The sequence below is a fragment of the Homarus americanus genome, unplaced genomic scaffold (genome assembly GCF_018991925.1).
Source record: "Homarus americanus isolate GMGI-L3 unplaced genomic scaffold, GMGI_Hamer_2.0 scaffold48226, whole genome shotgun sequence".
NCBI classification, from domain to species: Eukaryota; Metazoa; Arthropoda; class Malacostraca; order Decapoda; family Nephropidae; genus Homarus; species Homarus americanus.
This window is the reverse complement of record NW_024730579.1, coordinates 3687-112287: the sequence shown is the minus strand read 5'-3', so window position 1 is coordinate 112287 and position 108601 is coordinate 3687. Positions and strand designations below refer to the sequence as shown.

Below are 108601 nucleotides of genomic sequence, written 5' to 3'. Positions count from 1 at the left end.
GCCTATGCCTCGAGCCAGCCCTGTAGATACGCATTCCACGGAGTTGCCACAGCTCACCAAATGCATCACTCATTGTACCAGGTATAACTGGATAAGTTTAGGTTTAGGAGGGAGATAGGAAGGAACTGGTTCACAAATAGGGTGGTGGACGAGTGGAACAAGCTTAGCAACTTTGTAGTAAGTGCTGAAATACTGGAAAGTTTTAAAAGGAGACTAGATAGATTCATGGATGATAGAGAGTGGTAGTAACTCTCGACAGGAGCTGCCATGCACAAGCCAACCAGCATCTTGCAGACTCCTTATTTTTCTCATGTTAACTGCAGGCAACTGTACATGACTTTGCACATTTATATGCATTTGCATTTATATATATTCAAGTGTGTGTGTCATTTTAGGCATGACTGTGTGTGTGTGTGCATGCCTTTTAGGTCTGTTAGTTCACACACACACATGCACTTAAATTAAAAATTTCTAGGGGAAAATGATAAATTTTGTTACATCTAGTTTTTTTTATTGTACCATAGTAAGGAATCTGAAGAGACAATATGATCATATTGAACCCTTACCAGGATGAAAGTCATCAATGTACTATTACATCTACTGTAGTTAATTTTATAGTCTCACCAAAGACTGTTAAGTTAAGGCCAATACTAATACAGTATAAAACACAATAAATCAGTAAATTGTTAACAATGAGGTAAGAATACAATCTTAACTTGTTGCCACTTATTAACCAGACTGCCACTTATTAACCAGACCAACACATTATACTACATTCAAAAGTGCCTTTGTACACATAATTAACTAAGCCCCTCATTAAATTAAAATGTGAACTTTCAACATCCTCCTGTCCTTAAAGTTTATAAATCAATAAAAGTTACCATAAGGATAAAGTTAACTAACAAGGGTCTTCAATCATACACGAGATGGTCTTCTCTGGGGCTAGTGATCTTATTAGTCTTAAGGCCATAAATGGCAGGATAACTCCTGTTGTGGCCAAGACTGTCAGTGTTTCGAGAGTGCTACACATAACAATTATTACACCCCAATATTCCCTTTACAGTCTGCAGTATCAAATACTGTACCTAATTAAATTGTTTTTGTTTTTGTTTTTCTATTTAAAAAATACAAAATCACAGCAAATCAATTCCAAGAAATATTCTAATTAAGAAATAGGAAGATAAATTTACAAAGATTTACCACAAGTTAAACCAAGTTCATTAAATGACTGGCAAAAGAATGCTGAAGCAGATTATAATGTTCAATGACAATTTGTATACTTGAGACCTTAACCATAATTTTTTTGTAAACAAACAGCCGGTCCACTATCATAGGGTTTTAACTGTATGGGAACAAAGGAGTTCACTGGGAGTATGGACCCATATCTGTGGTATTTTGATGCAACCACCATACTGTACAGTATATGCCATTAAATGTTAATCTTGTTTAGTAGTACAGGTATTATATTCAACTGTTTACATATTGAACATATTCCTAACTTAAATGTACACCCCCATTATCACTTCTCAATACTTAATCAAATTTCAGGCCAACTCGTGTTTACTAAGCCTAATATGAGTATTTTCTTGCTTATCAATGTGCATTACTGTAAAATTTCTCATTTCCTTAAACTGCACATTCCTTCACCAATAGACGTAAGTTATTTGAAGAAGAGTTTAACTTGTACAACCTTACCTGACTATATTCAGTAATGATATAATCAATATTAATAGAATTTCAAATTACAAATGTTAAACTTAAAACCAGTTATGCATTTTTATTTAACTTTAGTGCTAGTATGACCAATGCAATTAACTTTTCATGAGCTGCACTAATACTGCAGTGACAATGGCAGCAACCATCTAAACAGCCAATTGTTTACATCAAATATATTTAAATTTTATCCAGTGTTCATTGTAATTATACTCAATCTGGTTTCATTCTGCTAAAATATTAGATTAGCAAATAACCATCTTGAACTGCCCCAGTATATCAGAATCCTAGATCCTTCTTATCATTGGACTACATATGACCCCAACAAATTACAGTAGTACCCTCACAAAGGCAGTCTCACTTCTATGTTTTGGTTTTGTTACAAATGATCTACAGTGTATTCTTCTGTTTCATGCCCTAAATCTTATAATTGATCTAATAAAGTTTTTTTCATAAGATTTAATGTACAGGATAACTTAGATTTTGTTAAATAATCTTTTTCAACAAAACCAAAACATTTTAGACCTTGTTCATCAAATCTGGGAGTGAGGGTTATACAATACAATTAACAAGTGATTTACTGTACTTCCCAAAGCTTAAAAATTGAAGAAAAAAAAAGACCATAAATCATAATTATACAAACCAAGCAATGACTTTGGGCACTATAAGGTGAACCCATTCATACAAGAAAGATGTATACTTACTTGAAGCTCCAAATTTTGCCTTTAATAATGGATGTGAACTTCATTTTAAGAAAGCAGTAGCGAAATATGCTTTGTAAAGATATAGTTCTTGTTCAAACACACATACAAAAATATAATAAAAATGCAACAAAAAATTTCACTCAATACCTCATTAAAAACTTTTATATGTCAAAGTGTATCATTATTGACTTTAGTGCTATGGGTACAGTACTCTTATTTGTCCACTTACTTCAGAGAAAAAATAAAAATAAAATAATAGGCCAGCACTTACTTAAACTACATACCATAATCAGCCCTAAAATTTAATTGTACTTCATCCCAAACTGAACCCTAAAACAAAGAAGATTGCAGAGAAACATCATTACTTGGCATTCCTAACTACTACCAGCACCATAGTTTGAGTACATGCAAGCACATACTTTCCAAAGACTTGAAGTTTTCAGAATGAAGATTTGATTTCTGAAATGCTCAGAATGCTGCCTCCACTACATGCACAAGAAACTCCAACATCAAAAAATAAATACTGTACTGTACAGTTGAAACACTAACAAACCGTTCTACCAGTGGTGTACTCAAGTCCAAGAATGAGACCATTTGCAATTTTGGATTTATAGATCACTTAAAGATTATCCTCCCCTGATAGTTTCTGCAATTGGGGCTGGACTAATTATAAATTCATCCATAAAAGCTAATATTGTGAATGGTCTCATTCATGGTCTTGGGGTCGGTCTTGACTACATTACTGCCTTTTACCCACATCTTGAACAATTTACCTTCTCAGTAAATATTATGATTGATAAATCTATAGCATGTAACCATATTGTTATTAAGTAATCATAAAAGTTATAGATAAATTCGGGAGGCCAATTCAAGTGGTTGCTTGAAGGAAAAGATAGAGACCCACTTCTTTTTATCACTGCAAAGCTCAGAATTTATACTCTCAATATACTGTATTAAGAAATCTCTGAGTCAAAGAAACTTACCTTAACACTCATTTAACAAATTACATGATAATACAATCAAAACTTTGAACAGTAATGAGTTACAAATACAATACAAGATAGTTGCCGCTTACATTATCATGAGATAAAATCTTTCAAAACAATAGTAAATCCATTGTAACTAGTTGGGGTAATGACCAACTAGGGTCACTATTACACTTAATAACAAGTTTAGCTTTGTGCAGGGATGTTACTACAGTACATGGTAAGTATAGTACAGAAATATACATCACCTGCATCCATTGATGGTGTAAATGAGATAGCAGATAGTATCTACTTTGTACTAACATTTTTTTTTTTTAAATACTTCCAATTTTTCTCCCGTAAAAAATGTGGATAGGATAAATATAATTAGGTTCATGATGGGTTGTGTGATCACTCATTTGAAGGCAGCTGACTCACCATATCACAGTCTATCTATAAATCACAAACACTTCTCTTGGGGAATAGAATATTTTGCACTTTGTCTCACTCTATTTTTGAGAAATAAATATTTTACATTTCCTAAACCCTTCCACAATTGAATCACACTGGTTGACTTTGGTCACCTAAGGAAGCACTACCATGGGAGAAGTGTGGCTTGTCAAAAGAAAAAAAGGATATTATGTCCATGGTCCCCTTGCCCCCCCCCCCTCCCCCCCAAAAAAAAACAAAGAAACCTTACATGTCTGCTAATGGGATCAAACTCTGTCTCAAGAACTAACTGCCTCGATCTTTACAACTAAATTGCGATGCAAATTTTGTGTAGCAATATTTTACAATAATCTGCTATGTACTTTTTATCTACAATTTATTCCAAACTTCACTTCATCTTACCAAGGGTAACTATTACTGGGGAAATCTTCACTATTTCCTATATACTGTATATCCTTCTTCCTTATAAAGAAAACATACAGAAACTGTGATAGCCAAATTCACATGAAGAAATCTTTGGCATGTTTTCAGTTATACTGTTGTGTTCAATACAATAATGTGTTAGGTGACCAAAGTATATGGGGAAGAATTCCACATGCACCACTGTTTTGATTGTGGAAGAAACATCATACTGTACAAGAAAAAGAGAGTATTACAATTATGCAATGCTATATCTATTAACCTCGACAGTCTTTCAAAATGTATTCTATATCAACACATCTTTGTAAAAAGTGCACAAGTATTTGACAACATAAACTTACAGTGTTACATGAAATTTGAGCAAGCAATTGAAAAGTTTGTTTTCTAACAATAATAATATTGATGACTTGTTTCAAAGCACATACAGTATTATGTTTTAATGGTTTGCTAACTATTTAAATTTTTAAATTTCAGCCACCTTGAAAACTCATCATTTTAGCTACAATTACCTGTAGTATGAACAAAGGTTTTTTATCAGGACACCATTATCCTGTATGTGACTTTAGTGCAGGATAGACACGAGCTATTTTACTGAAAAGTGCACACACTAATTACCTTTAAAAATATTACTGAGTTTAGCACGTACAGTATTGGCATGACACTGCAACTGATTCCAACATCTAAACATTATATATACTGTACAATAATCCAAATAATATACAGTGGGGCATGCTATAACGAACGGATCCTACTACGAATATTCCTATAACGAACGGTTTTACCTATAAAATTGAGAATGCTATAACGAACGCGCACGAATATTGTTGTACCGCAGCTCCCAGCAAGAGCGTCAGGCGCCATATTGGTTCATTGTGTAGTCAGTGCACCACTGAACTTGTTGAAATTTCGTCTTTTGATGTGGAAATTCGTGTCATTTTTATAACTATTTTGTTATACAAGTGTACAATTGTAACAATGAATCGTCAAAAGCGAGTGAGAAAGCTAATAACCCTTGAAACTATGAAAGAAATTATAAATAAACAGACAAAGTGCCTGTAAGACAGTCACCAAAGAGGGCTAGGAAGGATGACTCCTCTCCTTCCACAATTCTCTCCTCCCCCCCTCCTCCATTGCCTCCTGTCCTGCATGCTGAACAACACTAAGGTAAGATAAAGTACAGTGAACCCTCACTTTACGCGGTTAATTCAACCCACAGGGTACCGCGAAAAGTGAGAAACGCGTAAAGTGAACAACATAACATATGGGATTAATTGAAATAGAGACCGGGCCGACCCCCAAACTCCACTTTTTCAGACACAATACTGTACCTACGCTGTAGTAAAAATAACTTCTTAATCTTATGATGGTATGCACACACAATTAATAATTAAGAGAAATATCAATAATATTAGGTTTTTTAACACTTACATTAGTAGAAAAGATGGCTGGGTACACGGGGATGGGGGTTAGTTCCGAGGCAGAGGGCAGATTATTGGCCCTCACCTGTATCACTATCCACCACAGAGGCTTGCAGGGCCTCTTTGTCAAACCCCTCAAAGTCCATATAAGTCCATATCCTCACTATAATTATCACTATCACTGACTTGGGCCGGCTGTGGTGGGTGAAGAACTCAGTAATGTTTTGATGACTGGGCGACCTTGTGCGCACCCTGCTCGAGCCGCTTACACAACATGGCGGATGGCAGGAGGTTTGGATCCAAAATAGGCGCGGCTCGCCAGCTGCTCTCCGCGTAAAGGGGTACACGCACCGCGGAATGTGAGCATTCCGGTTTCGGCAGGGTACCGCGTTAACGTGGAAACGCGGAATGTGGGACCGCGTAAAGCGAGAGTTGACTGTACTGTATTTTTTACAATTTCCACAGAAATTTTTCAGTGTTAAGTGGTTGTATTTGGGGGCCTGGAACGGATTAATCTTATAACGAACGAATACTATAACGAACGAGGTTCTAGAACCAATTAGATTCGTTATAGAATACCCCACTGTATATGGTTACATACTCAGAAGTGCAACAAGTTCTTCACAATACATATGTGAAGTTGATGGGTGCACAAACCTACAAACTAGTGACATACTGAAAAGACTTAATATTGATCACAAGGCGGACAGACTTGTATGTATGGAACGGAAGTACAGGTTATCCTGGTAACAGCTAGCGAAACACATTTGGAGCTACTTGAAACACCGTGTTATAACTCACCTTGTACGATTACCCAGTCTATTTTTTAAAGATGCAATTTCAGTTGCACCACACAAGTCTATATATTATCAACCTTTTTATGTTTAAGCAAAGAAACTCCTCAGAGATATGTTCTTCAAAAACAAAGTGTGAGCAGGAAGACAGAAATGGTTTTACCTGTATTACAGTATCATTATTTTTTGGCTTGTTTTCAACTTTGAGCCTTTCACAATTACTGTACAGAAGTATTGTAGGCTGGCTACACCAGATCATATGAAAAGGAGATATAAATCATCTTTGTTTCAGCTGAATGCTTGTCTTTACACATTTTAGGTGTCAAAACATCCTTTCATTAAATATTAAATGACAGAAACAAATTATGCACATGCTTTATATTCGAGAAATATTGTTCCGCCACTTTAAATGGGAAAAGTAATAACTTAGCTCAAACTAAAGCAGCAGTGACCTTAAAGCGTACTGTATGTGAAATTGTGTTAATATCAAACCATTGCAGGAATAAAGCATACAAAAAAGCTGAGGGTAATCATAATTATGATCACACTTTGAAAACAGATTAGCAGTAGGTGGTTTTCTTTTCAAGTTTTATTTTTCAACCACATAAACATAATTCTAAGCTGATGTACAGGTATTAGTTTGTGAAATCAAATTTAATGATGAATGAATCAACAGTCTGGCCGATAATTACACTTAAGTTCCAGTATGTGCAACACATAGATATGGTTCTGTTGCAAAAGAATTTTTTCTTTAAAACAATATATATACACACATATATATATATATTTATATATATATATATATATATATATATATATATAAAAGCATTTTCTTATTTATGCACATATATCTACATAATAATCTAAACACTCGAGTCTAATGCATTTTACTGTTATACGTAATGAGAGGAAATTCTTAACACCGATGGCTTTGTGAAACATAAAAAACCTGTGAAACCTCTGTGAGTAAAATTGGTATTGAAGAAAGGTGATCACCATTTCAATTCTGCTATCAAGCTGAGGAGGATTCCTTAATGACTTTAATTTAATTAAGCTTCAAGATATAAAATTATCTACTGAAAGAACACCATGACACCCTAAGTACACCGACTACTTTTCGAGGTTGAGCCGCTTTCATATATACTGTATTGTGATACCTGAAAACTTTCTAATGAATCTTAAACCATGTACTGCTTAAAAGTCCTGCTCATGAACTGTACATTACACAACAGTCCAACCCTATACATCTAAGAGTCATACAAAAGCAACAATATTCCTTCTTGCTCTTGTTAGTCTTCACATTTTGTAATTAGCTAGTCTTCTAACTAAAACATTCACTAAAATCACAAATCATGCCTTTAAATATTATCTTCATTATCATATACATCTTGCAATGTTATCCTGGATCTTTGATTACATTATCCACAGTGTACAAACTATTTCTAGTCCTGTCATCATCTCCACAATACACAACTACTGTATCAACAACCTATTATAATATCAAGACTGAAAACTAACCTGGACCTGAAATCAATAAAAAATTTCACCAGACTTGGAAAATTTAGACCGTAGACATTCTCCATTATTCAATACATCTCTTAAATCTTTTCTCAGTTTTTTTATGTGAATTTTTTTACAAGTCTTTAGTACAGTATTCAGTAAGTTTCTGCAATTTTATTAGCCACATTAGCATTTTATTGTACCAGTCTACAGAACTGTACAGCATTGTGTTTATTCAAAGTACATATACAGGTATACATATTTTTAAAACAATTTTGAGTGGATTGTTCAGAACATAAAGGTGCTTGGGAAAAGAAAAAAAAAATTAAGGTTACAGTGAGATGATTTAATTGACCCCAATTTACAAGCTACCCTATTTTACTGAAGCTGTGTATTGTACTGTATCTCCTTAAAGAATAACTTCGGAGTAATAATTGTTATTGTAAAATTATCTAAATTAGTTCAAAATACAGTAATGCTAAAACTACAAGGGGACCACCTAGTAACATCTGAGACTCGTCAAGAATATTTCAAGATATGCTTATCACTGTTAGGTTTTGAATAATAGCTTATGTTGGAAGTTAAAAACATTCTGTATCTTACGACATACAGTACCTCCTCAGTCTGCATGTGAAATATATTCCGTCTTTGAGTATACAGTACATACACCCACCTCCAGTATCCCAGTGTTCAACAGGGTGATCAATCTAGATTTTTCTAATTCTCCACATTCTTCCACATCTCAACAAGGTAATCCCTTTAACACATCAAATTGGTAAAAAATTTCTCTCTGGTACTTTCTAACAGTTGGTTGGTATTAACTACTGTATATAAGTCACTATTTTTGCACATATTCTTCCCTCAAGCTCACACCAACTTGAGAACTCCATCCTACATTATATTCACTAATCCTGTCAGTTGACTATCATTCCATTCTTAACACTCGATGCCATTTTCCAAGATGGTAATGCACTACCTCCCGTATCATCACCACCTTAACCTTGTACACTTTTATTTTAAAACTTTCTTCAGGCATTAACTTCCTTGAGCTTACACCCCTTTTAACGTCTTTCAAATCTTATCTTCTACCAATCCTGTCATCTTCAACCTACTTCACTACCACACTAACAAATACATCAATAAAATGGAGACATGATCCACCCACCTTATTAAAAACCAACCATAAATCACTCCATTCTTCATTTGTCTAATACTGGAAATGCAATTTTTTGTTTTAATGGAATCCCTACCCTGCTTGAATCCCTTCATTTCAAAACATACACTCCAAACCTGTTATATAGCTAATTTTCAACTTAAAATTTTCCTAAATGTACTGTGTATTCTATTTACACACAGTATCATCTGACATTTTTTGCAACTACTCTCACTGTGGGATCTAGTTAGTACAACCATGCATTTCCATAAGCCCAAAGTTTTGTATCAGAAAATAGAATATCTAATAAGATTTTAAATGCACCAACCTTCTCTGTGTACATAAAGTAGCATATACTATAATAAAGATAGATATTTTTGTTAATATAATGTAACAGCTTATTATATACAAACTGATTTTCATGTACAGCCAACATTATCATCAAAACCAACCATAACACAGCATCTAACAAGAAAAAGTAACATATTGTATATGGAAAAATTCTGAAGATTAATTATCTTTTTATTGCCTTTTCCCTCTTTTTATGAACAGCTAAATCAAACCTTCACCAACATGAGTCACACTCATAATAAAAAAAAAATTCATCATATTTTGTTTAATAATTTTTTAGATAACCTGATATACCATTCCCAAAATAACTCATACTGTCCACACCAAACAATCACTGCAAATAAATCTAAAACTAGCTCAAGTAAAATATAAAGTTTGAAATTAGTAACATTACAGTACACGATATAAAAAAAAAAGGTATTATTGCAAAACATCGACACATGCTATATTCTATGACGCTATACTGATGTGTTTCTTAAAAAATCCTTCGAAGAGAATATTCGATTACTGAGGTCAGTTCATCTTTTCAAAATACATATAAATTATTAACCAAATCCTCTAGACCACAGCTAAAACACACCTGAATGTACCAGTAACAATATTTTGTGGTACAGTACTTCCTTATATTACACATACTGTATTTTAATATTTGGTAATTAATGATAAAATGCAATGAAAAATATTTGTGGTAACAGTCATCACCTAATGTCTCGACATGACAAGTCAACCATGCTGACAACTGAACTGTCTATTTGATATATTGTGTGCTTCCTCTGAGCACTTTAACGATAATAACAAATACTGTATCTGCAGTGGAAGTATTTTTGCTGTAATGAAAACTCCACTGCCTTATGGACATTTTATGCATGCCCAATGGTGTTGATAATTCTAGCAAATGCAATGAGCCCATATTCATGTGTAGGTTGCAAAAAACAGAGATGACATATTTCACGACTTCACTGAGGCTTCATAAAGTTGGTTTGGAGGAAGTCGAGGTTGATATCAGGGAAGTCTGCATCTGGCAGGTTTTCCAGGATGTCGGGGTAATCATTGTCGTAGGTGATTCTGTGTGGAAAGAGAAATGTGTCAGTCACAACACAGCAGCAGCAGTAGTGAGAGCTATGACCCACTACCACTACCACCACCAACCCCACCACCAGCATATACACCAGCACCATGAATAAAATCTGAGCTTGCCAGTCATTTCTTGTGGGTAAATCTTAAAAATCATGGTATTATAGGAAAGGGGTCTGTAACAAGCCTACATTCCTATTACATTTAAAGGAAGTTTTGGTGGAAGGTGTCTTCTTACTAAACCAAATATTCCCCATATCTGTCATGTTGACATAATTTTTTGTCATCAGAAAATATGAATATGAAGAATCTTGATCACTAGTTTCCTTACAATTCATTTAGTTGCCTTTATTTAATGTGAGTCTCTACAATCACTTGTTACAGAAAGTGGACTAATTACTGTATACCATAATAGAGTATGGTGTATTATTATTAATTCTTCAACAAAAGATAACTGAATTCCATATAAGTGAGATACCGGTAGGGACAGAGGTATTTATGGGGCGGGAAATGGGATATACTATACTGTCATCAAAAGAACAACTGAAGCCTTAGTGAATCCTACACAGGGTAGTATTTTGGCTTCCAAAAGTATTACACATTAAGCAATTAGAAAGATGTGGAAATAAAAGCAAATTGCTTACAAAATACAATCTTAACTATGAGTAAACCATAGCTATAAAAAATCTAAAGGGCTTTACAGGCTTACAATTACAGAAAGTTGGAACTGCAAGGATGAGGAAATAGACTAGCAAGCTTTAATACTCTCTAGCGTTTCTTAAAATGAATGACAAATTCTGACACGGTCGAAAGAAGTGCTTATTAAATATATGTAGAAAGGGTTTAAAACAAAACTGGAGTTCAGATGCATGGTGTTTTCTCCGACCATGCTGGCTGTGGGGATGGTACTGGTAGGGACCAAAAGTGGGAAGATGGGAGCCATTGATCTGCACTGGCCTCACTCAGTTATGAACACACTGCAAAGCTAGCTTATTACTTCTGCTTGGGTGATGCCACTGATTGTCACTGTAACCAACACTCATTTCCAGGAGAATGAGTGATTATGACAAAACCTGTCACTAGTGAATAATATGATACTGAACATTCTACTTCAATGAACAATACTGTACATAAGTGACAGTAGCTTCAGTTGACATTGTAAAGGGGTCATATCAGGTCCAAAGTTGGCACAATACTGTTTTTTGGAAGCTGTGGATGCCTGTGTGTAAATAAGACATTTCAAGTGTCTATATGCCTAAAAGTCAGTGCCATACCAATCTTGCTGCCCTGCACTTATTCATGTACAAAAATTCAGGCGTTTTCGGAAATAATACATCTCCTCAACCAACCTAAATTTCTGTGTGTTAAAGGGTAACCTTGGGAGTTAAAGGTTGGCATGACTTTGGTTCATGTGCACAGACACTATTTAAATGTTTTCTTTATATACAGACAAAAGAAGTTTTAAACACAGCATCACATTAACACTGAACCCCTGATATTTCCTCTTAACAATAAAACAAGATGGCAGTGTTAGATGATCGAGATAGGCACTTGTGCAGTATGGCCACAACTATGTACAACATGCAGGGTACCCTCTCCCCACTTGTGAGCAAACTGATACAAGTCAACAGAGGGGAAGACTCTGCAGCCATTTGCTGAAAGGATAGACTTACATGTAGATTCTGCTTAGACCAATGTTAGTGAACTTTATGCAGGTCAATTGACACTGCCATCCCAGACAAACAAAATTTATTAAGTACTCTGTTGACTTGTTTCTACTGCTTGTGACTGACAGTTTCTCTATCCTCTAAGCAAGTGCTGCACAGCAAGTGTCACAACACTAGTAATCCTTCAAATTGACCAGAACACCCAGAAAAATCCCCTTTTCTTACACAACTTATAAAATACAAAATAAGATGATGACAATCTCTTTCCAGTCATGCCACAACCACAAGAAGCTAAAAATTATGTTCAAATATATGTAAGAGATTCAGGATATAAAAGGTAAGGGTTAGAACAGCATGCAGTGAGTCAAAAGTTTATTCCAGATTACAGTGTAGCTTACATATATAATCCACCAATGAAACTGACAGCTTTTCCAACAATGGTGCATTAGATCTGACCTAAATGCTTTCTCTGTAAAGCTATATATTATGAAATCATTTTACTACAAAATATGGATACAACATAATAAAAATAAGCAGCATATATGTTTGGCACAGACATAAAACACATAAGGTAAAGAAATAATGATGATACTGTAATAATAATAAAAATACTATAATGATAATAAATAATAAAAATGGTTAATAATAACACATTCTGAGGCTGCATGAATACTTCTCTCATATGACCAATTAATTACTGTACATGCAACTTCAATTATGACTCATAGACAGTAAACAAAATGATGATACTAATTTCACAATTATTTTCTCATTTATTGTGCAATGCCAAATATGGTGTGAATGGCAGCATAAAAACAATGAAGTGCAAATCACCTTTATCCTTCTAATGTCTTATCCAACTTTATAGTGTATGTTTTTCCCTCAAGTCATATTTTCCCTAATGAGACGTATGATGCATTTCTCTCTATTCTTTTCATGTGACTAAAAGCAGATTAAACACATCAAACAAGATAAGAGGGAATTTTTTCATACAACCATTTTGTCTACTTTTCTTTATCTCTTCTTTCTCACACTTCATTTTTTTCTTATCTGGATTACACTTATTAGGAAAATTTTCAATTTTTTCATACATTCCTAATGACTTATAATCTAACCATCAGGCAAGTAACTTCCATGTGACAGTTATACCCACAAGCAGAATTCTTCGGTACAATACAGTATGTCCACAGAATCCTAACTTTGTGTGTATGATGCTAGAATAAGTGGAGAGATCAGATGGTCACATGTTTGATAATAGATTCTGCTTGAGGGATCCCTCCTATAATTGCAGACTGTTTAAAAATTAATTATAAAATGCTTTCTTGCTGAATTTATTGCCAATAAATAATTCTAATTAATAACATAAATCATACAGATACTATAACTAGCTCAAACCCAGCTATCCATTTGTTGTAAGTGGCTCACTAATGAAAAGTGTATTAAAAGAAACCTATTGGCTCATTTTTAAATATGCATATGAATACTGTATTAAGAATATGGTAATATTTTTTTAATATTGTTTCCTTGAATCAGCTCAGTCTGAGAATACTTAAGGTCAACTACAAAGCTAACAGAGGCACGTACACCAATTTTCAATGTTTACGGGTGCAGGCTATCACACTTATACAATTATACCTTATTTATTATGTACAATTTTATTTTTTTCAGATAACAACACTTTACCAATTACTTATCTCCAGAGAACTTTATTTACCTATTAGACCCTTTACTCTTTATCTTCATCTCCCTCAGTAAGCAAGGCTACCGAGATAATTTTTTATATTAAAAATTTTGCCAAAACATGAAATTACACAATACTGTACTACAAAGGGATACAACTAAATATATGATTAATATTTATTACAATTTTATTTGACTTCACTTTGAAATTCCAATTCTTTAATACTGCATATGTTCCACTACTCTCCAGCTGCTCCAGCTGTTATAGACAGTGTAGTACTTAGAGCAAACTTGTTAAGAGAAGACACACCGTTGTGCTTGAAATGTGGTTGACATACTGTTTAAAGTGAATAAGATATTTCATAAACCTACTGAATTGAAACATTTTAAGCTATAGAAAATACTGTACTGGGTTAGTCATGGTTCACAAATGTTTTTTTTAAATTGATGAAAATGATGACGATGATGATGATTTATGGGTATGATTAAAATATTGATGATTATGATAAAAAAATATTTAGCAAAAATATCAATAACATACTACACACAATGTTGTTATGGAAATGACCACAATGTTTTAACAATATACATGTGAATACTGCAAGCAATTGCTTTTAAGACATAACACCACTTTGGTAAAATAATTGACAAAGAACTCTAAATACACAACAATTATTATCTCTGAATAGTAAAACCTGACAAATCTTATTCACCAAACTAAAAGTAACTTAGGTTGAATAAAATACAAATACAAAAGTTCAAAATTGCACATAAAGTATAATCACATGGACGGCATGACTAAATATGAACATGCATTCAAAAATGGTTAAATTGACATGAAAAACTGTCCATGGATTTTGGCATTATTTTTCATGACATTTTTTAAGCATAAGTCATTCTAAATTGTTTGGGACCACCAAGTACTGCAGGACATGATAAATTCCATCAGTGTTTCTCTAAATCCTGGGAAAGAAAAGTATACTGCATAATAATAATACAGTTGTAATTTGCCTTGTTGATAAAAAATGCCCTGTAGTGAGGTATAATGGTCAGTGGAACAGGAACTTGCTCGATTTAGGATTCAGGAAGGTGGTATAGTTGCTCTTCAGTCACGTGGCAGGTGATCCAGCACCTCCAATAATTATATCCAGAAAACTGGATTATTGTACCATGACCTCTTTATTGATAACAGGAATAATAGCCCACAGATCTGCTCACAGCTGCCCACATATATATATATATATATATATATATATATATATATATATATATATATATATATATATATATATATATATATATATATATATATATATATATATATATATATATATATATATATATATATATACATATATATGCAAATAAATCACACTGCAGGTGTGTGGTCAGGTAGATGCTGATATACAAGGAGAAACGCCGTGTTTTCTCATAATTATCAATATATATATATATATATATATATATATATATATATATATATATATATATATATATATATATATATATATATATATATAAAATCACAGAGAAACTAGGCACCTTAGCTTTGTCTTTATTCCAAGACATTTGATTTGCCTCATGAGATGTCTTGAACAAACATGTATATTATATATATATATATATATATAAATATCTACAGAGTGCGTGATCTGGGTATGCTGATGTACAAGAAGAAACCTAAGTTCTACAAAGGCATTCCACCTCAGGTGAGTATAGACTGTGCTCGCACAGATATCAACATATATATATATATATATATATATATATATATATATATATATATATATATATACACAGTTTTGAAGGGAAAACTGTAGAATTTACTTTATTTAGTATAGAACTGCTTACAGAAGAGTAGAAATTCCAATTACAGCTGTGACAATCTTTTTATGTTTACAGCAAAAGAGCAAAATATTGTCTGTTAGAGTTAATGAAAAGCTTCACACACTAACCTCGTCTACACACTTGTAAAGGGCAAATGTAAAAAAAAAAAAAATAAAATCATAAGCTGTAAATACTTAGCTACAAGACATAAGAGTGATTGTTGCACAAAATACAAAAAACACTTCAATTTGCATTAATGACTGAAAACTTTTCAAGCAATCATCCAATTTACTTTAAAGAACAATTCAAAACCAATAGCCAATTGGAGTTCTGTAATAAATCTATGAAACTCAAAGAAATTTGTTTTATGAGAACAGTAAAACCCAAAATTACTATTAATTCCTAACTTGACTCAGATTCTCTCTTTGTAAGAGCCAAACACTTACAAACCAAAGGTTTCTGGTAAATTTGCAGTGCTGGTCTTTGTATCAGTTACATCAAGATGAATGAATGAATGACAGTGAATAAAAGGAAAATCAATATTTGTTCTTGATTCTGGATACCCAAGCTTTGAAAGAGTAAGAGAGCAATTGTGTACAAGAGGTAAGCACTATCAATACCAAAAAGCTTTCCTATGATCCATATACCAAATAATATAAGCAATGGGGTAATAATGCCCTTTAACAATTTGGCTTTGGATAAAAAAATTCTTTAAACATTGTACAGGCAGTCTCTGAATGATGAATAGATTACTGTATGTCCCTGGACCCTGTTCATAAGATGATCTGTTTGTAAGTCAGAAATGTTAATTCCATAGGTTAGGTTATAAAACACCCCCACCCATACAAAACAGCAACAATATCCCATACATAAAAAATAGTGAAAATACTGTAAATAAAGTGATGTTAAACAATATAAATTAATGTAAAAATAAATAATTTAATAACAGATTTTTGTGATTAATGTACTGCATTGGGATTCTGTTCGTAGGTATGGGTGTTCATAAGTTGGGAGTTTATAACTCAGGGACTGCCTGTATATACTGCCCCTTCGTTACCAACGATCATATTAATTTATTTATTAATAAAAATTAAATAAATATTTATAACAATCTAAATAATAGCAAAAGGGTTGTAATATTATACAATAATTTTTTGTAGAGTAAACACAAATAACTTTCAAGTTTCTTTTACACAATAGCAAAATTCATGTGTAAGGCTGCATTTACACCAAGCCAGTCAAGTCAAGTCAAGTCACGTCACGTCACGTCAAGTCATGACTCATCGTGAATCGCCACTCTAATGCTCATTTACTCCAATGTATATTCTCAGAAACCATTCCCACCAGATGAGTCAAGTCAAGTCACGTCGCATCTTGTCACGTCGCATCATGTCACGTCAAGTCACAGATGGGGTTGGGCCCATTTTCTTCATCAGTCACGCCGAGTCCGCAGTGGTGTGTACATCATGCAGGTTGACGTCCTGATAAATTTAGTTCGAGAGCGTCCTGCTATATATGATCCCACTGATCGTAGCCACCTGGATCGTGATGTTATAGCTGCACGTCGGTAGTTGGTAGTCATTTTCCTTCGGGAAGACCCAGTCAAGTCCACCAGCTTTTTGAAGTTTTCAACTGTCATCCTAAAGAAATTGTAGAATTTGTCTTGATGGTTCACCAAGTCTGGGAATAAATGACTGAAGCTTCCAAAATTGGGTCCTTTGGTGTTGAGTTCATGCATCCAGATTCGGGTCCTCCTCTTGTGTTTAAGACGCTGAATCCACAACAAAACAGCTAATTCAGCGAGAGAATATGCGTCCATCCTCCTCGAAATCAGTCTGGGTACTGAGCCCTGATTGACTCAGGTTGACTCAGTCGGTGTGAACGGCAATGAGTCGAGTCGAGTCGAGTCGAGTCGAGTCGAGTCGAGTCGAGTCAAGTCAAGTCAAATGACTTGATTGACATGACTTGACTTGACTGGCTTGGTGTAAATGCAGCCGAAATCTTATAAATCTCATTGAAAGACAATCATTAAATTATACAAGCAATATTAATGTCGTCCTGTAAGACATGTGCAACAATCCTTCAAACTAACAAAATAAAACAAGAAAAATCAGCTTTTCAACTGACATTTTATAATGGCATACTCAACAAGTCGAACACTTTTGGTGTCTAATCTAACTATAGTTTTGTAGGGAACAGAATCGTCAAATGTCCCAACTAATACTGTGATGTAGCAAAATGCTCTGCCTTTAGCTCGACTAGTTGAGAGTGCAACAAGATAACACTTGAACTCTTGACAATAAAAAATTCCTTTCACTTACTGGCATTTTGAATTTTAATTGTCACCATCCAAAAAATCTTAAAATTTAAATATTATGCTTAGACTTTCACCATAACTGCAGATACAAAACATAAAAGCTGACTTCACTTATGAACAAATATTAGTCCATTAAAAAATACATAAATATACAAGAATGAACATTCATAATATCTATGTTTTCCAGATGGAATGCTTAAACAAATTTGAGATCATAAACTGCAATTCTTTGGCAGCTATAAGTAATTGTTTGTAACTTTTCATGTTTCTGGACAATACTTCTATTTTTACTCTTATGGAAAACATTACATTTCTATAATACTGAATCAAAAATTTGGTTTGTGTGATAAGCTGCATATGAAATACATTAGAATATCAAGTGCTTTCTTTCTATATATCTAAACCCATGTAATATGGTGCACCACCCAGTTTTAAATTTTTTGTTTAGTAACTTGCATGCTTGAAATTTAAATACTACTAAAAACAAAACATAGACCCAAATGCTGTGAACAAGTGAGCCACCACAACTGCATTGTATACTATAATTTGCAAAACCATTCTGGTATATTTAATTACAGTCCATTTAAGTCAGTTTATCAAAGGTTATCATTAAGAAGTGTTCCAAGAAAAACCTTATCTGTGAAATTAAATCTACCAAGAATAATTGCAAATAATACTAGGGAAAACATCCTCATTTGAAAACAAAAGTTCAGTGTTATCACAATTAATACAGTTGATTGTAACTTAACCTAGCACACTTTAAAATCTAAAAATAAGAGTATTAATGATACAAAACACTGCAAATTCTTTTGGTATAATACTGTATTACAGCATTAAACCTGAAACTAGACACACACAAAAGGAAGAATACATTATAATCACTAGGTCATAAATATTCAAATATTACCCTTTGATTCATCAAAGATATTTTTTCAACAGTGTGGGTGGAAGTGGCAGCATTGGGATGCATCACATGACCTATATAAACTCTCTTCTCAACTGTATACTGTATCAGGAATCATGACCCATAAACACTAGTGGAAGCAAAATTAATTTAAAAGGACTACAAACTTCAAGGAATTAATGTACTGGGTAATATTTAGTTTCCAGTCACTCTTTTTCTATGAAGACTTTTACTATACGCCCTTCAACATAACATGATACACTGCCTGAAGTGACTCTGGGCAGTAAATTGCAAGTCAATTAGTAAAGGTATAGGAAGTACATGCATGTTTGTTCATGCTTTGTAGAAAAGAAATCTGGGGTCTATATTTCATAGTTTCATGTTGTTATAGCAAGGCATTTTCTGAATTTGTGGCAAAAAAAAAAAAAAAAAACCATAGTTTATTTGACAAACTTTTGGTAATATTGCAAATTTTTTTTTCATAAAGAACCCTTTCTCAAATGTCCTTTGAAACCTAAAGAGCCCATTAAGAGATGGACATGGTTTGATTCTTAACATTTTTACTATACGTCTTAAAACTGTAAACAGAGCCGAGAAAATATTCATTGCCTGAGAGTAAAAATAAACTTGCTGATAGGAACTATAACCCAACAAAAATAAACTTCAAATATCTGGCAACCTATGGGAACCAAGTCATGGGCATGGATTCTATTAGATTCATATGCTAAAATTTCTACCCTAACTGGTGACTGGGGAATATGTTTAACTGGCTCAATTCTGCTCGCAACTCTGGAATCAAAGCCAAATAATTTTAAAACTGTACTGGTATCAAAGCACTATCATGTGCTACTTTATCCTTAGTTACAGGAAAGAAGTCAAGTACATATCTCTGAAAATCCAAACCCAGGACTCATAATAGGTCAGATAGATATAAACTAGTACTGTGCAGTACATTCTTTTCACTTCCCTTAACAACACACCATTACAAACGTTTAATGTTAGTTTCTAAATCTACTGTGTTTGTGCACGAGAGGCTGCTGGTTGGTAGAACGAAACTACTTTTATTCACTGCTGAAAAACAACTTTTCATATAAGGAATTCAAACAGCCGTCAAATATCAATCTCTGACATTTGTTGTTTTGCAAACCAGTGAACTTTTACGTCATTGGCCAATGTTCACACACTTCAGATCAGCTTGCCCCCATAGAGCTGATGCCAATTCATGAATCAACAACAAATGCATGATTTGTTGCAAGAGTAAACAAAAGTGTCAGTGAAGATAGCAGTGTGGCCAATTCGTGAGAAAGTAAACTAAAAGCTAAAACTTAACCAAAACTTAACAGCTAGACAGATAAAGCCATACCATAAAGACAATATTATCTGAGGTTGTAAAAATTTTTAATTTGAAATTCAAGAATAATTTGTTTGTAAGATACATTAAGATTTCCAAAGAAGCTTGATTTTCTTGGTACTTTTTGTACGATCTGTGTAAAAAGTGCTCAGGTCATTACTGTTCGGATTCTTAATGAAAATGAGCCACTTTGTGGATAAAAGTTGTCAAAATACTACAGATGAACAGGACAGGACCAGAAAGGTAGTGTCAATGATCCAGTTATTGGATCTGAGGAATACATCAGTGGAAGAAGACAAGGAAGTGTTTAGGCTACTGTATGTTTAGTGGAGGCAAATTGCATCTTCCTCACTATGAGCTAAAGATAATCAAATAAATTACTTTTGTTTTCTAGTAATATTGTTAAGCTATTACAAACTAGAGGAAGGCAAAATACATAACATATTGGAGTTGTAAAAGGATAAACAAATATTACAAAATACAATCGGTGAATAAAAAGGTTTAAGCTAATATAGTTCAAAGAAAGACTTGTGATGTATCTAATATAGAGGGTAGAAAGTAGGTAGGTTGTACAGTGCAGTGTGAAGTTTTGAAGGAGGCCTCTATGGAGAATACAAAATGCATTAAAAATAATTGGACTAATTAACTGGCTTAAGGTTTAATATGAGGTATGAAAAGGATATATTGTAATTTGATGCCACATTGTTCATAATATGCAGTAATGGAGTGGTGCAATTGGTTGTGGCCTTGTGACAACAATGATGTGGATTTGACAAAATGTGGAAGTTATGAATGTTGCACTATCCACACAGTTGCATTTGGTTACAGTCCCATGGGAATATGGAATGGAAGAGGAGTAAGAACTCTTGATAACATCAAATACAACATTTGGGGGGTACTATTTGATGGGAAAGAAGGAATGGTAGTTAGGAAATCTGAGTTTTGAAAGGTTATGAAATCAGCTAAGCATCTAAGAGCAATGGAAGTTAGTAAATAAAGAGCCATCCAGTGTGGAGAGGTGTGCTGACAGGGGTGATACAACTCACTCTACTACTGTCTATAAGGGCAAAACATCTGCAGCAGCCAAATGGCCTGGGCAGTTTATGCAACTAGGACGGATCTTCTGAGATCAATTTTATGAGAATTTTACATGGATTTCTGAGAACAAAGAAGGGAGATTGGACATTCAGTACTGTATCGAGTATTAAATAAAACAAAGATTAAGTGTTGAGAAGACATGGACATAAAGAGAGATCATCAAGTAGGAAAGAACACGGGTGAGTTGGATGTATGTATAAAGGAAGACTGAAATTAAAGTGGATGAACATAGCAATGAATAACACTGACGGTGAATGGGAGTACTGTATTGAAGAGAGAAGATACAAGACGATATCATGACTGTGATGTGTAGATAAGATTTTTACTCATGCCTCTCTGATATACTGAGGGGGAAAAGTCTATTACAAAAAAAACTAATAATTTTCATGACTGATGTATGAAAACTGTTCTCAACAAAAGAAATTAGACCAATACATATTCTCCCTTATACAGGGTGATTCTCTAAGCTCTTTCATAAATTGCAGGGTGTATTCATGAAACAATTATAAGGGGAAAAATCATTTAGATAACTTAGTTTATGCTACAGAGGTTTGGGCACGAGAAGAATTGTGGCCACGAGTGAGACAATTGCGAAATTATTGGAAATATTCTAGGTATGTCAGAGTGCATCAAACAATCAATGGTGCAATGTGCTGAGGTATGTACTGAAGAAAAGGGAATGAATTTTGAACATTCACTGTAATAATATAAATGCATATCATTGTGTAGTATTATATGTGGTAAATAAATTTAAACACAAATCTATGACTGTTTTTCTCCATTCTCATCAATATTAACTCAACATCTTTCAAGTGCTGTAACTAGGAAATTAAGGTGGTGTCGACATTTTTGTCATATTGACATTTCCCTTTTGAAAAAATCTCAAGAATACACCCTGCAATTTATGAAAGAGCTGAAGGAATCACCCTGTATAACATTAATGATTCACTGCATCTCTAAGAAAAATAATAGATATGACCAATATCAATATACAGTCATTTTTTTTTTCCAGAATAAAATACCAGATATTTTGGACCAACTTGAACATTACTGAGGATACACGCCAAGGATAAGTTTACCTTATAATCCATTCTTCACACATTGAAAATGGCGAGATAAAATGCTAGGAGAACCTGATAAAGGAGGTCTTGTAAACTGAGTCAGGTGATAGATTCTGCAAGTGTATCTTCCATATCCCTGTGTGTCATAATTGATGACTGAAAAATGGTTGGCTGGGAACTCATCTCAGAAGAGAAATCATTCCTACTACTGGCACTTCAAAGACTCGGATTTGGGTAATGCTAAAATTGGTTGTGGCATGTCTCAACAAGACAATTTTGACTCATTTAGGGGAAAGGAGTAACCAATAGCAAAGAAATAGAATTACTACACAAAAGAAGACAGACATAATTGTGCTGCTTGACATACAGAAACAATGAGTATGGATTTAAGAACTCAGATGTTTCACATTACCCAAAAAAGATATACAATTACCAAAGTCTACAGACACCCGTACATATGTTATATACCAATTTTGAAATTACACAGACTAATTAACTTCAAAAATACTGGTACACATTGGTATATTCTTGACATTTATTAAATTAAGAGAGAATTAATTAATTGTGTAACTCTAGCACCACTTCACTGTCCAATTAAGATCCTTACAAGAAAGTTGAACTACCTAAAAGTGTTCCTATTAAAGAATACAATAATTATCAACCAAATGTTAATGCAATAAAATTCAACTGTTACGCACCAGCACCAGACCACATAATTTGCCGGAAAATGATACTTGTCAATTACCACAGCTCTTCTTTCGAGACATGATTAAATGTTGCTACAGTACCACAAAACTTATTTTTCATGCAGACACTCAAGAGCATGTTGAGCACTGCATTCTTGTCTATTCAATAAATGTTATTACTCATTAATCGGGGAGTGTCAATTACATTATGTAACGTCTTTCAGAAACAAACCATAGATATAAATACCAGAACAAGATATACCCCTGTAATAATAAATAAATAAATAAATAATTAAAAAGGTAAACTACTCCACACTGTGCCAACCACTTCCATCTTTACTGAAATTAGCCCTACACTTACTCCTGTAGTCATATTACTATTGTCTTAGATGAGGGCAATTAATTAAGTGTTAAGCACAACTAAAACCTACCGCACATACACAGCTAATTAATACACAGGTGTATTATTCCTTTAGTAGCTAAATATATTATCTTTTTTCTTGCCGAGACAAACAATCCCATAAAAAACACCTCATTACCTTCTCTTTCAGGTTTACTTATAAAATAATAGTCATTTAGAAACCAGAACCTCAGATAAACAAAACCTTGATCAAAATAATCAACACACAGACAAGTAATAAAATCTAGGCAACTCCACAGGTCAAATGGTATACATTATATCAATGCAATACTACTGGTTATACAACAGAATCTTAAATGAACATTATAATTACAATAAGAAATATATTTGGTCTACAAAGAGGAACATCAAATAAGGAGATTCAACAAGTAACTCTTAAGTAATTTTTGGCCCTCAAAAATATATATGAAGGAACCTTTCCTTACTTTCAAGAAGACAAGTATAAAACTTTAAGAAGCTTACAGGTACTGTTTAACATACTGTATACCAGAACAGCTTCATAATGCAAGAGGAGCAGATGCCCCCTCTACAAAATAATATATAAAATATTCCAGGAAATAATCAACACTGATGTGTTATCATTAAACTAACACCTTAGGAAGCAACTCATACAAATTCCTGCCTACGTCTTTAACAGTCTGAGTTACATATTCCTTTGCTCACTAACGGCATCAAGCACTAAAACTTTATGACGGCACCATTTGAGCATCGAGTTATATGGCTAAATTTTTGGAAACTACTTTTGTAACAACACACCTGACAATAACACACAATAAGGACATTACAGTCATCTGTGACTGACACACAAATCTGAGAAAAAATGGTCTGATCAAATTACACTTACCAGTAGATACTTTGATTATTCTTCATACTAAAAATATAAGTCTCACTCATATGTCAGTCAAGTGTCTTGTATTACAAAAGTTATATGGGGAGGTCTTTGCCTTGTAAATAAAAAAAAAAGGAGTCCAATGTGAACCATCAGTCAATTCTACACTTCCTTGAAGGTCTCTCCTTAAGTAGTTGGATATGTGCGTATGTCTTGATGAATCAATCTGGAGAGGCAGCAACTTGGAAAGACAGTGGGAATTATGATGGACACAAAGGCAAAGATAGCAAGGGCTTATTTTCTTTCTTTCTGACACCATTGTAAAAACTGTAACGTGCTGCACCATTGGTTATGTGGACATCACATAATTTTTTAAAAAGTGCCACAGTGATAGTGAAACCTTCCCATAAAAAATTATTCCAACAATTAAGAAATTTGCTTTTGTTGAATAATCCAATATAATGCAATAAGATGTTCTTTACAGTTTATATGTAAGCACACCAACAAAACTCACAAATCCTTCTTATTAAGAAGGATTTAGTAAGAGAGTTCTGCAATATTTTTCAAGAATTTTTTTTAAAGCAATCATGAGTACAGAGGGGTACAGTTTACAAAAATATTTGTGATGTACTCTAAGGGTGCTTTTTTTAAATATTCACAATTACAGCACACAAGTACACATGCTAATATACTACATCCACAGTTTGCCACACAAAACTTTAATGCAATATCCGATATGTAAAAGTATATCTCATGTTTATCTCAACAGTGAGCTGGGCACATTTACCCCAATAACCATCAAGTGATGATTCAAACAGCTTGTCACCACAATGGACTGCTGCTGGCAATTTTGATCTTTCTTGTGCATAAGAGTAATAATATTTGATGAAAATGGTGGCTTTAGGGAACTAATTACAGGTCGGTCACTCCAACCTACGGGAAGTCTGAGAGGACATTGGCAGCATCAAATAAAGGAGAATCCAACGAAGGCTTTTGGTCACTGTAAAGGAATTATATCACCATTCAGACACATTGAATATAACCTTAAAAAGGTGAAACCTGATTAAATACACTCTGCCCAGAATAAACCAGAAAAAAGATTAGGCAAATTACATTAGTTACAAAGTTACAAGATTTTCAACACTCAGACAGATTATACCTCACCAGTAATTCAAGAATTATACAATGAATATACAAAACCTATCCCACTGACAATGATAATTCTATATGACCAACCTCAGAATATTATGTACATTATATCACATGGCTATCCAAAAATATCAAGCTGTAAAAGAACTGTGAAAGACATTAATGTAAATGACTTTACATACAGGTTTATACAATGAAGTCTTCCTTGGCATTTTGCATGATTCAATAATATATCCTGTTAAAATATTATCTCACATAAATTTTCTTAAACAAATATGTATCTTCAACTGTGGATTACTTGTCTGAGTGGGTACAGTGCTGGGACTTGAATTTGATGCCAAGAGTTTGACCTCCAGCCAGGGTGGTGTCCACACTGGTAAAGGAGCCTTACGACACATGCCCCATCCCCATCTCATGTATTAATAGGTAATATTTCGACCAAAAAGGTAAAGCAGAAGCAGTGAGTCACATTGGCAATGTCCTTCTTAAACCAAAAGCTATGGGTCATACTGTCTATGACTTCTTGGACACATAGATATCAGTCAATACTGCAGAAGAGCCATGGCTAAGAAGACTGATACTACATTACTGTGATAAAAGATTCAAACATTGCAAGACCCTATTGTTAACCTTCTGATGGACACTTCCACAGTGATACAACATACATTCAATAGTCACCCTCAATCAATAATGTTTCTATTCCCAGGCATACGAAACTTCAACATTCTGACTTACATAATACTTTATCATAATCATACAAAATGATTAAGCAGAGCATTTACAAGTCTGAATATAGAGGGGAGGCAAGCTAAGGGTTGGCAAAGAATAACATGGGGAGAGGTTGTGAGAAATACCTTTAGAGATAAGAACCTGATGAGAGAAGCTGCAAGAGACTGTGTAGCATGGAAACCTGCTTTCAGGTAATCGTAGGTAACCCATTCAAGTACGGGAAATGTCCGTAAAATACAGTAAACCCTTGTTATTCGCGGCTTCGACTATTTGCGGTAAGCAGATGGTGGCTAGTTCAAGCCTCTGCAGGAGTATTGTGAGTCACCCCCACGTGCCCACAGCATCTTTTCTCCTTTGTTTGTGCTCAACTTATGTCCGCGCAGTAGCATCTCTCGCGTTGTGCTCAAAATTTAGTGCTTTTTGTGCGAAATGGCCACTAAAATACTGTTTAGTGCTAGTAATGCTACTGCAGTGAAACATAAAAGGCAAAAGTCAGTAATGGCCCTTACCAAGAAGGTCCAATTATTAGACAAGTTAAAGGAAAAATGAACACCACCGCAGTTGGCCAGTTGTTTGGAGTGAACGAATCCACGGTGAGGTATATTAATCACCACTGAATCACCTTCTTCCAACATTGATCCTGATGATCTCCCTTTACTTCAGTAACCAGACTTCATATACAGGCATGCACAAATGTACACACAAATGCAAGATTCAAATTCTCTCATGAAAGCACTCAAAAATGAGCAACTACAATAAACAAATATTATAAAGCAACCCTTTCTTCCTCTAACTTCAAAGCAACCACTTAATCCTCCTTAAATTTTGGGACACAACCAGTTTTCACCATAAAAATTTTATAAAACCTATGGGCAATTTTCCAAGCACAGACCAGGCATTCTAAATTCAGTAATACACTTTATAAATGGACTACAGGAAAGAAAAATTATTTTAACCCAGTACACATATGTAACTGGATTTTGTGAGAGATTCCAGCAATTAAGGCTACAGTACCCTAATTGTAATGAGAGAAAGGGAGAAGTCAAAAGGATCAGGGAAAGGAGCACAACATATCCTTACCTCTCCCTTCTTATGATACGAGCTTTCAAGTTCTGTAACTATCATCAAAACAATAGATCAACTTTGCATCTGCAAGTTGTAATGAGCATCAGGCATGGGGCAATAAGTTTCAAATTTAACTAGTCAAGTTAAGTTCATTTACACTTTTTTCCAGTTAAGTTAACCTGATTTTTAACATTAACTAATTAAGATAAGATTTTTTCGATTAGGTTAAGTTAAGTTAAGTTAAGTTAACCAGTCTGTGTCAAATTTGCTTTGGGTAAATTTCATGAGGATTAAATAACTTAATATCCTGTAAACGTTTTCCAGAAGTCAATGAATACTGTAGTTTGAGTACCTGGATCACAATACTGAGTCAGGCAGTCTGGCACGCTACTTCCTTGGTATGAATAAGTCTTGAGATAAAATAATTATAAATTCTTGACTTTTATATTTTTTACTCAACAGTTTTTCACACGTAAATATCTTTATTATATCAGTATGCAAAACCAAGTTAGACTTTCTTACTTGAAAAATTATATCATGATAAGATAAGAATTCTGCATATCAAATAAATAATAATCACTGAAAGTTTAAACTCAAACTTTTTCATCACATACTTATTACACTTTATAATGGATACTCACTGGGTGCAAGGGCTGGTGAGTTATATATTATTTGTTATTTTTTCTAAGGAGTTAATTGATAATTAATCAAAGTTAATCAATTAATTTGCCAAAATTTTGATTAAGTTAAGTTAAACTATTATTTCAAAAGTTAATTAGTTAAGCAAAGTTAATTTAACTTAATCGTTAACTTGTAGAAGTTAACAATTAAGTTAATTAATTATTCCATGCCTGATGAGCATACAACTTCAAAACTTACTGTTATTAATTGTTCACACTGGGAATTTGTCATTTGGCAAATATTTAAGCAATTCCATTATTCCAAAGTTTTCCTGCCATTTACACAATCCTACCATGTTCACTACAATTACAGGTCTTTCCTAAGTCCAGACACATTAAAAGGATTGCAGCTATCCTTTCTCTAGCAATTTTCTAGAAACTATAATAGCAGAATCAGGTTCAATTATACATGTTCTTAATCAGAATCTTTACATTGTATTGTTCATGTGAATAAGCACCTCTTTATTTCTTAGCTGTCCAACTTACTCCAAATCAAATTAAAATTGTTCAATACAGGTATGACCTGACTGTTGCTAAAAGGCTTTTATCAATCCTCTATACCTACAATGGGGTGGAATGGTTGTGGAAAGGAAGAAAAAATAAAAGTAATGAACAGTATGTAAAAAAAAAAAAAAAGATACAGTTAACCCTCCTTTTAGGAATAATCTTCTACACAGTTCTGCAATGCATAATGGATATGGAAAAAAAATAATAATACAGAGGTAAATTCCAAAGAATGGAATTTTCCAAGAGCTCACTTTATGCCAAAAGCTGCTTGGTCTACTTGAAGCATCTTTCATACTTTGTTTACACTAGTAATGTGCAGCTTAACTGTGGCCATGCTCAGTTTAGACTAGTCATGTGCAGCTCAATTGTATCCATGCTCAGTTTACGTCAGTCATAAGTGGCATGGTGTTCGTCTGCTCATTTATCCCCTTATTTCACCATTTAATTAGATATCAATATGTTGCAAAAACTACCAAAAGAGAATGAAAGGAATACCACTGGATATGAAGTTGGCTGAGACTAATGAGTACAGATTTCCTCAGTGCCTCAACAATTCACCTTCATTCATTATGCTCTCTATACTGGATCATCTGAGAGACTTATCACCATCCAATTTTGCAACTGTAAAGGCTAATCCCCTCAATTGTGTATTGGTTCCTCTAAATTCAAAGCATATTCCAATGACACATTCTTGAAGCTAAACAACCAATTTCCTTAATCAGCTTATTTCAAATACTAACCACTCTGCTTCTTATCTTCTATTTTGTAATAACGAACATCCTGCAAAATACATTCTACCAAACCATATCCTCTTAATATATTTTTATCTTTATATCTTTCTAGGGTAAATTTTCCCCCTCCCTCACAAATGAAAAATCTCACACATTTCTTTATCAATCTCTTAAATACATTAATTTGTTTTGACTTCTCTTTATATATAACACATACCTTTACATCCAAGCACTTCTTACTGTAGGCTCCTTGTACACTTAAAGATAAATCGCCCCCCCCCCCCTTTTTCTTAGCTTCTCCAGACTTCTCACATTCCTTTATACAGGTACCTCATGATTTATGCGTGTTTGTTTTATGCCATTTAGAATAAAGAGCAAAGTCCATCTTCACCTTTTATTAATTTAATCGGGCTTATGTTTGAAATAACATGCCCATCGACAAACATCATCATTGGGTTGGCAGAGCGGTGGTGTGGCGTTGCCAGCGCCATATGAGAAGCGTGCGTTCACGTGGTGTGGGTATGCATATTCCCATCTTGTAGTTCCCAATGCATGGATACAGTCTTTAGTCACAGAGTGCTATTATATTTTGTGCTGCAGCATAGTGTATACAGTATCGCATTATGCCACCAAAGTGTCCTTTAAGTTCTCCTGGTACCAGGAGCCTAATGCCATCACTATTGAGATTAAGCTGGATATGCTCAAACATTATGAGAGAGGTGAATGAACAGCTGATATTAAGTATGTCCTTGGACTTAGTGAATCTACTTTACAGACTATTATGATACTACAGAGAAGATCAAGGAGAGTGCTAAGAGCGAAACATTAATCAGTGCATCGAAGATCTTGTATTTCTGACGTTTGATTATGGAGAGAATGGAACAAATGCTGAGCACATGGATCGAACACCAATCTCACGAATATGTTCCCCTCAGCATGTTTGTGATATGAGCAAAGGTATGGAGTATTTTATATTTCCTGGTACATGTATACTACTGTAGTTTTTCACTAATATAATATCAGTACTGTCTTCTTAATAACGAAACCCTCTAATCTCCACTAATTACATTGTTTGATTTATGCATTTTATATTTACACGACCACATTTAAGAATATACTTATTGCACAAATTGAGAAGTATCGGTATTTAAAGCTTGATAAAAACACACCCAAACATCTGAAATCTTCTACCATTTTTGGCTCCTGCCCAACAAAATCAATACTACAATGAGTGCCCATATATTCTCCATACTACTCACACTGTACAGCATGCCCTTCAAATTCGCGGGGGTTAGGTTCTCCAAATGGCTGCGAATAGCCATATCCACGAATAACATTTGATGATCGGGGTGGGGTTGTTACATTTTTACTCGTGTGCCAAGAAATGTATATTGCCTTTGTGTGTTTGCCCTTAGGACAATTATTTTTTTACCTGTAGAGTATTGTATATACAATCAGCAAATGCATTAAAAATGTGTGAGTCTACCCTTAAGTCTACACACACACACATATATATATATATACAATACAGGTAAAAGAAATTACTGTCTCTAGAACGAATGGCTCCATGTCCCGACCGCAAAAAATGCTAGCAACTTTAAAACTACCCTTAAACATTCTTGGGTACATCCACGGTGTCATCCGCGAATACCGGTAATTGAGGTCCGCGACTTAAAATTCCGCAAATTTGAAGGGCATGCTGTACTCTGCGCTTAGTAACATTCAATATCTTCCTCCTACTCCAAAATAATTCATCTATCCACCTTACACATAGTCTACCTCTCATCACCATTCAATCTCACCTCAAATATCCCTTATCTATAATTTCATATAGTTGACATGTTCAAGACATAGTATGATAAGAGACATGATTATGACACTGTGATTTCCTCCAGTAAGTTCATCTGTACATTCAAATTCTCATTGCTGTTTTGCTTCTTTGGAAAATCATTTAACTTTGTGTGCACAGTACATATATCTTACTACAATTTCCAGGCCTAGTTTTATTATGAGTGACAACAACTACTGCTGTACACTTATAATGCTCCCTCCCATATCTACTAATAAATCACTTAATTTTTCTATTCTTTTTTTCAATCAGCAAGCCTCTTCCCACTCTAGTACTGGGTGGCCAAAATCAAGAGCAACAAAGAGTGTCCCCCCACTTTTGGCATAATTTGTTCAATCTTGCTACAGTGTCTCCCATGCACAACACAGCACCGAAACATCTATCTAGTGTAGCCCTGTCACTTTAGACATCACTCCAGTGCTTCACACAAGCTGCACATCCATATTTGCAAACTGCTCAACACCATGTTTTCCAGTCATGCACAGGCATGCTGCTTCTGTTTTTTTTTTTTTTCATTTCAGCTTTTTTTTCCAAATGTTTCTAAAATTTTACTTTAATAAAGGGGTACTCGAAACATAAGGGTAAAAACGTATATTTAGATAAAACTTGGACTGATCTTTATAGTAAGCTATAGCCACAAAATAAGTATGTACAGTACTAAAAATGGACAGTTTTATATCTCAACACAACCAATCAAACTGTAAAATAAAATATGACATTTTTAATATACTGGACACTCCAGGCGGTCATAATTATAGCCACTGACCATTATAATGCAACCACAACTGAGATCTTACATAGTAGGTAGAATACAGTACTCCTATTGTGTTTCATCACACTCAAGTCAATCTCAATGCTTCAATAATGTGACAAGAATAGATATTTTGAAAAGAAATACTAAACATTGAAAAGCAATTAAAATTTTAAGTGAAACTAACATACACAATATGGTATTACTAAATTCCTGTAGCTCAATACTTAAAAAAAAATAATAAATAAATAAAATCACAAGTAATGCTCTACAAACCATGGATGCATGAATATGAGTAATGAGGATAAAGGTTAGACACTAGATGAAATGGATATGGTATGCTAAGTGAGTGACAAAGAGTAATAAATCAAGATACGTATATGGAGCGAGTAATATGGAGAAGTTAAAGGATATGTTGGCACCCATGAGACAAAATGAGTGTGATAAGCCAGAGGTAACTGATGTAGTGATCAAGGGACAAGTAAAATAAAATGTTGATTGTCATTAAGGTTAACAGACCAAATCTTATGTTTTCAGGCTGTTTCCCATAATAATGTGGGATGGCCAGAATCAGGAGGAAATAATTATTATTTTTTATTCGCTGTTATATATTGATTCATAATGTTTTAACAGATGTGTTCTGCTCTGGTATTTCCATCTACAACAAAGCAATACATATCTATCCGGTTTACCTTTATAGTTCACACCAATTAGCACTGCCTATCAGCAGCACCGTCCATCCCCAAAATATCATTATACCCCAGGGTTTCTAGTCATTCATACACATCACTCTTTCCACGCTGTTCATCCCACTCAATTCATGTTTATCCTTCATTCCAGTCTTTCATCTCCTTGATTTTCCCCTCTCCCTCCTACCATCCACCTCTTGAGAGTACTCTTTTGAACATGCTTTCACTTCCCTTTCTCTCACTATGACCTGACCTGTTCTCTACCACCTCTTTTATTTCCACATTTTACAGTTTCTTTTCTTATTCTCAGCATACTATTCACAACACATAGCACTTTCACACACATCATTTGGGTTACTTCTAAATATCAAACAATACTCTGATCAGAATAAAGGCTTCTTTAAGAATGTGTTATGGGTACTGCTGGAAGAGAAATATTTATCTGGACAACAAGAGTAAGAAGATGGTATACAGGTATCCCTCTCTATATGAACATTTGAGCTAAAATAATTCGCTTACAGTGTATGAATTTTCTATTCTTACACCTCTAAGTTATTCTCGCTTATACGAATATGGTTGCGTAATATTTTAAGGTTTAATGGTGTCCCAGGACGCCTGGAGTAGTAGAGGTCTATTGGCATCACGGTAGTGCAGCAAATTTTTTATTTCCCTGCCAAAAACTCATTCCCACATCCACTAGGCAATATTTCCCTCAGTACCACACTCACACACTTGTAACCCATAAACGAGTGATGAATGTACTGCATATAGTGTTGTTCAATTGTGAAAACATAGAGTGAGTTGATTATGTCTCATGTGGAATCCTACCATATTGGACCTTTCCTTATCTCATGGTCAGTTTGCACCCAGATGCATGATAATTCCCAGGGAGGTGATGAAGGGCATGACTCCACGACTTCTCCAACTCGGCAACAACCATAGGTGGTAAGTAGAGTGATAATTATGTATTTTCCTATTCACTAACATATATTTCTCACATTTCATAAGGCTAGAATGTTCATTTTATGATTTCCATTTTTTCCCCTTTTAATCTGTTTCTGGGTGGAGTGGGGGGAATTTCTTGGGTTTATTAGACCTTAAAGGTTTAACCCTTAGGCCCTGGGTGACGTTCCAGAACATCCGCTTATTTTCCCACCATTTTTTTTAAATTATTTTTGGAAAATTTGAATTTTTTCTCGATTTATCCCCACAAGGAGGAGGGTAAATGCCAGCAGCACCCTAACCCGGGGCTTAAGGTAATTTTGTGTGTGTGTGTGTGTGTGTGTGTGTGTGTGTGTGTGTGTGTGTGTGTGGGGATTGAATCTCATAGGTACTGTATTATATTGGGGTTTTCTTGTCATTAGGGAACCAAGCACTATTCTTCCCATATATTATGTTAATCAAGACACGAAAATTCACCTAATGAATGTTTTTTAAGGAACCTAACCCATTCAGAAAGCAAGGGATACCAGTATTCAAGAGTGGTAAACTGGACCAGTTATGAATTTGTGGTGCCAAGTGGTAAAAGATGCCAGCTGGGCTTGAAGGATGGGATGGATGTGCAAGAAAGGGTGTTGGAAATGCAAAATGAAAGATGGATGACATGATAAAATTAAGATAAAATATAAGATACTTTGGGCATACAGTCAGTGATACTATCTAACTCCTCAGCTTCCAAACACCCTTACCTTTATAAAATAACAAACCTCACTTCATGCCTGTATGGGATGGATAAAATACATGAAACCTTCTAAAATTCAACCTTCAATCATCACCAGCACCTTTAATAATACTTAAAAATAGTTTATGTATACTGTACTTTGTACTTTTTCAATTGACAGGAAAATACTCATTCAGTGGTGGAATTTTTCATCAGAATTAGTGTTCTTTTTATCAGGCACACCACAATACTGTACCTTCTGGAGTGTTCTTGTTTCATCTTTTGCCGTTGTACATTATCTTTGACATTAATAAAACTGTCAACACGATGTCAAATCATAACCCAAATAATATCCGGCTGACCTAGATGAAACATGACCAGTCAGATAAATGGTTAATAAAGGAAGAGAAAAGTATGTTCAACAATCTTTAGCATTATCCTACTCTGCCTCATTCTTACCAGACATCACACACCCAATCAACTGCAAATCTCGTTTATGTCCAAAGCATTTAAAAATACAGTACTTTATTGCTCTCATGATTAACTTTCTTACAGTATAAACTAGGGATTACACACTTCAATTTGCATATTGCCATTTCAGCAGTATATTTCATTGATACATTACCTGTGTATTTTGGCTTCATTAACTTTGAAACAGGTTGTTGCATTTCCTTTCACAAAAGAACAATAAAATAATTCCCGACAGAACATGTCTCTAAATACCTAAATCATTTATAAAATACTTCAAACTGTTTACTCACGTGGACACGCAGTCGGAGGGGTTAGAGCTGACGGACGGAGGGTCACCCATTCCAGTATCGTGTATTGGGTACATTGGTTGTGGTGTGTTAGGATAAGAATCCATTGATCCTGCACCTGACCATCTGAAAAAAAAAGTCATTTGAATTCAAATGATGCTGGTGAAGAAACACTTTCGTGTTTCTTGCTCACATTTGTATCCAGTACCTACACTTTATGATTACAAAATTAAATTAATAACTAACGATACACATGAAATCATATGGTGTTAACAGCAAACAGCTGCTCTCTCAGGATCCTTCATGGAAGGTTTTATGTAAATTCTACTTACTCAAAAGAAACCACCCTAATACCCTGCCATTACTCAGCAACATACCACAAGCAGGAAAACTAGGAAGCTATTTATGCTGGAATATGTTAAAAATAATGAAATTTAATGACTTGAGAGTAAATAGTGGGCAGCAATGCTTGGCCACCAACACTCAATTGTTCATACAATCCACTGTCATTCTATATTGGTGACTGCAGTACTCATAACCATATTTTTATGTAGCGATGTAATTTATAAAATATACAAGACGTGTATGTTAAGTTATGGAAAAAAGAATTCGGCAAGGAGTGTAAGCTCCTCCTGCCTCGCAATTAGACCGAAAAATTTATTTGTGGCGTGGAAAGAAAATCACCACCTCTATGAGACATTGCCAAATCTCGACCTACTCCAACCCTCCCATACACCACCTCCCTGCCTGCCAAATTCATTTTGTCCACAACTGCATGATCTGTGAGATATGAATGTGAATATTATGTCTGAAGAGTTTGGAATGATGCCTCTCTTTTATTATGTAAAAATGAGTTTGCTGTACATAGATATTCTTTGAATGACCTTTCTAAATTTCTTGGAATGCAACCCAATGCAAAGGAAGAGAGAGGCTTAAATCTCCATATATATACAGTACAGTATGTCTCTTTTCCTTTGTTCAATGCACCCTCTTTTTTACACCAACTCCAAGATTCCTTACCTATTGCACATGAAAATGATTCAATTGTTCTTTGGAAAATTAAGTAAATAATTCCTTCAAAAGCAAATATAAGAAAAGAAAGAAGAAAGGAAACCACTAACCAGGTACAGTGATCCCTCGGTTAATGAGATTTCGGTTAACGACTTACCTTCCATAAGATTCTTAACTTCGGTTAACGAGCAATCCCTCGATTAACGAGTTTCTTACGAGCCGACTTCAACAAGTTTTCGCTTGCATTTGGCGGTCCACCAGCTGTAGTATTAGTCCGCCAATACAGTAATCGGTTTTAGGGCTTAAATTCCTTACAATTTTAGTAAATATCAAGAAATTTATACTATTCAATAATTTTAAAAGTTTAATATTAACTTTTTTAGTCATTTTATCAATTATTGAACATAAGTGAAGGTAAAGAAACTAGTTTCTGGCGTGCCATCCAGCCTGTTAACACACCAGACAGGCGCTAGTCTCTCTCTGTTTTCAGTGGAGGTAACATCTTGCTTGAGACTCTCTTCAACTAAATGCATTTTTTCTGTGTTTCCAAGCAAATTATTGGTCATTTTGAAATTTATTTTACATATTGACAATATATAATGCAGTGCAGTGTTGATTTAAAGAAAATAATCTTGAATCACACCAAGAGAACTAAAATTTTATGGGTGAAATGGTGCCAAGGGGTGACTTCTCTTCCACCCCAATGCCTTCTCTTCTCCCTTCTCCTCCATCCCCATTCTAATTCCCATCATCATCATCATCATCATCCAGGAGCCTTGTACATACACACCTCAAAGTAAGTGTACTTTTCTACCTTTTTTGTTGAATTTAGGCAATTTTCGGTGAGCTGGAACCAATTACCCAAAAACCCATTGAAACAATGGTTTCGGTTAACGAGCAACCTGCTGGAACGGATTGTGCTCGTTAACCGAGGGACCACTGTAATCAGATACTGACTGGGTCTACCGTATATACCCGTGTATAGCACGAGTTCTTAAGACCAAATTTTTTGGCAAAAAGTTGGGGGTCGACCTCTATACGAGTAATAGTTTCGTTAGGTTGAAAAATATGTACCAGTAACTACCAGTAAACAATGGAAACGACGCACCACCAGCTGTGAGTGTCGGTACAGTTGCCAGGACAGATCTCTTGTCATCATAGCAAGCCCAAAGTGGCCAAATGCATGGTATGGTAGCACAGGACCATGTAAAACATTAAGTATTCATTTTTAAAAGTTTATTTATAGATACATAAATTTTTGTTAATTAAATTTGAAACATCAATCTTTGTTAATTAAATTTGAAACAAAAGAAAAATACGATACCTTATTTATAAATACTTTTATTAAAATTTTACATCACAAATATATTTTACCTTAACTGTGCCTGAATGAATATATTCTCAGATATAAATATGGAAATGTAATATTTTTGCTGAAATGACGTACGTATTACAGTGGAAAGTGGGATAAAATTGTGACGAATGGTTTTCAGTTAAAAAAACTGTTGTATTACAATAATATTCTATCCTAATTGACTTGAATAAATACTACAATACCATATTTCTGAATATTTTCATTAAAATCCATCAAAATCATTTTCCTTGTCATCATCTGCAGCACCAAACAGCTCCTCCCAGTCCTCTCCTTGAACAGCATCGTCATATGGATCAACACCATCATCAGCCATAGGATCATCAGTATCTTCATCCTCAATCACGCTCTCATTAGCCTCATAATCCCACAACAAGTCGTCTTCTGTTCCATCAAGACCATTCGAAATCCCACATTTCTTAAAAGATTTCACCATAATTTCTGGTCTGATTGCATCCCAGGCCTCTACAATCCATTCACATAATGTTGCTAGTAATGGAGCTTGGATGTTGCCTCCCTTTGTGTATGTCTTATCGCCTTCTATCATCCAGTTGTTCCACTTCACTCTTACTGCATCTTTAAATGGTTTGTTTATGGAAACATCCAGTGGTTGGACAAGACTTGTTAATCCACCAGGAATCACAGCTGTATCAGTGTTTTCCTTCCTAATCCCAGCAGTAACACTGTCAACAAGATGTGACCGAAACATATCCCACACAAGAAGACTTTTTGCTTTGCGCAGTCCCCCTGGTGTAAAGTTCCAGACTTTTTTAAGCCATATTTGTATGCCGCCTTCGTCCATCCATCCTTTCTCGTGCACATGGATGATTAAAAAAATGCTGTCTGACTTGCAACACTGTTGGTAGGGTCAGGTGGTTCTAACGGCACCTGCCAGTACCCGGTAATCAAATTTATAACAGTGTCTAACCTCAATTACTGTAGTTTATCTGATGTAGGCAATATGAAGTAAAAAATACCAGTTAAAGTGAGAAATTGGAAGAGAATAAACAAGAAAGATTTTGTTGGGCTATTTTTGGTAGGGCTGAGGGAGAGAGTACCAGCTGTTTGGTCTTTTTTGGCGGGAGAGTCACGCAAATAACCGTAGTACTGTTATTTGTTTGGTGTCTTCTGTATTTTTAAAAATGAATACTTGTAAATTAAAAGTACCATAACATTGTATTATATACAAACTTGTCATATTTCTGGAAAATAAGAAGCAAGAAAATAAGAATATACCGGTAAACACAATTAAAACGTACGCTAAAATTAAAAGCTGCTTAAGAAGGGCCGATGCAAACACAAAGCCTCGCGACCAGGGCTCTGCCGTATCAGCTAGACGGTACACGTGTTTTTCGAATCGTTTTCAGTTAAAAAACTGTTAATCACAAGTGAATTAGGATAGAATATTATTGTAATACAACAGTTTTTAACTGAAAACCATTCGAAAAGCGATTACGGTAACATCTTTTAAACGAAAGAAAGCGAAAGTCATTGTTTTTGTCACGATTTTATCCCACTTTCCACTATAATACGTACGTCATTTCAGCAAAAATATTACATTTCCATATTCTCAGAAATAAATAGTAGTTTTGTTGAAACGTGATGTATTTCAATGTAAATTAGGATAAACTACATGACGAAAACAAAAGATTTACCAAACCTTCCGATGTTCAAGATATGTTACTCGTTTTTTTAATAGTTTTCGGTTAAAATACTGTTATATTAGTGATATTCTATTCATACTGTGGTTGATATAATACATTTACGGAAATGTAATATTTTTTGCTGAAATGACGTACGTATTACAGTGGAAAGTGGGATAAAATTGTGACGAAAACAATGACTTTCACTTTCTTTCGTCGTTCAAAAGATTTTACCGTAATCGCTTTTCGAATGGTTTTCAGTAAAAAAAACTATTGTATTACAATAATATTCCCTCCTAATTGACTTGAATAAATACTTGAATGGAAATATACAATATTTTTGTTGAAACTACCCGCGTTTCAGTGTAAAGTGTCATAATAATAAATGGTAAACAAGTTTATAGGACGTAGTGTTTTTCTAAAGGTTTTGTTGTTCCTTTACCCTCAAAAACTTGGGTCGACCTATAAACGAGGAATATCATAAACTAACGATTTCTTGGTCAAAAAATCGGGGTCAACCTATATACGAAGGGGGTTGAAACTACCCGCGTTTCAGTGTAAAGTGTCATAATAATAAATGGTAAACAAGTTTATAGGACGTAGTATACGGGTCGACCTATAAACGAGGAATATCATTTTTCAATATTATTCTCGATGAAATAATAATAATAATAATAATAATAATAATAATAATAATAATAATGAGAAGAAGAAGAAAAGAGGAAAAGGAGAGGAGGTAGAGCTTACAGTACTTTGGGTGCTAATGGCCTTAACCCTTAAGATGCTGGTGGAAATAGGTACTCCCAGCGAAAATTATTATTAAACTGGTATGTCAGGTAGGTGGTTTTCATATGGGGACGCAGATAAAGGATAGGGGTGGGATGCCCACAGGCTGGGAATTCAGTTGAGCAAGTACCAGCATGTAGGGTGAATAATTAATATATTCCACCTGTGGCATGGTGTTCCTACATACGCTGCAGGCCATCACGGTCAACTCAGCTAGCCTGGTACAGTACTTGGGAAAAATCTCATGCCTCACAAACGCAAAACATATTAGATGCAAAAATGGCTAATGAATCTCCCAGTTGCTGTCTCCAGTAGGCTGAATTCTACCAAATCCAACTCCAGAATTAAAAATATGTTATTGCATATTTAAACATTGTTATTATTTTTAATTAGTTAAAAAAATAATTATCGTAAATATAAAAGATTGATTTATAACTACTGTACTGATGATGATAACCTGAGACAATTACCGTCCGTAAGGCAGACACCCAACTCTTCAAAGGTAGCTAAGCAATAACCCTTTCATGAATTACAACCTATTAATGCCATACCTGCACATTTATTTTTAGGTCTCCATATACCTTATACAAATTAAGGTTTGCAGATACCATTCTTTTCACATTTGCAAACACCGCTGGTAGCATTGTAACCACCAGGCAACTGGGCCAAGCTGTGAGTTGTTATGGTTGTTTTTCAACTCATATTTTTGGGAAGATATACATAACTTTCTTCATTTATTTTTACTTAGTTACATGCACATGCCATCCTACATACATATTGTGAAAAAAAAAGTAAAAGAAATAGTTGTTCACAAAGTGAGTGAGTGAGTGTGTGTGTGTGTGTTTGTGTGTGTGTGAGTGAGTGTGTGTGTGTGAGTGAGTGTGTGTGTGTGTGTGTGTGTGTGTGTGTGTGTGTGTGTGTAATAATAAGAATAATAATTAACGGTTTATTGAAAAAATTCTGCAGCCCGAAGGCTGAAAATATACATTGGACATAAATGACTTATTACATACATTGGTGGTTTAACAAAAGCCTTCATTAGAGAAAGGTAAAGGAACATACAGTGAACATACAGATTAATGTAGGTGTTGAACAGCAAACTCGTAGTGTAGTAACTCCCTCCCAGATGGTGTTAGGAGGAACTCACGTGGTGTAGTAGTTCCCTCAGATGGTGTTATGAGGGACCTGGCGTGGTGTAGTAATTCCCTCGCAGATGGTGTTATGAGGGGCCTCACGTGGTGTAGTAATTACCTCACAGATGGTGTTATGAGGGGCCTCACGTGGTGTAGTAACTCCCTCACAGACGGTGTTATGAGGGACCTCACGTGGTGTAGTAATTCCCTCACATATGGTGTTATGAGGGACATGTGGTGTGTGTGTGTGGGGAAGGGGGGCAGTATTAGGGAATCAGAGGAGGTAGCGTCCCTGCTGGTCTCCGTTGCTATAGTGAAGCAGGGAGTATATGCAAATGGCGACTGCGTTAAACTTTCATTTGGCTTTTATTTACTGGTTTGACAATATTTTTTTTAGAGGTGGCTTATGTATTGGCATTATTTTTATTTATTCCTCACATTTACTGGTACTGTATGTATTATTTTATGAAAACTATGGCTACAGAAGGAAAATACACTCAAATTTTTTCCTAAATAGTACTTCCCTGCTAAAGAGGGGGTACATCTTACATGCCGTAAAATACAGCATCTCGAGACACATGTGATGTACTGAAGTGAGATGGTGCTTTTTGTCATCCATGAACTAAGTTCTTTCATTCTACATGAAAAATTATTATTAATTTTCCAAGTCTCATTTTCCCCCAAAATATGCGATCTGTGAGAGTGAATAAACTTGCACCCAGTAGTACTGTAAGGGGAAACCTTTTTAGAATTTCAGAAAAATAGTTTATTAGATTCTGAAATATGGCTCTTCACTATAACTGTACTACTACAGTACTACAGTACTGAAAAATATCATCCCTCTAGTTCTATTAAAATGTCATCTTTCTTCATTTGGCAAGAAGCAAAAGTACAGCTATATAGTACAGTATACTGTATAACTGGAGCTGATGGACAGCAGCTTTCCTAAAAGAACTAAGAGAATTTGTAATTGTAAGCCAGTAACTTTGAGTCACATAGTTTAAGCAAGAATAAATAAGAAGCAGAGAGAAGTGTCAACATAGTGAAGGGATAAGTTTCACATGAATGGCAAGCATTTCCAGTGAGGTGTGAATACTGGCAATATAGGAACAGTGAAGCTATCACCGTGGTATTATTCACTTATTAATAGTTAAATAGTGTTCACAATTTTCACATTACTTTCCATTTCACATAATCACTTTCTACTTACCTTATCATCTGGGCTATGTTTTGGTATGTAGTAAAAAAACAAACAGCAGGGGTTGTAGCACAGTTAGCTGCCATTTGCAACATCAGCTTCATAGGCAAACCAAATTCCTTATACTACACTAAAAATTACAGCGTCTTCTTTCCATCATACATTATTGGAAGGTACATCTAATAACATAACATTATACAGAAATATCTCCGTAAGCCACAATCCCTTAAACCCGGAACTCTCCGATAGCCATTATTGAAATTTTCTCGGAAAATCCTTCCCAAAGCTGGAATTTTCCAGAAAATTCCAGCTTTGGTTAAGATTTTCCGGGGGCACATTTTTCGGAAAATTCTGAGAAAATTTTGCCGATACCCGGAAAGTTCCGAGGTAGGGGGAGGGTTTTTCCGGGTTTGAGAGATGATGTAATGGGCAATTTCTGGAACTTCTGAGAACATTTTTAAGTTACCCACAAAATTCTGGGGATGAGGGATATTTTTCTGGGGTTGAGAGATGATGCAATGGTTAATTTCTGGAACTTCCAAGAAAATTTTTCTGTTACTCGCAAAATTCCGGGGATAAGGGATTTTTTTTCCGGGTTTGAGTCGTCTCGTTACCCGGAAATCTCTCATTCCCGGAAGTGCTCTGCACCAATTGTTCCGGTTAACGGAGATATCACTGTGGTTAAATAATTCATTCATGCACAACACATAACTGAAAGTGAGGGAGATGTGAATATTGTGTGTCCTACCCCTCTCCTCCATGTGTAATGAACACGTGTTTTTTTCCAACATACTGAAATCAATCAACATCACCCAGGATGGTGCTAAGGTGCCCATCATAATGTAAACTAGAATGCTGTACTGTATATTGTTTCTGAAACAAGAACATGCTTTTCCTTTAATCTTGTCGAAAAAATTTTTTTATGACAAGTTACCAATACTATTTGATAAAAAATAAAAAATATTCCCAAAAATTGTAAATATAATAAAAAATTAAATAAAATCATCAGAAAAGAAGAACCTGAAGGACCAACAACACAATGATGTAATGTGGCTGGCACTGCACTTTATTGCCTTCACTTTCCCAACTTAAATCAAGTACTCAATCATGGTTGGGGTGACTGGGGGTACCCTGAGCAAGATTCAGAGACCCTTGGAATAGGAAGAGTGCTATACCCACTCAGTCTTCACACTACAGCATTGATACTTTCTTCCCCCCAAAAGATAACCCTACTGTGTATATAAGGGGTCCTCATCATATGTTGTGCCTGTAATGGGCCCCTGTCTCATCAACAGAACATATTATATAAATGGGTCAATACATCTGATATTATATTCAGATTCACCAGCCTGTAACTTTCCACTGTCTATGAGTAAGACATGAGTTGGACACGTGAGCGGGCAACTCTCCCAGGAGGAAGAGTCCCATAGTCAGCATTTCTGTAAGCCCGCACAGCGAGGCCCTCACAGTCAGTCGCTGACATCAACTTATATCGTAAGGACGTGACCTAACGTTTATAATACATAAACGCCGTCCATTTCTCATTCACTCCTAGACAGTGAGACTTACGGTCGATCTACACTCAGGAATTATATATACAACCCTTTTATAATAAAACAAGGAACTACCATTTGGGTTTCGTTACTTAAACCCAAATAATAAATATATGTGAACAGCATGATTAATTGCGCAAGCAGCCGATTCATGCCGATATATAATAAGTAATAAAAATACCCTAGAAATGCAGTAGAACGTCCATTTAAAGCAATTAAATTTAAGAATAATGATTTAAAGCGACACCCACAATTAAGGACTATGTTTTAATTTAAAGCGAATCTTTCCTATTTTGCGCGAGTCAATCTGGCACATCATATTTTAAATTTCGCACCTACTGTTTCTCTGGGCATGCTACACTGTCCTAAGGTCAAAGCTGTACTGTACATGTACTCAAAATAATGTACTAAATGATTACTAAAATTTTTGTCTGGTGCAAACTATAGCCTGATTATATTCAAATTAATCACTATCTTATAAGAATTCCAGCAATGTAAATTATATTTTCCCAGGTCACTTCTGTGACATTTTATAAGCATAAAACAGAAGCTCAATCTAAAGGACATACATAAACAAATAAATACTTCACTAGACCTTCGGCACAACTGTCAAACATATTACTGTCACCCCTACCCCTCCCTCCTTCCCTCTCCTCCCATCTTCCCAGCCAGGGTTTGGTGGTAATAGGCTTTAGGTTTTATCTTATATAATATCACAGACTAAAGTTAGGAGAAAATAATTTGCATTGCTAGAAACCTTGCAAGACAGCGAATAATTTGAATATACTGTAAATGTCATATATTTTGCACAAGATAATTTTCTTTTAGCCCATTTGTAATAAAATTAATTAGAACTAAAATTTGTATGTCTAAGGCAAACTATAGCATATATATATTCAAATTAATCACTATCTTATAAGAATTTCAGCAATGTTAATTATATTCTCCCATGTCAGTTAGGTAACATTTTATAAGAGAAAAACTTAAAAGTCACTTTAAGGACAGATAAATAAATAAGCACTAGACCTTGGCAGCAACTGTCAAACATGTCACCTTACCTCACCCCCCACCCCCTTCCCATCAGCTGCTCGCTAGTAAACAGACCATTTCACGTCCCTTAATTTTAGCTGTGTTGATTTGTGAGTGTTTGTTTTAACATAATACTAGAAAAAAACAATGTTTTGTTTATTCTAGGAGATGGGCTGAGGTGCAACTGGGTAGACTCTCAGTCTTTTTAGTATTTTGTGTTTCTCTCAAGTACCAACTAAATTATTCCATTGAAGCAACACTTCGATTTAGTGAGAATTCGGTGAAAGTGACCTCTCTTGTGTTATATCGACGTTCTACTGTATTAGTTTCTACAATGCTAAAATACATACAGTAATATAAAAGAAAATTTAAGAGAGTATGGGTATATTCTGAGTGGGAGACGAGGTGTCTCTGAGAGTAGTAGGCAGCTTGGCAACACACCATGACTCGCTGGACTACTGTACTGTACTGTATACCTTACCATGGACATTTAAATCACACAAGTGTTCCAACACTAAAAAAATTAAAGTTTAGAAAACCTTATTCTGTTCTTATACAATGTAGGGTTTGCATGTAAAATATGGTAAAAAATAAAAAAAAATTAAAAAAAATAAATAAATAAAAAACTATGTCTGGGTGCGTCGGCAGGTAGTGGAGGAGGAGGGAGGGAGAGCAGGCTGGACTGCAAAGACAACTCCCCTCCTCCGCTAATTAGCCAGCAATCCCTTTGACAGTTCTTGTGCAATTTCACCATAATTCCCATCAGTAATATTTAGGTTAATTTGTTGTTGGGTTAATAAAACATCGTAAAATAACACATTTTCCTGGGGAAAAAAATAAATAAATATATAAATCCCACACTCAACTCTAGATGAGTTATTGTGTCATATTAAGTTCCTGCTGGCTTTGTTTACATAGCACAAACAGCTGATTTCCTGCACTGTCCCTCACCATGTTGTCATGTTTGCCACAACATCTGACTTAAGCACTTATTAAATAATATTGTAGAGTATTTATCAGCACTTAATAAAAAAATACAGTAATGTATTATGCACCAGCATATAACACAGTGCATTTATTAATCAGTTGTTTTATTGTAAAAGTAGCTAAACTGATCCATCTTCCAGTGGTGGGCACAGGTAAACGAAAAGTTAGCTTCGCTGACCGCTAATTTGCTAACTAAAAAGTTAACTTAGCTAATGCTAAAACACTAAACAGCTAAAAAAATTAGTGGAAGCTAATGCTAACCGCCAACTTTTATTAAATGAATTTAGCTTCGTTTTTTTGGGGGGGGCTCTAAAACCCTTAAAAACAGACCTAGAGCTGAAATTTTCATATGTTGTCTTGTGGCTTAGACACAGAGCTTTCCAAAAAGGTATAGCATGCCAAGATCAGATGATGATCAAGATGTACACAAATAATTAAATGAACAAATGAAATTAAACATTAGTTTACATTCAAGTTTCAACATAAGCTTTATAATCTTTATTTACTGTACGAAAAGACAGAAAGTATTAAACGAATCCAAAAACTATAGTACTGTATAGCATAGGTAGCAAATAGCATCATGCCAAGATCAGATGATGATCAACTTATCAAGGTGTACCGTACACTGTACACAATTTCACAAATAATTAATTTGCATTCTCATACAACCTATCGGCCTTATTCATTATTCATGAAATATGCAATACCAACCACATACACATTATACCAGTGCATTTTTATATAACTTATTGTTGGTCTTAGTCATGTAAATAAACAGAAAACTCTAAACTTTAATGAAAAGTATGTTTTTAGAAAATTTTGTTTGGCGCACACCTTGGATGACATCCTGGTTATGAACTTATGCATTACTAAGCATAACCAAATAAATTGACGCAAAAAAAATCCTAATTAAATTAACAAATAAATGAGAAATGAAATTATACATTACTTTACAATTACATTCTATGATTCTTTCAACATACACTGACAGTCTTTATTTACTGAAAAAAAGTATTAAACTTTAATAATCGAAAAATTCCATTCGCTCAGCTGCTGCAGCGCGGCGTCGACAAATCATGTCTTGTCACATTTACACGTACTAACACGCAGTCAGCCAAGCGTGTCTGACTGGCTGTTTTTGACACACGTCGCGGCGTCACATGCTTACAACAGACAGGAACAAACATGTATAAATTTTGTTAGCGGACTTAAAGTTAGCGGAACTAAATTTAGCGGAAGCTAATTGGTCCACTAATGGTTTCCAAAGTTAGCAAAAACGCTAATCCTCTAACGAGAAAGTGAGCTTCGCTAATTAGCGGTTAGCGGAACCGTGCCCACCACTGCCATCTTGTATCATTCAAAAGTAACAAATAATGCAAATAATGTTGTTAGGAGTGTACTATCTCCATATCATGTACTGTTTAGTACTATACAGTACAGTAGGTTATAAGGTACTCCCCGACTTACGACGTACTCGACTTACGACAACCCGGACATACAACGGCCGTGGTCGTATAAAATATTTTTCAAATTACGTATTTTCGAGTCTATAAAAAGAAAATTCTTATAATTAAACACAAGAAAGTTTACTTCACTAAACTTTGATGATAACACTGTACTGTATATGAAAAAAAAGGGAAAACAAAAGCGACCTAAAAATGTTGAGGATGGGAACAAAGTGTAAGTTGTCACCAAGATAGTTACATGTGTGCAGAAAGAGAGATGTATGACACCTTTTTTTTATACGTGATTTATTTATTTATTTTTTATTTGTTAACACTTACCCTGGGACATGAGTGATCAGGTGTGGCTTGACGTAGCCATTATTTGTTGTAGGTTGTTGCTCTCCCATGGGTGTATAGTACTTTCCAAAAGCTTGTTCTTTAGGTATATTTGGATAGAGGAAGAGCAAGTACTTTAGATCAGCAATCACATCAGCTAAAGGACGGATGGCAAAGGCTTTACTGGTGAATGGCTGTAGCATGAACACATCTCGTTGGTCGCCAGCTGTGGAAAATTTCAGAACAATAAGTTTTTATGCAACACTATTATTATAATAATAATAATAATAATAATAATAATAATAATAATAATAATAAAAGTGATACATAAAGCTAACACAATGAAATAAAAAAAAAATTCTTTGATATTATTCATATACTTTTAAGGCAGGGTAACCACTGCAGATCTAGATGAAAAAATCTATCTAGTGAGCATCTTCCCAACTATTACATGCTGAAGAAACTTTTGCACCAAAATATCCCTCTGGAGACTTGGTCGTGATGGAAAGGTGCAACCAATTAATGAATTATTAGTCTCAGTTGCTAATGACTACAGTTGAGGGCCTCCCTGGGATTTCAACTTGTAGACTGTGTAGGTAAATACACATAAGTATCAGTAATCTGAAATGCTAGGGACCAAGAGGTTACAGAAAGTAGATAATTTTGGAGATCTGACATATCTACTCCAGGAGTCCATATATTTTTTACTAAATTCATGCCACCTGGATTAAAATACTGTACACTATATCTCATCATTCTACTTTCCCAGTGATGATATTTATTGGACAGCTCTGCTGTACACAAAAAATTGAAGGTCACAAAATAAAAAAGTTCTAAAACAACAATATAGCATGAAAACTACAGAAGAACAATGTGAGATTTTGCGAGTATCTTGAAGAAAGAGCCACAATGACAAGAACCTATCACAAGCCATATACAGGTATTTACTAGAACCAATTTGTGTTTATCAGCACATTCCTTACAAGATCATACTTAATGGTGAAGGAAAGACAAGAGCTAGAAGCAGCTTGAGGACTCTACCTACACAGTGCGGGCTTGATGTCAGCTCAAAGGATATTGAAATGGAGGCGGAACACACAAAAATATGTATTCAAGATATCAGCAGCAGTTTACAACATACTGTATTGTAATATAAAGACTGTAATTCTTTAAGGGTAGTTGAGATAAATTGTATTACAGAGTATAGTATTTCCTCCCTAAATACTCACCAAATGCTGTAATTACAACTGTCTTGTGAGTGGTAGTAGCCATGTAAACAATTGGTCACTCACTCTACCAAGCACTGACAGTGAGGCCACTAAGCATCCAGTAGCCCAATATTTCCTTACCGGGTATTTACTCTAAATTTTTATATGGGAATCAAAATGCAACAATAATATTATACAGCCCCCCCCCCCATAAAAAAAATCGTAGAGGTTAGGTTTTCAAAATGGCCGCGAATAACATTTGCGGACTGGGAGGGGGGGGGGGTTACCTTTTTACTTGTGTACAAAGAAATGTATAGTTCTTTATGTGTTTGTTTGCCCTTAGGACAATTATTTTCTTTTACCTGTCGTATTGTATACGTGTGTGTGTACACACAAACACACATACAAATAAATAATAATTGGAAAATCCTCTCACAAATAATCAGAAACAAATTTATAAAAAATGTGAGTCTACCCTCAAGTCCGTGCTCTATTAATAAAGTACTGTAATAGAAAAAGGACTTGAGGGTAGAATGTCACATTTTAATAAATTTGTTTCTGATTATTTGTGTGAGCATTTTCCCATTATTATTTACTTGTGTGTGTGTGTGTGTGTGTGTGTGTCTACACACACACACACACACACACACACATATTTACAATACAGGTAAAGGAAATTACTGTCTCTAGAACGAATGGCACCCTGTCCCAGCCACGAAAATGCCGGCAACTTTAAAACTACCCACAGACATTCTTGGGTACATCCAGGGTGTCATCCGCGAATAAGAAACATGAAATAAAAATCCGCGAACTTGGGGGGCTGTACCTTTATATTCTTAATTTATATATGATGATTAACTTGGCGCTAAAGTGATGAAAACTTAGGTAATTTATTATGTTGTTCCTTTTAAGTAATATATTGTTGTCGTTCCTTTACCATATTGGTCATGGAGTTTACTCACTGTCTGATCCTAGTGCAGTTTTTGGAGAATTTCCACCTTTTCTTTTAATGTCAAGTACTTATGTTTTCTTTTTGCACTGCTGCACTCGGTACCAAAAATTTTCTGCTTCTTTCGAGGCATTTTAAGGACAGCACACCTGGTCAGAATCCACAATGCTTTTTAAGTGACAAAAAGAGACCTGTGGACAGCCTAAGTGATACAGGCCTGTGCCTGAAAAATATGTAAGGACACGTGATGTCTTCTTATGCTATGTGAAACGTTGTGTCATCAACTGACCAACCCAGGCTAAGTCAGCTAATGAGGTTTGGAGGATATTTTGAACTTGACAATACTTGAGAAAATTTATTATTTTTGAAAAGTAATTTTATTTAATTTTTTGGGGGGGATTTCTGTTGCTGTACACAAGTGTACTAAAGTGGATGAGTGGAGAATGCCGGACCATAAAAGCCACCAGTAGCTTGTACTACAAAAAGAACTAAAAATACAAAAATAATTACTGCATGAAAAACAGACATACCCTTTGTCGTGTCTTCATACATCCAAGCAATTGTGACACCCCCTAATTCTGAATCAGAAAAGCGTAGAAGGAAGGTGCCTGACTTGGAGTTCTTTAACATTTCTTCAGCCTGACGGCGACCAACAAAACCCATAATGGACCCGTCATTCCAAGGCTGACGCAGGTGCTCTCTCGTAACCTTTCAAAAATGAAAATTATATTACAGTATACAAAAGTATTGGAAAAAAAAATAAATAAAATTACAAGCCAGGTACATGCAGCAAATAATTCAAATTATGTTCAGCCGTCTAGAGCAAGGAAAACAAAACTCAGCTACCTGTAAAATAATTTGGGACTCTAATTCTTTGAATAAAATGCCAACACCTAGCACAATGAATAAGTCCAAACAGTAAGACATCTTGGTTTGAGTGCAATGACTTGACCATTTGAGCACAATATCTTAACCATTTGAATTTAATGAGCTATTACCTTGAGTACGATGATACATGTACCTCATTAAGGTTAAATCATCCCACAATGTTAGTTATTCAGTATAACAAGAGAAAACAAGAAAAGAAATCAGGGATAATCAGTCATACTTTTTTTGGTACACATTACAAGCAAAAATCAAACCACTGAAATATCTGATTGGAAACTTAGAACACTACACCACTGTCAACATATTTTTTCCTTTGCATACTTCCCCAGTCTAGTCATATTCCTTGTTTCTAATAAATTCTTACACTTAAAATTTGGGTGACAATATTCCTCATGACAGGAACCTAGTGAAGCGCACATTAGTGGTTTAAAGCTGATAAAGCATTTAATACAAAAATTCCAATGAAAATTTTAAGTTATCTTTGCTTTTCTCTATAATTTAGTATTGGGGTACACAATGTAATAAGGCTAAGCATACCTAGTACATAACCACAGAATTTATGAAGCAACCCAGGATGTCTGTAGCATGAACTTAGTGTCACATATCAGACAGATTGAGAGAGAATAATTATCTCTCTCCCTATGGTATGGACACTGAGTAAGTAAGATTTTTATGAAAAGCTGGTAGTGGTTTGGTTACATTGCTTGTACTGGTTACTGCCCCACATTGGACAACAGTCTGATATTGCCTTCTTAACACTCTCGGGTACCATGACAAAAACAAGTCAATCAAAATCTGATCCAATTGGCACTGACATGTATTTGCATCACTTCGTCACTTAAGAGAAAAAAATAAAAATAAATATCGAGTACTGTAATTCCGATTGATGCTTGAGATTTTAACTAATCATCCCTGTAGGCCCCCTCTATAAACCATTACCAATTAGCTACACGGCAACTGTCCATAGTGCAACACCATGAAAACTTCAGTGTTCTCTCAGTTGGCAAGCTATAAGGGACAGTCGGTGAGCCCCATAAAAATTTTATGTGGCTATCCATCTCATACACTCGTGCCCTCCATTGGGCAGTAATATTTTTTTATCCAATACTTAATGTGCTTACTTTGTTGTTTGTTAGCTAAAATACATGTTGACCGTATTAAAAACTGTAATGCATGACATCATATCAAAAAATATTTCTTCTTTCCTATTTTTTTCTGCTTTTATATGAAAAGAGTTACCAGTTTTACATGGAATGGAATTGGTTTCATAAAAAACAAATAAATAAATAAATAACCGGTTCCTGAAAATCTAACTGGGGGAAAAAAAAGAAAAATGATACAAGGCAGAGCCAAATTATTTGCATGTAAATTTAATTGAAAGTCTAATCTGAATACAGTATTAACAATGATTCCCAAAGTACATGGCATAGGGTGTTTTTTATCAGTAAGCCCAGAAAACTGCAGCTATACAACTGACATCTTTTTATGAAAATGATGACATCTGGTACACTTGTTACAAGGACATCAAAAAGGAAGACTGTGTTACCCATTCTCAGGTTCAGAGATGTTCAAAATTATATCTGCCTTGCTCAATACATATATAGGGGTGACTGATTATGTTTGCATATCCATCCCAATCAAAATGACAGTGCATAACTTATTCTTGGATGATGGAAAATACTCTACCTTCATCACAGCAAAGAACCATTCCCAGAAGGTAAAGTTGCGCTCAGATAAAGGCTCCTTGCAAAACTGAGACCATGACAAGTACATATTATTGAAATCTTGAATTTGAGGACTCCTGCAAAAGACATGAATTTCAAGATTACGTGACACAACAAACAGCTGACTTATTATCTATCAATCTCCTTCCAAAATTTCTAAGATATTATATATAGGTTTAATAAAAGACCATAAATGTGATTTCTAATTTTGTTTACTTTTCTTCTGCTGAAGTTCTGCAGTTCAAATTAAAGCATTTCAATTTGTTGGCAAACAAATTAAGGTATTAAGCTTAAAACAGGCCTAAACACATTTTAGAATGCAAATGATGAAGCCCTTCCCAGTCACATGGTGTTCATATTTCCAGCCTTGTATAAAATTGATCCACATTAAACAGTCCCTATGTAACCCTTAACTAACCTACAATGACAATCCTATACTGTACCTTAACAACTCTTGTTTTGGGCTAGTTAAATGGGTAAAAAAAATTTTTGAGAAAACCATATAAAATTCTATTCACATATTACAAAATGTATGATAAATCATATTCCCTAATCATAATTAAAATACAAAATATACACACCTGTCTAACCTGAAAGCCTTGCCTGCCAAGAACTTGAGATTGTCATCAGTTAATCCTCGACCAGTGGCAGACTTAAATTTAGAATCTAACATATCTGCTATCTGGGGCCAAGGTACCTGAGGAAAACAAAAATATTTCAAGGGGAGGAATTGATAAACAGGATCTTTTTAATAATTAATAATTATCATTCAACATTTCTTCTATGCAAAAGATGGTAGCCATCCAGACAAGAGAACATACAAGATACAGATACACATTACACATCCACAAAAATATACCAAATGCTGAAGAGTTATAGAAGTGCAATGTGGTTACAAACCATATTACAAATTTAACCAAGTTCTAATTTTGATACAATTTGCGAGTTAAATTACGTCAGCCTACTCTTCTCACCTTTTCAGGAACTGTAAAAGGTATACGCCCTTGCTCAGCAAATGCATTGTCCCAGGAAACTGTTGCCCAGGCGTGAGGTTCTTGGTTGCCGTGAACAATAACTACCACTGGTAATGACAATGTCCATACCTCAAAAGAAATATGAAAGAATAATAAATTTCACTTTATACACAACATGCCAAAATGTTATATTTAATAGAATATTGTATTATTTATAACCACCCCTTGTTTTTCAGGAGACAAACTGGTCATAACACAAAAATAGTTCCTTCCATAAGCACTTTCTCGAAAGAAGGAGTACAGTTGGCTCTTGCCATTTCCAATTTTAGTTTGCATTTTCTTTTTTCTAAAGTAAATGTATACTACCAACTCCCCATTTGCAACCCCTGACCTGTAGCATTCACGAGGGAGTGAGGCGTAGGCGTAGAGAAGGAGGGAAGGGGGGCACTTTTTATTCATTCCTCATATACTGTAAACAGGTGCGCCTCTACTTACAAACTAGTTACGTTCCTGAGGCTTGTTTGTAAGTCCAATTTTACTCTTGTAGATACCAAACATATTGTAAAAAATTAAAAGATTATGGATATTTAGTACAGCTATACCCTTTAATACAGCCTTAAAACCTGGCTCACTCTTCTCCTCTTAGGTAATGTTTGTTCTATCTGGAATTATCTTCAAAATAATCCAGTCTCATCCACATTAAACACCTGTTCTGGCAGGTAACCCCCTCAGTGATGATGTTTGTATCTCTAAAATTTTGTAAGTTGAACGTTCTTAAGTAGAGGAGCACCTGTACATGAATTTCTGGTAAATTTGCAATTTCAACCAATATGGCTTTCAAGTTGAACTGTGTTTTTCCGATGGCTTAGACAATTTTAAGACACATTTATTCTCTGATGTTTCCCTCACTAAAGACTTAAATATACCAGGGGATCCTGGGGAGCAGAGCCCCCAGTTAGGAGGTTAGGTTAGGTAATTTTAGGTCATTTGCGATGGAAACGTCATAGAAGAAAAGTGTATTAAAATTGTCTAAACCATTGGAAAAACATATTGCTCAACTCGAGAGCCATATTGCTTGAAAATGCAAATTTACCAAATTTACATTGTTTTTATTCAACTCACAGTGTCAAACTACTTATTACCATTTACATACCTGTCTAGGAAAGAAAAAAAAAGGAAAGGGGCCAACTTAGACATTACTTTAAAGGGACTGAACTCTCATGAATTTTGGGGGTGAAACTGTTATCTTGAAACATGAAAAATATTAGCTTACTAATCATCTTTTTCAGTACATGCTAGTTAGCTTCTTATTCCTGCAATTAATATTTCCTATGACAAAATAACTTAAAATGAGACAATCATCAGAATTAGTAAGCATTTGATGATTTTAAGGCTATTTAATTTTTTTTTTAAGTTTGATGTACTTCTTGAAACATAAACTTAGCACCCTCATCACTGTTACACAGAATGCCTCAAATCATCATCATCAAAGATGAATAAAAAACATTATTCCTTATAATTTATTGGAAACCTATTTACTGTATTCATAGTTCTTAAACATTACCATCCACCCCCCCCCCCTGTGTTGAGTAGTATCAGGTCCCTAGCCAAGGTTTCAGCATTTGCTGACTCAGTATTGGGGAGGCTTTCTCAATAACACAACCCTCACATATAGCAAGGACCGACTATACCGCACAACATACACTTATATCCTTGAAGTAAAGAAAAAATATTACAAGCATTTTCCTGCTTTCATATCTTACTTACTTGGAAAACAAGTTCGCCACCACCAACACTGAATTGTGACTGGAAGAGTAAGGAAAATTTCTCGTCCATAACTGACTCTGTACCCTTTTTCTCTGCTCGCTTGATTTTGCGCAACTGCATATTGCGGAAACTCACTGATAGTTGTCGATTGGTCTGAAAAACATATTAATTAATACCATAAATATGGGGTAGACACTATATAAGTCTTAACTTACAAAACTTGGCAAATTACAAATGGTACATTGTGATTATTACCAACACTCTCACATAACCTATTGTCTTTTCATCAATATGCATGTCTAAAGCATAATGACAAAATGTTCACCCTTTCTGACACATATTACAATAAGATCAGAACACAGTTATCATTAAATATTTAAGTAACCAACAACCCCTACATCTCAGGTGTCAACACCTTTCATCAAGAAAAAAACAATACAGTAACTGAATATAACATGAGACGACGTTGTAATAAATGAAAATAGAGTTAAAAACCTGACAAGAGAGGCTGCAAGAGACCATGTAAAATGGAAAGCTACCATCAAGTAATCATGGATAACCCGCGTAAGTATCGAAAATGGCCATAAAGTGGTGATGATGATCAGGCTGTGCAGATCATGTGGAACATATACTTGCCTGGATTTTTTATTTTTTTTTTACATGCCCTGACAAATTTTTGGAGGTACAGTAGCTAAAACAACTATCTGTGCAGATGGGGATCGATATGCTCCGAAATTTGTTTCCCACAAAGTATGCACAGATAGTTGTTTTAGCTACTGTACCTGTACAGTAATTTACTTGCCCAGATTTTTAAGGAAAACATTAAATAAACATCTGAAAACATTAAAATTTATTGTGTATGACAGATCACTTGTGTCCGTCTAAATGGTGTCAGTGATGGTAACCCTTGTCATGTGATGTCATAACACCTGCAGTGTGTGCAGGTGTGTGTGTGTGGGAGGGGGGGGGGGGGGGGGGGGAGCACCTGTGATCACCTACCCATAATCTGATGGCAATGGCAGTAACACTTGCCATATGAGGTCATAACTCCTGTCACCTCACGACCACAGCCTCTCTCAGCTTGGTGGTTCCTTAGAAATGTTGACAAGTTGACCGACTGACAAGAGAGGCAACTTAGCGTCTTAATGTAGAGGTAAATTATTTGCACCTCACATATGTCACTAATCCTGGCACAATACAGTGTACTGTACACTGATAACCTCCCACGTTAAGCATGTATGGTGAGGTGGTTACACAGCATCTGATAAATTCTTATCCAGGTATTTAACTCTCACAATATCAACTTGTCCGCAAGGCAAGTGCCAGACCACTTGAGCATGAAAAATCACTTGCCGGCCCCTAATCTGGGAATGGTCGAGCAACTGGGCTCTACTAATCTGCACAGCCTGATGATGACACCAATTTGTGATTAAACCAGCTTGGTGTTACTAGTCAATTGCATTATTCTAATTTTGAACAAAACTGCATCCCGGTGTCCAAAAAATGGTCAATGGAAGCCATATCATCTGCAGCTTCATCTACTGAAAAGATGAAAAGAATAGTAAAACCTCGATTAACAGCTCACATATGGGGGGAAGGGGCCAACGGATAATCTGAAAGGTCGGTTAATAGTAAATAAAGACTACGGAAATAAAACATACATTTTTAAGGTACCTGTACCTATCCCTAACCTACCTCATTTAAGTCCCTCTATTCATTTTTGTTCATTTGCCATTCATATTTCAATAGCATTTGCTTTAAAACATTAACCACTTCAGTAAATAAATATGAACCAGCACAGAAACCGTGAATAAAAAAAGGAAAAGTCAAAGAACATAATACTTTAATTACAAAACTTTTCTGAATGAAGTATACTGTACGGCACATAAGCAATATCCAAAAACCGGAGAAAAGAATAAAATAGTGTTTACAGTACCATAATCCTTCCATGAATGCCTGTACAGTAGAGCCACTGTGTTGTAGTTTTATGTAGACCATTACTTATCTGAATCACCCTCGTCTATTGACATGACAAGTGGATCATCGGCATGATTATTCGAAGCATCAGCTGAGGAGGAGGGTTGAGGGCTAGCTGAGGTAGAAGGCCCAGGCTCGCTTGATGATGGTGTTTTAGAGGGTTTAGGTTTAAAGAAAGTATCAATCTTCACCTGTTTGAATTTTTGATTTTGCCCTTTTATAATCAACTCTCAATGTACGTAAATGTTCGTAGTGCAGATGGAAGGCAGGATCATTGCTGTAATCTATGTGTCCAATTATACGGTCGATCCAGTCATGCATATCAAACAGCTTTTCACCTTTAAAGTTACTCGTCTCAACATCATCATTATCTTCATCATCGCCTTGATTCTGAACACTGGCAGCAATTTCTGCTTCTGACAGTATCTGGTAACCAGGGTCGCCATCATCAGCCTCCAACCATTCACTGATGTCATTAGAACAAACTTGATGCTCCCCTGCAAGACGTAAGCATTCACAAAAATCATCATTTTCAAACCCCTCAAAATCAAACTCAACTTCTTATTCTTTCAAAAGTTTTTTCAAGCAATTTTGCAAGGTTGACTGCTTCATATTTTTCCATGCTCTGGCTAGATTAAACACACATGACTTCATGCTATATGAGCGTATGTTTTCAAGTGTACGCTCACCTCGCTTATCCTCTTAACAGCAGCCTTGATACATCAGCTGGATATGAGATGTTGTTTTGGGAGGCATAAACATACACTTTATTTTGCCGTCGCTGCTGGTCAAGCTCTCAACATCTGGATTCGCAGGAGCATTATCCAACAAAATAACGGCTTTCACATCCTCTGGCTTCACTTCCTTTTCTTCTATTTGAAATTTTCTTATTTCAACTTCAGTTTTCAGAAACCAGTCCAAGCAAATATCGCGGGTGAACCAAGCAGAAGGGTTATTATAATAGTACACTGGTAATTTATGCATTACATCCTTTAACAATCTAGGCTGCCTCGACATCCCCACCATCGCAGGTTTCAACCGATGTGAGCCATCAGCGTTGGCGCAAAATAGCCCAGACACACTCTGTTTATTCAATTTCCGACCAGGTTGGCTAGAAGATTTCTTTTCCGCTTGTGTGTTCTTTGGAACTGCCTTCCAAAATCACCCGATTTCGTCTGCATTGTAAAGCTGAAATTTTTCAAATTTGGCAGACTGAATGAGTTCGTTCAATTTCTCACAAAAAGGCTCTATAACCTCAAGATCTGCACTGAGACTCTCACCACACACGGGCTTATTACTGATGCCATGGCGTTTACGAAACCGCCAAAACCAATCAGAACTAGCCTTGAAATCTGCCGCACCGCGATGCTGGGCGAGACGTTCAGCAGCATGCTGGATGTCACAAACTAAAGGTAATTTTTCTTTTTAATAATAAACCATTCATTGTTATTTAAGGTCACGAGAAGTTTCCAAATGTTCCTATATTTGTTTAAATAATGAAGAAAATTTTATGTAAGAATCTTGTGGCAGCTGTGGTTGTAGTTGAGTTGCCAATTCATAAATAAAATTTTCTTCATTATTTACGCAAATATACGAAAAATTGGAAACTTCTCTTGACCTTAAATAACAATGAATAGTTTATTATTAAAAAAAAATTACCTTTGGTTTGTTTAATATTTATCCTGACAGTGATACAGCCAAAAAGAGATCCACCAATCACAATCACCTTTATATACAGCCTTACTTTACCAAGTATTGCCAGGTAAAATTGCGAGCATGAGACCCAGGATGGGGTTGGTGCATCTTTGGCTGACTGTACATATTGCTGGCAACACATAAGAATGCAGGAGTGTACGGTAGAGACAGCTAACTTACGGCAGCGTTCGTGCCATGTAGACAAAGCAGCGGGAATTAAGAATGGCACAATAACTCATCAGGAGTCAAAAGATTTTTTTTCCCCAAAAAGAAAGTATCACCAATTAAATAATGGGAGTCAATGTATTACTATGGTAATATAATTATTATGGATGTTGGCTTAGCATTTCATACTGTTTCACTTTGTTTCCAATCTCATCTGATTTCTTTTAAGCACAGAACAGGTACAGTATATAGTATAATTGTTACTGAGACTGTACTGTATGTATTTCACTTATTATGTTTATTATTGGCTTATAAGCATGGTGAACACTAAAAATTGTCAATAAAAACATGTTATGTAATGGGAACTGGGAGTCTAGGGGAAAATGCAATTCAATTTATAAAAGGATTTTAAGGAATGGAACCCTTTTGTAAATTGGGGAATGCCTACTTATAACAATTACCTTAGCTATCCTTTTTCTGACTCTCTTCCTGACATTTACATTATAGACAATATATTCCGTCTTTTTCTCCCTCCAAATGTATCCTATGTCCACAGGGACAATTACTTTATCTGGAAATGAGATTTTGGCACTGTTTTGGATAAAATTGGAATACAAATTTAAATGGTTTGTCAGAGCGCTGATGTGAATTGTGAAAGTAGTGTGGAGGTGGTGCATACAACATGGGTTAATCCATGAGCAGAGTAGACTAAGGGTTAATGCTTATGATATTTTCTTAGCTATTTTCATTCCTTTTGTAAGTATTAACCAGTTATAAACATTTTAAGATAAATTATTGAATTGTTAAACATTTATCACAGGAAACAAAGAAAAACAACAACTATGTTAAGAAAATATGAATTAATGATGCAGCAGACTATCATGTTTGGTGCACTCTGTCACTAAGTGTGGTACTGTTCAAAGTAGTGATGGTGGAAAGAAATTTTTTAAACAAAGGTTAATTTGAAGTGATGCAATTAAAAGTGGAATGTGTTCCTTAAAGCGGCAGCACAGTGGGCACTTTTCCTTTCAACTGTGCTGTGCCAACAAGGGTCTGGCCAACAAAACAAAGTCATTTTCGTCACACTGGGATGTTTTGTTGATACATCTGCCCAATGCAACCAAAACAACAACAAAGCATCTAGACAAGGTTCGTCATGAAGCCCATTACAACAGTTGAGGCCTTGCAGGATTGTGCTACAGTTCTTCAATTGCTGAAGCAAGTATGGCATCTGCACAAGCTAAAGAAGCCATCGTGAAGTTTGTTTACAAGCGGTGGTGGCTGGCTGGTCAAAGAAGACCTTTAATAATGAGTTAATAACGCGAAAGAATTCTAAAGTAACGAATAAATATTAACATGTCATCGTTTTATGTGTTATATTTAAAAATATTTTTGTTTAATGATTCAGTTAAATTTTTATTTTAATATTCAATACCTAATATGAAGGTCATTTGAGCACAAATCCGGCCAGCAAAGCTCGCAGTCAAACCATTGTCCATTTCTCGCAACAGGTGAAATCCTGCTGCTTGCTGGGCTGTCAGACCAGCGGCCAGCAAAAACAGCCAACATGTTGGGAAAAAGGTGCCCAGTGTGCCGCCACCTTGAATTTGTAAGCAACAGTTAAAGATTTACTATAGTGGAGGTTGGAAAAGGTTTTTACATTTCCTTCCAAGTTTTTAACTCTGGAAACTCCCACATCTCATAACTCATTACAAAATTTTCAGAATCTGCTAAAGTGATTTTTCATAACTCAAGCTTTCATATCTTGAGGGATACTTGTAACTTGTATTTAATTTATATGAGCAAGTATAATTATTGTACTACCATATCTATTTCATTAAAGGTGAAAAAAAAGTAAAAAAAAATAAATAAAAAAATATTTATTAAGTATTCCCTTATTCATGTAATATTACTATACAGTAGTAGAATTATTATTTCTCTGATTTAAAAAAATATATAAAAATCTCCAGATTCACAATTGTTTGGTTAATATGTGTGTTCAGGTGCTTGTTTAAAAGTACTTTTCGCATTCCAATATCTTTTACTTATCAGTCCTGCAGTTTCCCCATTACCAAATTTTTTCATTTAAAATCAAAATACCTATGTAAGGACTCAATGAATCAACATGAGATAGTACAGTACTGTGGTTCAGTTTTAAAAATGCTGTATTTACTTCTACAATGCATCTGAAAGTTTATATATACAGGTGCTCCTCTATTTAAGAACGTTCAACTTACACACTTTCAGAGATACAAACATCATCACTGAGGGGGTTACCTGCCAGAACAGGTGTTTAATGTGGATGAGACTGGATTATTTTGAAGAAAATTCCAGATAGAACAAACATTACCTAAGAGGAGAAGAGTGAGCCAGGTTTTAAGGCTGTATTAAAGGGTATAGCTGTACTAAATATCCATAATCATTTATTTTTTTACAATATGTTTGGTATCTACAAGAGTAAAATTGGACTTACAAACAAGCCTCAGGAACGTAACTCGATCATAAGTAGAGGAGCACCTGTATATAAAACTGGGTAAATATAAATAACAAACTGCAAAACAAAAAGTTGGATAAACACTTATGCACAACAGTGAAACAGTTCCTCAGCAGGAACACAAGTGGAGTGAAAGACTGGTATTGTCAAGATAGTCTAACCCAAGGAGGTTGAATGGATGGAGGCGGCACCCACTGCCTCAAGTGAAGTCACTGAGTGTGAATGATGCCTTGACTAATATGGAAGAGCTTTTCTCTCAGTGACTTCATCTTCCTTGGTTCATCCCTCTATAATGTGCATAATAAATAAAACAATAGTATAAACCCTGCAGAGTTATCTACAACCAATGTTTGTTCGTAAGTAGCTGCAGCAACTGTGGCTGTGTTGCCCTCACCATGATGGCGGCCTGGCTTCACACGTCTCTGTTACATACACAGCGAACACAGCCTCCATCCATTCAACCTCCTTGGTCTAACCTAATTACATCCCTACCTGATGGTATTCCATGGTTCCTGTGTTATTAAGAATTTCTCCTGACTGTTCACCTTTGTTCATTTGATCATTCTTTAACAGTGCATTGGCTTGTGCTTCACTGATGATGGATACCCGAACCTGAGGGGGTGTCATGTTCACGTTGAGTTTGCCACCCACCAACAACCGTACTGTTGCTGTAAACCGGGTGTTTGTTTTCATCACTTGGGGTGGTTGTTTCTCAATGATGAATGTGCTAAAAAGAGAGTGTATGCAGATACAATTAGTCAATAGCTTCTTCATTATCATTACAAACTGTGTGTTGTGAGTACATTAAGTCTAAATGTTGCAGATACTTGCTAAAACAAGTTATGTTTGGCATGCAGAAGGCAAATTACATAAACTAAAACACTAGTTGGTAAGAAGACAGTACCCTGGTAACTGTATGAGGAAGTACATGGGGTAAAGTGGGAAAAACAGTGAAAGACATACTGAAAATAAAAGAATTGATTCAAATGAAAACCGAGTACGTATAGTACATATTTGGGTTGTGTGTGTCCTACATATGCCTGTTGTCTTAAAACAGGAGAAATATTTTTGTGTAGTACATATATATACAGTAGGTTCCTTAAATTTTGGATGCATTCTTTAATAAAAATTCAAACATTAAAAAACTCAAACTACGAACACTGGATAAAATGTGGCCCTCGGAAAATTGTTCCCAAAGCCGTAATTTTCCTGAAAATTCTGAAAAACTTCCCCGATTCTCGGAAAATTCCAGGGATGGGGGAGGTTTTTATGGGTTTGAGAGATGAAAATCAGGCACATTTTCTGGAAATTCCAAGAAAAATTTTCCATTACCCGGAAAATTACGGGGATGAGGGATATTTTTCCGGGTTCGGAGATGATGTAATGGGCAATTTCTGGAACTTCTGAGAACATTTTTCTGTTAAACCGGAAAATTACGGGGATGAGGGATATTTTCCCGGGTTCGAGAGATGATGTAATGGGCAATTTCTGGAACTTCCGAGAACAGTTTTCCGTTACCCAATATATTGAAGTCCAATTTATTGAGGTTTTACGTACAGTAAGATCTCATGCTTCACGCGGTATCATTTCGAGAGCACTACCTAATATAACCGAGTTTTGTATTTGGCGTAAAATATCGTGAGTTTCGTGAGATCCAGCCAGCTGAACGCTGTAATATTTAATGTTGCAGCATAAGTATGTTTTTTGGTAACTGGCCAGCCGCACTCTCCCTCCCCCCGTGTGACGTCAGGGAATACAGGCAGCAGCCACGCACTTCTCTTGAGTCAGTTTCATGACTGCCCGGATGAAATGTGTCGCCTTTATACTGTACCAATATATGTGAAGGATACAGTAAATAAATATAATTATAATAAGTAAAATAAATAAATACTGGGTTGCCATTTGGCAATCATCTCACGGTACACGAGACGGAAAAGCTGGCCACCGTCTTGTATGATGTCACAGCCCTGATACCAGTTACTCCCTCGCCATCCTACCGATCGCCCGGGCTGCTGTTGTGTGCCTTTTTTGGTGGTGCTACCAACTGTCGAGTCAAGATAATGGCCTCTACCTCTACTGGGGGTCCTACTGGTGCCGATGGGGATGGGAAGACCCACCTAAGCGGTCAAATAAGGAAAAGGTAAAGCGGGACTATCATAAGGGAGTTAAGTTTGCCAAGTACTCGATGCAGGATAAGCAGCGTGTGATTAAGTTACTTGAGGAAAGCCTAAAAACTAGTGAGATAAGAAAGATTACTGGTTTTCCGGAAAGCACAATCAGGTCAATAAAGGCAGAATTTGTATCATTTGGAGGTTATAATCAGGAAAATCAGAGGTTGATGTAGAGTGGCCAGTCTATACTGTTATTTTCCCCATTAGTTTTTGGATTTGCATTTGGCAAATTTGAATTTGGCGCAATCTTTCCAGTCTATATTACTCGCGAAATACAATATATATACACACAGCGGTCCCTCCATTAACGAAAGGTCCAATTAATGAAATTTCGGTTTACGAATTAGCTCCGACAAGGATTTTAAATTCCATTAACGAACAATACTTTGATTAACGACAGCCTTACGAGAAACACGCTTTGTTGTGCGCATCAGCTGATCGGCTAGTCCGCCAATACAGTAATTGGTTCTATGTTTACATTCGTTACCAGTGGAGTAAATATCAAGAAAGTTGTGCTCTTGAATATTTTTGCATTTTTTATATTAAAATTATTGGTCATTCTAATTTAGTTAACTGTTGATAATATATACAGTACAGGGAACAGTTTTTGTGTGCCAATCAGCTGATCGAATCACCAACCAACGCTTATCAGTTGGTTTACAGTGGAGTGAACACCCAGTTTGTTGGTCTCTTGAATATTTTTGCATTTTTACATTAAAATTATTGGTCATTCTGAAATTTAGTTCACATATTGATAATATACAGTGCAGAAATTATTATGAAACATGAAGAAAGCATTAGAACCAAGGCACTTTGTAAAGGTATATGGCATGTCATCATCGACTGCCTCTACAATCAGCTGTTTGATATGTAAACAAAGCTGCCACGAATACGACATACACACCTCAAACTAAGTTAAAATATTGTGTTCTATTGTTTTTTATTTATTATTATACAGTACTCCATACTGTACTGTACAGTACTGTATTTAGTTTATATTTAATGTTTTGTTAATTTTATTATCGGTATACAGTACTTTGTACAGGTGCTCCTCTACTTACGAACGAGTTATGTTCCTGAGGCTTGTTTGTAAGTCCAACTTTACTCTTGTAAATACCAAACATATTGTAAAAAATGAAAAGATTATGGATATTTAGTACAGCTATACCCTTTAATACAGCCTTAAAACCTGGCTCACTCTTCTCCTCTTAGGTAATGTTTGTTCTATCTGGAATTTTCTTCAAAATAATCCAGTCTCATCCACATTAAACACCTGTTCTGGCAGGTAACCCCCTCAGTGATGATGTTTGTATCTCTGAAAGTTTGTAAGTTGAACGTTCTTAAGTAGAGGAGTACCTGTATATATACTTTTTCTGTGAGTTGGAACCAATTACCCAATATTCCATTGAAATAATGGATTCAGTTAATGAAATTTCCGGTTAACAAACGACTATGTGGAACCAACTGTGTTCGTTAAACGCGGGACCAATGTATATACAGTTGTACCCCACTTAACGCAGTCAATAGAACCCAGAGGGTCCCGTGTTAAGTGAACAACAGAACATATGGGATTAATTCCAATAGAAACCGGCCCGACCCCCAAACTCCACTTTTTGAAGACACATAACTATGTTGTAGTAAAAATAACATCTTAATTTTATGATGGTACATGCACACAATTAATACTTAAGAGAAATAGAGAAATACAGTCGCCAAGTTAATGTCCATTCAAATAATGGACTCAACTCCCTCCCCCTCTCACACTACACTGCCGGCTCTTCCTTCTCTGAGAAATTTTTGGGGGAAAACCACTAAATTTTAATCAATAATACCTCAAACTAAAGTTAGGATAATACAATTGACATTGCTGGATTCCTTGTAAGACCAGGAATATTTTGAATATAAATGTCATATATTTTGCACAAAAGATAACATAGTTACCCAGAGAAAAAATTTTATCTAAAATTTGTATGTCTAATGCAAAATATATGATGTTTATATTCAAAATGATCACCAAATTATAAGAATTCCAGCAATGTAAATTATATTCTGACCGGGTAATTTGTATGAATTTTATGAGCTAAAACAAATATCTTCAGTTAATAAAAAAAAAATCATCTTCACGACACTATCTGTCAATCAAAGTACCCCACCTTGCCTCCCCCCTCTTCCAACCGCGCGGTCAGTCCCAACCCTCCCCCCCACCCCCACCAATCCTCCCTTCAAGAGATGTGGGGTGAAAAAAATAAATTTTAACATTTTGTATTAAATAATACCTCAGATTAAAGTTAGGATAATATAATTGACATTGCTGGATTCCTTGTAAGACCAGGAATATTTTGAATATAAATGTCATATATTTTGCACAAAAGATAACATAGTTAATTTGAGAAACATTTTTATCTAAAATTTGTATGTCTAAAGCAAAAATATGATGTTTATATTCAAAATGATCATCAAATTATAAGAATTCCAGCAATGTAAATTATATTCAGACCGGATAATTTGTATGAATTTTATGAGCTAAAACAAATATCTTCAGTTAATAAAAAAAAAAATAATTCTTCACAGGGTAACAGATGGTCGGTCGGTCCCTCCCTCCTCCCCACCCCCCACCAACCGTCCCAAGGAGATGTGTGGGATAACCACTAAATTTTAATAAATAATACCTCAAACTAAAGTTAGGATAATATAATTGACATTGCTGGATTCCTTGTAAGACCAGGAATATTTTGAATATAAATGTCATATATTTTGCACAAAAGATAACATATTTACTCAGAAAACATTTTATTTAAAATTTGTATGTCTAATGCAAAATATATGATGTTTATATTCAAAATGATCATCAAATTATAAGAATTCCAGCAATGTAAATTATATTCTGACCGGGTGATTTGTATGAATTTTATGAGCTAAAACAGGCAGTCAGGCAGGGTGTGGGTGGGCAAATCTAAAATAGCTCTTAGCGACACTCACCGCTGTGATATGTGGAAAAAAATACGTGCAAGTGAAAGTTCACTTGGCAGGCACTGGCGTATATGGATAAAACGCTGGTAAAACCGCTGCGAGGGTAATACTGTATATGTATATATGTATGTATGTATGTATGTATATATATATATATATATATATATATATATATATATATATATATATATATATATATATATATATATATATATATATATATATATATATATATATATATATATATATATATATTTTCATTAGCCCAAAACACGGATTTATACATAATCAACACTAATTACTGTTGAACACGGCCATGCCATGACTGTGACCGGGAACGCTAACTGCTGGACCACCAGGATACTAAAAGCAGTCCTAGACTCTGTTATATTTCACACAAAGCCTGTTCAACGTTTGGCGGCGCCGCGGAACCTCTAATGGGGACTACCCATCACGTTGATGGTCAGAGTAACGCGTTTACCAAATCTGTCACAGTCATGGGCTGTGGGCCGTGGGTTCAATCCTGGTGGGTTGAGGTGTTGATTGTATATATATATATTGATAAAATCACACAGGAAAAGGGAAACAATGGAGCACCTTAGCTTCTGTCTTTATTCAAGACATCTTCAGAGGCAACTGAATTACATTGACACAGAGAGGCTTAAATATACAGGGTGACCTTATTAAACATGAGATCAGGTCATAATCATGACATCCACTAATCCGCACACCAACACCAACACACACGTAGAGGGGCTTAAGAGAAAGGGCGACGTGACTAGTCAAGTTAAGACAGGTCAAAATATTGATAAAACTCAAGAACACAATGAACCATGTGAATTAATAAGTTTTGATGTAATTTCACTTTTCACTAGAGCAGGGGTCACCAAACGTTTTTCACAGTGGGCCGGATAACTGAAAGAATGACGAGCGCGGGCCGCATAATCATTCTGTTCAATACTTGCACGAGCCGGGGAAGGACTTGGGATGGCGCGAAATAAGCAAACATTACAATAAACAAGAAAATCTAGATACAATAATTTAAAATTGAAAATAGTAAATTTAAGGCACATAGCAGTCAGGAGGTCTCCTTACGCGTGAAGATCTCCTAGTATTCTAAACATAATATTTAAATTTAAATTGTATCACAACGTCTCGTGTTCCATACGTTTTATCAAGCAAATTCAAGTACCGTCGGCGGGCCTGATGAACTGACGTCGCGGGCGGATCCTCGCCCGGTAAGTTTGGCGACCCCTGCACTAGAGTATCAGAAAAACCTACTTTCATTTCTTAAAGATAAATTACAACTGTTAGATTTGACTATTGAACATGATACTTTCCTCAAATTGATAGAGTTATGCGTAACTGACAATGTGTTTAGAGCAAATGGGAAGTTCTACAAGCAAATATTTGGCATGAGCATGGGTAATTGTCTTTCTGCTCCTCTAGCCTGTATTTATATGGAGTTTTTTGAGTCTAGATTACTACCCAATATAGTGGACTTTATTCCTCCATGGTATAGATATGTAGATGATGTTCTTTGTCTTTGGCCTAGAAACAGTGACCCATTGGAATTTTTAGACAAGCTTAATGATATTGTCCCTAGTATCACATTCAAAATTGAAAGAGAAATAAATGGATCCCTTCCATTCCTTGATATGCTTATCATGAGAAATGGCCAAAACTATAAATTTAAGGTATATAGAAAGCCCACACAGGTAGACAGTTTCATTCACTTTTTATCGAATCACCTTGAGTCTACCAAAATGTCAGTTTTTTCTGCTATGTTCCTAAGATGTCTGCGTATTTGTGACTCTGAATTTATTGACGATGAATTGAAACACATTCGTTCCATTGCACTAAAACTTGGGTACCCTTCAGGGTTTGTTGATCATTGTTTTAAAAGGGCTAAAAAAATCCTTTCATTCTACTCAAACCAGGCAAATTCCTACACTTAAGAATATTTTGACTCTGCCTTATCGCAATGAATTTGTCCCGTTGGTTCAGTCCCTTAAATTATTAAATATTAATGTTGTTTTTAAGTATGACTCGACCATTACCAATATACAGTATTAATCAAGAATAGCCCAACTTTGAATGTAAATGGAAGTGTTTATTGTATTCCATGTAGCAAATGTAATGAAATTATGTTGGACAGACTGGGAAAGCATTGCAACTAAGAATCAAACAGCATAAGTACAATATCAGAACAGCATCTGAAAGCAGTGCACAGTTCGTTCATGTTAGGAATAATAATCATCCCATTGATTGGGAAAAAAGCTTAGAAGTTTACAAATCATCATGTGTCACAGAAAGACTTCTGGTTGAAGCTAGTTTGATTAGGGAATTAAATTCCATAAACCTTAATGATGGTCAGTACAAAACTGATAATATGTTACATAAATTTTCTTGTCAGTGGCCCAAGGTTAAAAATGCTTTGAAAACCTTGGAGCTAGATGTAGGATAGATATTTAGTGGGTCTCATATTTTTTGACCTGACTTAACTTGACTAGTCACGTCGCCCTTTCTCTTAAGGTCCTCTACTTGTGTGTTGGTGTTGGTGTGCGGATTAGTGGATATCATGATTATGACCTGACCTCATGTTTAATAAGGTCAATCCATGAAACTAAAACTCAGGTAACAATCATCAACCTGAACAAATTTAAAAAGGATGGATACATGTAAAAACCCTTCCCAAACATGTCAAACACTAACCAAATTCAAATCTTCAAGCTCTGCAGACTCACCAACAACACTTGACACACATGCTACACATTTCTAAATGCTTCTTTTCCAATCACGTAAACAAACCTATTGCCAGGTGTTTGCAACAATAAAATTAAATGAGTGTTAAAAAATCTACATGTGGATATAAAGAGATAAACATCAACATCTTCTCACATTAACATCAATACAAAACTGGATAACTTTTAATTCTTTGCTATATAACAAGAGTGAAAATTAATTAAACAGCACCATACAACTGTTGCGGTCTTTAGGGAGTTAATTTCATGAAAAATTATACAACTATCTGAACAGGAGATTGAATCTCTTTTCTCAGCCTTACCAAGGAAGACTGTGGCTCATTAACATTGTTCAAACAAAGAACCCTGAAGTTCACAAACTTTAAGTTCCAAAATAAAAATATCTACAGTTTTACCGGGTCTATCATATTACAGTGAACCCTCACTTTACGTGGTCAATTGAACCCACGGCGGCCCGCGTAAAGTGAGAAACGAGTAAAGCGAACAACACAACATATGGGATTAATTGAAATAGAGACCGGGCCGACCCCCAAACTCCACTTTTTCAGACACAATACCTACGTTGTAGTAAAAATAACTACTTAATTTTATGATGGTATGCACACACAATTAATAATTAAGATAAATATCAATAATATTAGGCTTTTTAACACTTACATTAGTAGAAAAGATGGCTGGGCACACGGGGATCGGGGGTTGGTTCCGAGGCAGAGGGCAGATTATTGGCCCTCACCTGTATCACTTGTATCAATTGTATCACTGTCCACCACAGAGGCTTGCAGGGCCTCTTTGTCAAACCCCTCAAAGTCCATATCCTCACTATCATTATCACTATCACTGACTTGGGCCAGCTGTGGTGGGTGGCGGGTGAAGAACTCGGTAATGTTTTGATGACTGGGCGACCTTGTGCGCACCCTGCTCGCGCCGCTCTCCGCATAAAAGGGTACACACACCGTGGAAAGTGAGCATTCCGGTTTTGGCAGGGTACCGCGTAAACATGGAAACGAGTAAAGTGAAACCGCGTAAAGCGGGGTTTTACTTTATCTATTTTGTGTAATGTACTGTACATTCTTTCAATTCCACTCACAGCTTAAAGACAAATGAAAGTTCTAGGTGGTTATGAGTGTTTCCTTCCACATTCAGTACAATAAGAAATACAAAATCTAACAATGATAAATGCTATCACTAACAGTTTGGCCAAATGTAAAAAAGGAATTATATGATGGATGTTTGTGGATGCATGAAAGATAAAATGAGAAAATGGAGAGACCAAAAGAGAATTACCAAGACTGTGCAAAGGATCCTCAGGATCTGAGCAAGGATAGAGATGTATAGAGGAAACTTTATTAAGGATTTTTTCCAGTTGGCAAATGAAAGCCAGCTGATTGCAGATAGATGGATTGATGAACAGAAAGAGATAGTAATGACTGATACTCTGTTTCACAAGTAGATAGACTAATAAATATATAGAAGGACAGAACACCCAAATTACTTACCTTGTGACAAGAGAGGACAAGAGCCTTGTAATGTGAGAGTTCAGAGTGGGCAGCATATCAACGCCTCCAGGTGGAGTGATGGGTATTTTTGTCTGGTGCCGTTCACATTCTTTTATTTGGAAGCGATTAAGCCATATTATTTCTGCTAATGCCTCACACCTAAATAGAAATAAACATACATAAATAAATAAATACAATCCTTCAACAGAGTTATATCAGTCAACACCATATGCAACTGTAGCATCGCTTATATTTTCCAATTACAGGTACAGTAGAACGTCAATTTAAAGCGATTCAATTTAAGATTATTGATTTAAAGGGACACCAACAATTAAGGACAATGTTTTAATTTAAAGCGAATCTTTCCTATTTTGCGCGAGTCGATCTGGTGCATCATATTTTAAAATTCGCGCCTAATGTTTCTCTGGGCACGCTACACTGTCCTAAGGCCAAAGCTGTACTGTACATGTACTCAAAATACTGTACTAAACGATTACTAAAATTTTGTCGAGTGCAAACTATAGCCTGATTATATTCAAATTAATCAATACCTTATAAGAATTCCAGCAATGTAAATTATATTCTCCCCGGTCAGTTCTGTGACATTTTATAAATAAAAAACAAAAACTCAATCTAAAGGACATAAATAAACAAATAAATACTTCACTAGACCTTCGGCACAACTGTCAAACATGTCACCTCCCCCATCTTCCCAGCCAGGGTTTGGTGGTATTAGGGTTTAAGTTTTTATCTTATATAATATCACAAATTAAAGTTAGGTGAATGTAATTTGCATTGCTAGAATCCTTGCAAGACGGCAAATAATTTGAATGTAAACGTCATATATTTTGCACAAGAGAAATTTTTTTTAGCCCTCTGCAATAAAATTAATTAGAACATGTCAGTTCAGTAACATTTTATAAGAGAAAACTTAAAGTCACTCTTAAGGACAGATAAATAAATAAGCACTAGACCTTGGCAGCAACTGTCAAACATGTCATGTCACCTCACCTCACCTCACTCCCCCCCCACTCTTCCCATCAGCTTATCACTAGTAAACAGACAATTTCACGTCCCATAATTTTAGCTATGTTGATTTATGAGTGTTTGTTAACATAATACTACAAAAAACAATGTTCTGTTTAATCTAAGAGATGGGCTGAGGTGCAACTGGGTCGACTCTCAGTCTTTTTAGTATTTTGTGTTTCTCTCAAGTGCCAAACTAAATTATTTCATTGAAACAACACTTCGATTTAGTGCGAATTTGGTTTAAAGCGACCTCCCTTGGAACGTATCTTGTGTTGTATCGACGTTCTACTGTACTGTATATTACAGATAAAAGTATACTGTATGTGGTATGTTTAATCATATGTACAATAATTTAAAAAAATAATTATTGTACTAAAGATCATAAGAATATTATTACCAAACTGACATATTGTTTTCTGTGGTTTACAAATGAACTGTATAATCATCTCTCGAAGAAACTCTAAAGATCTACATAAATTGTAAATCGGTTTGCCATCTATTCATTAAAGAAAGTACTATCTTATGAAGTCTTCTTAAGTTTTTCACGCATAATTTTCCTCGCTCTCCAGCTCTCAGACACTGTCTTTAACAATATGTACAGCACTCTCCAAATAAAAAATATAATACAGTGACCTCGCTTAACTTAACACCTCGCTAACGTAATTTCGACAATCTAACTGCCTTCCATATGATCTTCAATTCGGGTCAACGAAAAAATTGTTTAACGGGTTCTTACGAACTCGGATCTCAACATGTTGCTTTTCGCTTTGCACTGACCGGCAACCAGCTTTTAGTATCAGTCCGCCAATACATTTATCGGTTCTAGGGCTTAAATTCCTTACTATTTTAGTAAATATCAAGAAGTTTATACTATTCAATAATTTTAAAAGTTTAATATTCAATTTTTTAGTCATTTTAACAATTATTGAACATAACTGAAGGTAAAGTGACTAGTTTAATGCGCAGCATCCAGCCTCTTAACACAGCAAACAGGAGTTAGTCTCTCTCTGTTTTCACTGGAGGTAACATCTTGCTTGAGACTTTCTTCAACTAAACGCTTTTTTCTGTGTTTCCAAGCAAATTATTGGTCATTTTGAAATATATTTTACATATTGACAATATATAATGCAGTGCAGTGTTGATTTAAAGAAAATAATCTTGAATTACGCCAAGAGAGCTAAAATTTTATGGGTGAAATGGCGCCATGGGGTGACTTCTCTTCCACCCCAATGCCTTCTCTTTTTCCTTCTCCTCCACCCCCATTCTAAATCCCATCATCATCATCATCATCCAGGAGCCTTCTACATACACACCTCAAAGTAAGTGAACTTTTCTACCATTTTTGTTGAATTTAGGAAATTTTCGGTGAGCTGGAACCAATTACCCAAAAACCCATTGAAACAATGGTTTCGGTTAACGAACGACCTTCTGGAACGGATGAGTTCGTTAACGGAGGGGTCACTGTACTATAATAATAATATAGGGTTTCCCATGCCCCATACTTAACATCATTGTCTCAAAATTTACCTGGAACAACTTTTAACTCTTTTACTGTTGTTTTATTGAGGTTCTACACCCAATCCTTGTAAAAATAAAAAGAGAGAAAGCATCGAATCCAATATTTGCGTGTGAACCAGAAAATGTATTTACTCATGACTGTCAGGCGGTGTTGAAATTGTGACAGCAAGTGGACTGCCTGTCTATACTGGCCAACATTCAATGTGGGCCCATTGTCTGCACTGATGCTTATTACATTATTTCCTTCAACTTTTTCTATTGCATTTAATTTGCTTTCAGTACAAAAATATAACTATGCACATTCATTGTTGGCCTTACATGAATCAAGCTTGTATAAATATCTTTTACTGTATATCCTACAAAATGTATTGAAGATACATTACACATAAAACATACATTGGCAGATATTTTCTTAAAACAACCCTCTTCCATTCATTTGTTCTACCTTTTCTAATGCTTGTTTTATAACACCATTTTTGCAATGTGTAGTTATAAGTATAACTTCTAATATCACTTGATATCATCATCATTTTATGGCCACTTTCCAAGCTACATGGTTTAGCAATTACTTTATGGCAGCTCTTATGCTGTGGTATTGCAACTTCTCTCTATCAGGTCCTTTACCCTGGTTTCTTACAGCTGATGAAAGTCTGGTCTATGCTGTATTTCCTGAGATAGTGTATAGGTAGTAGGCAGCTACTAAACAGGGAGGCACTACTGCCTGGGAAGATATTGGAAGAATAATGTATAGTCTAATGGTAGACCCTGCTGCCATATGGCACCATGAAAATTGTGACCAAGTCCCAGGTTGCTGATCTGATTTCGCCTACTCACAATTACAGGGTCTCAATTGTTTCTCTTACTATTGACAACACAACATAAGTAGTCCCCGTTAATCTAACACAATTGCTCCAGAAGGTCACAACCTAAACCAGTTTCAATGGGATTTTGGTAATTGGTACCAGCTCACTGAAAATTACATACAAACTAAAAATAAAAGTAAAGTACACTTACTTTGAGGTGTGCATGTAGAAGGCTCCTGGTTGATGATGATGATGGGAATTAGAAGTGGGGTGGAGGAGAAGGGAGAAGTGAAGGCAGTGGGGTGAAAGAGAAATCACCCCATGCTTCATCCATTTCACCCATAAAATTTTAAGTTCACTTGGTGTAATTCAAGATTATTTTAAATCAACACTGCACTGCACTATATATTGTCAATATGTTAAATAAATTTCAGAATCACCAATAATTGTACTGTAAAACATAAAATAGTTTATGTTCAAGAGTCTCAAGCAAGATGCTTCCTCCACTGAACAGAGACACAAACTGACGCCTTCTGGGTGAGTCAAGTGGCTGTTTGGCATGCTAAAAACTAGTTCCCTGTACTTCAATTATGTTAAATAATTGTTAAAATGACTAAAATTTTAATATAAGACTTGAAAATTATCAATAGTACAACCTTCTTGATATTTACTCAAATGGTAACTTAATTTAAGCCCCAAAATCGCATTACTGTATTGGCGACTAATACTCCAGCTGGTGAGCAGGTGAAAACATGTTGACACGATTTTGTAAGGATTTCGCTAACCCAATTTTGTTCGTTAATCGAATTGAAAGATTCTGAAGGTAATTCGCAACCAAATTCCAGTAACCGGGGATCACTATACAGTACATATATAGTGTTTCTCATTTTAAAAATTTTTTCATTTTTGTATTTATTATTATTATTACAGTAAGTTGTTATTATTATTATTCTCATCATTATTAATTTATTATTTTATTTTCAAATTTTATTTTTTATTATAAATTTTATTTACTATGAATTAATATATATATATTACACTCTCGCCTCAGGCCCCAAGGGTCAGTGACCTGTGCCCGGTGGGCTAATCCCCATGAAAAAAAAAAAAAAAAAGACAGTGCTTCAGTACCTGGGTTTGTAGTGGTGAGCAGGTAGGCCATCCCATTCAGTTTAACCCAACAGCTCATAAGGTAATTGCAGCTACTTTATGCAAGCTTATAAAATGGCTGTAAAATGATGATGATTAAGACAGGTTAACATTACCTTGCAACAGTGATGATATAAAAAATCATAATCACGCCACCAATCTTGTATCTGGTCAAGTTTATTCTGGTTAAAAGGTTTTCCATTTCCTGCCATCTGCTGTTCCCGCTTCCAGTTAATAAGTTCTTCATCCAGAACTGCTGCTTGAGATTATTTAGACGGTCTATGGTTCCTTTGTGTTTTCAGCCAGGTCCATTCGTCAGCTGCAGCAACCCTGACACCTAATGATAAGAACTTTCACTACCAAGACATCCCATAACACAATAAAAAAATCACAAATTGGTCAGGCTGATAAAAGAACATTAAAAAATTTATTTGCAAAGGAATTAACAAATTACAATTGTAAATTGTAATATAAATAAAATGGAGGATAATTAGTTTTATTGTGTTATTCTGTGTCATACCTATAATGGATCTTCCTATCAAATTCACCATATACATTATCATTACCTTCTGAGCCAGTTGTTCACTCAACATCTTTACGCCTCTCAAACTCTGTTCGAAGTTCTCATTCTGTTGTGTTCTCTGACCTTGAATGTGAGAGAGATGTGCTGCAACAAATAAAGTAAGTAAGAAATACAACTAAATACTTTTTAGATAAAATGCCGAGTACCGTGCAAAGAAATGAGAAAGACATAAAGTTTTTTAAACCTTTTCAAGTTTACCCAGAAAACTGAAGTTGTGCTGGACAAGGATCTGAATACAAGATAATATTCTTGTCATGCAACACAGTAAAATTAAATACAAAACTAGAAAACATTGCAGACTTCAGGTAATAAGAAATTAAAATTTATATGCTGTATACTATATAAAAATTATATAAAAATACAATGTAACATAGTACGACTCACAAGGGTGTGTGATACCTGGAGAAAAATATGAAGGAGCAATTTAAAGTGCATTACAGTACAGCATATAGTGGGTCCAACTGTACATGGGCAGTATTTTTAAAGGGTTGAAATCTGTGCATGTTGGGGATGAGTGGGGCACCTGTTGTCTTAAATCATGAAAAAAGATTTACCAATTAGTACTCAATAAGCATTGTACTTACCAATTAGGTAGTACTAATAAGCTATGCAATGCCTGTATTAGGCTAAGCTCTTAACCTAACGGTAGGCTAATCTTACGACACGCCCGTAGGGTAAGGTACTGTAGGTCTATCGATAAGTTTCTTTCTTGTAGGCTAGCTTGCCAGCAGATTCCTTCTTCTGTACTGTACATCAATGGCATAATGCCATTCATTTATGGATTCATATGCCACATTACTCCAGTAATTATACTACTGCAGACAAATAAACATTCATTTCACACTCACATTGTATGACCAGTCTCAATTTTTTATTATTTAAGGTGATACACCAGTAGATGGCATTGTTGCCAAGTCGGAAATTGAATTTCAAGTTACTAGCATTTCTCTTTTCAAACATTTTTACCGTAAGTAAAGCAAATTACCGTAGCAAAGAATGTAAAGATCTAAAAACAAATAACTAGAGAAAGAGGAGCAAAACAAAAAACAAAATGCAGTTTCTGACTTGCAACACTTGGTCGGATCAGTCATGCTATAATGCGTCATGCATGTGAATAGATATATAACTGAAAGTGTTTCTAATCCCAGAAAATACCGGAATGTGAGGATTCAAAAAGAATAATGTAAGGGAGTAAAATCTCACACTGGGTTTATATTTTGCAGGTTTGAGGAGAGACGCTGCACCACTCTTAATAGTGTCATTCACCTGTTTGCTGTGTCTTATGCTTAAATACTAAAGACAGTGTGAAGACAAAACATACAGTATTACAAAAACTAGTCAGTTGGTATTGCTAGCTACTTAACACTAGCTAACATTACTTCCAAGGCTGTTCCCAATATGATAACAGTGAATTCTACTCTAGAGTAATGTAATATTTACTTCTAGGTTATATTATATAATCATATCCCATACTCAGGCCTATCAGTATCCCTCAAACCTAAGGGTAGAATTGTCGTCTTATATAATTAAAAGAAAGTTTGGGGTTGACCCATACACTAGATCAACTTATACATGTACATACAGTACTGTATGCATATCCCTGACACCTTGATCCTCCAGTAACTCTTTCTTAAGGAGATGCCACACACTCTGTCAACCTAACATTCTATCTACAGACAACCTTCACACCTACATGTGTTAAATCTGAATTTAATAATATTCAACAAAAAATTATATCTTAATTTGCATACACACATGGGATGATTTTTTTCTTCAGAGTAAAAAAGAGAAGAAGAATTTAGTGCAAGGAAGGTATTGTAAGAAATAAAATATAATTGTTGTCATGGTAAAGCTTAGGTTTTATGAAGGGTATGAGTGGTTTCCTTCCAATGTTTTTCTGGTGATATATTTTATGAGTTGAAGTGTTTTTGCTCAGAATCCCATACCCCAAACCATTCCAAATGGCTTCATGCCCATCAAGTGCTACTGATGCTAGTGTCGGAAGCAAACATAAGACCATTAACCTAGCTACAAAAATGGAGTTTTTAACCCATTTTGAAATGTGGAACGTGGTGGTAGAAATAGTTGCTACCTAGGTTTAAACCCCTCACAACAGTGCGCATTATCCGGACCAATACGACAAGATTAAGGCTAGTGCTGAAGTGGTAGTTTCCGAGTGCAACAAAGACAAGTAGTACTCGGTTCTTGTTGAAAAGATGGAAAGATGCTGGCTAGGAATGAAGGATCAGAACTCAATGCAATTCCCCCTGTGAGCCTTATGGTTATCCAGCATAAAGCAAAAATCCTTGTTTGACTACCAGTAGAGGGTGAAAGATCAAAGGAAGAGAACTCTTACGACAGCCGATGATGGTTTAACGTTTTAAGTATTGTTATAACTTTCATAACATTAAGATGACTGGAAGCTGATTGTTCAGATATATTAATGTCCGTGATATTCCCCTGAATTAAAAAACATTATCCAGAAGGAGACTACTCGCTAACCAACGTTGCAATTGTTGGGGCAACTTAGATGTCTGATTACAGTTAGAACATCCAGATCAATTGGAGTGATGTTGAAGTTTCCAACTGTCTTTATGGTTGGTAAAACATGCCAGCAAGTGAGGTCAAGTCAGTCAGCATGAGTGGGTATGTGTGAGTGCTTGTGTTTGACAAACGCAAGTTTTGTTACTCCATCCATTTTCATCCAGCAAATGTGTTATTGTCAATTTGTAGGTGAAAGATTTATCCTCAATAGATGTAGTAGAAGCAAAAGGTAACAATAACTCCTTGGAGGCAACCGTGATAAACTAAATTCTCGCCAAAATATAAGATTATGTTATGGTAAAGACAGCATGTTAAAGCATGGCTAGGTTTATTACAGTGATGAAAAGGGAATACCAATACCGTAGTCCACAAAAAACGTAGCTGTGCTTTCTTTATTTTATTCCCCCGAGGAGTCCGCTTCTCATCGCACTCCAGCATGCCTGAAAGTCCCTCCGCCTCAATCTTAGAGCACTGAGACTCCGCCATTCCCTAGTAATGACACAGAATTAAATTTAAACGGGTTGCATTTATTGAGCAACAGATATGTCTGATTACAGCAAATGCCATATTAACAAAGGTGAAAGATTTTATCCTCAATAGATGAGGTGAAGCAAAATGAGTAAAAACACCTGGAGGCAACCACTGATAAACAAAATTCTCACTTCGTAAAAAGCTTAGTAACAGCAGGTGTAAGATTGATGGAAATGACAACAAACGAATAACCAAGGAATGACTGTAATATAAGTTACATGTTTTTTACATACCAGACTTGAACTATATAGGAGAAAAAATAATTTGTGTTAAAATTTATCCCTTATTTTGTATAAAAGACCAAATTATAGTAATATACATAAGTTCTGCACTGCTTAATACCGTTTGTGTAAGCCAATAACTACCCCCATCACCCAAATACCCCCACGCCACCACCATCCCCACGCCACCTACCTCATTCGCTTGCATCACCTACAAACCCCAGTAAGCCCACAATACCCCTCTACCGCATTAGTAAATGTAACCTTCTAAGAACCAGCAAATACGTATAGGTATAATAAGCTATTTTTATTCCCAATATTTTTTGAGGGGAGAGGGGAGATAAGTCGGAATTTGGGATCAAATGGCACAGAACCCCATACATGGCGAGTTATCAAAGTTTTACTATTCATAGTAGAGAGGTTCATAAGAGAATGTGGCTGAAGAGAGTGTGGGTATATTATCCTCCTCCTTTTGCTTTTATTGAAGGTATTAATGATGCCAGTCTCATAATATTGCACATGATAGTTTATTCTAATATGGAAATGACGATTCTAGGACAGTTCATGCCATTCACCATAACCTTTAACTTATCAAGATATGACACATAGTCATACAGCAACTGCTCAATCATTCCACCAACTACAACGGGTTTCACTGTAGGAAAAGGCTAGAACGGAGTTGGGAAGACTACAGGTTACAAACGTGGGGAGGACTTTGACTAGTGGGCAAGAGTTATTTTCTCCGATAAAACAACTTTTCAACTCTACCTACTCTACAGCGCGCTTCACTGGTGGAGACCTGATAACACCACGTATAACAGGCAACATGTTTATCAAGAAGCCATGTGACCATAAACATGTGGCTGGATCAACCTCAACAGTGTGGGTGAGTTGGCGAAATAAATAATAGATTCACCACTTGAGCAATATCTAGAATTTTTTAAAGAGGTAATCTCGCCAACAGTCCGACCACACACCCTGCCCTACCCTGAGCACACATCATTCATGCAGTTAAAGTTTTGTTATATATTCCTATACATATATAACGTTATGACATTTTATAATACAATTAATAGCTAAAAAAATATTTAATAAGTATAAACCGTATGACCTTGATTTCTACTCCTCTGTTTCAATTTATCTCAGGACCCGATACCTTATCCACACCGTCAGCAGAGTTGCGTGATGGTTCACCGAACACAGAGACCACATCCAGCTGCTGACTAACTGAGTAAAGCCAGTCTGAACCCCATTGAGACTGTATGAGCTAATATGGTTAAATATGTGGAAGCTACAGCAGGAGTGGACCAGGCAGCAACCTTCCTTTGCACTGACTAGATATAACAATGTACTTGAACCAATTTTATCAATTGGAATGTAGAGCAACATTTAAACTATGTGAGGTGAGTCTGTCAGTCATGGGGAGTTTCCACATTGTGTATTCTGTTCTCAAATTTTAGAACCCTGTAATATGTAAGGTTAATATCTCAAATGTGGCCTTGTATACTGGTTGGCAAAAAAACATTTTAAGCAGTAAGTAGAATGCGAGGCAAAATTGACGAGCACTTCCCTCCTGCCACCCTGCTGTCTGGAACTATCACCAACCCTCTCAAATTGAAATTAAGTATCTCTTTGTGCATCATTTTTTATACCTGTCCTCCTGACACCACTAAGAAATCTCCATATCATCGATGCATGGTGTAGTTCAAAGACGATGTGCATCGAGGTGTCTAGCAGACGGTGCTTTCGCGGTAATGGTGAGGCTGTTTATACGGCACCTAATACATTGGTTCTCATCATTCAATTTAGGTTGAAATAATTATATTAATGGTATTCACTGGTTTGTTCCTTGAAAGTGCTGGCAACATGGCAATCTAGGCATGAAAGCACTTTAAACCAAAGAGCAGGCATGGGCAACCAGCGGCCCGAACCATGTCTTTGTCAGCCCACAGAGTGATTTAAAATTTAATTTAGTGTGTGTTCGTGGTTCAGATAGATGCAACCAGTTTATGGCAGTAAGCAATATTAATTAAAGAATATTCTTCATACACAATCATTACTGTTTCATCACCTGAGAGTAAGTAACTACAACGTGACAGTGAAACAAGTAAGTCAACAAAATAAACATTTTAACTTGTGTGAGTTTGACATGGTCTGTTTGGATTAACTGCTATGTGGCAGTGGGTCACTGAATACTAAGGCTGGTAAGTGGATGAATGGAACAAGTTACAACATGTCATTAACTTCGGCGAATACGCTGGATAGCTAAAACTAGGTTGGATGGATATATGAGCAATAGGGGTTGGGTGTAGAATGGACTGCCCAGTATAGGCCAATAGGCGCTGCAGGTTTCCTCTTATGTTCTTATGTAAGTTCCAATGGGGAAGGGTGGTGTACAGGGAACAAGGAAAAAGGTCTCTTCCTGGTTGACAGACTGTCTCTCTCCATAGTACCTCATCAACCATGCCTGGCTGTCTGTTCGATCTATGTTATTGTGTGTGTTCCATGCATGCCACATAACCAGGTTAGGCAAAACTGCCTGACAGGACTTTGTCCGACTGCAATTGCATGCACACTATACTCAAAATAAAGCCCAAGCATACATAGGAATTAGAAGATTTAAAGTTGCAAATCAGCTTAGAAAGTTAGAAATACAATAATCAATGTCACCAACTGCCAGTGAAAAATTTTATGCCCAAAGTGTGCTTGTGGGTACAGGCATATTGACTACAAATGAATGTTACAACTCCAGAGCAAATTACGGTTTACAATAAACTAATAAAGTTAATAGGGGCTAAAAATACTCACCACCATTAATTTTGCAATGTCATGATATTGTAGTTCTTGTTGTGATCAGTATCAGCTGTCTAACACTTAAGATGCATGGAGTAAGATATCTAATTCACTAACTATTTTCAGCACGACAAATGGTGTACTGGCTGGTTGTACTACAGCTCCCAACATCTGGTATGTAAGAACACAACAAAAAATCAGAAGGCAGATACTGCAGCACACGTAAATCACTTTAATTTTTCACTGGCCAATTAATCAATAAGAAACAACCTTGGTTGATTTTCAAATTGTGCAATTTTAAAACTGAATATGTCCATTTGTTAAATATATAGAACAAATGAAATAGGGTATATAGACTTTGTAAAATGAGAATCAAATTAACAAACAGTACTGTACTGCATTGTGAAAAAAAATTGTAAGAACATAAAATGGTGTAGTCTATGCATTCCACATTGATATAAAACAGAATTAAGAAAAAAAATCGTAGGGCAATTTGAACCACGACTACAGGAGAAATGTTTCCTGAGGGCTTCCTGATGACGAGGCAAAAAATCCTCACAGTATATAATGAAAAATTAGCAATAAGTACTGCAAATGTGATGTGATACCAGTTATTGTAATCCCATAACACTTCATGCAAATTACGAAAACACATTTTAGAGTTGCTGAACAAGATGCAGACAGTTTGTTTGAGGCACTCTCACGTATAATACCTAAAGCAAGGATTGTGTTTCAGTACGAGAGTCTGTAAGAAACCAAGATAATAAGCTATTAGGTTTTACATTATGTACATGGAAGCAGAATTGAAGAAACAATAAAAAATACAGTAGAAATCTCCACACTCCAGGAGAAGCCTCGAATAACAACTGTTCTACTAACTACAACCAGGTATTTAAAACCCTGGTTAATTGTTAGACCTGATTAAATTTCAGCTGGAATATATGACATATATATATATTGATAAAATCACACGGGAGGGAAAGGCACGGAGCTTACCAGAAACTTTCATCTTTATTCAAGACATCTTCAGAGGCAACTGGATTACATGGACAGAGAGAGGCCTTAAATATACAGGGGCAATCTTATTAAACATGAGGTCAGGTCATGATGTCATCCACTAATCCTCACCAACACACCGAGAGGAGCTTAAGAGAAAGGGGTGACGGACCAGTCAAGCCGAGGTCAAAAATAAAGGGACCCACAAATAAATATACATCTAGATCAAAGGTTTTCAAAGCATTTTTAAATCTTGGGCCACTGACAAATAAATTTATGTAACATAATATCAATTTTGAACTGATGACCATCACTAAAGGTTTATTGATTTTAATTCCATTTTCAAACTAGCCCAAACAGAAGTCTTGACACATGATAATTTTATACTAAGCTTTTTTCCCAAGCAATGGATGATTATTATTCCAACATGAACGAACAGGGCACTGCTTTAAGATGCTGTTTTGATATTGTACTTATGTTGTTTGATTCTGAGCTACATGGGGAATACAAACAACCTTTCATTTAGATTCAAACTTGGGCTATTTACATTATTTATATTGGTAATGAATCGAGTCATACCTGAAAACAACATTAATATTTAGTATTTTTAAGGGACCAAACTAACAGGACAAATTCATTGCTAAAGGGCAGAGTCAAATATTCTACGTGTAGGAAATTGCCTGGTTGAGTAGAACGAAAGGATTTTTAGCCCACAAAACAATGATCAACAACAGAGGACCTTACCCAAGTTCTTGTCAATGGAACTAATGTTTCAATTCTTCATCAATAAACTCAGCTCACAAAAACCAAACATCTCAAAAACATAGCAGAAAAAACTGACATTTTGGTAGACTCAGGTGACGAAAAATGTATGAAACTGTCTACCTGTGTAAGCTTTCTGTACACCTTAAATTTGTAAATTCGCCACTTCTAATGATAAGCATATCAAGGAATGGAAGGATCCATTTATTTAAACTCCAATTTGAATGCGATACTTGGGACAATATCATTAACCTTGTCTAAAAACTCAAATGGGTCACTGATTCTAGGCCAAAGACAAAGAACATCATCTACATATCTATACCATGGAGGAATAAAGACCCTATATTGGGTAGTAATCCAGCCTCAAAAAACTCCCATATAAATACAGGCTAGAGGAGCGAAAGACAATACCCCATGCCAAATATTTGCTTGTAAAACTGCCCATTTGCTCTTAACACACATTGTCAATACATATAACTCTATCAATTTGAGAAAAGTATCATGAATAGTTAAATCTAACAGTTGTAATTTATCTTTAAGAAATGAAAGTAGGTCTTTCACAGGTACTCTCAGTGAAAAGTGAATTACATCAAAACTTATTAATTCACATGGTTCATTGTGTATCTTGAGTTTTATCAACAAATCACTGCAACAGAAACATGTGGATAACGAGGAAATAGAAGCTACCAAAAGAGCCTGGAAATAACTAGTACCAAGAGGGAGAATAGGAGGAAAACAGAAGATAAGGCAGAGGATGTGCTCAATGGATGAGATATTCAACAGTATAATCCTAACCCTCTTAAATGTTAAGAGAATACTATCATCAATATTTATAAGTTAATGTAAAAACTACTTTGTTGCATCCGAGTTTTCTCCTGCAAGCACAAAACATATTAAGTATAATATTTCAAGATTTATATGCACACAGGTTACATATATCTAAAAAAAATACAATATTTCTAAATACAGTACTAGTACAAATGTAGGGTGAATAGGGTAAAAATATGAAAATATGAAACTATATTTTACAGAGATGTGGAAATGTAAAGGGAAGTCAATGAGCTAAGGGTTAGGTTAAGATAGAACAGTACTGACATACAGATAGAATAGAAATTGAGTTTGATGAAAAGAGTAAGGTAGTACATATTTCGGTAGATGGCATGAGGAAAGGCAGCCATGAAGGAAAGAAGGACTCAAGCACCAAAAAGGCTGTATATTGCCTCCCACATAAACAATACTGTATATAAAATTTGGTTTGGTTCTATCTCCGAAGTCTGAGATGCAGAAAGCGTAAACATTGCAATGCCATTGAGAATAATGGACAGACAAATGGTGAAAACATCCTGTATGCCATTCAACCTTTTACGCAGATGATTAAACTTACAATGAGACCTGATGCACTCTCAGGCTTATAATGTAGCAAGGAAAAAAAATGCTAAATCCTCAGTTATTAGTTTTACACAATTTAATTTTTACTTTTAAAAATCGTTCGTGAACTTTATAAATATGGCTAATAAGCCTTCTTTACGTTAATCACAACAAATATCTCTTAGTTCACTTAAATTGAATACCTGTTTAAAGATGATACATATAATTTAAGTCTTCATGTAACTTGATCTTCCAACCTACATATCAGTAATATATTCAAAATAGGCAATTGAACTTAAGTAAGCCCAGAAGAGACAACAGCAGGTACTGTACTGCATATCAACACCACAGGAAGCATAGATAAAAGCCTGACCACTTCATCCGGATCCTCCATAACTGGCTTCACGTAGAAAACTTAATGGCTTTCTATGAAAATCTTATCTTCCACTATCAGTTGCTTGTACTCAGATAAAATCAAAAGTGTAAACTATCTGATGACATGTACAGATTCTTTTACATAATGGATGTGCAAGGAGTTTATCACTGAATCATTTAATTACTCATCAATTACTACTTTATCAAAATTTCAACTGAATTCACTTTGTACTTGATATATCAACATCATAAAAATTTTATTTTACATGTCACACAACAAATTATGCACTAAGACCCAAAGCTGAGAATAAAAGGTTAGTGAAGGCACAACCGTCATATAAAAAAGATCATATTGTATGTAAATAATTATTACCTAAAACCTTAAGTTCTCTTAGTTAATTCAAAGTTGGTTTGCTTAATGACAGTTAGATATAAAATTCCCATTCTAATCACTATAAATCACCTTTGTGAGGAGGTAGTACAGTACTGCTTTTTTGCAGGGACCTATGGCACAATGTAACCAAGAACATACTATTGCATATTCTGCAATTCTCCTTTCACAGGTGAGAATAGCAGTGATAACATTATAGTGTGATGCTAATCAACAACACACATGTATTATCTGAGTCATGCACTGTTTACAGAGATTTTTTCAAAACAGTATGTGACAAAAATATAGTTGTTCAGACACATCAAAGTCAAAGCATATTATGAAAGTTTCAACCAATATAATCAGAGGCAAATTTGTACCATGTCCTCAGTCTTTGACCTGATTAGTTTGGAATTCTGATGTGACCATAATTTAAAAATTTTCTCTTGTGTTGGGCCAAAATATAGATACAGTACAGCATCACAACAATTTACCACAGTTGTCATTAACATCACCTTCATTGGTGTAACATCACTTCAGTGACATTAATACTCTTTGTTGGGCCAATAAAGCAAGTGTCACAATTCTATGACAGACAACTTCTTGCAAATATCCCAGAGACTTACATGCTTTGTACCATGGTAGATGTGAAGCAGAATCAAAGGAATCAGTCTAATTTTATAATTTTTTTATCTTTAATATAACTGAAGTATTCAGTCATCAACCACCTGTCTCTATCAGGTCATCACTGAGACTATACTGTACAGTACATATTGTAAGATGTAAAGCAATCTTGTGTCAGCAGTAAGCATCTTCTAACATTATGAAGAAAAACAAGGCTTTTTGTAACTGGGGTTTTGCCTGTAAATCAATGTCATTAACACTTTTGAAGTTTTGTATAAATTGGTGTATGATTTAAATTATTGCTAGATTTTGTATTTACAATGCTAACGCAACAAACCCAATCATTTTATCTTAACAGAAGCTGCAGACTAATATATAAAATTATATTTTGCGCTGGAGGAAAAAAAAATAATCTGTACTTGGCCTGAACGCCCATCAGAATGCATACAATTTACACCACTACTTGAGTGAAATATTAATTTTTAAACTTTTGATAACGTTTTTGAACCATGTTTGCACTGAAAAAGGTTTTATAGTACATGTGAAATAACACAGGTATAAAGTGGCGATATAAAAATTTTTCATTAAGTGTAAACAAACATTTTGTGTTCTATTCAGCGCCTACATGATAGAAATATTTATTTTAGCGTGATTACTTATATAAAACTGTTTGTAGAAAATTTAATTCCAGTGCTAATGCAACAACCCCATCATTTTATCTCAAATAGCAAGCTTGCTATGACTCATTCATTACATAATTATCCCTTGTGTGGTGCAGTCAAGTGCGGTGAGTTTAGTGACCAGCGGACGCTGGAGAGCTCTCCAAAACCCAATAGTGTTAATAGAAAAAAATTGTACAGTACAGTATCTTCAAAAATTTGTATATAGGTAATCTCAATTCAAAACGGTATCAAATTGATCTGATTATCAAAAATGCATACAAAGGATACTACAATACATTATGCACCGGAAGGTATTTAGGGAATTTCTGAACAATGATAAATTATGGCTTAAAGTTATCAAAAAATAATAAAAAAAAAATAATAATAATTAATAAATAAAAGGAAAAAATTCACAACATGAGCTTGTTTGAACATATATATTTACAGTTGTGTGAGATAGTAACAGTACTAAGTATGGAAAAATAAGATTGTCTGATGGATGAAAGAAGTCACATTTGGACAAGTCTGTTTCTATTTGAGATTTCTCCAAGTACTGTACACAACGGGTAAGGGTGTATTTCAACCCTGATTATCCTAAACCAATTTTACACACATTTCAATGAGACACAATAGTGATCAAAACAAGTGTAAAACTGAAGATAACAAGATAGGAGAATAGTCTGAACAAGAAAACTATAAAAATGCAGTTTCTAGTTTTTACAAGCAACATACCTATGACGCTGCAGCTTCATCCAGGCGATACGGACAAGAAAAAGGTCTTCATTGTTGCTATAACTGAGGGCTTTGTTTTCCATCTCCTGATAAGCTGTGATACTAAAGTATGTGCATACTGGCTGTGAGATACATTTTCTGGATCTATTTCATTCCTGTTAAGAAATAAATATATGTGGTATTAGAGGAATGCATAATCTAATTTATAATTATTACATCAAGCCTACTCATAATACCTTTTGGCAGAAAAGAACAACTTAATTCACAAACACAGATTCAAAGATGAATTACTCCCTTCATCACCTAAAACTGGACTTAATTTCAACCGAGTAAACTTAAATGAAGGACTCTTGAGAAACAACAGACTATCTCCCTACCACTTTTCTCAAACCAAAAGGCAGATAAAACTGAAAAAGAACGGAGAAAAGGAAGGATGCACTGACAACCCTGTCATAAAGCATCCCATCCCTAAACCTGAACCAGTCCATGTAGACTATGGTAAGTACAGCACTTGGTGATGTAAATGGTTTCTTCCTAAAAAAAATATATATGAATAGGACTTTCTCGAACTTGTGTAATTACTTATACCTGTATAACTGGATTACATTATTCTTTTCCTGAAATAATTTTTTCTTTAATAATGATAGATTATTCTATAAAATTTGAACTAACAAAATACTTTACTGAAGAGTAAAGTAAATATATTTGAAAATATTTTAATGATTGTACAATACCTTGCAGAGCACAGTACTTTCCAGTACTATTTTTGCAACAGTTATTGTAAATGAATGAAAATAAATGTGAAAATTATCTAAAAACACAGTAACGATATCTTGTTTTGAAAGCAACTCAAAATGTAAGTTTACTGAGGCTACAAAAATTGAAATATTGGGGGTCAACCCAACATTATTTTTTTACATTTCTAACCTGCAGGACTGAGGGCAAGAATCACTCTTCCTTTTCTGAAGAACTAACATAAGTTCTGCCCCTTATAAAGAACTTAGAAGACTCAAGTTTACTTTGATGATTTATTTATGTTTAGTGTTTTGACTCCATTATGTTCTTGAGGCACAGCTGGATTGTAAATGAGTTCAAATTCTCATTAGCTAACTACTCATTCATTTGGTGAGCCATGTTTAAGTTTTCAGTGATCAGATCATTGGCTCTGCCTCAGAACAATGACAACCTCCTTGACAAAACAAATGGACACAAGGGGTGCTCGGAAGCTGCCTGATAAGTAACTTGATGAATGATTTACAGGTTATTAAAGTACTGTACACCTGTACAGTATATAACAGAGGCAAACTTGAGACAACTTTTACTGCTGATCTACAGTCTATTAATCACAACTAACTCTTAAAACATTTCAATACCTGAACCCTCCCAGAAAATACAGTGACACTTCAAGATACCTTCAGACTAAGGGTTGCGACATAAATATTTGGTCATGACAGACTTATGCTAACCTCAAGAGTATGCTGTCATTCTCCAATTATATGAACAAAATTTATACTGTACAGGGTACCCAGGTTCTGAACGGTCCCATTCAGAAGGACGTTCTTAACACGAAATGTATTGGAACACATGCTATGTGCATACCATACTTATACTGTAGAACAATGTTAAAATCCCACTATACTGTATTACAGTTACCTCGACTTACATGACCTACTCAACTTATGAACACCCGACATACTACCGTCTCAGTCATACCAAAATTTTGTCAAATTACGATTTTCGACCTCGACGTTAGTGATTGCTGTGTACTGACAAAATTATTTGTAAATCACTTTAAAATGGCTGGCAAGCTTAAAGTGAGAGTTTTGTGGTGCTGAGAAGAAAAAGAGACACCCATTTTAGATTTTCTATGTATTATTTAAGCATTTTCACTTATGAATAATTTGACTTACGACCCTGGATTTGGGTCCCTAACCTCGCCGAAGTCGAGGAGTGCTACCCTAAGTCCTTACATATATCTAAAATCACTTAATTTAAGACAAAAGAAGAAATAGAATGACAAAATACAGTAAATTAAAGTAAAAAATAAGTCATCAGGTAAATAAGATACTGTAATTTAAAGTTTAACCGTCAGACGGTGGGCTTTCATAAGTTGGACGTTAGTAAGTCGGAGACCCCTATACTGTATAGTATTGTATCATTCTTATAATATATACTGTACAGTACTGTATACTGTATATGTACCTTAAGGCATTATAAATGAAGGCTAACTCACATACTGCAAAGGTACAGTACTTTATTGTACTGTATACTACATATGATAAAGAGCAGACTCTTGCAATGTACAGTATAATCATTTTAAATAACAATAGTTAAATGTACTTACCACTGGGGCATTTTATCTTCTATCCACCCAGCCAGATAATGTCGCACCTCAATTGGAAACTGTTCACCGTAAACATTTTGAACTTGACGGAGGGCATCTGGGGCAACTGCTGTGCTCTGTTCCACAAAGACATTGTCACCTGCAACAAAATAATAGATGATAATAGTTTTTGCATAAATTACCAAGTACAGTACTGCACAGTAAAGCAGGGCCCATGAGGAGAATGGTAATACTACAGGCACTGTAGTACCAAAACACAGGCCCATGCCCAAAGGTAGCCAGGGATTCGTGCAGCTTAGTGCATCCTGCATTCTATAGACTATACAAAAATTACATATTATTTTACAATATATAAACATTATGTATTAAAATATATAACAAGCACTCATATGGAAAAGGATATCTCATATCTGTGGAAACTTAAAGGGGCAAGGAAATTTGCAATAGTATTTTCTCAAGTCATTCACAGTGTCAGCAACTGAGCTACGCACTGTACAGTACGAAGTCTTCAAGACGTGCATGTGATCATGAACTCAAGAGCTACTAGCACGCCCAGTGGGGTACGCGAGTTTCTGCTAGGATGAGCAACTTAGGTTTATCTTAACGCTTCCAAAACAAGGAAATAAAGTACATTATTTTATTACATTTTGGAAGAATATTCATTCAGTAATGATACACAAATGTATTGTCTGTGTAAGAAAATATTCAATGCAAGTCAGTACTGACTGTTGAGACAATGCTGTAGCCTTGTATGTGGAAAAGCAGCTTCCTATATCAGTTACAGGAGACACTGTTTGCAACGTGGTGTTTTGGTGTTTACATCATTGTAAAGTGAAATTAACACACTTTAATTTTCTTTTTACATATTGATAAACTTAGTTTTTGTTGATATAATACCTACACTGTATAATTATATAAATATAGTTACAGTACTATATCCTGCTTAAGAAGAATTAATGTGGAAAAAATTAATTGGTGTTAATTGTCCAGTTACAGTGACTGAGCTGAGCCACTGAGGCCCATAGCATAATAAAAAGAACGGCTGGCTTTTGCTGCAACTGGCTTAAAGTTTTGTTGCTGATTGTTTGTTTATTTTATGACATTTAATCATTCTCTAAGTTTGTGTGATGTAGATATTGCTGCTTGTTGCAAAGAGGCAGTAATTTTGGAGGGATGATGCAGACTATTTACACACTTTGTTGTAGCAAGCCCAAATAGTGGGAGATGCTCAGAAATCACAAAGGTGCATCTCTTTACAGGTTATCAGGGACACAATGGACAGATAGAGTAGCCAGTGTCCAGCCCTTTGCTCATCATTTCACCGGCATTGTTTCTGCTCTCAAAGAAATATCAACACTAAAGAGCTGGACAGTGAAGGCTAAAATGGATGTGACAGGTGCTATACATTATGTGTTGTTCTATGAAGTGTTTTGATGGCAGGTTTCTGGTTTAAAATGTTCAACTCAAAATATCAGGTGTTACAGGCTCAAAGTTCTACCCTAGATATTGAAGTTAGGAATTTAAAGGATCTCCAGGGTGATTTACAGATTTTGAGATAAATGACCTCACTTTATGAAGAAGCAAAGGTTGTATTCACTTCAATGGGCATTAACCCATTCCTCCCAGAAATTGAAAAGGAAAAAGCCGCTTTTTCTAGAAACCAGTTTTTGTGATAAAGTCCAGAATGCGACGTCTCGCTTTATACTTAGGTATGTAAATGTTAGCATTAACTTGCCAGGCCAATATACAGGCAATTAAAACATCTAATAATCATTTAAATACAAGGGAGGATTTTCAAGCTCAACCTATCAGGATAAAGTGGCTAATGGATGAGACAAGGGTTCCTCATATATTGTGCCCAGTTAAGAATCTTCAAGAATGGTTAACCAAATTCCCTAATCGAGGCCCCTATGTATTCTCATTACAGGGTGGTAAGAAATTGTCTCCTAGTCAAATGACCAAAGGTGGGCACATGCAATTTTTTTGGGGTTGCAACCGTAACTCTGCTGAAATAGTTGCACATAACCACTTTAAAAATTTGCCACAAGCACAACGCCACAACTTTAAAAATAAAAAAAGAGTAAATACTAAAATAAACAAATTTGCCTATTTACAAGTAAACAAAAATATAACTGATACAAAAGTTAATATTTTCAATATTTTTGACAAAATTACAAAAATGCCTCTGCCACTGGCCTCAGTCTCAGTGGACTGGCTATCAACAGTCTCAGTCACTTCAACTTCCGTGTCCATGTCCTGGTCAGCAGCGGCAGGATCACTGCTGCCGCCACAGACTCCTTCTCCTTCCCTCTTCACAAAACGATCCATAATACTACTAATAACAAGAAACTGGCCTTAACTGCAGTGCTATTGACTGCTTGACTGGTTATGATATGAATCATTCTCCTCCTTCCTTCGCTGTAGTTACCAGAGTTCATCTTTCACATTAACCTAGTTTCTAGAGTTTATGTGAAATATGAAATCTGGCAACTACAGCGAGGAAGGTTGAGTCTCATCTGGCTTACAGTAAATATGCTGCCCGACCTGTATCATGTACAGCTCCTCCCGACTTACTACAAGGGTTAGGGACCCAAATCCAGGTCGAAGTTGAAAATGCTTAAATAATACATAGAAAATGTAAAATGGGTGTCGCTTTTCTTCTCAGCACCACAAAACTCTCACTTTTAAGCTTGCCAGCCATTTTAAAGTGAATTACAAATGAAAAATTTTGTCTGTACTGACATTAGGACTCAAAATTACGAATTTTACAAAATTTTTGTACGACTGAGGCAGGTCAAAAGTGCGGGTGGTCAGATGTCGGGAGGTTGTAATTTCACATAAGAAAAAGAATACTGTAATTAATGTAATTTAGCTCTTTTTCAGTTTTCATATCTATGTATTGTGTGAATGAGAGATTTCGGTAATGCAGACGACTTTCAAAGCCGTAAAAATCCTCATCCCCGAATTTTCCGGTAACGGAAAATTTTTCTCGTTATTTCCAGTGCTCCCTGATTTCCTCAAACCTGTAAAAGAATCCACCATCCGGAATTTTTGGGTATCGAAAATTTTCTCATAATTTTCCGGAAAATGAGCCCTTGGAAAATTTCAACTCGCTATGGGAGAGTTCGGTTTGAGGGATCCGCTAACGGAGATATTATAATTGTGGGTGGAATTGTCTATATTTATAAGAACCCATTCATAATTATAATAAAACCGTATTTCTTTGTGTGCAAAGAATATTATGAAATTTAAAAGTTTTAGAAAGTACAGTGGGTATGCTATATGAACGGATCCTACTCGAATATTCCTATAACGAGCGGTTTTACCTATAAAATTGAGAATGCTATGAGCATAACTCCTACAGCAACGGATGAATCCGGACTATTTAGCCTGGCGCATGAATATTGTTGTATGACCCACAACAAAGCGTCAGGCGCCATCTTTGTCTCATTGGCCAGTGCACCACTGTTATTGTTGAAATTTCGTCTTTGATGGAATTCGCATTATTTGTATAACTATTTTGTTATACAAGTATACAATTGTAACAATGAGTCGTCCAAAGCGAGGTGAAGCTAATAACCCTTGAAACTAAGAAAAGAAATTATAAAAGCGTGAGAATGGAAGAAGCATTGCGAAACTTAGTGATGAATATGGGATGGCTAAATCGACTATATGTACGATTTTGAAGAATAAAGAGGTTAAAAGCTGTACAGTGGCTAAAGGAATCTTTAGACCCAAGACAAGGTGTAATGTGATTGAAGAGATGGAAAATTTACTCTTAGTGTGGATAAAGGAGAAAAATGGCAGGTGGTAACATTAGTGACTATAATTTGTAGAAGGCTAAACAATTGTTTGAGGACCTTAAAGCCAAGACTCCCAGTGGAAGTGATAGTGATGTGCCAGTGTTTAGGGTACCTGCATGCTGAATAACACTAAGGTAAGATAAAGTACCGTATTTTTACATTTCACAGAATTTTTCAGTGTGAGTTGTATTTGGGGCCTGGAAGGATTAATCCTATGTGACGAATGCTATATGAGCGAGATTCTGGAACCAATTCGTGCATTATACCCTGTAGATTTTTGTTACTACAGTACAAGTTTTTAATGATTGCTGATGCTTACCCAGAGGACTTGGACATTAATTTCTCTAGTGAGCTTCAGCAGTTTCACTCATATGTGCACCATAAGTTCAGTGCAACTGAAACTGTAAACCGGATTAAGTCACTGAACTTTATAAAATAATTTTAGAAGACAAACTTGAATGTGCTTTTCCAAATGTAGAAATTGCATTTACGTATATTTTTTAAATTTATGCTCTAATTGCACAGCTGAGCATTCGTTTTCTCAGCATATTAAAATCCATACAGAACAATTATACGACAAGAGAGGTTGGATGCCTTGTCTCTGCTAAGCATAGAAGCAGATTTATTTACGGCAGATTAGTTTTGAGGACTTATTCAAACTTTGCAATTAAAAAAGTAGAAGAAAAATGTTTAAAGTATAAGTAAATTTATAAGTATTATAAGGCGATTTTAATCCATGTACATGCAATATGTTAAAATTTTGTAAGTATTTGAATAAATAAAACCCCTTACTGTATATTTAAAACAATTGTAGGATCTGGTTTGTGGGAGGGCCTGGAAGAAACCTGAATTTTTATCTCATATTTCAACATCAGTATTCATTGAGTCTTAATCATGGTCTTAATATCTTGTCAGTTAAGCAATGGGAGGGCTGAGGGCACCATTGTTGGGCTGTGTTTAGGGCATCAATTGGCCTTAATCAGCCCTGCTCCCATGTGCTGGCGTGTGTTTGTGAGATTTCACAATTGTGTTTTGTGTGCTCTAATGCCTATCGACCTACTAAAACCTCCCAGCAATGTTGCTAAAAGATCACGTGTGGCAATTCGTTGGACGTGAAATTGGATATCGTAAATAGACATCAACAAGGAGAAGGAATGTCAGTGATTGAGTGCGTGCGGCAGATCCTCTACGGTGCATTCTATAGTTAAGCACCAACAAGATCGAGATGGCAGGATCTGCAACACCACTGGCGACTCACGAAGGTGACGAGGTTCGTGATGCTGAGATGGAAGTATGGGCGGATGTTGAGCACGTGAATTGACCAGACAGCGTCTTAAACACCTTTATCATAGCGCATGATTCAACAGAAGGAAAGATCACTGTGGAAAGATATAGCTAAAGATAAACAGCGTGCGAGTTCAGTGCCAGCCATGGATGGTTTGATAGATTCTGAAACGGATATCAATCCACAACCTAAAAATACAAGAAGAATCAGCGGCGCCGACCATGAAGCAGCAGAGAGTTCCCCACCGTTTTCGCAGCCATAATTAAGGAGGGTGGGTACAGTCCTAAGCAAGTTTAACTGAATGAGACGGACTCTTCTGTGAAAATGCCTTCACCAACCTACATATCTAAGGAGGAAAAAACCGCACGAGTTCAAAGTTGCCAAGACCGCCTCACTCTATTGATTGGTGGGAATGCTGAGGTGACCTGAAGTTAAAGCCTCTTCTTGTGTGGTCTGAAAACACCCCATGTTCTGAGGGGTTGTGAAGGACAACTTCCTGTCATCTGGCGTTCAAACCGTAGGCGTGGGTGACAGGGTCTGTGATCTGCCATTACATGCTCAACTATGTGTCCGATTAAACTGTCATATAATAAAATAATTTTGATGCAAAAAGCTCTGATGGTGATCGACCAGCGCAGGTCATCCACCAGCTATGGTTGACTGGTTAAAAACATTAAAGTTGTGTTTTGCCTCCCAACAGCAGCTGCCAACCCATGGAATGACATCATCTCTACAATCGGCGCCTTACACTCAGAGTATCATGGAGCAGCTGTGAGGGGACCGATGGAAGAAACCTACAATTCAGGAGTTTTGGAAAAACACTATAACACCAAAACCATAAGAAAACATCAGTGATTCATGAGAACACAAACAGAACAAGAACGGTGTGGCATAAGCTGTGGCCCAAGTGTGTGCACAACCGTTGGTTTCCTTCAGTGCCTGCAATAAGGAAGACTATTGCGACTCTTGCAAAAAAGGCTGGATTCGATGAAGTGGATGGCCTGCTGAAGACCTCCTCGACTCTACAATGAAAAACTACCAATGAAGACCTGATAGAACTGGTGAGCTTCAGCGGGAAAATGCCACTTGCAACAGGAGGAGATGCAGATGAAACTCCAACACAACTCCTAGCTGTATACGGAACCTAAGGAAGCTGATTTCTTCATTTGAGATGGCGATGGATATAGCATTAGAAATGGACCCTAATGTTGACCGAAGTTGCACTATCATCCACAATGTCAAGAAAGACATACAAGCATACTACGAGGTGGTTGAGGAGAAAGGAAGAATAAACAGACTTGATGCATTTATCACAGCCAAACCATCAAGCCCGGTGCACAACCACCCCATGTACATCCAAACAGAACACAGCTTTTGACAGCTGTTCAAGACCACAGCCTTCAAACGAATGACACAGCCTTCAACAAGTGAACCACAGCCTTCAACAAGTGAACCACAGCCTTCAACAAGTGAACCACAGCCTTCAACAAGTGAACCACAGCCTTCAACAAGTGAACCACAGCCTTCAACAAGTGAACCACAGCCTTCAACAAATGAACCACAGCCTTCAACCAGTGGAGAACAACAGTTTTCAGTGCAAATTGACAGCTGAAATGAGGTGAGGTGGCTGCCGACCCTGGCAGTGAGGGAAGTGAGGTGGCTGAGGACCCTGGCAGTGAGAGTGAGGGTGGCTCAGAGCCTACCTCTCACCCCAATAAACCTTCCCCTCTCCCCTAATGCCGCCAAGCAAGCAAGCAACACAGCACATAAGAGAGAAAATTAACAGTCTCGTTTAAAACTTACCTCACACACCTCACGCAAACATTCAAACACTCACCGTCTCACACACTCAAACATGTAAATATACTGTACTTGTAAACATATATGCCAAATAAACTCAAAGTGTTTGTTATTGATAGATGTTGATGTTACCTTGTTTCTTTATCTATTTTATGTTCTATATATATTGAGTAAAACAAGTGTTAAACTCTGGCGCTGTGACCACAGCGATGCCAGTATCCCCTATTCACATTACAGTGGGGTATGCTATGAATCTAATTGGTTCTAGAACCTTGTTCATTATAGCATTAGTTGAATTCTATAGGATTAATCCGTTCCAGCCCCAAATACAACTTAACACTGAAAAATATAATATAAAATTGTAAAATGTGCATAAATATGCATCTAAACCCGAAATAAAATATCATTAATATTTGTAATAAAAAACAATAAATTAAAAAAAAAAAAAAAAATTTAAATAATGTTAGTTGTGGAGTTTAGATTGATTATAGCATTCTCAATTTTATAGGTAAAACCGTTCATTATAGGAATATTAGTAGTAGGATCCGTTAGTTATAGCATACCCCACTGTATTTCTTATGGGAGAAATTGTCAATATAATTTAGATATTAACGAGTTCATGCCTGTAACGCTGCGATAAGTGAGGCAGCCCTGTATATATATAATTCATGTAGATCCACAATGGAAGCGTGGATAAGATAAATCTCGATAAAATCACACAGGGAAAAGAAACAATGGAGAACCTTAGCTTCGTCTTTATTCAAGACATCTTCAGAGGCAACTGAATTACAAAGACTGAGAGAGTTGATGTACACAGGGTGACCTTACAAAACATGAGGTCAGGTCAAAAACATGACATCCATTAATCCACACACCAACCACACACAAACATAAGAAGAGATAATAAGAGCAGGCGACATAACTACAGTGGGGTATGCTATAACGAACGGATCCTACTGAATATTCCTATAACGAACGGTTTTACCTACAAAATTGAGAATGCTATTGAACGCCAACTCCTACAGATCTTGGATGAATACGGGACTATTGCCTGGGCGCATGAATATTGTGCGCATCCACAACAAGAGCGTCAAGGCGCATCTTTGTCTCATTAGTAAGTGCACCACTGTTATTGTTGAAATTTCGTCTTTTGATGTGAAATTCACATTATTTGTATAACTATTTGTTATACATGTATACAATTGTAACAATGAATTGTCCAGCGAGTAGAAAGCTAATAACCCTTGAAACTAATTAAGAAATTATAAAAGCGTGAGAATGGAAGCATTTGAAACTTAGTGATGTATGGGATGGCTAAATCGACTATATGTACGATTTGAAGAATAAAGAGGAGTTAAAACTGTGCAAGTGGCTAAGGAATCTTTAGACTTAGCAAAGCAAGGTGTAATGTGATTGAAGAGATAGAAAATTTACTCTTAGTGTGGATAGGAGAAAATGGCAGGTGGTAACATTAGTGAAGCTATAATTTGTGAGAAGGCTAAACAATTGTTTGAGGACCTTAAAGCCAAGACTCCCAGTGGAAGTGATAGTGCTGTGAGTGTTTGAACCTGCATGCTGAATAACACTAAGGTAAGATAAAATACCTTTTTACATTTCAGAATTTTTTCAGTGTTAAGTGGTTGTATTTGGGGGCCTGGAACGGATTAATCCTATATGAGCGAATGCTATATGACGAGGTTCTGGAACCAATTCGTTAGTTATAGCCTCCCTGTAGTCATGTCATCAGGTAAAAAATATGGGACCCACTAATCATCTATCATACATCTACCTTACATGCTTTCAAAGCATTTTTAACCAGGGCCACTGACAAAATTTGTGTAACATATTATCAGTTTTGTACTGACCATCACTTAGGTTTAAAGAATACATTTCTCTAATCAAACTTGCTTCAACTAGAAGTCTTTCTGTGACCATGATGATTTATACACTTCTAAACTGTTTTCCCAATCTATGGGATGATTATTGTTCCTTATATGAACGAAAAGTGCACTGCTTTCAGATGTTGTTCTAATATTGTATGCTGTTTAATTCTGAGTTGTATGATAGAAGATTAGTGGGTCTCATATTTTTTACCTGACGTGACATGACTAGTTATGTCGCCCGCTCTTATAAACTCTTCTTATGTTTGCTGTGTGGTTGATGTCGGATTAATGGATGTCACCTGACCTCATGTTTTGTAAGGTCACCCTGTGTACATAAACTCTCTCTCAGTCTTTGTAATTTAAAACCTAACTGGTATTTTTATAGTAGTTCACACAACATTCTTACCCCAATTCTATTATCATATTAGAAGGACGTCTAATTTAAGTTAATTTTCCTCTTTTACATTACCGTCGAGAAAGTATAATACGGAGATAGAGCATGCCAAATCTTTCTCTATTTAATTCCATTATCGCCTACGACCTCCCTCATGTTCTCTTCATAAATCATCATGCACATGTGTCCCAGTACATGTCATGCGGCCAATCAAAAGCGTTCTTTTGGCAATTAAAATGAATTGTGGTTTCTGCTTTTGGAATTTACCACCTAACCTAACCCTAACCTAAACTTGAAATCCGCTGGATGACCTTCACTATAATACCTAGGTAGTGCCCTTATTCTACAACTACCCAATTTCCATTAACCACAAACCTCAGCCACCTTGAAAGTTTCTTACACAGTCAAGGTTTGCCTATCAAAGATTTTCTGGTAGCAATATCCATGAAACTTTTAATATGCAGCCGTAGTATTACATTTTAGCTTTTGCTGCTCCTAAATATATAACAGTCCTTTTCAACTCGTTTCTTAATACAGTATAGACAATTCTCATTCAGTTATTATTGTATAGAACCATAAGTTGCCAATGTACGGTTATGAATGGCAATATATACACAAGCCTTCCAAATCTAGGTAATTTCTACACTAGAAAAGTTTAACATCTCTTGGAGTACACTAAGTCACAATAACACACCACCAACTGTTGTCTTCTAGGAAAACAGTTACTAAATCACATCCTGATATATAAATCATTTACGTCAATATCAGGACGTTTAAGTTTGGTATACAAGGTCACATTGAATGGCTCAATGTGTCAAACATGTCAGCTTGCAAGCACATGGCACTCACGCACTTACTAAGAAAGTGGAGGTTGATGAGCGTGAAGACGGCGCCCCGATGGTGGATTGTCAGTGTGAAGGAGGATCAAGCTACCTCACTCTTGTTTATTTGTCTTCTACACTAGTCATGGACGCTGCACTCGGCTCGCCACCCTCACGCCCAACACTTCACGCCCATTTCACCGCCTTACGCCTTTAACCCTAACACCTACCTGTTGTGATCTACGAAGGAAGCTTGCAGTGGTGGATGCTGTCACAGCGATATCTCAGAGACAATTATTGTTTCCCAGTAGAAATGTTCTCAGAATCGATTCATCAAAACACACCACATTTCGTGGAAACTTTACCATATATTGGGAGGCACTTGGTCACGTGACTCCTGCAGTGCCATGTTTCGTGCGCACATCTATACTATTTAATATTAATGGCTCAATAAACATTTACAAGATAGTTTCGAACAATATTACTTTTTTATATATAATTTAATTAGTGTAAGTGTCAATATAAATATTACAGTTAAATAAGGTGAAATCTGTGAGTTGGCATTAGCGCACTGTTGCTGTCGGGTTCGGGCGCATGTCTTGGAGCTCCTATACAGAGTTTCCTAGTATTCCTTCAGCCTTTTGACCAGCTTTGAAAATCATGTCGGCTATAAAAGTACATTGACGACCTATATAAGGGTTTATTTATTAAGGTGATCAAGTAACAAATCCCAACTTTACTTAATAAAGTATTTTTTTGGTTTATTCTCGACAACGACGGCAATAAAGCTTGGTTTGTAAACATATCAAATTTGTAGTTACGCATAAAGTTTACTAATTCCCAATGGATATTAAAAACTGAAAACAAATGTTGTTAAATTTAAGAAGACTAAATATTCTTGTTTGAGAAGCATCAACGACAAGTGAAACGAGCTTGTGATGTATGGGTTATATATATATATATATATATATATATATATATATATATATATATATATATATATATATATATATATATATATATAGAGAGAGAAGAGAGAGATTATCTATATGCATGTGTGTACATGAGCGCGTAAATACTCTAGTAAAACATAATTGTGTCTACACACATAAAACTTGTTTCAACATTCATCATTAGTTTCGCAAGTAATCTAACTGAGTACCGCCACTAATCAATTAGACAATCTTACTCAATACGTGAAACAGTTGACACTTTGTATTAGCATTTTATTCCAGCAACAATTAATCCATTAACTTTACCGACATCTTACGGCATTAACAATTATTGCAAAACCTAAATGTGCGAACACAATAACTGAACCACCAGCAATAGTGCACAAGTAGGCGTTAATGTATGGAAATGTATCTTACCTTCAATTCCTGTAATTTGTGTATCCTATCATTTTCTAGTGTTTAGATAAAGTATTCTTGAATTTATTCCGTATTTCAGTTCATGTTAATGGACCTACTTGTTATTTTAGAAGAGCCTCAGTATCACACCTCCATCCCGGGAATATCAACATGTCTACTGCAATACATTCACTATTGCCAGTCACTTTAGGTACCACATGATTGGTCATATATTCTACAAATGATATGAAAACCAAACAGATGTCATTTGCTGAAAAAATAATAATTTATGATTTTTGTGGATTATATGATATCTTATTGAGAAATCCCAGTAGTTTTAGGAGAATATAACCAAGGTTTAGGAAAGACACTTGGTAGTACTGAAGAGCTTTCCTGGAATCAACGCGCCTTCGGGAAAAGCAGATGCAACAGCCCACCAGACCAACTCTTAAGTGCGCAACTCAGCCGGATGTTTACCACAGTGCGCGAATCATGTTCTACTCTACAAATACCTAGTGGGAAACTTAGGAACTAAATAATTATATGAAATAGGAGAGTGAAAGTATAAAACACTGATTGGTATCGCAGTGACAGTCGCGTGTTCACAGAAATGGTACAATGTGCTTTCGTTGCCAGGCGTGCGGTCTTTCAACGAACAATGAAAGACATCTCTGCCTTTGCAACCCTTTTAATATTTATGCAAAGCATAAACATCCTAATCACAGTAGCAAATGACCTCCAAGTTAATATCTGCAATACAACTATATTAAGTGTCTCAAAGAGGATCCGACTTTAGAAATCTCGAATTGCTGGCAATTTGAAACCAGCTAGAAGGTGAAGTTGAATTTTACGTCAACTAGCCTTTCCTTATTACACACTTAACGATCATTATCGGTTTTGATTCTCCGGCCTAACTATAAAAACAATTGGATTTGCACAGCGTAAAATATAGCCTACTTCAGAGCATCTACAAAACATTCGCTTATTCCTTAATAATGGTTTACTAGAGTATCGACCTAAATATATCCTTTCCATGAGAATCTTTTAATAAAATTGATGTAATTTATATAGTATTGCCTCGATAATATATTATCTTCTTGTTGACCTTAAACAATGAAATTATAAAACCACTTTTAGCAATAGAAGTCGTCTTTATGGAAGCTTCAACAGCGACGTATGTAAAGATGTGCCGGAGTGTTTACAAAATCCTTGATATTTGAGTCATAAAGACCTGGAGGTAACACTTTCCAACATTGGTCTATACTCCATCATTTAAGCCACATAACTATGTTTAACCATGTTCGCTATGCTTTTAACTGCAGGTAGAATCGCATGGAACTTTCGAACGCACGTCGCCACAGCGTTCGTGATAAAGATTATATTTATATTTAGAATATTATGGAATGCAAACCTATGTTTAGGATAAGTAACTTTCATAGACTGTAACAACAAAAATCAAGGAATTCTGTACACATCTAGTACTTTCAGAATTATTCCTGGAGGAAATGTGAGAGGAAACAGACAAACGTTGACATTTAAGAAGTATGTAACAAAAAAAGTTCGCTCGGTAAGTTTATGCTATTATATACTCAATCTCAGAGGTTCATGCGATAAATATTCGTCTTAATTATTTCAAAATGTAAGAATGTATCTAACTGAAAGACTTACAGCTAAAACTTAAATGCTAGTGAACAAATGTAGCATTAAAATTATTCTCTGTTACTACTTATACTATACAGAGTTACTACATGAAAAACACAGAGAAAAGGTAGTCTCATTATGATTTTGATACTGTTTTCTTGCTTTAATTTTAGCGCTAATTATAATCAACCAATCAATCAAGTGCATTCTTACAGCTCCACATAGTCACAAAGAATACTTAAACAAAAAAATCGATACAGCATATGGGACCAGCACTGATCTCGGCGTTTCACTTTCAGCATTACGGCGAATTTCACAGCTTATCGCTAAATCATATAAAATTTACTTTGTATTGCGTGAAAAATATAGTTTAATGACATCTAGAAGCAAAACTTAATACCGTACTGGGATTTAGGAAAGAAGGAAAGGGACTTGAGCAACAATTTACCCTCTGAGAACGATGATTTGATCCATTGAGAATCATGTTTGATCCTTTGAGAACAATGATTGATCCTTTGAGAACAATGTTTGATCTTTTTGAGAACAATGTTTGATCTTTTGAGAACAATGATTGATCCTTTGAGAACAATGTTTGATCTTTTGAGAACAAGGTTTGATCCTTTGAGAACAATGTTTCATCCTTTAGAACAAGGTTTGATCCTTTGAGAACAATGCTTGATCCTTTGAGAACGATGTTTGATCTTTTGAGAACAAGGTTTGATCCTTTGAGAACAATATTTGATCCTTTGAGAACGATGTTTGATCCTTTGAGAACGATGATTTGATCCTTTGAGAACAATATTTGATCCTTTGAGAACGATGTTTGATCCTTCGAGAACAATATTTGATCCTTGAGAACTTGATCCTTTGAGAACAATGTTTGATCCTTTGAGAACAATGTTTGATCCTTTGAGAACGATGTTTGATCCTTTGAGAACGATGATTTGATCCTTTGAGAACAATGTTTGATCCTTTGAGAACGATGTTTGATCCTTTGAGAACGATGATTTGATCCTTTGAGAACAATATTTGATCCTTTGAGAACAATGTTTGATCCTTTGAGAACGATGTTTGATCCATTGAGAACATTGTTTGATCCTTTGAGAACAATGTTTGATCCTTGAGAACGATGATTTGATCCTTTGAGAACAATATTTGATCCTTTGAGAACAATGTTTGATCCTTGAGAACGATGTTTGATCCATTGAGAACATTGTTTGATCCTTGAGAACAATGTTTGATCCTTTAAAAAATGTTTGATCTCTTAAGAACGATGGTTTGATCTTTTAAGGAAGTTATTTTCATTAGATAACGACTACATAGTGAAGAATCAAGGAAAATTCTAGGTTGTTAAAAAGGTATATGAGGTGCTGCCTAAATAGTTCAGTGTCAGTGTAAAGGTCTCGATGTACAGTCGCCTGCACTTATACCTGGTACAGTGGCTGATACGTTTTGTGAGACGTGGTATCTCTGTTTGTTTACATCCCATCTAAACTCCCGGAATTGCCCAAGGAACCTCGCAATAGTGGAGAGACTAAAGATGATAGATAAGTATTCACAGAGTTGCCACGTCTCACAAAACGTGCCAGCCACTGTACCAGGTATAAGTGCAGGCGACTGTATTTAACTTGGAAAGGAAAACTTGATGATGATAAGACGATTGACGATATAGATATTTTAAGAAGAAAGATAAAATTTGGTATACAGCTGGTAAATTTTATAATAAGACATAAATCAAGTTCTAGCTTCTCAAACACAAAAATATACAAATGAAATTAGGTAAAACATTTTATATAACCAAATATTCTACATAATATATAAAATTTAGTTTTCGATTGAATTTCTAAATGATAAAATGAGTTTATAAGACAGAAATCTTTTCATGGCAAAGTCATGTCATACGGTATTTGTTTCTAGGGCGGTTTGGGGAAAAATATTAAGTTAATAGAAATTTTATGGAATTTTAGATAAAAAAGAAAATAAGGCAATATGAAATTCTGAATAAAAGTTTCCCCACTGTACGCGGCTAAGAACAAGTGCAACAAACTAACCGACGCGTCTGACATCCCCCATACCCTGGGAGAGGAATGAAGTATTAAATCTCTATCTATCTTCTCCTCTCTTTCTTCTACTCTCCTTTCTTTTTTTTTATATACCATTCTTTACCTCTTTCCTCTCTCTCTTCTTCTTGCTACTCTCCTTTCTTTTTTTATATACCATTCTTTGCTACCCTTTCCTCTCTCTGTTACTCTCTGTTACCCTCTGTTACTTTCTTTCTCCTGCCTGGCATTACGAGTTACTGCCTCAACAAAAGCGTCTTAGCTGTTCTTGGCAGACTAGTTAACTACTAAGTCAATGGCGAGACAGCAGGCTGGCAACGAGATGACGCTCTTCCTAGCAGAGCAAAGGCTGGGAGTGGCAGCTCACGGCACTGCTTGTTGGGAGGGCAACGGATCATAAACTTTATTAACCTAATAACATGAGGAAATTTAGGTGATAATTATTAAAGAAACCAACAGGAAAACGCTGAACGTATGTAGAAAAGCACACCCCCCAGCACCCACAAGTCCCAAATATACTTAAGCCAATACTGTTCTTTTCTATCTTATATGCTAAGTTATTGAGAGTAATTAAAACCAAAGGACTATGAAGGTTACAGAAAGATCTCTGTCGGCTTTAGCAAGGTATGAAGATTAGACGTTGGGGTTTAGGAGGCCAAAGGAATGGCTGTTAAACTTCAACGTCATAAAATGCAAAAATATGCACCTAGGTTGTACCAATAAATAATAGGAGACATATCACATGTTGCAACATGACGAAGACACATCATTAATGGAGACCAAATGGGGAAAAAATCTGGGTGCTTATGTTGACAATGAACTGAAGTTCTCAGACCATCGTGAGATAAAGGTGAATGAATAAAGCAAGTAATCTTATAAGGGTCGTTCATATACGCTCCTCAGAAATGAAGCGATCCCATTGGTGTACCGTCACCCGTCCGGTCCCCGAGATATTAGAGACGTTAGTTGATTAAGAATGTCCAAAAGAGGACCAACGGACTGGTGCCTGCACTACGGCACCTCAGGTACCCACATCGATGAGAACGCCTGCATTTGCAGGGTGATTTAATAGAAGTTTATTATGGTTTAGCTTAAAGATAGGAAATACAAAAGAATGTAAACAACAAGAACAAATAATTGCTTCCTTGATTCCCATGACATAACTTCTGAGATACAATGTCATGTGTTCTTACTCAAGGAAATAGGTCAGTGTATTCAATACGGCATCGTACCTAAGGGAATTGTGCTCAAAGCGTCGACGTAGTACTCAAAAATTAAATCATCGTACCCAAGGGTTAAGATATCGTATTCAAGGGGTTAAGATAGCTTACTCAGGAAGCTAAGTCATAGTACCGGTGAGTTAATGAAGCCCCAAGTCCAGAAAATTATTTGGGCGACAGTTTTGAGGAGAGCTGTGAACTCCGGTCAATCTAGAGATGTTGTGACGGCACCGTGTGTGAGTTTCATTTATGACCAGACTAAACCAACAATGGAGCAGCAGAACATTGGAGCCAATGCATGCCCAGTACTTGCCAACAGTGCGTAACAGAGACCTGACCGATCGCCCAAGCGGCTTAAAGGCCGACCAGTGGCCAAGAGGAAAGCAGAGATGTGTGCGTTCTTCTCATCTCCAGTTACGAAGAAAATCAGCTTGTAACCCTTTGAGAATATTAGCTCAAAATCGTGAAGGTAACGCCAGTGAACTCATCGATCTGCCATTTAATATATATATATATATATATATATATATATATATATATATATATATATATATATATATATATATATATATATATATATTTTTTTTTTTTTTTATGTAGATCCACAATGAAACGTGTGATTTTATATATATATATATATATATATATATATATATATATATATATATATATATATATATATATATATAAATATATTTATGTAAATCCACAATGAAAATGGATTTTTTACAGATATATATATATATATATATATATATATATATACTGTGTTTTCTTCTTTCCTGTAATCAGCATATACCTAATCACGCGCCACAGTGATTTACTTGTATATATATATATATATATATATATATATATATATATATATATATATATATATATATATATATATATATATATATATATATATATATGTGTGTTTTTCTTGTTTGTTTGTGGTTACTGTATACTTGGATCACGCGCACTACAGTGATTTATGCATATATATTCACTTATCCCAGTAGGGAATAAGATTAGTGTATAGACTCACACGGTTTTATGCCGCTCGTGCTTTACAAATTGCTCAGGTATTGATATTTGGACCTAGATTTTGCAGGCTTCGACAGTGTACCCCACGAAAGGCTGAAAATCAAACTGGAAGGGTACGAATTCGGGAAATGTCCTAGTGGAAAGACTTCTACATGACCGCAAGCGTGGTGATTAATGGCACGAAATCATCATACGTACCTGTCACAAGGGTACCACAGGGCGTATTGGGCCCCTGTTGTTTGTTTGTTTTAAAACATGCCTGACGTTGTACACCCTCCATACAAATGTTTGCCGGTGACGCCAAGTTATTTCGGGAAATCAAGAACCAAGCGGACTATGAAGAGCTGCAGACCTCTGTGGGCTCCAAGAATGTTCGAATAAATGGCTTGAGATTCAATGTCACGAAGTGTAAGAGATGCACCTGGGCGTACCAGTAAGGAGGTGTATCATATGTCCCAACAGGATGAAGAAACTGCACTATTTGAGACTGAATGGAGAAGGACCAGGTGTGTATGTTGACAATGAGCTGAAGTTCTCGGCCATTGAAGAAGGTAAATCAGGCAAATCAATTATTGGGTCTTATAAGAAGGTCGTTCAGATATCTAGACGGTCCGTCCCTCGTAACGATCTTCAAGAATGAAGTACTTCCATCTGAGTACTGTCACCCGTTTGGTCCCCGAGATATGCTAAGGACTATCAGTTGGTTGAAAATCAAAGGAGGGCCACCAGACTGGTGCCTGCCCTGCACCTCGGTTACCCTGAGAGATTGGAGCGCCTGAATTGCCTCGCTTATACACAGACGGGCAAGGTGACCTAATGAGGTGTATAAGCATCTCAAGGAATACTAGTCGAGTGTCCTTACTTGAGCTGGTTGATGCTCGCCCCACAAGGGTCACAGCTCAAGATAAGAAGCCGCAAGTCCAGAAAACTGAGGGTAAATTTTGGAGTGAGGGTTAAAACCCTGGAACAATCTAACAGAAAGTATTGTGACGGCACCGAGTGTGAGCTCTTTCAAGACCAGACTTGACCAACACTGAGCGGGTTCAGGTACATTCAGGAACCGGTGCATGCCCAGTATGCCAACAGTGCGTACAGAGACGTGACGATCGCCCGCGGCCGAGCCGATCTTTGGTGAAGAGGATAAAAGTAGGTAAAAGTAAAACAGAAAAGAGAACGTCTAAGATAGCAGCCACAATATACCGAGACTCAACTACCCGGATACGGTCAC

At 35.7% G+C, this 108601-nt stretch overlaps 1 protein-coding gene across 1 annotated transcript; it reads right to left on the bottom strand.

Moving 5' to 3' along the window:
- Window positions 1–7035: 7035 nt before the first annotated feature.
- Window positions 7036–100388, bottom strand: LOC121867031 (signal transducer and activator of transcription 5B-like). Its single transcript, XM_042366773.1, is given in 20 exon segments — window positions 7036–10533; window positions 34955–35077; window positions 47448–47670; window positions 50132–50309; window positions 52176–52290; window positions 52804–52910; window positions 53188–53316; window positions 54955–55107; window positions 61778–62012; window positions 70688–70846; window positions 75340–75439; window positions 75704–75850; window positions 78688–78799; window positions 80219–80329; window positions 84467–84488; window positions 87745–87835; window positions 87838–87899; window positions 90089–90191; window positions 90194–90227; window positions 100305–100388. Coding segments are annotated over 19 exon segments (2307 nt in total). The 5' UTR covers window positions 90222–90227; window positions 100305–100388; the 3' UTR covers window positions 7036–10424.
- Window positions 100389–108601: the final 8213 nt, after the last annotated feature.